This window comes from Bufo gargarizans, chromosome 7 (genome assembly GCF_014858855.1).
Source record: "Bufo gargarizans isolate SCDJY-AF-19 chromosome 7, ASM1485885v1, whole genome shotgun sequence".
NCBI lineage: Eukaryota > Metazoa > Chordata > Amphibia > Anura > Bufonidae > Bufo > Bufo gargarizans.
In genome coordinates, this window is record NC_058086.1 from 8,650,766 (window position 1) to 8,794,944 (window position 144,179).

The following is a 144,179-nucleotide window of genomic DNA, read 5'->3' on the forward strand; positions in this document are numbered from 1 at the left end:
GGAGTGTTCCACAGGATTGGTGCTTAGCAAATGTGGCGCCAATTTTCCAAAAGGGGTAAAATACAGAGCTTAGAAACTATAGGCTGGTAAGTTTGACATCTATTGTGGGTAAACTGAAGGTTTTCTAAGAGATCATCAAGTATCTCAATGAAAATAAGCATATAACACTGAATCAGCATGGCTTCATGAGGGATCGGTCATTTCAAGATAACCTAATCAGTTTCTATGAGGAAGTAAGTTCTAGACTGGATTGGGGTGAGTCAATTGATGTCATATATCTTGACTTCTTCAAAGCATTTGAACCTGTGCCACATAAAAGGTTAGTATTCAAAATGAGAATGCTTGGACTGGGAGAAAATGTCTGTATGTGGGTAAGTAACTGGCTCAATGATAGAAAACAGAGGGTGGTTATTAACAGTACATGGTAACATAAATCCCATTTCTTCCTGCATATTAATTAATAATAAATAAAAACATGGCCGCAATGTTTATTTAGGGTTATCATATCAATAATTAAAATGCCCAACACATTAAAAAATTTAATAAATATTTAAACCAAGTTAAAAGCACCATAGAAGTAATCTTCATGGACCAAGTCCACCCAAAACTCCAACAAATAAACATTGCGACAAGCTTAAACCCTTCTACCCTTGGCCAGTTTTTGCCCTTCTGCCCAGGCCATTTTTTGCAAATCTGATGCGTGTCACTTTATGTGGTAATAGCTTTGGAACACTTTTATTTATCCAAGCCGTTCTGAGATTGTTTTCTTGTAACACATTGTACTTCATGATAGTCATAAATTTGAGTCAATATATTTTCACCTTTATTTATGAAAAAAATTCCAAATTTACCAAAAATGTAGAAAAATTAGCAATTTTTAAAATCTCTATTTCTCTGCTTTTAAAACAGAAAGTGATACCTCATAACATATTTATTACTTAACATTCCCCATATGTCTACTTTATGTTGGCATCATTTTGTTAATGTCATTTTATTTTTTTAGGACGTTAGAAGGCTTAGAATTTTCGAAACAAGTTTTTAAGAAAATTTCCAAAACCCACTTTTTAAGGACCAGTTCAGTTCTGAAGTCACTTTGTGGGGCTTACATAGTGGAAACCCCCCATGAATGAGCCCATTGCAGAAACTACACCTCTCAAGTTACTCAAAACTGATTTTACAAACTTTGTTAACCCTTTAGGTGTTCTACAAGAATTATCCAAAAGCTAACAGACTAAGGCCGAATGCACATGGCCGTGTTCCGCAGCCGTGAGCGGTCCGTGGTATGCCGGCCTGGATTCCCGCTGACAGCAGGAGCGCACGGTGTCATTGGTTGCTATGCCGCCGTGCGCTTCATGCCACCGCTGCACTACAGTAATACACTGGTATGATCTATACGAGTGTATTACTGTAGTGCAGCAGCGGCATGAAGCACACAGCGGCATAGCAACCAATGACACCGTGCGCTCCTGCTGTCAGCGGGAATCCAGGCCGGCATACCACGGACCGCTCACGGCTGCAGAACACGGCCGTGTGCATTCGGCCTAACACTGAATCGGCTAATTAATTAACTAGCCTGAAGAACGTTAAAATTCAAAATAATAAATCCAATAAAGGTGAACAATGTAAAAAAAAATAGGGGGTAACCCCACTAATAAATAACCAGGCTAAAAGAGCCGTGTCCGTTGTATGGCTGAATACATATGGCTAAATACATATAACTAAATGCAGATAGCCTACCATACAGTAATATACTCTGCTTACGCTCACTAATTGCATGGATTAGTGAGTGTAAGCAGAGTATATTACTTCACATATTTGCTTATCACTACATCCATTGATATGTGTGTGTATAGTAGGCTATCTGCATTTAGTTATATGTACAGTGGGATGCGAAAGTTTGGGCAACCTTGTTAATAGTCATGATTTTCCTGTATAAATCGTTGGTTGTTACGATAAAAAATGTCAGTTAAATATATCATATAGGAAACACACACAGTGATATTTGAGAAGTGAAATGAAGTTTATTGGATTTACAGAAAGTGTGCTATAATTGTTTAAACAAAATTAGGCAGGTGCATAAATTTGGGCACCACAAAATAGAAATGAAATCAATATTTAGTAGATCCTCCTTTTGCAGAAATTACAGCCTCTAAACGCTTCCTGTAGGTTCCAATGAGAGTCTGGATTCTGGTTGAAGGTATTTTGGACCATTCCTCTTTACAAAACATCTTTAGTTCATTCAGGTTTGATGGCTTCCGAGCATGGACAGCTCTCTTTAAGTCACACCACAGATTTTGGCCTCATGCACATGACAGTATTTTTTCCGTTGGTCCGTGACCGTTTTTTCGTCCGTGGGTCCTCCTTGATTTTTGGAGGATCCACGGACATGGAAAAAAAAAGTCATTTTGGTGTCCGCCTGGCCGTGCGGACCCAAACGGATCCGTCCTGACTTACAATGCAAGTCAATGTGGACAGATCCGTTTGACGTTGACACAATATGGTGCAATTGCAAAGGGATTTGTCCCCCATTGACTTTCAATGTAAAGTCAGGAGTTAATATACCATAGGATCAGAGTTTTCTCCAATCCGATGGTATATTTTAACTTGAAGCGTCCCCATCACCATGGGAACGCCTCTATGCTAGAATATACCATCTGATTTGAGTTAGATCATGAAACTCATATCCGACAGTATATTCTAACACAGAGGCGTTCCCATAGTGATGGGGACGCTTCAAGTTAGAATATAATACGAACTGTGTACATGACTGCCCCCTGTTGCCTGGCAGCACCTGATCTTTTACAGGGGGCTGTGATCCGCACAATTAACCTCTCAGGTGCCGCACCTAAAGGGTTAATTGTGCGTATCATAGCCCCCTGTAAGAGATCAGGTGCTGCCAGGCAGGAGGGGACAGACCCCCTCCTTCCCCAATATTATATTCATTGGTAGCCAGTGCGGCCTCACCTCTCCCCCCCATCCTTGTTAAAATCACATTCCGAATCCCCCATCATTTGTTGGCCAGTGCGGCCTCACATCTCCCCCCCCCAGTTAAAATCACGTTTCGAATCTCCCATTATTGGTGGCCAGTGCGGCCTCACATCTACCCCCCCCCCAGTTAAAATCACGTTCCGAATCCCCCATCATTGGTGGCCAGTGCGGCCTCACATCTCCCCCCCCCCCCTAGTTAAAATCATGTTCCGAATCCCCCATCATTGGTGGCCAGTGCGGCCTCACATGGGCTTTTTTTTACAGTGTTCATCTGAGGGGTTAGGTCATGTGATATTTTTATAGAGCAGGTTGTTACGGACGCGGCAATACCTAATATGTCAAATTTTTTAAATTTATTTCACATTAACACAATAATAGCAGTTTTGAAGCAAAAAATTATGTTTTAGTGTCTCCATGTTCTGAGAGCTATAATTTTTTTTTTTGCCATTTTCTTATGTAGGGGCTAATTTTTTGCGGGATGAAGTGACTGTTTTATTGGTACCATTTTGTGGGACATATGCCTTTTTGATCACTTGGTGTTGCACTTTTTGTGATGTAAGGTGACAAAAATGGCTTTTTTTGACAAAGTTTTTTTTATGGTGTTTATCCAATGGGGTGGATCATGTTATATATTTATAGAGATATCACACACGGTGATACCTAATATTTGTGTTTTTTCAATTTTTTGCAATTTGTTATTATAAAATCAGGGGAAAGGGGCGTTTTTTTTCTTTTTTACTTTAAACTTTCTTTATGATTAAAAACACTTTTTTTTTGCTTTTTTTTCAACTTTAATTCTGTCCCTCTCTGGGACTTAAACTTTTGAGAGTCTTATCCCCTCTGCAATGCATTACAATACATCTGCATTGTAATGCATTGCCTGTTAGTGCATTGCCCCCATAGAAGGCAGGTCCTCATGGCGTGCAAGCCATTGGGAAGCCTGTGCATGGCATTAAGCTGCCTTGTCACCCATCGGGTCCCCGATGGGCTCCCTCATCCGCCGCATGCACTTTCTATGCTGCGGTCAGCGCTGACCGCGGCATAGAAGGGGTTAATCCGCTGTCATCGGCTTTTAGAGCGATGCCGGCGGATACAGCAGGGGCCCGGCTATCAGGGACAGCCGGGCCCCTGAAGAGATCGGGCGCACACTGCTTCGGTGCCCACCCGATCACCATGACGTAATGGTACGTCAAAATGCGGCAGGTCACTTGCCGCCATGATGTACTATTACGTCATATGTCGGAAAGGGGTTAACATAAAGGGGTTAACATAAAGGGGTTAACATAAAGGGGAGGGTGGGCGGGGTCCAAGTACTGTAGCTCCTCCAGCAAACTGGCAGCTAATACCCCTCTCTGCCACGCTTATAAGGAGACATTTTCCTGCCCCTGCCATCATTCTGCCATCATTCTGCCAATAATCTTCCCGCTACTAAAGTTAACACCAATCAGTTTCCCCCAGCAACTGCACGGCAATGGAGGAACATTTCAGGAACCTGCTCGTACCTCAGCACATCTAACCTTGAGATGACCCAAAGGTACCTCATATCTGAAACACATAAAGAGAGATAGCTGTTTCATACAGAATCTTGCAAGAAATTTTTCTGCATGAACAACCAGACAGTTTTTTTTGTAAAAACGCTTGCAACGCTTGCTAGCAAACAAATAACATGCATTCTGCTGCAAACACTAAGGGTGCTGGCACGCAGCGCTGTTTTGACAGGCATACAGAATGCAGTTTTTTATTGTAGCTAGCTGAAATTAATCAAATCATTCCCACAATGCAGAATACCAGGGTTTAATGAGGCTGTTAAACTGGCTACATTAAAAACTGCATACGGAATGCATGTCAGAGCTGCACTGTGTGCCAGCACCCTAAGCAATTGCCCTTTTTTCTTTAAAAAAGTTTCTAATTACCATTTGTAATTGGGCATTTCACTGCATTATATGTGTTATTGAACATGTTGTATATTACTGCAAGATACCAATCAGTGTTATAGCAATAGCATTTTACTGCAATAACACCATTATTATACCCATGTTATATATTACTGCAGAAACAGAGACATAGCAATAGCCTAGAGATATCATAATTCTGTTTATGGCCTCATTTGATATAAAATATAACTTTTATTGTTTCATCTTTTAAAATCAAAAAGAAGAAAAAAAACGCCCTTTGTGTGATTAAAAAGACAAACTGCAGTTAGTTAAGAAGAACTAAAACTTAACTAACTAAATGCAGTTTGTCTTTTTAATCACACAAAGGGCGTTTTTTTTTCTACTTTTTTATTTTAAAAGATGAAATAATAAATTTTTCTTTTTATATAAAATTAGGAAGTCTCGGATGGGAGATACAAATGTAGCACCTTCCAAAAACCCACAGCGACTAATAATTTAATTCCCTTCTCCAGCTGTCACCTCCCAAGGTGGTTGATCAATGTTCCCACCGGACAGTTCAGATGGATTAGACGCAATTGCACGGAGGATACAAAATTGGAAGAAGAGGCTACAAAAATGCAATCATATTTTTGCCATGGTCTTACCTTCTTGCTGTTCTCCTTCGTTTGACATGTGCTGGCGGCCATCTTGGTTTCTGGGTTTCTTGTAGCCTCCCACCCTGCGGCTTCTCCTTCCCACTGGGAGGAGCTGGATGCCTAGCTCATATATATAGGAGGTCTGTGGCTTCAGTTCCTTGCTTGGTCCGCCTGTGTTCACATGCTTCTAAGACTGCTGCTGCTTCTGGTTCCTGATCCTGGCTTCGTCTGACTACCCTGCTGGTTCCTGATCCAGGCTTCGTCTGACTACCCTGCTGGTTCCTGATCCAGGCTTCGTCTGACTACCCTTCTGGTTCCTGACCTCTGGCTTCGCAAGACCCTGCTTCGGTTTAGCCATCCGTTTGGACTTTGCCTTACAGCTTTATTTTCAATAAAGCCTTCTTATTTCCACTTATCTCTTGTTGTACGTCTGGTTCATGGTTCCATGACAATTTTGAGGAGAAACAATATCCTAAGGGATCAATCAATGAAGCCCTGACCACTGTGAGACAATTAGACAGACAGGAATTTTTTAAGGAGAAAAAACAATTGCAGATAAATGATTCTTCCTCTTTTTTGGATATTAGACTGGTGCTCCCTTTTAATGATAATTATAGAAGGATTCAAAAGATGATCAGGTCCCATTGGCCATATTTATTGAATGATAAAACCATAGGCCACCTCCTACCACATACACCCAAAATTACTTTTACTAAAGCTCCTAACTTGGGTTTAAAAGTAGCCCCATCAGTCCCGAATAAAATTCAAAAAGACAACACTTTAGGTTCTTTTATGAAAATGAAGGGCTTTTATAAATGCGGCAGGTGCATAGGATGTAAATCCAATAACTTACCACGAAAAACCCTAGAGATTGGTTCAACTCAAAATAAATACAAATGGAAAATAGAGGACTGTATTTCCTGTAATACATCAGGGGTTATTTATTTAATACAATGCCCCTGTAATCGACAATATATAGGACAGACCAAACGCCCTTTAAAAACAAGGATTAGGGAACACATCTCGAACATTAAGAAAGGGTATGAGAAGCATTCATTGTCAAAGCATTATAAAGATACACATAATAGCAACCCAGGCAACCTAAAGTTTGTTGGACTAGAGAAGATTGAGCATCATTGGAGAGGAGGGGATTTCATTCAGAAAATGTCCAGGGCAGAATCAAGGCAGATATATGAATTCGGTTCCTTATTACCATTAGGACTGAATTCTGACATGGAACTGTTTGGTTTCCTTTAAGGGTTGGGGCCCCATCCCCGATGGGGGGTCCCAAGCTTGGCCGTTTATCGGCGCTGGAACCCCCCCTCTGGTTTGGGACCCTGACCACAACCGACCATCTCCAAGTCAAGAATACAGAACTGCCAACATTTCATTTGAATCCTTATATTATTGTCATTTTTATATTTGTATTAATAATGCTGCTTTTATCATATTTCATTTATAACCTTATTTTATTGTCATTCTTATAATTTTATCATCATCAAATCTTAATGTCATAAATTTTAATGATATAATCATGGTTTAAATACATGAGTTATAGATATACATTTGTTATTGGGGTTTATTAACTGATTAGGATCATGAGAATATTATGCAAGTGAAAACGCACCTATAAGAGAAAAACCGCACCAAAAACGCACCAGAACCGCAACATGGCAGAAATGGTCAGAATTACTCCAATCCTGGAATATGGAAACCGGGTTTCATAGAGGACCTTATGAACGTATAGAAAGGAGGAGGTAAGGAGTGAAAGATATACCACTGAGGAAGGGATTGGTAATATCCCGAAACGCGTCTGGGCTATCAGACACTCCGTTCACACCTCCCTGTAAAGGACTTTGCATGGCCATGCAATAAAGTGAAACATTCATTTAAGAACCTGCTACCTGATAATCAGCGAAACAGCTCTAACCATCTGAGTAAGTACCGAGACCGGACGCAAGTCTCACTCGTACTATCGCGATATCGGGTTGGACTGTTAGTTCCTGCAAGCCGTGAAGATGCAGCGGTGAGTCTAGCAGTCTTTTCCAGCGTTCGAAACCAGCAACCTCTTTTTTCGGAGGTAAGATTGCTCGCATCTTAGGAAATATTATCCTCGAGACAGAGGTAAGACTCTAGCTGATAAGTCGAATCAGACTAACTTTGAACAGCTGAATATTTCCAACGGATTACACTGCCTGTTGCGGTCCACAGCTCATTGAGTGACCCGGACGTTTCTGGTTGCCATAGGAAGCAACACAAACTTAATAGCGTGCATCGACACGCAGCACTCCAATAGGTGCCCTCTTCATCAACGTACTTCACCAGCTATCACTATTTATTACCATTATGGACATTATTTAAATTCACTACCTTATTAATCCATCACTTTATTTTCTTTATTTTTATCACTTATTTGGACACCATTGGAGGATGTTTATGTATTAGCAAGTTTCATATGCTTAACGGAGCCCCCTATGCAACAAATGTGAATTTTCAGTGTCATATCAAGGTCGACCTTATTATAGTTTTATTTTATTCAGTGTTTTAACCATTGTGTTTTATTGTAATTTTAAGTGCAATTAATAGGCATTTTAAATCAATAAATCTGAGTATTGCCATAGAGCGAGTGCTCGCTTCACTATTTTCTACAAGATACCAATCAGTGTTATAGCAATAGCATTTTACTGCAATAACACCATTATTATACCCATGTTATATATTACTGCAGAAACAGAGACATAGCAATAGCCTAGAGATATCATAATTCTGTTTATGGCCTCATTTGATATAAAATATAACTTTTATTGTTTCATCATTTAAAATCAAAAAGAAGAAAAAAAACGCCCTTTGTGTGATTAAAAAGACAAACTGCAGTTAGTTAAGAAGAACTAAAACTTAACTAACTAAATGCAGTTTGTCTTTTTAATCACACAAAGGGCGTTTTTTTTTCTACTTTTTTATTTTAAAAGATGAAATAATAAATTTTTCATTTTATATAAAATTAGGCCATAAACAGAATCATGATAGCCCTAGGCTATTGCTATTTCTCTAATTATTAATATATTCTGGGCCACCATGGGTCTTCTTGCTTATATACTGTATTACTGCAGATACCGTTCAGTGTTACAGCAAACACATTTTACTGCCATAATGCAATTATTATATCCGTGTTATTGAACACATTGTATATTACTACAAGATACTGTTCCGACGCAAATAAATTTGACTGAAAACAGGATTATTACCATTGTAAATTGTCAATACTAGTGTTCAGTATGTTTGTAGAAGAAGAGGGACATTTAATTGCTCCTCTGTCTTTAAATTACAGAAAAACACTTGACTTTTCTAGTACTGTAATAGTAATAATCTGTGTATCATACTCATGAGTTTTTATTTTTAGGACTCATAATAAAATGTCTGGTAAGCTTTTGAGTGGGAAACAAACAATTCATGCCTCGTCATCCAAGATTCAGAATCTGAGTAGTGGTGCAAACAGCAGTAGCCACAGTTCTTCCTGACTTCCAATTGGCACATTATTATTGAGGACAAAGACGATGAGATTGTGGTCTGGATGGCTCACTCCTCTTCCGAGTCACAGGAGGATGATATGGATGTCACCTCTGAATCTGACACCGCGCATTGGAGCTAGGCATCACAGCATTCCTCCTGCTCCTCCTCCTTGCAACCTCAGGGAAGCTTTTCAGTTGCATCCTCTCTGTTTTCACTGCACCCTCTTGGTGGGTGCCTTTTATTCCCTAAGAGGCAACAAAACCCCATGCACTCTGGAAGATACTCAAGACAGTCTCCTTCTTGATAAGTTGTGTGAGAAGCATCGACATTTGGTATTTGTCATGAGGAGGAAGTTCAAGTGGACGCAGGGGACCCCATGCATAGCCATCCTCTTGGTAGTGGTAGTAGTGGCACTTGTAGGGAATTCGAAAAGGGGGCCATGGAGCCCACAATGACATATCACAATCTGATAAAAGTGGTGAAGGATGAGGACTATTATGACAAGGTGCTGAGGAGAAGAAGGAGGAGACACCAGAGGAGAAAGGCGTTTGGCTGTGGTGTCAATAGAGTAGTAGCAACATATATCCAAAACTTGAAAAATAACTGGCAGGGTCAGATCTGCTTCAATTGTGGTCAGTTTGGATACTGGTGATGACACTGATACTGTGGATGCAGGCTTAAAACATGGCAGAGTTAGGCCAAGCTTGGCTGACGCTAACTCTGTACAAGTATATCCCTTATGGTGTTTTTTTCTGCACAAGGCCCGCACACAAAGCCACAGCATGTATAAGATCTGCAACATTAAATAAGCCCTAGGCGTTCTAACATAAACATAGGTACCAGGGCTCTATTGCAGCGCATGCAGGCTCGGACTGGCCCACAGGGGTACAGAGGAATCGCCCGGTGGGCCCCTGAGCAAAGTGTGCCCCTTGTCTCCCGCCCCCTGCACAAGTGACACATGACACAGTAGACTTACTGCACTACATACATATATTCAATGTACAGCACCTCAACCAGCCTATGTTCATATACAAACATGTTAGATTATTAATTATATTTGAATGTATTTATATGGTGGGCCCCAAAAATAAATTTAAAGGGTGGGCCCTAGGTACCCCAGTCCGACACTGAGCGCATGAGGCGGCATCACTGGATCCTGTGGGAATATAGAACTGTCCTGCATTCCGAATGTACTTCTTCTCTATGCCATCAGCTGCAGTTGTGCCAAATCCCATCCGTTGGACTTTTAACCAGGTGTCTGTAGTGGCACAGTTCCATGTGTTCACCAAAACGTAATTCTTTTCAAAAATGTGATTCTTCTCTATGCCATCAGCTGCAGTTTTTGCCATATACCATCGGTCAGACTTTTGGCCATGTGTCTGTAGTAGGGGAGTTCTGGACCATCACCAAAATTGAATTCTATTCAAAAATGGAATTCTTCTGTATACATTCTGTGGCCTTTCTCTGGCAAACATGCTGTTTAATGACCCCATTGACTTCTGGGCAGGCAAATTGGAACAGTGGTTGGAACTGGCTCAGTTTGCTCTTGCTTTTTGTCAAAATGATATAGGCATGGATTCATGAGGATTTACACACACCTCATAAATAGACCTGCCATGGCTGATAGGGACTATTGATTGCTAGCCCCATCACGCCACTGATGCTGTCTGCCTACCATCATGTTCTGTACCATATGGCTGCTGTCACCAGAATCACAGCTACCACTCCCTGCTGCTAATCCCCCTACTGTCACTTCCATTACCTCTACAAAGGTGCCACTACGACTACCACCCTAACAGAGCTGCACTCACATCTACTGCATTGTCTGTTTCATGCTGTTGTCACGGTGGGGAGTGGGGGAAACCCCCACCGTGCGGTGTCAAAGGGTAAAAGGGGATCAGCCTGGCCAAAAGGAGTAATAAGGGAGCAGCTCACCTCCTACAGCGTCCCTAATCCTCCCCCTGACTCATCACCGTATGAGCGGACCCCGATGGTAGGACGACTCATACTCTGGATTCCTAGAGACCCTAAGTCGCCCTGGTAATCCCTCACCAAGGAGCAGGGAAGAGACGACCTGCTCATCCCAGTCATGGAGGAACAGGAGTCTCTATCTGAGGCCAGGCTGCAAGGAGAGGGGAACACATACAGCATACGGAGATGGCAGGTAAGCGACACCCATAACACACTTACCTGCCACAGACACACTGACTGGAACCCGTCCACTAGTGCTGCTGTCCACAATAATATTAAAGGACACAGCACACACCACAACCACACAGGAACCCAAGATACCCATAGCTGCAATAAACGTGAGACAGGGGAATATCTAGCAAACAAGCTGGACACCAAACACCACCAGCCATGTAACACAACACATACAACACCCTGAACATAACCCATGCAAACCAAAAGATAAGAAGGGAAAGAGACACCATAATAACATCAACATCTATGACCACAAGGGTGGCCCTCACTGGACAGATGGAACACCCTGGACTGGAGCAGAGCTCCAGCACAAACCACAGCTGAAGTACCATTGACTACAGTCAGGAAACCACAGACGATATAAGCCAAGTAACCACACCCAGTCAGGGAGTTAACCCTTACAGCACCAGACAGAGGGAGGCTACAACTTAAAGGGGAAGTGCACACACAAGGATACCAAACACGTTACCACTGGCAACAGCATGCGTGGCAACCATGTCACGGCAATCACCCAGAAGGCCGAGACACTGCCACTGCATGCTCTCACAACAACATGTTGCCACGGGCAACTGCAAGTCTGGCAACAGTGTCACAGCTTACACTATAGGCCGTGACAGGTGTGCTGCTACTGCTGCCCCTACATTCCACTATTACCCCTACACAGCTTACATCTTGCCGTTTCCACATCCACACTGTACTGCTGCTGCTTTAAACTAAAAAGGAAAATCAACACTTGTGTGTGTGCATCATATTTTTCTACAGGAGGGAATATTGTTCTTAATATTTTAATAAGAAGAGATAAAGATTTTGTGGATTTAACTCGCTGGATCTACCTTGGTCTTTTGCAGACATCTGCCCCTTTTAAGACATACTTTTTAGATGCATTCTTCCAACAAGCCACTGTTTTTTTCTGATAACACATTATGGGAGTCAGTTCTGATTATATATACACCACTTTTTGGCGTATATCTGTCGCAGACTCGGTCGCAAAGGGGATTTGCGGCCGAATCAGTGACTTCTTCTCCTTCCAGGAATGGCATAGGCATGGCGCCTCTACATAACTTAGGTGTATCAAGCATTAGCGTAGGGGGATTAAAACCAGTGTCTAAAACTCTGGTCTTAATAAATGACCCCATATGTGTATAAACACTATCTGCCCCCAGTAAGGGACAATTCTGATGCAATCCGGGTGCAATGAGTTTTTCACTGATGGTTGCTAGGAGATGTAGTTTGTTATACTTCATTTTTATTTCACATGTGTGAAAAACCCATCCAAAATGATTACACACGTGCAGAAAAAATGTAAACACTGAACGCAAACGCAGAGAAAACTGACTAAACTTCCATATAAAACCATCAGTTTTTTCCTGAACATACCCTGAGAGAATCTGTAACATTCGTGTGAAAGAGGCCTTACGTGTTTTAAAGCAGTGTTCTGGAAGTAAAAATCTGTGCAAATTTCACAATCTGAACATTCAATCAATACATTCAATCAATATAATAGCGGTAAGTAATATATCTAATAGAGCATAATACAAACTGTAGGATAAAGTGAAATGGTGAGGGTGAAGAAGGTAAGAAAATGACAAAGTAAACTATTCCACATGACCATTGATGAATATGCAGCAAGACATGCAATTGAGGTAAAGTACAAAAATACCTGATGAATAATTAAAACTAAAATCAGTATGTGATGAAAGGTCATGAGGAATTAATTTAGAGAAATAGAAAAGTGGTAAGTGATGAAAAATCACGTGGAGAATGAGATACCGGTAGGTGAGGAAATTCATTATAGCTCCATAAATATACTGTATAATCAAAATAATGATAATAATGGGCAGTAGTGAAAAGATCAAAAATATATTATTATACATCAAAATGTACACAGTATAAAAAAATAAAATCTAGGAATAAAAAAAAGCCCTCTACATAAGCATTTTATCAACCTAAGTGTAATTATGAAATGCAGCAATGACTAGAGGCTCTGAGATCGGGATAATATGATCAGGAAATTGTCTGCTGAGTTTCCCACTGAAGGATGGGTCATCAGTATGTGATTGGTGGGGGTCCGACAACAGGCACCCCTGCTGATCAGCTGTTTGAAGAGGTCACGGTGCTCCTGTTAGCGCTGCAGCCTCCACACAATTAATCAAGCGTAGCACCATACATTGGCTGTGCTTGGTATTACAGCTCAGGTGTATTCACTTGAATGGAACTGAGCTGTGCCTAGGCCATGTGACCGAATGTCACTGACCAAGGAAAAGGCGACTAAAGTGCTGCAGCATAGGGCTCAAAGGGGGCGTGAGCGCCTGCCCCCTTCTGCCCCTTTAATGCCCTCTTTTTATGTTGTCCCAAGCCCAGAGCCGTCTTTAACGCGGGGAAAAAGGGGCAGCTGCCCCGGGCCCAGTTGTTCCTGGGGGACCCAAGGCAGCTGCCTCTTGAGCCCCGCTGGCCACTGCCCACAATTTCAAGTGGCGTGCCACGAGGGAGGGGGCCGTCCGTCCCAGGTGTCAGGCTGTCAGCTATAGGTGGGTGCTGCCATGCCTGCCTGCGTGCCAGTGTTCTGTCAGAAAACCTTAACCTTACCCCACGTAACTTCCAGGGGTGTGCCGGGGTTGTGCGCCTCCGTGCAAGTGCAGTACCACGACATGGTGCCTCCGTGCATTCGCAGTATCAGGGCATGGGCAAGTTAAAATTAAAGTGAGCTTTGACTCATGGACGCACGCACGGACACTGCCCATGCGCTCTCAGGGGTAAGGAGATCTGACGGTCTTTTGTCTTGGAAAATGTCCTTACCCTCACACTGCACACGCGCGGATTGTAAAATCTCCTTACCCTCACTACACAGCGCGCTTCAGATTCATTGCTGGCTGGCTTCAATCCGCGCGTGCGCAGTGTGAGGGTAAGGAGAATTAACTAGACAAAAAAAGTCAGATCTCCTTACCCCTGAGAGTGCATGTGCGGTTGGGCGCATTGTGCGTCCCTGAGTCAACGCTCACTGTAATGTTACCTTACCCAGTCCCTGGTACTGCGCTTGCGTGGAGGCGCCTTGCCATGGTACTGCGCTTGCACTAAGGCGCACCCCCCCGGAAGTCACGTGAGGTAAGGGAGTCTGACGATTTAAGGTTTTCTGACAGAACACCGGTAAGGTATAGTATTCTGACAGAACACCGGCACTCCAGAGCGAACTGTGAGAGAGTGAGAGCTGTGGGAGAAAGGACCTTACATGACATCATCACCATGTGACCAGTAACATAGCGATATTACTGGTCACATGGCTATGAGGTAATCAAAAGTCCTTTTTTTCTTCCAGGAGGAGAAGGGTAGGTAACGTGGGTCGGCAGCGCTCTGCTATCACAGGCACTGGCCGACTGTCTGCAGAGTAGGAAGATCAGGGATGGCTGCTCAGCAGCGTCTGTAGAGGGGAGAGAGTCTGTCTGTAGAGGTGGATGTGACTACTGAGGAGGGTCTGAGGATTGTATGCTGGGGGAGGCTGTGTGGGATCATATACTGGGGGGGCTGCTGTGTGGGATTATATACTGGGGGGCTGCTGTGTGGGATTATATACTGGGGGGCTGCTGTGTGGGATTATATACTGGGGGCTGCTGTGTAGGATTATATACTGGGGGCTGCTGCATAAGATTATATACTGGGGGGCTGCTGTATGGGATTATATACTGGGGGCTGCTGCATAAGATTATATACTGGGGGGCTGCTGTGTGGCATTATATACTGGGGAGGCTGCTGTGTGGCATTATATACTGGGGAGGCTGCTGTGTGGGATTATATACTGGGGGGCTGCTGTGTGGGTTTATATACTGGGGGGGCTGCTGTGTGGGATTATATACTGGGGGGCTTCTGTGTGGGATTATATACTGGGGGCTGCTGTATGAGATTATATACTAGGGGGCTGCTGTGTGGGATTATATATTGGGGGGCTGTTATATGAGATTATATACTGGGGGGCTGTTGTGTGGGATTATTTACTGGGGGGCTGCTGTATTAGATTATATACTGGGGGGCTGCTGTATGAGATTATATACTGGGGGCTGCTATATGAGATTATATACTGGGGGGCTGCTGTATGAGATTATACAGTATACTGGGGCTGCTATATGAGATTATATACTGGGGGGCTGCTGTATGAGTTGATATACTGGGGGCTGCTGTGTGGGATTATATACTGGGGGGCTGCTGTGTGGGATTATATATCGGGGCTGCTGTATGAGATTATATACTGGGGGGCTGCTGTATGAGATTATATACTGGGGGCTGCTATATGAGATTATATACTGGGGGGGCTACTGTATGAGATTATATACTGGGGGGCCTGCTGTGTGAGATTATATACTGGGGGGTGCTGCTGTTTGGGATTATATACTGGGGGGTGCTGCTGTGTGGGATTATATACTGGGGGCTGCTGTTTGAGATTATATACTGGGGGGCTGCTGTGTAGGATTATATACTGGGGGGCTGCTGTGTTGGATTATACACTGGGGCAGCTGCTGTGTGGGATTATATACTGGGGGCTGCTGTATGAGATTATATACTGGGGGCTGCTATATGAGATTATATACTGGGGGTGCTGTATACTGTGGGGTGCTGTATACTGTGCGGTGCTGTATACTGTGCGGTTCTATACTGCTCTACTATATACTGTGGGGTGCTGTATACTAGGTGGTATACTGCTCTACTGTATACTGTGGGGTAATGTATATTGTGGGATGCTGTATATTGGGTGCTATACTGCTCTACTCTATACTGTGGGGTGCTATATATTGTTGAGTGCTATACTACTCTACTGTATATTGTGGGGTGCTGTATATTTTGGAGCGCTATACTGCTCTACTGTATATTGTGGGGTGCTATATACTATAGGGTGCTATACTGCATACTGTGGGGTGTTATACTATGTATTGCATACTGTGGGTGCTGTATACTTTAGGGTCCTATACTGTATACTATGGGGTGCTGGGGTGCACTGTAACGCTAGGGTGAGCCGAGCCCCGGTCTCCTTCCTGAACTGCAGAGTGGTGCCCACTTCCAGCCTGAGCCCAGCTGCCCAGAGCACTGATCCTGAGCCTGCTGGAGTCTTCAGAACTGGAAGTATTTACAGTCATTCACTGTAAGCAATATTATATATAGTGGTGGAGGGCGTGATTGCCTGCTAGGGTGTGGGAAGGCAGGATCCAGGGGGCCCAAATAAATTCTCAGGGTTTAATCAATATTAAAGATGGCCCTGCCCAAGCCGACCCACTACAAGCGCGCCGCAAGTCCAGGAACAAAACAAGTATGCAAAGGAACAATAGTTGTAGTGCTTTCCCCTTTTGCATACCTGTGGTTGTAGTGCATTGTCCCTTTGCATACTGGGGGTTGTAGTGCTTTGTCTCTTTGCATATTAGAGTCTGTAGAGTCTTGTAATGACATCACTCATTTTACCATAATATGTACGGTGAAACCAAAAAAGTTATATATGTGGATTCTGTCGTGTTTACAATTAGAGTATCAAAAAATTCATGGAGAACAAGGTAGGACTTCTAGAAAAGTAAGTTTCATGGTACAAACATTTTTTAAAATTATGACAAGTGCCCTTTTTTTTTTAACTTAAGCCCGTGCCCTTCAAAATGTCTGTGCCGGTCCCTGGTCATTAACATATGTTGTTAAGTGTATACAGTACATGCAATATGAGATAAACTAATGTTAGCTGAGCGGTACCTTATCTGTCTCCAGCTACTGGCACTGTATGGAAGCATTAATTATGGTATGGTGGTGAGTACTAGTAATAGAGTTAATTGTCACACTGCAGTAAGAAATGGCATAAATTTTCAGCATTTTTTTTTGTAGGAACAATTTGGGAGATGCATGCTTTTCTCACCCGAGTATCAAACCTATTATTGAAAAATGTGAATCCCAATCCTGGGCAGTAATTCCTTCTTATATTTGCAGTGCACATGATCACTAAACCTGTGATAAGTATTGCTCATCAAGTGCACGCTATCAGATTTTACATTGCTGAAACCTCTAGCAACCTCTGACCGCAGCTGACCTGAACGAGAAGAATGTGCAAGGCATATCACGATACAAGAGTGTAATAGCTAATCACGACAGAGTCTTATGGCTTTTGGTGGCACAACGGGATATACTGCAGAGCCCAGCAGGACCCCATTCATGCATACGGCTGTAGACCAAGGGCTGGGATGTCCTTCACTGTCAGATGACTGAAGTTCACACAATCATATGACTGTGTTTGCCGCTGCTGTCAGATGATTTGGGTATTTATATCAGATGACTGTGGCTGAATATGTCAGATGATTATGTGCCTGTACATTACACAGCAACAATAGGCGTGAGGGCGCACTTCCATCACAAGCCCATCAATCTCACTTACACATGCAAGGTCACCCCATTCATCTCTTCATCAGCTTCAAGCTTCGCAGCGGCAAAAGTGATTTGATTGTTACCAGTATACAATGGGAACAACTTCATGCAAACTACTTTCTTAAACGGGTTGGCCCATCTCCAGATTGGGACCCCCAAAGTGATGCAGAGAGCACGCCCACCACTCCATTTCACCACTATGTGGGTGCGGGAAATAGCTTCAGCTCGGCTATTTTTGCAGCTCTCATAGCGGTAAATGGAGGGTGACCGCGCTTGCACTGTGCGCTCTACTTCACATCGGGGCTCCCTTCTAGAGTTAGGTGTGGGTCCCAGAGGGATCTGCACCTAGCTGATGTTGATGGCATATCCTAGCAATATGTTATCATTGCCTGCGATGAGACAACAGCTTTAAAGGGAACTTACAGTATCACAATGAAAATGCAGTGCGGTCTGCAGGAGGAGCTGAGCAGATTGACATATAGTTTTATGGGAACAGATTCATTAAAAAATTTAAATTAGTCACACTACTGACAAAAAGTTAGGGATATTTAGTAGTGTTGATCGAGCACCATAGTGCTCGGGTGCTCGAGCCGAACACCTCGGGATGCTCTACTGAGCACCCGAGTATAATGGAAGTCAATGGAAGCACCCGAGCATTAAATCAGGCACCACCTGCTCTGAAGAGAAAAGGGTGCCTGGTTCATAGGAAAAGGTCAGAAATTGATGGAAACACCACTGAAATGGTTTGGGAACAGCATGGGGAGGGTGTCTGGATGCATCGTGGACGACTGCCAGGTCACTGCTGGGAACAATGTTGTACGAGTAGTACTCCACGTTTGCAGACTGACAATAATACGCACCAAACCGAAGATAAAATCGATTTTAGACGGAGGAAAAATTGTTAGGAAACATTCTTTCCTGTAAATTTACTTGTATATAAAGTGCAAATGCTGCCAAAAATTACAAGCAAGAGGCACTCCGATACAACCTGTATATCACATAAAGGAGGGCCTCATTAACATTGTGGTACAATTGTTCATGTAGTGGGACTCCTACACTCATAAAGCCTATGCACTAAGTGAAAGGGCTGCCAAAAATTACAAGGAACTGGCAATACAATACACCCTTTGTTACACATAAAGGAGGGCATCATACACTGCCTTAAAATATTGTGATTGATGGCCTGCTGGTGACCCTCAAAAACGTTTGGAGCAAGGGCCTGGTAATCTGACCATCTAAAACATTATGGGCGATGGCCTGCTGCTGCTTTGGTGACTCTAGATAACCTGGGCCCAATCGCACGTCCCCCTGACGGCGACGATCCATTCGGATGTCTGCCCTATTAACTTTTGATGTTATTTTCAGTGCAAACCACGGTGACCACGGGTAACGGGGAATCAGGGTTTGATTCTGGAGAGGGAGCTTGAGAAACAGCTACGGCTACCACTTACAAGCAAGGCTGCATGCATGCAAATTACCTATTAGTTATAATTAGGTGAGGGCCTGCAGGTGAGCTGACCCTGTAAAAGATTGTAGGTGAGGGCCTGCTGGTGAGCTGACCCTCTAAAAGATTGTAGGTGAGGGCCTGCTGGTGAGCTGACCCTCTAAAATATTGTAGGTGAGGGCCTGCAGGTGAGCTGACCCTCTAAAACAGTATATGCGAGGGCCTGCAGGTGATCTGACCCTCTAAAAAATGATATGCGAGGGCCTGCTGCTGAGCTGACCCTCTAGAACATTATGGTTTGAGGGCCTGCTGCTGAGCTGACCCTCTAGAACATTATGGTTTGAGGGCCTGCTGCTGAGCTGACCATTTAAAAAAATATGGGAGAGTGCCTGCTGCTTAGCTGACCATTGAAACAATTTACAGTGTTTAAAGCAGGCCGGGTCGTCTGAATACTTCAGCTAGGAATAATGGAATAGGACTCTGGTTCTATTTTGTTGGGTTTCGAAACTGGGAAAATGATTAAGAGGGACAGCCGGGGGCATCTGTATTGCTCCGCTAGAGGTGAAATTCTTGGACCAGCGCAAGACGAACCAAAGCAAAATCATTTGCCAAGAATGTTTTTATTAATCAAAAACGAAAGTTGGAGATTCGAAGACGATCAGATACCGTTGTAGTTCCGACCATAAACGATGACAGCCATGATCCGGCGGCATTATTCCCATGACCCGCTGAGCAGCTTCTGGGAAACCAAAGTCTTTGGGTTCCGGTCGAAGTATGGTTGCAAAGCTGACAAAGTACACTGTATGTCACAGATACATTTTTTAAGTGCACACGTTTCAGGAGATGCGGCACGGATAATTTAACTGTCCGCTGCAGACACCATCTATGGAAAAAGTACACTGGATGTCACTGATATTTTAGGGATGAGCACACTTTACACGGGAGATGTAGTGCGGATAATTTAACTGTCCGCTATTTATGCGCTAAAAATATATATTGCTGCTGTCACACACAATAGTCCTTAGAAGGACTTTTAGGTCTCTGAAAAGTTTTTCTAATAAACATCTACCAATAAAATATAACATGTCCTATTCTTGTCCACAATTGCGGACAAGAATAGGCATATTCTATTAGTGCCCGCAATATGCGGTCCGCAAAATGTGGAACGCACATTGCCGCTGTCCGTGTTTTGCAGATTCGCGGAGCTGCAAAACACGTTACGGATGTGTGAATGGACCCTAAGACTGAGCTATTTAGCGCAGGTTGCGCTACAAACATATATTGCTGCTGTCACACACAATAGTCCTTAAAAGGACTTTTGGGTCTCAGGACTTTTGGGTTAGTCCCTAACACTGAGCCGAACACGTGTCATTGGGTGCTTTGTAACACCCGATGACGTGTTCCGGCCAGCCAATCACTGTAATGCCAGTAGCCAACATGGCTACGGCATTACAGTGCGTGCCAGCACCTCCCTGTGTAGCAGCCAAGAAACGTGCAGGGAGGAGACTCGAGCATTGCGCTCAAGCACATGCGGTACTCGGCTGAGTACCGCCATGTGCCGAGCATCGAGATGCTCCAGCCGAACAGCATGCTCGATCATCACTAATATTTAGCTTGTGGGTGAAATTTCAGCATGAACCTAAAATGCACTCTAACCTTTACAGGTGATCTTAATGTGATCTTCTCGAAACTTTTGAATACACATGTCCAACTGTTCAGCGTTTCAGTACTTTTTACACAACTTGCTGTTCTCTAACAAGGAGCAACAGCAAAATTCACAACAGGTGTTTGTTCCATGAATTGCCCAATTAATTTTCTGGTTAAATTACAATTGGTATTTAATTAGTCCTCTACAACATGCTGTTCACATTTTGACATCATGAGACCAAGACAACACCTAATGCAACAAGCTAGTCCGCAGGGGTAGAACACGTGAGGTTCACGGTGGGCCGAAGTGTAAGAACAGTTCATAGGTAACTCACAGTTTAGCAGACGCCTCCCTGGGCCAGCAGTGCATTGAAGGGAAGAACAGCACTGGATTCTCTGGGGCACACTCTATAACAGGGGACACCGGCCAGGTGGTGATTGAGGTGCCTTTGATGGTGATTCTGTTTCTGAGTGCTTGTGCGGCTGGGCCCCTGACTTAGGTAGTGTCGTGACACCAGCACCTTGATGGTGCAAAATGTTGAGAGTGGTAGTAGTATGGAGTTAGAAGAATGAGGCAGGTTTGAATCCAACTGAGAACTTTACTATGACCAGGTACTTGATAACAATTTGCATCCAGTAATAAAACAGTCTCTGATACGCATGCAAGTTGTATGTGATGAATCCCAGTAACAGGCTGTAATTATGTTTCAGGCTAGGGTAGTTAGTTATGTACTCACTGATATTCAAGCTCCTTGCCTCGCTCCAGTCTCAGTTGAGGTAGTTCAAGTCCTCGTCTTCTACACACAAGTGATGCAACAGAAATCTTATCTGTCCTTAAAAATAACGGTGAGGCTGTCGGAAGCCTTTAAATCCTTCACCTAGCTACAAAGGCGCCTAGAGCCCAGAATAATGGCTTTGTCCTTCCTTTCTCTTTATCCACAATAAACTTGACAAAATCCACTTGCTACTCCAGAAGAGTGACTGGTAGAATACAGACTTCACCTCTGCCTATTTTCCTGGCTTGACACTGAGATAAGTTGGCTCCTCTGGGCCGTGGAGCTCAAGAGAGAGCTGAGAGGAGAGGGGACCTCCTCACTCCATCTCCTTCTGCTTCTCCAACTCTCAACTGCCTAACTAGGCCTGAACTGTGCTATATATACTGTGGTGCTACCCCCGGCTAGTGGTGGAATGTGTGAGTGCACCTGACAGCCTGGTAACAGGGATTTCACATAAGGATAAGGCTCCATTCACATGTCCGCAACGTGTTTTGCGGATCCACGGATCCGAAAAACACTGAAAGCGGCAATATGCGTTCTGCATTTTGCGGTCCGCACGTTGCCGGTACTAATAGAATATGCCTGTTCTTGTCCGCAATTGCGGACAAGAATAGGACATGTTCTATTTTTTTCGGGAACGGAATTGCGGACCCGGAAGTGCGGGTCCGCAATTGGGTGTCTGGGCAGCACATCGTGCTGCCCCATATAAATGAATGGGTCTGCAATTTTGCGGAACAAAATTGCGGACGTGTGAATGGAGCCTAAAATACAGCATGATATAACATGTGACACAATAAGCTTTTGCAGTGCCCACGTACACTAGTGGGACGCTCCACTAACAATTGATCAACAGTACCTCGCCATTGCGAGGCTTCAAGCAGGATGTTCTCAGACGGATGTGTCCACTGAGTTTTCAGTGTCACAGAGTGTCATCAGCAGGTTGCAAAAGAGAAACAGAGAGAATGGAAGATTCACAGAAAGGCATAGAAGTGGACGTCCTTTAGCCACATCCCATACTGATGACCGGCTCATTGTGAACATTGCCCTGCGGATTCGGATGATGAATGCCATACAACTCCAGGCACATTTAAGGGAGGTGAGAGGCACCCAAGTGTCACATCAGACCATTCAAAACCATTTACATCAGCGTGGTCTATGACCCGCAAGGGTGTTTGACAACTCTACCAGGCACATGCGTCATCGTCTTGCATGGGCCAAGGAGCATCTACGTTGGGCGAGAGACCAATGGGCCTCAGTGTGGATTCACTGATGAAAGTCAATTCACGCTGAGAAGAAATAATGGCCGCCAATGATGTTGGAGACGTCGAGGAGATCGCTATGCATCAGCCACTGTTGACACCAGGAGAGCCTTTGGTGGTGATGGTGTTACAGTGTGGGTAGGTGTGTCTAGTCAATACAGAACTGTCCTACACTTTGTGAATGGTATAGTAACAAGCACATACTACTTGATTAACATCATTAATCCAGTCATTGTGCCTCTGCATGAAAAACACAGGTTTAATTTAATCTTCATGGACGACAATTTGCCAGCTCATCGAGGTTGCATCATTAGGGAATGGCTGCTGGAGACTGGAGTACCTCAAATTCTCCAGACCTGAATCCCATTGAAAACTTATGGGATAAGCTGAGTCTCTGTGTAGAGGCTCGTAACTCTGTTCCCCAGAACCTCAATGACCTGAGGGCCGTCCTTCAAGAAGAGTGGGATTAGATGTCGTTGTCAAGCTGTAATTGATGCTCAAGACCAGATGACAAGTTTTTGAGACATGGACTTTTTTGGGGGGTATACCCACCACTATTGTTGGCATTTGTTTCAATAAATAGTTTGAGGTGAGGAAATCATCATTGCATGCTTTTACTTAAGTGCCTTACTTTCATGATATAATATCACTGTAGCATGAATTTTTTTTACGTTTTTCATATGTTTCACCCGAAAGCCAAATATCCCTAACTTTTTTGAGCAGTGTATTTAAATCTCTGCACTTTTCATGCTTAAGAGTCATGTTGGCATTGCCACAGCTAACCTTGCCATGACTAACCATGCAGCCAAGGCTGTCAATCACTGAGTAGGACCGCCTACATGACTCCTAAGAATAAAAAGAGCAGAGGTTAAAATGTATAATTTACAAGATATACTGATTTTTTCCCCATAAAACTATACACCAATCTGCTCAGCTCCTCCTGCTCTATAACATGCTGTCTGCAGATTACACTGCATTTCTATAGTGACAGGTGGTCTTTAATGCAGTTTAAAATACAGACATGTTAATGAGGACCTGTCACCACAAATGCAGGCAGCATGTTATACAGCAGGAGGAGCTGAGCAGATTAATATATAGCTTTGTTGGAAAAGATTCAGTAAAACCTATAATTTATACATTGTGAGGCAGTGACAGGCCTCATAGCTGTTAGGAGAGATGTATGGCAGGAGTTTCCATCTTCCCCATCAATCATCAGGCCTGAAGCAGGACCAGGTGCCACAATCAACTGGGGATAAAATAATCCTCAAAGTGAGAGGGGGTGGAGAGTTTTAAAAACAGAGGCCTGCTGAGGCTCTGTGTGTGTGGCCCCCAACACCATGATGCTGCCACCACCATGCTTCACTGTAGGAATGTTATCGAGCAGTGGCTATTTTCCTCTAGACATGATCACAGTCTGAGAGTCCTTTAGGTGCTTTTTTTGCAAAAGTTCATGTGTCTTTTACTGGGGAGAGGCTTCTTTATGGCCACTCGGCAGTAGTGAAGGTAGACCTTTTGCAAGTTTCTCCAATCTGTACATATGAACTTTGGAGGTTTTGGTCACCTCTTTCCAATGCCCTTTTCCCTAATTACTTTGTTTGGAGGAAGAGGGCAGTTCTAGGAAGAGCCCTGGTTGTTTCAAATGTCTTCCCTTTACAAATTATGGAGACCACTGTGCTCTTGGGAACTTTCAGTGACGCAGAATTTTTTTGTACCCTTCTCCAAATCTGTGCCTCCACACAATCCTGTCTCTGAGCTCTACAGGCAGTTCTTTCCTCCTCATGGCTTGGTTTTTGCTTTGATATGCATTGTCAGCTTTGAGACATTATATAGGCAGGACTATGTCTTCCCAAATCATGTGCAATCAACTGAATTTTCCACAGATGGACTCCAATCAAGGTGTAGAGGCATCTCAAAGATGAACAAAAGAAATGGGAGGCCCCCAGAACTTAAAGGGGTATTCCGGTAGGTAAAATGTATCCCCTACACATCAGATCGGTAGGGGTCCTACCGCTGGGACCCCACCGATCACACGAACAGGGGCCCCGTACCGTCTGCAGGCTCCCTGCTGCTCCCTTAAAATCTCTGAAACTCCCATAGAAATGAATAGCTTGGCCGCGCACGTGCAACCGGCCGCATCACTCATTTTAGGGGAGCAGCAGGGGGCCTGCAGGGGGTACTGAGCGCCCGTTCTCATTTTCAGTGGGGGTCCCAGAGGTAGGACTCCCAACGATCTATCGTTAAACCCTATTCTGTGGATAGGGGATAACTTTTATCTTCCTGAATACCCCTTTAATGTCAAGTGTCATAGCAAAGGGTCTAAACACTTATGTCCATGCAAAATGTTATTTTGTCTTTTTTACTAAATTTCCAAACATTTATAAAATTCTGTTTACACTTGCATGCAGATTTATGGGGAAAAACTTTTTTTTAAATGTTATAACAATTTGAAAAAGTGTAAGGGTCTGATGACTTTCAGAATACTATCTATCTATCTATCTATCTATCTATCTATCTATCTATCTATCTATCTATCTACCTCCATGTATATCTTTCATAGAATCCAAGTACAGACAGCCTAAAACCACAGAGAAGCTATGCTAATATCCATGGAGGACTGCCTGCTGTGGGTCATTGTTCACATCATATGACAGCATGGCTATAATAAGCAAATTGTATCCACGCTCCAGATAAGACAGTCAGATGACTATATATCCTTAACCCTTACTTGAAGAAGAAGTTGTTTATTAATATTAAGAATGAAACAGATTCTGCTTTCAAACCATGCCCCAACACACCAGGACCCCTATTTCTTCATAGGAATGAATGCAAAAAGGTATATTAATAAGGCTAAATTCACACGTGAGCATCAAAGCCGCACAAAAATCCGCAATGAAATATCATGCAGACTTTGATATGGATTTCATTGCAGAGGCACAACGAAATTTGCAAGTAAACCATTCTGTTTTGCAGATTTTAGATTTCAAAAGTCCATTGACTTCAATGGAAAAAAATCTCCACAAGAAGGAATCCACAAAAAAAATAAAAATAAATCCACAGCATGTACACAGTGTAGCCAAAACTCTATTCACTTGCACTGTGCTGTAATTTAGTGTGGATTTGGGTCATGAATTCTGAACCCCAAATCATCACAAGATTCACAGTGTGTAAACTTAGGGCTCCCAGCACACGACCGTATGTATTTTGCGGTCCGCAAAAAACAGATCCGCAAAAAATACGGATGACATCCCTGTGCATTCTGTATTTTGCGGAACGGAAAAGCTGGCCCCTAATAGAACAGTACTATCCTTGTCCGAAATGCGGACAATAATAGGACATGTTCTATTTTTTTGCAGAACGGAAATACGGACATACAGAAACTGAATGCACACAGAGTAACGCTACAGTACACAATGGCCGCAGGACAAGGGACTTCTTCCAGGAGAATAACATCACTCTTTTGGCCCATCCTGCGTGTTCCCCTGATCTAAATCCAATTGAGAACCTTTGGGGATGGACGGCAGGGGAAGTTTACAAACATGGACAACAGTTCCAGACAGTAGATGGCCTTCGTGTGGCCGTCTTCACCACTTGGAGAAATGTTCCCACTCACCTCATGGAAACGCTTGCATCAAGCATGCCGAAACGAATTATGGAAGTGATAAACAATAACGGCGGAGCTACTCATTACTGAGTTCATGTTTGGAAGTTGGATTTCTGTTTTGGGGGGGTTTAGTTTTTTTTTGGAGGTGTGGTCCTAAATTTTTGGTCATCTGAAAAACAGCCTGTTTCAGTTTATTCGTTGTTTTCATTAAACTGAATGCTCAAAAAATGTTTTGTCTCACTCCCATTTCTTCTTGTTGCATGTTGAAGCTCTACTTGGAACCTTGTTAAGATCCAGCCATGCTAAATAGGATTTTTTTTGCCATTTTTCAAGTGGTCTTAAACTTTTAATCAGGGACTGTATGTCTGAACATGAGCGCGCTGCTGTCGGCGCGCTCATTTTCTTCCAGCAGCACGGGGAGAAGGAAGCTGTCCTCCCTCCCCCCTGTGCTGCTGCTGCCACCAATGAGAAGAGAGGAGCGGAGGAGGGGCGGGCGCACTGCACCACCAATGATACGACTTTTCCTACACAGAGCGGCGCCCAGCGATGTCCCAGCACTTACTATTTTTCCTGGACCGCCGCTCTGTTCGCCCGCTGTGCCCCCTTACTGTCTCCTCTCCTGCTCCACATGCTAATTACTATCGGAGTGATGGGGAGGAGACATCAGCTTCTCTAGTGGGCTTTCCTTCTCTCTGCGCTGCGATTGGACAGCGCTACAGCCAGGAAGAAGGAACGCCCACTAGAAAAGCTGATGTCTCCTCCCCATTGCTCCGATAATAATTAGCATATGGAGCAGGAGAGGAGACAGTAATGGGGCACAGCGGGCGAACGGAGCGGCGCCAAGGACTAATAGTAAGTGCTGGGACATCGCTGGGTGCGGCACCTGAGGGGTTAACTGCCGCTGATCTGCCAGTACCCGCCTCCTGTATTAAAGGGTAATTATTATTGGTGGCACAGTGTGCCGGCCCCCCTCAACCCCCCCAGTATTAAAATCATTGGTGGCTGTATCCACAGGGTCCCCTCCCCGTCATTGGTGGTGCAGTGGCAGCTTCTGATCGGAGCCCCAGCAGTGTAATCCTGGGGCTCCGATCGGTTACTATGGCAGCCAGGACGCTACTGAAGCCCTGGCTGCCATGGTAATCTCCCTGCTGCTGTGTGCACAGAGCACAGGACAGCAGGGACAGTGTGAAGTCCTATTCACCCTGATAGAGCTCTATCAGGGTGAATAAGACAAGGGATGAAAAAAATCCCAGGTTCTAGCCCCTAAGGGGGAAATTGTTATTAAATAAAAAAGTGTAAAAAAAATAAAAAGGAAAAAAAAAATATATATATTAAGTATAAATCACCCCCTTTCCCAATTTCACATATAAAATGTATAAATAATAAACATATTACATATCGCCACGTCAGAAAAGTCCAAACTATTAAAATATTTTTTTTAAAAACTATCCGGTGAACGCCGGAGCAGAAAAAATTTATAAAAACTGCGCGATTCGCTATTTTTTAAAATGCGGAATGCACGTGGGTATCGAATGGTATAGAGTATTGCAATACTTTTTCATGGTATCGAAACCGAATCAAAAATTTGGTATCACAACAACTCTAATCCCTAGCAACCAATAGGAAAGTTGCCTACCCCTTACTATATAAGAACCTCCCCAGCAGCCATTTTCTGCTGTTTTTTGCATTTCTGAGATGGAGAGAGAGAGAGAGCAGGGTCATTGCTGTGCTCTGTGCTTTGCTGACTCATCTGGATCCTTATTTAATTACATTAGATAGTTAGTTAGCTCCTATATATAATACAGATAGTTAGTGGGAGATAGTCAGTGTAGGTTAGATAGTGATATAGTGTAGCAGGGTGTTAGGTAGTGTGATAGGAATTACTGTTTCTCTGCTGTCCATACATACATAGTGCTGTGATGTCACAACAATACATAGTGCACTAATCAGTAATATCTACTCAGACCCGATAAAATGTGAAGTTGAATATATTGCGCAAAAAATATGCGCATTATTAGTGCCTATTTGCGCAATCGTGAAAATAATGACGCGATCACAAATTCTAGAATTTGCGCATTTATTGCGATTATTATGCGAAAACGAATATTGCCTATACCACTCATCACTAAAAAGTTAGTGTAATGTTAGAGTTTTGTAAGAGAAATTAATACTTGTGTCTGACTATGGAGCTTTGAGGAATGGGGTTTGAATGTGCCAGAAAGAGAGCAGGATATATAGTTAGACCGCTCCGGTTCTTCATAGGATCATGAAGATCAGTGTCACCCTCTAGTGGTAGAATGTGTTTCTAGGCTGCAGCCTGAAGACAAGCAATCTGCTAGAGCAAGGGTCAGAAACCTCCAGCATTCCAGCTGTTGTGAAACTACAACTCCCATCCATTCACTTCTGTGGGACTTCTGTGAACAGCCAAACAAGTGTGCATGCTGGGAGTTATAGTTTCACCACAGCTGGAATGACAAAAGTTGCTGATCTCTGTGCTAGTGAAACAGAGGAACCAAGCAGTGCCTGCTGCCACCCAAACGTCAGGATCTGCAGCATGCTCGGCCACAGTTTACCCCAATGCCTTCAAGAAGATGGAAGGCATCTAAAAGCAGTGATCACATTCCATAGCGGAAACAGTTACAGGAACAACAAGATATGTATGTCTGCTGATTATATATGATATTGGACTACACCAGGGGTAGGCAACCTCCGGCTCCCAGCTGTTGTGAAACTACAACTCCCAGTATGCATACTTGCTCTGCTCTTCTAAGAACTCTCATAGAAATAAATGGAGCATGCTGGGAATTGTAGTTTCACAACAGGTCCGGAGGTTGCCTACCCCTGGACTACACCAACAACAAGATAATATATGATCTAACTGAATAGAGTGAGATTTATCTACACAACTCATACCAGCTATAAGGACTGATTCATATATCTATCTGATCCGGACAGACTTGATATCATGCGGTTCCCTAATATGAGTGTTAGTCCATCACTCCACCCCGTCGTTTAATTTATTCATCATTACTATATATCAGAGCGGGGGAGGAATTGGAACTTATTATTCGCTATACCACATTATTTGCTACCCCAAAACGCCATCAGAGAATTATACTTTATTTATTTGGGTATATTTGATCTTATTATATTTTTTAGGTCTTTTTAAGTCATTGTAATATATTGTTTTAGTATTTAATAAATACATTTGCATCCATACGTTCCCGAATGTGAGAGTGCCTGTCGCTTTCCATATAAGCTATTTATTACAGACAGAGTCAATCTGGACAGTGCACCCTATCCCTTACGGTTAACAGGGGAGCCACCTTATTTTATACTTTTTCTAAACTTTTTTTTTACCCTTTTAATGTTTTGCCCGTTTGGCACTATTTTCACCCCCCTTTTTTTTTAAATATAAATCTTGCAATATGAGCATGATATTATATATTATTACATAATCATGTTATTTAAATTGATCTTATTATTATATGGATAATTTTACTAATTATGGATTTTTCACTTGTTTATTATGATATTTATTGGTAGTTTTTACCTGACAGGTCTTATTTTTTATTCTATTTATCTTGGGTATTACGTGGTGGTGGACCATGTGATTGGAGCATGTGATCTGACGTCACCACAGGTCCTTTAGCCGGTAGTTCATCATTAAAGAAGTAAAGAAGAGACCGGGAACTACGCGATCAAGAGGAGAAGGTGAGTTTATTTATTTTTACCCTCAATTGACCACCTACTAAGCATTCTGTATTCAGGGGAAATAATAACATCTACACAACACCAAACCCAAACCTGAACTTCTGTGAAGAAGTTCGGTTCTGGGTACCACAGTCGGTTTTTTATCACGCGCGTGCAAAACACATTGCACCCGTGCGATAAAAACTGAACATCGGAACGCAATCGTAGTCAAAACTGACTGCAATTTCGTACCTAATCGCGCAGGTTTGCCGCAATACACCGGGACGCATCCGGACCTAATCCGGACACGCCCGTGTGAACCCAGCCTTATACTAAGTATGTCTCCTTTAAGAAAGATGATATGTGATTTCAGTGTGACCGATTTGACGCATGCGCTGTCCCGCTCCATCCGGACGTGCTCCTTGATGCCGTCATCACGTGCTCCGCGTGTGCGTGTGCAGTGGTGAGGCGAGGTCGCACTGACGGATGAAGTAAGCCATCATGGCGGATTCGCGTCCGTTACAGGTGTAATCTCAGGTGATTCCATTTTGTGATTTCTACCACTTCCTATATATACCCCACATTGTCTATTGTAATCACCTCCTGACAAAGCCTTTGAGGTGAAACGCGCGTCGAGGTGTCTGCGCTTGGGGCGGCAGTCCAGTTTTTCAGCGGACCATGTCTCAGGGTATACACTATTAGAATTATATATGCCATCTTTTTTATTTCTAGGACATGTCCTCTCATACCTGCAGGTGTCTGACTTGTTATTAATATATATGCTATTTTGTGTTTGCGATGTTGCTGTCTAACCATGGATGTTTAGTATTGTTTTATAAATCGGTTACTTTCCTTTTTTGCAGTATTATTTATTTAATTATACTTTGGGATCTATTTTTTAGCATTAGGCCTCTTTCACACTTGCGTTGTCCGGATCCGGCGTGTACTCCACTTGCCGGAATTACACGCCGGATCCGGAAAAACGCAAGTGTACTGAAAGCATTTGAAGACGGATCCGTCTTCAAAATGCTTTCAGTGTTTCTATGGCACCCAGGACGCTATTAAAGTCCTGGTTGCCAAAGTAGTAGTGGGGAGCGGGGGAGCAGCATACTTACCATCCGTGCGGCTCCCGGGGCGCTCCAGAATGACGTCAGAGCGCCCCATGCGCATGGATGACGTGTCCATGCGATCACGTCATCCATGCGCGCGGGGCGCCCTGACGTCACTCTGGAGCGCCCCGGGAGCCGCACGGATGGTAAGTATGCTGCTCCCCGCTACACTTTACCATGGCTGCCAGGACTTTAGCGTCCCGGCAGCCATGGTAACCATTGAGAAAAAGCTAAACGTCGCATCCGGCAATGCGCCGAAACGACGTTTAGCTTAAGGCCGGATCCGGATCAATGCCTTTCAATGGGCATTCATTCCTGATCCGGCCTTGCGGCAAGTGTTCCGGATTTTTGGCCGGAGCAAAAAGCGCAGCATGCTGCGCTATTTGCTGCGGCCAAAAAACGTTCCGTTCCGGAACGGAAGACATCCTGATGCATCCTGAAGGACGGACTGTCCATTCAGAATGCATTAGGATAATCCTGATCAGTATTCTTCCGGCATAGAGCCCCGACGACGGAACTCTATGCCGGAAGACTATAACGCAGGTGTGAAAGAGCCCTTACATGGTTTAGCGACACCTTTAACCGACATAGTCAGTATATCTGTTGTTTATATGATATATACTTTTGGTATATTTATCTATCTGCCTCCCTCCTGTGAGTCATTAGGGATTAGCAGATTCCAGTACAATTGCATTTATCAGTATTGGGATTTCTTCAGTAGCACCACTTACACAATAAATATTTTAAGACACGGATGGCTGTATCTGGTATTACGCCCCTCACTATGCTCTCCGTGTCCTTCTCTATCATGTCATTCTCTGTCCTCTGATTCATTATTTTAGTTTTGACTAATAAAGCTTGTAATATCTTTACATGTTTTAGTCCTATTGGTCCTATGTATGTAGAGGCTGTTTTTGCTCCATGGGCTATTCTTGATGCTGTTTGATGAGAATGGTGAGCTTGTTGTAGGTTATTTATTGTTTTTCAGAATGTGAACATTGTCTAAATGTGTCCCACTTACAATATATTGGTATACCAGCATGGACGCCTGGAGTTCAGATATCGGGAACTGAGGCTGCAGAGATGAAAAGTATTTTATGCATATCCACATACCACCTTATACATCGACATGGTGGGGGAGATTTATCAAAACTAGTGTAAAGAAAAAATGGCTTAGTTGCCCCTAGCAACCAATCAGATTCCAACTTTCATTTTCCAAAAGAGCTAAAAAAATGAAAGGTGAAATCTGATTGGTCGCTATGGGCAACTAAGCCAGTTTTCCTTTACACCAGTGTTGATAACCTCCTTTCCCATATGTTAATTGATCTTCATGGGGGAGAGTGGTTTAAAGGAAAACTGGCTTAGTCGCCCATAGCAACCAGCCAGATTCCACCTTCCACTTTTAAGAGCTCTGTCTGGTTGCTATGGGCAGCTAAGACAATTTTTCTTTATACCAGTTTTGATACATTTCCACCATCATGTCCATGATTATAAAGTCCCCAAAGGAGAAGCACAACCATAGCACAGGGGATACATCATGTCCATGATTCATACTTACCTTTTCATGACAGGGGCAAACTGTCATCCTTTTATAAAGGGGTTATCCAACCCCAAAAAGATTGTACTTACCTCGCTCTCCGGCAGTCGCGTCGCTTCTGGGGAGATGGGGGGCAGGCAGCCAATAGTAGGCCATGATGGGAACGAGCCTCCCTAGCGCAACCCGTGCCGCTAGGAAGGCTCGTTCCCCTTGCAGCACGCTATTATCTGCCTCCCCATCACCGGATGTTCTGATCCGCGTGATGACGGGGAGAGGCAGCGGAGGGCGTGCAGGTATAAGAAGCGACGCAGGTGCCGGAGAGCGAGGTAAGTACAATCTGTGTGAGGGGCTTGGGAATTTGGGGGGGACATTTTTGGGGTTGTATTAAAGGTGATTACTGTTTGTTTGTTTTTTACTTTATTTATTAAATCGAATAGCAAAAGCTTGTGCACTGTCTAACGTACATTACAACAAGGACATGGAAGATATTTTAGTTTTTCATGCTCTCTCACTAAGATTAGTGTTGAGCGAATTGAGCTTTGGATCAGACATCTGAAGTGGATTCGTTCAAACACTTCCGTTTGAATGCTATCTCTCCGTACAAAATTTGTCTCACCCGAAGTTGTGCAAAACATCAGGGAATTAATTCAGTAATTACGGTACATCTGCTTCTTTAAAAACATTTTAAAATAGCAATCTGAAGTCAGGTTTGGTACCAAGGTACCAGCTGGTAACCCGACTTCGGATTGCTGTCATTGCTGAATTAATTCACCGAAGTCACGAACGACTTCGGTTGAGACAAATACGGCATTTTAATGCCGTACGCGGAGATAGCATTAAAACCGGTGTTTGAACGAATCGACTTCGGATCTCTGATCCAAAGCTCAATTCGCTCAACACCAACTAAGTTTAAGGGCTGTTTCACACGAGCGAGTCCATTGCGGGAATCACGCTCCGTGTGTGAGTGTGATCCTCCGCTCTCGACTTGCAGGAGCACGGCATTATCATGATTTATAATGCTATGTGTCTCTGCTTGACCTTATTTCTACAGAATCATACCGACAGCTTTATGTCAGTATCATTCTGTGGAAAAAAGGCCATGCAGAGACACACAGCATTATAAATCATGATAATGCCGTGCGCTCCGGCAAGTCCAGAGCAGAGGATCACACTCACACACGGAGCGTGATTCCCGCAATGGACTCGCTCGTGTGAAACAGCCCTAAAGGGGGTTTCTATTATTTTTTAACTGATGACCTATCCCCAATGGTATTATGTGCAGAAAATGAGCGTTTACAGTAGTAGTGATTTTTTAAAAACGTCTCATCCTCACGTTGAAGGAAAACCTCTGCAGCCGTATCTGCACATAATTTGACCTGTGGTGCTGATTTGTAATCCTCAGTATGTCAATTTATGTTGCAGATATCTGCCTTGGATTTTACTCTATGCAGAGGGTGAAATCTACGACAAACCCTCAGTATTTGGCCTCTTGCACACAACCGTATGCGCTCCGAGACATACGGTCTGTGATCGTGCGCACGGGAGCACACAGCATCATAGATTACAATGATGCTGTGGACGTTGGGCCGCCCGCGGGACTATTGTCCTGCACTCATAAGATCATATGAGTGTGGGACAATAGTAATCTATGATGCTGTGTGCTCCCGTGAGCGCGATCAATGCCGCTCCGGGACATATGGCCCGCTCACGGACTGTATATCTCGTAGGGCATACGGTCGCGTGCAGAGGCCTTTCTATGATAAATTCTGTGACGAGGTCCACACTCTTTGGTCCGGGTTTTGCTAATAAAGTGCAGATGTTCTACTACAGAAAATCAGCAGCAGACCCGCTACATGTGGCTGTACCCTGAGGACAAGTATAAGGCTACATTCACACGACCATATAAATGAGTCCACATCCGTTCCGCAATTCATTTCAATGGGGCCGCAAAAGATGCGGACAGCACACTGTGTGTTGTCCGCATTCTTAGTTCCGTTTCACGGTCCGCAGATTTTTTTTTAGCATGTCTTATTCTTGCCCGTTATTCTATGATAGCGGCGGCATGTCCGGCCCGGAAATTGCGAAATACACACAGACCGGTATCCGTGTTTTGTGGATGCGCAATTTGCGAATCCGCAGAATACTACAGTCATCTGAATGTAGCCTAAAGGACAGATACGACTTCTTTTTTTAATTCCCTCCTGGTTTTGGCTTCCAAAACTGCATCAGAAACCTGACCGTGTCGCTGTACCCTAATGGCCATGCTGTTTTGAGGGTTAAAGGTCTATTAAGAGCGCCTTCACAGTGACACGCTGCAGATTTTATTGCAGAATTTTCCGGAACTGAAAACCAGTTCTGTTCACCTGAATTAGGATTACAGAAATCCACGGGCTTGCTGCCTCGTTCAAGTGAATAGAAATGATTTTCAGTCGTGGAAAATTCCGCAGCATGTGAAGGCGCTCTTAGGAAGAAAATAACCTGAAGGATGGTCCAAGATCATCAACACTCAACTTTATAACTTCCTAAATAAACTACGCATTCCTAGTGAGGAACCTGCTTGGTGAAGCCTGGCACTTCATTTAGTAGCTATGTCGACACGATGTGACTGCAGCAGAGGAATCAGAGCTAACCTGTCTCCCAGGTGTGACAGGAACGCGGGAGCAACAGACCACGGATCTGAGCGAAACAAAGAGTGGGTTTCATCCAGCTTTCTGATACTCCTGAGAAATGCGTCCCCACCTAGGCCATTTCCATAGTAACAGGTGCAGAGGTAGAGGCACACAATGAGGCCTCTGTTTGGTGGAGGACTAGGCAGGTTTTAGAGCTAATCATTTCTTTTTTTTTTTTTAAAACATGGTCTTTAGGGAGCCAAAATGATCCTTGATTGCCAAATATGTGGTTTCTGAATGTACAGATCACCTTAGGTGGTAACAACAAAATGTATCCATACAAAATGCAAAGGCACACAGCGTGCAGCCATTTATTCAGAATATTTATTTTATAGATGGAAAAGGGTTCATTTATTTAAAACCAGTGCAAATAAACAGCAACCGATCAGATCACGGCTTTCATTATCTAGTTGGAGTCTGACTGGTTGGTTTTGCACTTTAAGGGGCATCTGTCAGCAGATTTGTACCTATGAGACTGAGGCCTCATGCACACGACAGTTTTTTTTCACGGTCCGCAAAAACGGGGTCCGTGGGTCCGTGATCCGTGACCGTTTTTTCATCCGTGGGTCTTCCTTGATTTTTGGAGGATCCACGGACATGAAAAAAAAGTCGTTTTGGTGTCCGCCTGGCCGTGCGGAGCCAAACGGATCCGTCCTGAATTACAATGCAAGTCAATGGGGACGGATCCGTTTGATGTTGACACAATATGGTGCCATTTCAAACGGATCCGTCCCCATTGACTTTCAATGTAAAGTCTGGAGTTCTTTTATACCATCGGATTGGAGTTTTCTCCAATCCGATGGTATATTTTAACTTGAAGCGTCCCCATCACCATGGGAACGCCTCTATGTTAGAATATACTGTCGGATATAAGCTACTTCGTGAACCTCAGATCCGACAGTATATTCTAACACAGAGGCGTTCCCATGGTGATGGGGACGCTTCAGGTTAGAATACACTACAAACTTTGTACAAGACTGCCCCCTGCTGCCTGGCAGCACCCGATCTCTTACTGGGGGATATGATAGCACAATTAACCCCTTTAGGTGCGGCACCTAAAGGGGTTAATTGTACTATCATATTCCCCTGTAAGAGATCAGGGCTGCCAGGCAGCAGGGGGCAGCCCCCCCCCCCCTCCCCAGTTTGAATATCGTTGGTGGCACAGTGTGCCAACCACCATCGGCCCCCCTCCCTCCCTCTATTGTATTAAATCGTTGGTGGCACAGTGTGCCAACCACCATCGCCCCTCCCTCTATAGCAGTAACATTGGTGGCAGTGTGCGGTCTCAACAGTAGAAGATTCATACTTACCTGCTTGCTGCTGCGATGTCTGTGTCCGGCCGGGAGCTCCTCCTACTGGTAAGTGAAAGGTCTGTGCGGCGCATTGCTAAAGAACTGTCACTTACCAGTAGGAGGAGCTCCCGGCCGGACACAGACATCGCAGCTCCCAGGTAAGTATGAATCTTCTACTGTTGAGACCGCACACTGCCACCAATGTTACTGCTATAGGGGGGGGGGGGCGATGGTGGTTGGCACACTGTGCCACCAACGATTTAATACAATAGAGGGAGGGAGGGGGGCCAATGGTGGTTGGCACACTGTGCCACCAACGATTTAATACAATAGAGGGAGGGAGGGGGGCCGATGGTGGTTGGCACACTGTGCCACCAACGATTTAATACAATAGAGGGAGGGAGGGGGGCCGATGGTGGTTGGCACACTGTGCCACCAACGATTTAATACAATAGAGGGAGGGAGGGGGGGCGATGGTGGGGGCACACTGTGCCACCAACGATATTCAAACTGGGGAGGGGGGGGGGTCTGCCCCCTGCTGCCTGGCAGCCCTGATCTCTTACAGGGGAATATGATAGTACAATTAACCCCTTTAGGTGCCGCACCTGAAGGGGTTAATTGTGCTATCATATCCCCCTGTAAGAGATCGGGTGCTGCCAGGCAGCAGGGGGCAGTCTTGTACAAAGTTTGCAGTGTATTCTAACTAGAAGCGTCCCCATCACCATGGGAACGCTTCTGTGTTAGAATATACTGTCGGAAATGAGTTTTCACGAAGTGAAAACTTAGATCAGAAAAAGCTTTTATGCAGACGGATCTTCGGATCCGTCTGTATGAAAGCAACCTACGGCCACGGATCACGGACACGGATGCCAATCTTGTGTGCATCCGTGTTCTTTCACGGACCCATTGACTTGAATGGGTCCGTGAACCGTTGTCCGTCAAAAAAATAGGACAGGTCATATTTTTTGGACGGACAGGATACACGGATCACGGCCTCGGCTGCAAAACGGTGCATTTTCCGATTTTTCCACGGACCCATTGAAAGTCAATGGGTCCGCGAAAAAAAACGGAAAACGGCACAACGGCCACGGATGCACACAACGGTCGTGTGCATGAGGCCTGACTGACCTGCGGCATGTGCCCAAATTGCTCAGAAAAATGAAGATTTGATATATGCAAATGAGCCTCTAGGAGCAATGGGGGTGTTGCCGTTACACCCAGAGGCTCCGCTTTTTGTGCAACTGCCGCACCCTTTTCACTTTGATTGACAGGGCCAGGCAGTGAAACCGTCGCACACACATCTGACCCTGTCAATCAAAGTGAAGAGAGCACAGCTGTTATAGAGAAAGCAGAGCCTCTAGGTGTAACGGCAACGCCCCCGTTGCTCCTAGAGGATTATTTGCATATATACACATTTGAACATGGGACCAACACAGATGCCTTTAGCTGCCAAGCACATGTGCAACAGGTCAGCCAGCTTCATAGATACTAATATGCTGACAGATGCCCTTTAAAGGGGTTGTGCAATGGCACAATATAGATGACCTATCCTCACCCTTTTAGGGTCTGTGCTCTGTAATTATAATCTGATAGGCAGGGGTGCCAGAAGTCGGACCCCGAATGATCTGATATTGATGAGCGATCCTGAGGATAGGTCTGAATATTGTGCCACTGCACCACCCCTTTAACTTTTTGGTTTCAGAGAATAAAGACTATTCCTTGTGTTGCTTTTGACTTAAGGCTCTAATGGGTTTTGGGATACCTGCACAAGTAGCTAATATTTCCACTGCAATTTCTGCACCAGATTTTTTGGGCAGATTTGCCATGAATTTCACCCTTCACATTGAAAGTGGTGAAATTTGCTGTAAGAATACTCAAAATAAAGAGATATGTTGCAATTTTTTTAAATCGGCATGTCAATTTACCTGGAAACATTATGTACAGTGGTGGCCAAAAGTTTTGAGAATGACACAAATATTAGTTTTCACAAAGTTTGCTGCTAAACTGCTTTTAGATCTTTGTTTCAGTTGTTTCTGTGATGTAGTGAAATATAATTACACGCACTTCATACGTTTCAAAGGCTTTTATGGACAATTACATGACATTTATGTAAAGAGTCAGTATTTGCAGTGTTGGCCCTTCTTTTTCAGGACAAGTTCTCAATGGGATTCAGATCTGGGGAGTTTCCAGGCCATGGACCCAAAATGTCAACGTTTTGGTCCCCGAGGCACTTAGTTATCACTTTTGCCTTATGGCACGGTGCTCCATCATGCTGGAAAATGCATTGTTCTTCACCAAACTGTTGTTGGATTGTTGGAAGAAGTTGCTGTTGGAGGGTGTTTTGGTACCATTCTTTATTCATGGCTGTGTTTTGGGGCAAAATTGTGAGTGAGCCCACTCCCTTGGATGGGAAGCAACCCCACACATGAATGGTCTCAGGATGCTTTACTGTTGGCATGACACAGGACTGATGGTAGCGCTCACCTTTTCTTCTCCGGACAAGCCTTTTTCCTGATGCCCTAAACAATCGGAAAGAGGCTTCATCGGAGAATATGACTTTGCCCCAGTCCTCAGCAGTCCATTTACCATATTTTCTGCAGAAGATCAATCTGTCCCTGATGGGTTTTTTTTTTGGAGAGAAGTGGCTTCTTTGCTGCCCTTCTTGACACCAGACCATCTTCCAAAAGTCTTCACCTCACTGCGTGCAGATGCGCTCACACCTGCCTGCTGCTATTCCTGAGCAAGCTCTGCACTGGTGGCACTCCGATCCCGCAGCTGAATCCTCTTTAGAAGACGATCCTGGCGTTTGCTGGACTTCCTTGGACGCCCTGAAGCCTTCTTAACAAGAATTGAACCTCTTTCCTTTAAGTTCTTGATGATCCTATAAATTGTTGATTGAGGTGCAATCTTAGTAGCCACAATATCCTTGCCTGTGAAGCCATTTTTATGCAACGCAATGATGGCTGCACGCGTTTCTTTGCAGGTCACCATGGTTAACAATGGAAGAACAATGATTTCAAGCATCACCCTCCTTTTAACAGGTCAAGTCTGCCATTTTAACCCAATCAGCCTGACATAATGATCTCCAGCCTTGTGCTCGTCAACATTCTCACCTGAGTTAACAAGACGATTACTGAAATGATCTCAGCAGGTCCTTTAATGACAGCAATGAAATGCAGTGGAAAGTTTTTTTGGGGATTAAGTTAATTTTCATGGCAAATAGGGACTATGCAATTCATCTGATCACTCTTCATAACATTCTGGAGTATATGCAAATTGCTATTATAAAAACTTAAGCAGCAACTTTTCCAATTTCCAATATTTATGTAATTCTCAAAACTTTTGGCCACGACTGTAGATTGCTTGGTTGGAAGTTTCCTTTGACTCAAGCAGCTCATAAAATATAGCATTAGCATGGAGATTAAAGCATGTCTCCGCTTTCTCTGGCTCTCCCATCTCCCTCCACTTTGGTGCAGGCGCTGAAGGGTAACTGGATTCGCCTGGTGTATCTGTGCATGCGCTGACCGCATCCAGTTACTCGGCAGCACCTGCGCCAAAGAGGAAGGAGCTAGGCACAGCCAGAGGAAGCAGGCACATGGATAAATCACGAGACTCCCACGTTTGCATCCTATAGATGTGGAGGATGCCACTCTTCTCTATTTATATTGCCAACCTGGGGCTGTCACTTTGGAACTTGAGTAAAATATAGCAAAATTGTTTATAGTTGTATGAGTCAAACATTACTGTTTATGACCTTATTGGAAGTTCATGGAAAGTAGCCATCCCATGGTATGTAATATTCCCAGATTACTGAAAGAAGTTGGCAAGTCAACTACAAAAGAATACACATTTTTAAAACGACCCTCCAGTCAGGAGCTACTGGGGATGAGTAATTGCTATCTCATTCCCTCCGATCTTGCTGATTGACAGCTTTTTTGCTTGGTTCCATTAGCTCAGAGTTGGAATCTGCAACTACAGTTTAGCTACAGTGCCTACAGGGAGTCTGTCTCACCATTCATTCAGGCTGCTGCTCTCTTCTCACTGCAGCTTCTAAGCCACCAGTGAGAAGAAGGATCTGGTTTCCTGAAAGTCTTCATAACATTACACCTTAGAGTGCCTTCCCGTGATAGGAGATGAAAAAACCATGTTCCAGCTCTTCATCCAATATCCAGTGTATTGTAACAAAACTGCTAATTTCCCTGTTATTTACACACAACAAAAGTATCCAATGATAGCAAGAGTGGGAATGTCTGGGTGCGGTCAGGTAGACCTTAAAGAGGACCTTTTACTAGAATAAAACTTCTAAACTAACTATACAGACATGGAGAGCGGCGCCCAGGGATCTCCCTGCACTTACTGTTATACCTGGGCGCCGCTCCGTTCTCCCGGTACAGCCTCCGGTATCTTCATAGTTAGGCTCCACCCAGGGGAACCTGCCGGCGTCTGATTCTCCCATGCTGTAGCGCTGGCCAATCGCAGCGCTCAGTTCATAGCATGAGAAAAAAAAAAGCCTCTTAGGCTATGAGCTGAGCGCTGCGATTGGCCAGCGCTACAGCATGGGAGAAGGAGACGCCGGCAGGTTCCACTGGGTGGAGCCTAACTATGAAGATACCGGAGCCTATACCGGGAGAACGGAGCGGCGCCCGGGTATAACAGTAAGTGCAGGGAGATCCCTGGGCGCCGCTCTCCATGTCTGTATAGTTAGTTTAAATGTTTTATTCTAGTGAAAGGTCCTCTTTAAGGAATCCAGATTACCAGTGAGACTAAGGCCTCTTGCACACGAACGTGTCGCGTTTTGCGGTCCGCAAATTGCAGATCCACAAAACACAGGTGCCGCCCATGTGCCTTCCGCAATTTGCGGAACAGAACAGATGGCTGATTATAGAAATGCCTATTCTTGTCCACAAAACGGACAAAAATAGGACATGATCTATAATTTTTGCGGGGCCACAGAACGGAGCAACGGATGCAGACAGCACACGGAGTGCTGTCCACATCTTTTGCGGCCCCATTGAAGTGAATGGGTCCACACCCGAGCCGCAAAACATGCAGCTCGGATGCGGAACCAAACCATGGTCGTGTGCAAGAAGCCTAATACCCAATTTCCACAACCTCCTGAGAGCTATCAAATAAAATAAAAAAATATTTTATTTTTTGGGTGGGTGGGGTTGTCGGACAATGACACTAAGGACTTTGTGGTCAAAACTTATATCTTTATTGGCTTTATTTACATGCAGCGATCACCTCCACAGTATGAGAATGAGCTACCACTATCGCTTGTCCTCATACGGCTGTATTGTTTCTAGGCAGCAGAGTGACGTTTAGATAGCACAATCATTTATTTGCATGAACAACTGTTTCACCTGATGAATGAGCATTTTGCTCGTTTATAGGGTGATCAGATGTTCATGGTTTTCAGAGTCAGGAATTTGATGGAAATAGAATTTAGAGGGGGGAGCTGAAATCTGTGCCAAAATCCAGTTGAAGTTCCAAGGAAGAACCACGTTTATCTTTGTTCTAAAAAGGATTGGCCCATGTCATACATTGGAGGCATATCGCTAGGCTAAGCCCCCAGTGTCTGACAGGTGTGGGTCCATCTCTGGGATCCGTAACTAACTCTAGAAAGGAGACCGAAAAGTAAAGGAGAGCGGACCATGCATGCGCGGCCACCCTCTAATTAATTTCTATAGGAGCTCAGCTATTCTTGGAAGTCCCATTCTATGGAGCTGACGGAAATGGCACTCCCATAGAAATGCACATGCGCTGCCCGCTTTGTTTCACTTTACAGGCTCCTTTCTAGTTAAGTGCGGGTCCCAGAGGTAGACCCACACCTATAAGACATTGGGGGCATATCCTAGCAATAAACCCCCAATGTATGAGATGGGCCAACCATTTTAATCTTTTAGCAAATTTTAACAATGTACAGACCGGAGGGCAAAGAAGAAGGGGGTTAGTCAGCACATCCCAATGCGCAGGTGCGCGCTGCCATGGCTAGAAACACTACTCATTTTTGGTACTAAATTTAGGGGATGCAGGTACCAACATGCATTCTGGGCCCACTCTATACCTCTCCTGGTGCCAAAAGGCTTTCAGTAAGTGCAGGGAGAGCAGGCTACAGCTTTATACTTACAGTGAGGCCTCCTGCACATGAACATGTGCACCCTGTGGCCACAATGCTGCACAAACAGCGACCATGGGCCAGCCGCAGCGGTTCGTGGACCCATTTACTTTAATGGGTCTGTGATCTGCCTGTTCCGCAAAAAGATAGGACATGTTCTATCTTTTTGCGGAACAGAAGTACGGGACGAAACCCCACGGAAGCACTCTGTAGGGCTTCCGTAGGGTTCTGTTCCGCACCATTCCGCCTCTCCCGTATTGCGGACCCATTGAAGTTAATGGGCCAGATTTATGACGACTCTGACAGCTCACTCCACTTTAACATATGGCTAAAGTCAGTTTTAGCCAAGTCAGATTTATGATCGGCCCTTTAAGACTGTAATAAATGTAGTTTGACGGTAGCAGTTTATCCGTCAGTAAGCAGCTTTACGAAAAAGTCGCACATCTTTACGAAAAAGTCGCGCGTTTTTATGAAAAAGTTGCATGTTCTATTAAAAAGTCTCATAAGATAAGCATGGTCCTCACTGGAGTGAAATTGCGACTTTTTAAATAGTCCCAATAGTAAATCTGTCTAGAGATTCATTTACATAAGAAAACACGCCCACTTTCAGAAAACTGGCGAGCATAGTGCAGAGCAGAAAAAAGTCGCAAATTTTTGCGCAGTTTAAGCGATTGCGCAAAAAATTTGCGACTTTTTCACTCCATTATTCTGACTTGAGCTAATGATAAATCTGGCCCAATGGGTCCGCATCCGTGGTGCGGAATGCCCACGGAACAGCGCCTGTGTATTGCGGATTCGCATATGTGGTTCGCAGTACGGGCATGGGACACCTACGGTCGTGTGCAATAAGCCTAATTAAAATCAGCCTAGGGGGCAGACAGGCTGGTCAGGGGTGCAAGACTGACTGGAGTCAGCCACAACTCCAGTACAAACTGCAAAGAAAAAGGCACATAACAGGTAGCATTTAGTGTTATGTGCCCGTCTTACAGAGATCGCCTTGACATGTGGCAGACGGGCCCAAATAATTTTGTACAAAATGTAATTGCCAAGAATCTCAAATTTACAAAATAAGAGTAGCATTAGCACCAGAATAATTTCTTCTAGGCCTTATGCACACGGCCGTTGGGCGGCACGTAAACGGCGGGGCGGCACGTAAACGGCGGGTCGGCAATCCACGGCATCCGGCTGTGTGCACCCCACATCACGGATGCGGACCCATTCACTTGATGGGGTCCGCAATTAAGGAGATGCGAAACGGAGTCACGGAACGGAACACCAGAAGCACTATGGAGTGCTTCTGTGGTGTTTCTTTCCGTTGTTCCGCACCGCAAATAAATATGGCCGCACAACAGCCATGTGCATGAGGCCTTACTATGGCATTATTGTACTTTATTTGGTTTGCAGAGTGCTGTTGCATTGTGTGTGTTTCTAGCCATGGCAGCGCGCACCTGTGCGTTGGGATGTGCTGACTAACCCCCTTTTTCTTTGCAGTTTGTACTGGATTTGTGACTGACTCCATTTAGGATGGGTTCACATCTGCGTTCTGGATTCCGTTATGGTTTTCCGTTATAAAATGGTTATAACAGAAAATAATGGAATCAATAAGATGGAAGGACAGATCCGTTATGCTGCCCATAGACTTGTATTATGACGGAATCCGTTTTGCTTTCCGTCTTAATAGAAGTCTATGGGGAAGCATAACAGATCCATCTTGTTTCCGTTATGCAAAACGGAGAAAAATCCTGTCGACAGGACTTTGTTTTCTGTCTTGCATACCCAGACGGATCCGTTATACTTCCCCATAGACTTCTATCAAGTCGGATCAAAACGGAATGCCTATAAAGGCTTCCGTTTTTACTTCCGTCTTATGGATTCCATTATTTTCCATTATAACCATGTTATAACGGAAAGCCATAACTGAATCCAGAACGCAGATGTGAACCCACCCTTAGTCTTGCACCCCTGACCAGCCTGTCTGCCTCATAGGCTGATTTAAATTAGTGTAAGTATAAAGCTGTAGCCTGCTCTCTCTGGAAACCTTTTGGTACCAGGAGAGGTATAGAGTGGACTCTCATTGCATTCATTGGAAGCCGACTGGCACCAGGAGAGGTATAGAGTGGGCTCAGCATGCATGTTGGTACCTGCATCCCCTAAATTTAATGGATGCCATTTTGGCACCAAAAATGATAAAAAGCAGAGTGGTCCACTCTGCTTTTTATCATTTTTGGTGCCAAAATGGCATCCATTAAATGGAACCTGCCCTCCCTGAATTTTATGGTTGCCGTTATGGCACATAACAGGTAGCATTTAGTGTTAGGTTCCCATCTTACAGAGATCGCCTTGATGTGTGGTAGATGGGCCCAAATAATTTTGTACAAAATGTCTTTACAGACTGAAGGGACCTTGCAGTCTTTAGTATGATACAGGGAACCTAGATAGGCAACCAGTACAAAGTGTGTACTAAAAGAAAGGCCTAGGTCCAGATCTTCTTGCAGGATGTCAAGCAGGAGAGAAATGTCAGGGAGCTCTAAACTGAACTAGTATTTTCCACATCAGGATGCAAATTTTTTCCACTGCCTCATAAAGATGGAAGCATATGACTTTCTACTTAGGCCTCTTGCACACGAACGTGTGCGCCCCGTGGCCGTGCTGCGGGGCAGCCGCAGCGGATCGCGGACCCATTCACTTTAATGGGTCCGCAATCCGCCCATTCCGCAAAAAGATAGGACATGTTCTATCTTTTTGCAGAACGGACGCGGAGGACGAAACCCCACGGAAGCACTCAGCAGTGCTTCCGTAGGGTTCCGTTCCGTGCTTCCGTTCCGCATCTTCAGATTTGCGGACCCATTCAAGCGAATGGGACCGCATCCGTGATGTGGAATGCCCACAGAACGGTGCCCGTGTATTGCGGATCCCAATACAACCACGGAGCGCACACGTTCGCGTGAAAGAGGCCGTAGTAGAAGGGTTTAGATAACCTGCAATAATCCCTTTTTAGGAGTACAAATTTCTCAGTATGGGGCTCTGAGTTAGAAGATCTGGATACTGCCCAAAGATTACTAGTTTTTGTAGACTGATTTTTTTTAGAAGACCAAACCAACTATTAGAATTTGAGTGCAATGCTTCCTCAAGAATGTTTGTAGAATTTGGGGAATTACCTGAGTTGGGAGAAGGGATAGGCTAGTCTCAGCTTTTATTATGAGAGAGTCCATCCACTCCCAAGAGTAGATCACTGGGGTTGAGAGAACATCACGTTTTTTTTTTGTTTGTTTTTTAAATAGACAGGTCTCTTGACACAGGGAATATTCCCCTGGCCTAGAGAGCCTTTCAGATGGACTGCTTTCAAGGATGACAATGACCTCTCTCCAAAAGAGAAGATTTTATTTTGTGCTATAGCCTTGAGATGACTGTGCCTTGCTCTCTTTCACCCCCCAGCCTTTGTTGTTGAATAAAGGCTACTACTGTGGTGTTATCCAAGTAGACGTAACCATTTTTGGAAAATGTTCTTTGTTGCCTGAAGAGCCTTTATCAATAGTAATAAGTCAGAGCAACTGGGTTTGTATTTTCTTTTAAAGATGTTTCTCTAGTCATTCAACTGGCTTTATCCATTAGAATTTTATTTCTAACTGAGAAAACTAGTTGGATCACTAGAGAAACATCTTCAAGAGAAAATAAAAGTCCAGCTGCCCTTACTTGTTAATACTGATATACCATGACTTGGTTGAAAAAGAACCTTCACAGACATACCGGTACTTGAAGAACCTTCCATACCATAGTTCTTTGGTACTGTTGGAAATTGTTGGAAATTAAGAAGATTAATGAACCTGTTAAATATCTGGGAATTCAGATTATCCTAATGATTATGTCCGACTGAATGTGGTTCTGAAAATTCAGGAATTTAGGAAGAAAATAGAGGTATGGAAAAGATTGTACATGTCGATGGCGGGTCGCATTTCATTGGTGAAGATGTGTTTACTACCTGCCCTGAATTATATTCTGTGGAACACACCAGTGATTTTCATGTTGACACCATATTATGGGACAATATTAACCTCACAGAATTAAAGTTAATTGAATAGAAGATCTGGTGGAAATACGGTATATATAAATTAGGCCAGGTATGGGAAGAGGGGGATATAATCTCCTACGAAGAGTTAAAAAGGAAATACCAATTGAAAAATATAGAGCTGAGGTTTTATTACTTACAACTAAAACACGCACTGTATAAGATGATAGGGAAAGGCACACAAATAACTGTTCTACCGCAGCCTTTGGTTAATATCACTAAATTAACACCTGCCAAGAAATTGGTCTCAAGAATATACCAATGTCTGTGGCATCAAAAGAACAGCAGAAGAGTGGTTGACCATTTAATGTATAAATGGCAGGGAGCCTTGAACCCCTTACGGGAAGATTTTTGGGATTCGGCTATACAGGCAAAGAACAGGGTCTCAAGGAATTTCTCCTATAGAATAACCTAATTTAATATATGTTATCGTCTTTACTACTCTCCCAAGAAGTTAATGAAGTGTTATAAAGCTAAAGTTTTACCTACACTGACTATCTCCCACTAACTATCTAATGTCCCCTTTCCCCCCTCTGCTATTTGCTATAGCTATTGAGCCACTTGTGGACATGATTAGGCAGGATCCGGGAATTGTGGGGTTTAGATATGGTACTCATGAGGAAAAAATCGCTTTATATGCAGACAGGATTTTTAATAACCTCCATTTATATAGTTGATCTAATAGCTTTAATATGCTTGTCAATATCTCCAGGATAATGGGGGGTGGGGGTAAAGGGAATCTGTCATCACATCAATCCAACATACTTTTTAGAAGAGCACTTGCCATCTGATTTCATTATTTTTTTTCCTCCATCTCGATCCGTGTCCCCATTGAAGAGGTATTATTTGATTTTATGCAAGTTAGATTCTTGATGCAATGAGAGCATCTTCATTGCACCTAAAGCACCACTTATTTTGCCTGATGGCAGCGCCTCCTTCCTTTTGAGTGACCGGGCCAAGCAGTGTTGATGTAACCATGCCTTTTCGTTCGCCTTTGTGATAGGCACATGAGCAGTACAGGCCAGACACTTCCTGGGCTAAAGGAAACTCTACTTTGCCAAAGTTCTTCTTCCTGGTGAAGCAAACATTGGCGTAGTACAGTTTTCTTAAGTCCAGGAGGTGTGTGGCCTGTACTGTGCGTGCGCCTATTAGATACGAGACTTCAAGGCCAGGGGGAGATGCAGCCATCAGGAAAATTGAGTATGCCTTTCCATGAATTTGTTGCATGGGCTGTTCATGAGCCACATACTAAAACCTACAACACTCTGGGTTTTCCACATAATACCTTAACAGCTTGAGTCTTCCTTTTTATGACTGGCTCTAACTAACATCCATAAGACATACAGACAGGGGTTGTCTACCTGAGGCACCACATTCATTGCAGGTCATTGGGATAGGTCTTCTTCTGTCAAGTTTTCAAAACATCATTAGTCATATCTCCTTTATCCTACACAGAAGGTTTCAGGGTTCCCGGTGTGACTTCTTATGCTCTGTCTATACATTTCTTCTTTACAGACAACATGTCATTTAAAGGGAAGAAAAAGGAGGCAAATCAAAGCATCATGGCCACCGACAATGAGACAGAACTGGAGACGGGCAGCTTTGTGGATCAGGAAATGCTAGCACAATACCAATGGACTTAATCCACAGCATAGAAGACTAGTATATCCAGTACTATGGTCTACAGAATGGAGAATATTACAATAGAGAAAAGGAACTGGAGAGTAAAGTAGGAGATGATGGAGAAGAAAAGATCCATAAGGATGGAGCGAAGGGACTGGAGAACCCAGAGAAAGCCAAAAGAGCCTGTTCTTAGACCGCCTAGAGAAAACATGGGTGAGGATTGCTGGGTTAAAATGGAGGAGGACAAGTCATATCACAGAAAAAAGAAGGCCTTGTGAAATCCCAGGACCTAGTGACAATAGTAGTAGAGGTACCAAAACATCGCAGAGCAGCAGTCGTCATGACCGTAAATCCACAAGTGACATCTCTTTGGAGAAACTTGATCAGGCTGGCAAAGAAACCTCTGTCACAGTACCCCTATCACTAGAGTCTTTTACTTTCCAACGGACCGAGCAGGAAGCTTTGATCAAGTCTTCATGACAAGTAATATCATCCACAAATAATGTGTTGCCATTAAAGTGTCAGATAAACAGGATTTCACAGAACAAGGGTACAGCTTCAAAGAGCGCCATGTCCTACAACTATCCCCAGAGAGTCATTACCTGATTCACGGCCTGGCCGTTTTCCACACAGCAGGTCCCTTCTGATGGCCTATGTAATAGAATTGGCCACCAGAGGGGACCTGCAGAATTTCATTAAAAAAAATGGACAAGGGGTAGGTTACTTTGCAATTGGTGTGATTCTACTTGAACTGTACACATCAGAGATTAACTTTCCCGGAAAACATCCCAGAAATTCAGCAATCTGTCCTTCACCATGCTCCAGTCTACCCAGAGTCTTTGGTAGCAAGATAATCCCAGCAACGTTTTCTTCTGAACAGATATGCTTTTATTTCATACACAGATAATGTTACCCAGAGTCTTTGACTCCTGACACAGTGAACATCTTAGGCTGGATTCACACGTCCGTGTGATACCGGCCTGGATTTCTTCTGAGTGCTGGAGCGCACGGCTTCATTGGTTGCTAAGACGCCGTGCACTTCCTGCTGCTGCCGCAGTACAGTAGTACACTGGTATAGATCATACCAGTGTATCACTGTACTGCGGCGGCGGCAGGAAGCGCATGGCGTCATAGCAACCAATGATGCTGTGCGCTCCTGCATATCCAGGCCGGTATCACACGGACAGTGTTTCATGGACGTGTGAACCCAGCCTTACAGGGGCTGCTGTGTAAAGATCGCCTCCAGCATCTAGGAGCAAATGGAGACATCAAGAACCATCCATTTTACTCAGATATTAACTGGAAAGATGTGGAGGCCAGGAGAATGGGACCACCAGCGATCCTGATGGCAGTTTATGTTGACCTAGATATTAACCTAACCCTGGACTATGCAGAAATGCCAAAACAGAATAAGATCTAAAGACCTGAAGATCTTTAATAACTTCAGCTTTGTATGTCCGGAGTGGTCAGCACAATATTGTGATGTTTTTCCAGCCTTGAAGAAAGGGGGAAGGTTAGCAGTGCCACTCAAAACTGTCTTCTTAAAAAATTGTCAGCACAATATTGTCCTGTCATTTTCCAGACCAAAACTTGGATGGCCAAACTATTCACCAGGAGGCCATTCAGCTAGAAAGAAAAGTAACCAGTCTGTAGATAAAGCTGGTGGATGACCAAGTAAAACCAGCAGAACCAGTGAAACCTCAGGACAGAGTTGAATGCAGTGATGAAGTCAGCAGTATTTTGTGCTGTACTGTGGTATCTGGTTCTGGTGAAGCAATATATTTTGTGCTGAACTGTGACATTTGGTTCTGCTGGGGCGGTATTTTGTGCTGCACTACGGTATTGCAGGCCTGTCTACTTCTTTTGTCCCCATCTTGTCAATTTGGACCCACTTTTAGGTTTTTCCAAGGCCACTTTAAGTTCCCAGTTCACCCATGCACAAAGCATATCTGTTAGAGGGCCCAGCTTTACTGACTCCTTTAACACCCTATCAAACAAAAAAGTTAGGGTAAGTGAACCATATCAAGAATGGGTACAAATAGGGCTGGGTGATTAATCAAATTAATTTGCCTTTGAGGGCTCTGACTATTCCGTTATTTATTTTACCGTGTGCATGGAGACTGCCAGTGACAGCTGTGTTGTCCCACACAGTCAATAGCGACTGAGGCACTGCCACCAACTGAGGTGTAGGGCTGTCATTCTGGGATTGCTCGACTTAGCCTAGCAGACAGACAAGCACTGCCATGCATGGAACTGGGAGCACAGTAATGGGAACATGTGTGCACATTGCTCTACCTGACACTGCAGGAGGTGGCTTGGGGTGACCTGCTCTCAGCACTCTATTGAGGCACCTCCGGCAGGTGGACATCCCCTTTGAAGCTCCTCCTCCTGTGGCCGCTGCAGTACTTCACCATACAATGACAAGTGCAGAGCTGTCACTCTATTGTGTATGTGGTAAGGGCAACAGAGGAGCTGCCCTCTGAATGTGCCACCTCACCATTCTATACCTGGTATGTGGCTGACGACCAGGAGACCGACAATTATGACTTCATATTGGTGTAAACGGATCATTTGGTTCTGATGCCCAGGCTTGCCTACCATTCAAAGTCAATAAACAGATTACATCCCAGCTCACCATACAATCCCACTGCACGGAACAGACCGGAAAACACAGAAAAGAAGTTCCCGCATCCAGGGTTGTATATGTTGCCGTTATCTTTGTCTTCGGTTAAAAATACAGCTTTACAGACATCAACTCCCTCCACCACCCGCTTAACATGTTTTGGAACTTAGCAGTTCTTACCCATAACCTCATACCAGACAAAACTTTCTTTTGTTAAAGGGCCATATTGTTGATTTTAGGACCACATTACAACGTAAAGACATTCCCATCATTTTGCTATAAACATCTGATAGGTTGGGGTTCCACTTATTAACCATCCGTCACTGAAGTTCCTGGCCTTGGTGGAGCAAGAGCCAGTTTTCTGTGTCAGCAGCAGTTGCTGTTTGACACCTTGCTATCTAGTATGGCTGTAAATACCTGATCCGGGAAGTCTCTTACTGGGAGTAGTTAAAGTGCTGGGTGGGTGACTACTCCCCACAGTCCAGGCCGGGTTTTGATAGGCCTATAAAAATAAAACAGCCAGCAGTGTCAGGTGGGTGGATTACTCCTCCCTGACACTGGAGCTGTGTGAAACTCTGCTGAGATCTGAGTATGGGCTGAAAGCTGAAGACAGTGTGTCAGGCGAGCAGGCTGCCTAAAGCCTGCAGGTTGACTTTGAGGCTGAGCATTCAGCCGGGTGTGGATTAAACACCCAGGGATCAAAAGTGAATGTTTTTTCTGTATGAAATTTTTTGGGTGTGAACTAACACCAATACTGAAAATGGGCTATCATACTGTGAACCTGCAACTCGTTTTTGAGTTACAAAACGTGTCTTTGCCTCTATACTGCACCCGCTTGTCTTGTCTACCAGAGCAAATCCCCACTGTATTTAAAGACAATTTAAAATAGGAATCCAGTACCAAAGCACAGTTCGGATTGCTATTTTAAATAGTTTTTTTTCAACACAGATATGAATTCAACATTCTCACGCAACTTCAGGCGAAACGCACTTTGGCTCCACAGAAGCAGTACATTTTAATGCTGTACAGAAACAGAATTAAAATGAAAATATATGAACACATCAACTTCGAATCTAAGATCCGAAGGTCGACTCGCTCAAGCCTACTGGTTACCCTTACAAGCACATGTTGGGGACCTGCACCACCCACCGCTAGGTACAAGTGTTATGATTAGAATCTAAGACTGTCACAGTATAACTTAAAGAGGACCTTTCACTCTTATACAAACTAAAAACTAACTATCTGTGGGCAGAGCGGCGCCCAGGGGTCCCCCTGCACTTACTAGTATGCCTGGGCGCCGCTCCGTTCGCCCGGTATAGGCTCCGGTGTCTCAGCTCCGTCTGTTGTATTGGACTGATTTTTTGTAGGAGGCGTGTCCCTTGCTGCAGCACTGGCCAATCGCAGCACACAGCTCATAGACTGGCTATGAGCTGTGCGCTGTGATTGGCCAGTGCTGCAGCAAGGGACACGCCTCCTACAAAAAAAAAAAAAATCAGTCCAGTACAACAGACGGAGCTGAGACACCGGAGCCTATACCGGGCGAACGGAGCGGCGCCCAGGCATACTAGTAAGTGCAGCGGGACCCCTGGGCGCCGCTCTGCCCACAGATAGTTAGTTTTTAGTTTGTATACGAGTGAAAGGTCCTCTTTAATTGTGAGACCTGCAATGATGGCTACTAGTGTCTGCATTGGACTCTGATCCATGGTTGCCACTACCAGACCAAACTGTCTGTGCTGCAGAATCCTGCCCACTCAAACTCCTGTGGGCTTGCTCACTTTCTTTCCTGAACTCCATATTCGAATCCATGCCACGCTACAGGAAATGACGTGGTGCTCCTGCTTGATCATGAGACCCAGAAGTATCTGGTTCTAGCCGGAGAGGTCTCACACTACCTTTCAATATCCTGCTTTAATACTAGTGATCCTGCTAGGTAAGCAGCTGAGAATATCAGGGTACTTTTAAATAAGTATCAGGTTCCCCAGGCAGCAAGTATGAGGGTGCAGGGAGCATTGGCAATGCCACCTTCCTCTGCCATGCTTAACCTTCATTGAGCAATAAATAAGCCTGACCTCAGTGCATCTGTCCTGCACAAGGACAGAGAAAAAATAAATAAAATAAAAATAAAAAAATAAAAAGGTGTGAGCGAGGGAAAGCCCTCTACCCATTCTCGTGAGCGGTGGTGGTCCCAGTGGTAGGACCCCCCACAGATCTGATAGTCACCCCTTATCCTGTGGAACGACACATTTTTTCTCTGGATACCATCATACCGAGCAACAACAATTCAGCACGTTGCACATTGGTTAGATGAGAACTAGGTTATAATGAAAAGTAAGGCGGCAAGCTCTTAATGTTTTTTTATTTTTTATTATTAAATACAGCAAATTTACAAGTTTAATAAAAATAAATTATGTACAAAGGTTGGTGGGCAAGGATAAAAGAAGTTCCATGAGGCTTTGAGCACTTCCTGTGGTCTCAGTCGGTGATGATGAGCTCATCCACCCCCCAGTCTTCATAACTGCCATCAGGGAGATAGCGTCTGATGATTATAGGGATCTTCCTGGCTCTGTAGCAAAATAAATAGTTCATAAGTAAAAAGGATAATCAAGCATTTTTATCTGCAGTTCAAACCAATTCTCTTGAACCGGACTGAACTGCAAGGACAGACGTCAAAGGCCTAGGAAGAGGACATGGTGCTCACCAAAGTGTTGTGTCCTCTTCAAAAATCGGGAGGGATGCCAAGAGTCAAACCCCACTGATCTGATATTGATTACCTTTACTGCTAAGGTCATCAATATTTAATTTCCAGACAACTCTTACTATACAAAACATAAAACCTTGACACTTACTTAAGCTCCTTCATAGCAATAAGAAGAGGATCTGTTTCTCCTTCCAGTTCTACCATAACAGGTGCGCACATTCTAAAAAGGAAAATGGCAAATGTCAAGGAATATCTGACTTTTTTATGCCGATAGCATGTGGGGCTCATTCCACAAACAACTCAGTACTCAGACACACTTACTATATGCATCCCTCACCGAAATCAGCGGATCTGTCACTACACTATGCTACCCTCAGCAGGGGCAGCATTGTGCAGGTCAAAGGTTCCCTTTAAAGGTTTAATTCCCAGGGTTTGTATATTGATCACCTATGCCCAGGTTAGGCCATCAATAACTGATCGGTAGGGGCCCAACAACTCAAACTAGAGCTCTCCACCCACTGTGTAGAAAGGGCTCCAACTCCGTTCACCACAAAACAGATGGAGCCGTTTAGTTCCGGTGTTCTGCCAGATCCCTATACTGGAAGCGACGCAGTCGCACAGGAATCAGCTGGAGGAGGGCGTGTACAGCGCTGCGCAAGCGCACATCCACTAGATTAGCAAAAAATCATTGCGACGCCGCGGGAGGAGGACTTCATGCGCAAAACCGTACACCGTGCGTGCGCATTTAGGGGTAGGTAGATTTTCCAGTGCAAAATGTTCATCAGATCTCCCTACCCTGAGTGCGCACAAATCATCAGGAGCAGTACATTCTTACCGCAGAGCTGAGTGCAGAATATCGAGGTCACCACACAGTGGAGCCGAGTGCTGGACTCAGCTCTGCTGTAAGCATGAACTGCTCCCGATTTGTGTGCGCACTCATTGGTAGGGAGATCTGATGGAACATTTTGCGCTGGAAAATGTACCTACCCCTAAGTGCACATGCGCGGTGTACGGTTTTGAACACGCAGTCCTTCTCCCGCGGCGCTGCAATTATTTTTTTGCTAATTAAGTGGATTTGCACTTGCGCAGCACACACCCTCCTCCAGCTGATTCATGTGCGGCCGTGTCACTTCCGGTATAGCGTCCTGCCAAGGTATAGGAATCTGGCAGAACACCGGCACTACTCCCAACAACTGATCATCAGGGGTGTGGAGCCAAATAAGCTCATCAATAAACAAATCCTAGTAATGATAATGATGACCTATAACAGGAAGCACAGCTCCATTCACAAAGTAGTGAATGTGTTGGCTACTGCAGCTTCTCTCCCATTCACTTCAATGAGCTAAGGCGCAGTAACCCAACACGGCCACTACTCTGTGAATGGAGCTGTGCTTACTGTTCCATTTAAAGTGCTAATTCCAGCGCCAATGGCACCATGGTGGAAGCCTTGATGTTGCAGATTTTCTGGCAGAATTTTCGGCAGCGTGTGAAGGCACCCTAAGGAACATTCCTTTTCAGATAAGCCACACCTCTTCCTACTAAGTCATGGTCTCAGTGCGATATTTTGGTGCCAGCATTTGGGTGCAGCTGAAATGGTAGGACACAGGGATTAGTCTTCACCCACCATATGCGACACACATTCTGCCAACAGCTTCGCCTGGAGTTGGTGAGCTGAGCGTTAGGTGTAGTGCATGAAGACAGGACTTCCAGTGAAACTCCTCTCCTACAGATACAGACTACCCATGTTCGCCTTCCAGCATACCCCGACTGGCTGCTGCCCTAGGTTCTGAATAAGAGCCCAGAGTTTCCATGTAGCATACTTACGCTATCTGCAGTGCTCTGGTTCCGAGAACCCGGGCCCGCTCATATTTTGTCATGTAATTTGTTGTAATCCGCTTCTGATTTGCTTGCTGCCCCTCACCAGCAGGTAAAATGGCAACATGCTCCTGATCTTCCTCTTCGGCATTGTCCAAGTCATCGAGCCCCTCATCCTCTTCAACGTCATCAAAATCATCTCCATCAAAACTTGAGAAAAGAGAAAAACAATTGTGCATTTTAAGTTACCATGACATAATTAAAATAGGCTTTCCGAGATTTTTATACTGATGACCTATCCTCAGGATAGGTCATCAGTATCTAATCAGTGGGGGTCTGACACCCGGGACCCCTGCCGATCAGCTCCTTCTCTATGCTTTTCCTAGGCCAGAGGACAAGTCATCCTGGAAACCCTTTTTAATAGGATTATTCACTCAAATATCAGACTCATCATACTCTGTCAGTGATGCAACTATCACACGTAACTTCAGAGCCTGGACGAATGCAGCTGACAAGGGTAAAATAATCGCCCGGCACCATCATACCTCCATTTTCACAGCTGCTTTCATCTTTAGTCACGAGATGAAAGCAATGCAAGAAGTCCCTCCTACATCCCATGTGACCCCCACATCCTCAGGCCTGGTAACTGAAACGCATCAGCTATCTCCTCTACATCATGGCATAGAACAGCAAGGATCTGATAACCTTTGTCATACTGCCCCCTAGTGGCAGAGTAGGAGTTTACACGATAAACAAAATAGATCTGCCATTTCTTTCCCACAATATTTTGCGCATGCAGCGGGTCCTGGTAGAATGATTAGGCACCCAGAATACACTACATTTAACAGGGTTGGGTGCGGGTCCCACATCTATCTAAAAAAAAAAAAAAAAAAAAAAAAAAAAAAAAAAAAAACAGAGCGGCCCATGTATGTATTCTACAGGACTGCTGAAGATAGGGCACTGGCGCGACTATTTCCACCAGCCTCACTGAAGTGAACAGAGTGGTGGCTGCGCTCGCCATCCATTTCTAGGGGGCTTTCAAAAATAGTCAAGCGTGGTACGCCCTCCTGCACTTTGCGGGCTCCGCTTTAGATCAGACATTGTGGGAATGTGCTAGCAATATGCCCTCACTGTATGAAACAACCCCTAAGAAAATGCACATTTCTATAGAATTAGGGAAACTTTATTCTACTTTCTTCTCCTGGGACTGAGGTTTTCAGAAAAAAAAATAATAAGTGCCTCAGGGCTGCAAACAGGTGAGGCACAAGGTCTCAATGTTATTCATACGGATAGCCTCCACTGCTAAACTGCAGCAATCTGCTGTCGGCTTTTGGTGCAGAGTCGTCTCCTCCAGATGCAGCAATTTTTGCATTTAGGAGCAACTGCAGCACCCCTCAGTGTGTACAACATGAGCGAAAATGTAACCGCTTCACTCCCAGATGGGCCTGATCCTTCTTTCTTCTAACATAGACCATCAGGGGAGAGTTAGATGGTTGGTTCTGCCTAAATCAACAGGTTTGACTGAATGTTGCTAATGTGCATGGACAGCTAAACTGCCACCATACTGAGAGGTTCTCAGAGAGCAGGAGAAATTGGGACAAGTGGGAAGAAATGCAATAAAATAAACCCTCATAGTGCCTGTGCTGATCTGATGACCCATCCCAAGGATAGATCTTCAAGAAGTTAGTCAGGGAAAACCCCTCCATAGACAAAGCCAATTTTGTCTTTAAAGGGCACGCCTCATGACGACGACCCCTGACCATAGGTCCTTTAGGTATATGGATGTCAGACAGGTTCTCTCGCTCAGCACCCTCTGCCAGACTATCAGTACCAGTGTCTCCTATCGGGCAGACTCATGTCGTCCTTGAATTACTGAACAGCCGCCATGAAAGACTACATTCTGCAGGATGAAATGTATTTTTAAAGAGGACCTTTCAGTTTTGTTTTTTTTAAACTTTACCTGTATATGGAGAGTACCCTCCGCTGATGATGTAGAATTTTTCAGAGGTGACGTGATCCCCAAAGTTTTGGCGCCATATATGTTAGCCCGTTCAAGACCATCTTACATATATACATGTTCGCAGTCAGGACTTTAAATACGCACGCCCGCTCATGTGCGCAACAGCAGGCACCCGGGGCTCATGTCTACGACTGACATTAATACCGATCGCAGACTTCTAAACCGCTTGGGTTCCCCTAGAGATCAGGGTAGCTGGAGTGCATGTGTGGCAGCCCCTGTCCTCCTGTGTGACAGGAGGCTGCTGCACATTAGTTCCTATAGAGCTCTGAACATAGTATAATCTCCATAGATTCCAATGCTAATGCTTGGCATCGGTGAAATAATCAATCTGATGACTGCTTGACTCCCCATAGGAAGTTACTTAATCCAGGACAACCCCTTTAATGCCGTCTACAGGCATGTCCAGCAGTGAATGTCCTCCTCTGTTCCTCATTGCTAAGCATGTGCAGCGCAGTATCAGGTGTTGTAACTAAGGGCCTTGGAGCAGCATGCAGTTACCTGGTATAAGGGTCTGATTATCTTCAGTATCACTTTATAGTATAAGGACAGGAAAGGTGAGAAGTGATTATCACCACTAGAACACCCTGCTTATGGTGGATGTACAGTACTGCACAATTGTGGGGACAATAGGGAACGAACGAACGTCACCACAAACGCTCATTCCAGTTAAGGCTACTTTCACATTAGCGTTTGGGGCTCCGCTAGTGAGTTCCGTTCAAAGGCTCTCACAAGCGGCCCCAAGCGCTTCCGTCCAGCCCTAATGCATTCTGAGTGGATGCGGATCCGCTCAGAATGCATCAGTCTGGCAGCCGTCGGCCTCTGCTCCGCTCAGCAGGCGGACACCTGAACGCAAGTGCGAAAGTAGCCTAAGTCATCAGTATCTGTTCAGTGGGGGTCCAACACCCGAGACCCCGCAGTAGTGCAGCAGCCTTCCTTGGGCCATGTGACGACACATATATCAGTCATGTGGCCATAGTAGCGAATGGGGCTGAGTGCGATACCAAGCACAGCCGCTATACAATGTACGGTGCTATACTTGGTGAGCTGAGAGCGCCGGTGCCTTCTCAAACAGCTGATCTGTGGGGGGCCCTAGGTGTCAGACCCCCATCAGATACTGACAAATTGCAGATCTGCAAAAAAATGTATAGCGGCCATGTGCATCCCGCAATCTGTGGTCCCGCACATTTAGCCCTATTTTAGAAACACCTAATCTTGTCCACAAAACGGACAGGCCCTTTGTGGGATCGGACACATGGATGCATGCCGCACACAGTGTGCTTTTCGCATCTTTTGAGGTCCCACGGAAATGAATGGGCCCGCATCGGATTGGACGCAATGATGAAAATACAGTTGTGTGAATGGGCCCTTAAACTGATGGCCTGACATGGGCCCTGAAACAGATCAGAGAGGAACTGGGGCAGCAACAGGTGTTTTTTTTTTAACCCTTGCACCCAGACAGAACATATGAAAAGGGGTTAAAGGTCCTGAGAACCCCCTTGAAGGGGTGGTAGAACAGGCCATGTACATTACATGGGCCGTGCTGAACACATCATAAGGTGCGCCGATCAAGTTCTTCCTCACTGAGGAGCAGGCTGATGACGACCCCCATCCTAGTGATGAGTGGGGGTCCCAGCAGTGGGTCCCTGTAGGCACAAGCCCTTACCATCCACAGGTCATGTACAGACTGCCCTCTGCTTGGGGGCGACCAATCCAGCCTCACGGTTGTGGGGCCCCCACTGATACGTAGTAGAAGCATGCGGTGAAGCCCCCGCTCCCATGTAACACTCACTTGTCCTCGTTGTCGGACATGGCGCAGCTCCTCGTCTACACTGCGCGGATGCGGTTCCTCAGTCGCACACAGCTCTCTCCAACAAGCCACACACGCGTGACTAAGGAACCGGAAATACACAGCAAGTAAAGCCCGCCCACCGGAAGTGCGTACATAACACAGTGTCCGGATGTACGTAACGTGTCTACGCCCCTGACTCCAAACAAAGCCACACCCCTCTGGAGGCCTCTCTTATGTAACTCCTCCCTTTGGAAACCACGCCCCTGTGTTTCTACGGAAACAGTAAACATCCCTGGTGCGCGCGGTACTGTACGGTAAGAATGGGAAGTCAGATGGATGTACGTGCACGGACGTGTAATAAGGGATCTGTGCCGGGGCTCCCAGGGATCAGCTGTCATCCACGGTGGGCATGAAGCATTACATGGTGCCCATTAAAGGGGTATTCCAGTTATATCACGTTATTCTCCAGCCACAGGATAGGGGATAACTGTTAGTTCGGTTGGAGTGTTCTGTCAGAAAACCTTAAATCGTCAGATTCCCTTACCCCAGGTGACTTCCAAGGGTATGCGTCTCCGCGCAAGCGCAGTACCACGGCACGGCGCCTCCGCGCAAGCACAGTACCAGGGCATGGGTAAGTTAAATTTACAGTAAGCGTTGACTCCTTACCCTCAACACTGCGCACCCGCGGATTATAAAATCCCCTTACCCTCACTAGACAGTGCGCTTCAGATTCATTGCTGGCTGGCTTCAATCCGCACGTGCGCGGTGTGAGGGTAAGGAGATTTAAAGGGGTTGTCCAAGTTATTTTTTTGCTCTTTCTATGTTCCTAACAAGGCAAATATAACACCTTTCCAATTACCTCACTTTATCTGCAGTGGCTGGTTTCTCAGATTTCACTGAGGGTCACATGACCTGTGATGTCAGCTTCTCTCCCTGCTCTGATAAAGTTCGTTGCCTGTAAATGAGACTGTGCTGGCCCCGCCCCCCTTCACTGCTGCTCTGTCCTAGGATTCTTAACCCCTTCAGCTGCATAGACTGGGTATCTGCAGCAGTGACAATTCTGGGCACAGGAGCATTGCACAAGGAGGTAGGGGGAAGATCATGTGTGTATTAGCAGTGTCATTATACAGGTGGGACATGTAGTCCTACACATACAACATGCTGCAGAGTCTCCCAGCAGGCAGACATGTCACTCCCTTAGCAGAGCGGGGGGGAGGGGCAGAGATTGTTTTTATTGCATGTAAACAAAGGGCCAGAAAAGTACCAGGGAAATGAGGAAATAGATATGTTTTTTTGCATAAAACTTGCTTAGCTGAGTTATATATTGCTGCCCATCAGATTTTCAGTGCTATATATTTTTTTCATAACTCGGACAACCCCTTTAACAAGACAAAAGACCGTCAGATCTCCTTACCCCTAAGAGCGCACGTGTGGTTGGGTGCGTTGCGCGTCCATGAGTCAACGCTCACTGTAATTTTACCTAAGCCATGCCCTGGTACTGCGCTTGCGCGGAGGCGCACACCCCCAGCAGTCACGTGGGGTAAGGGAATCTGACGATTTAAGGTTTTCTGACAGAACAGGGGTCCTACTGCAGGAACCCCTAACGATTACAAGAACAGTGGCCCCGTACACGATAGAGCCCCCCAAAATGAATGTAGCATTTTCTCAGCCGCTCCATTCTTGTCTATGGCATTTCCGGGGATAGCTGAGCGCTATACTTGGCTATCTCCAGAACTCGTATAGAAATGAATGGAGCTTTCCCTCCGTTTCACTATCCTGTGGGCAGGTGATAATTTATTCGGAATGCCCCTTTAAAGGGGTTTTCCCAGAATCAGAGACTCTTGGCACCCCCTTCAGTCAGCGCTCTGATGGAAAAGCCGCAGCCTCTGTGTTTTTTTCCCAGTCCGTCTACCTCACGCTCGTTTGTGGGGCGAACTGATCGTTTATGTGGCACAAAAAAATCGTCATTTGTGGGCAGCACATCGCTGTGTGTAAACAGGGATGTGCTGCCCACAAACAATGAATGTGTAGGGGGATAAATGATCGAAGTAGTGATCATTCATCCCATACAGACGCGGGGGCAATTGCTGCAGGTGACTGAACGACAGTGATCAGAAATGTGTGGACATTACCTCAAAGCAGTTATTCAGGGATGGATGGCCTAGACCAGGGATGGCCAACCTGAGGCTCTCCAGCTGTTGCTAAACTACAACTCCCATCATGCCCGGACAGTCTACAGCTATCAGCCTACAGCAGGGCATGGTGGGAGCTGTAGTTTTACAACAGCTGGAGAGCCGCAGGTTGGCCATGCCTGGTCTAGACTTTTCCAGTGAATTTCTAGGCACATGTGGACATGCCCTTCAGGGGTCATCCAGAAATTAGATTTGGATTATCATCAGTGAGCACTAAGGGTATGTTCACACAAATGTATTTTGAAATCTGCCCACAAATTTCAGCACAAAATCTTTTTTTTTTTTTTTTACGTTTTTTTGCTTTTGTTTCTTATTTTTAGACACGTTTTTGATGTATTTTTGGGACATTTTTGGCATTTTCAGCTCTAGGTTTTTTACACAGATCCATGCCAAATATAACGCATAAATTTACACTGAGCTGTTTTTTTATGCTTTTCATTCATTTCAAAGGGAGATTCAGCATGGATTCTGCCTCCCCACCAAAAACAAGTGCTGCTTCCCATTGAAATGAATGGGAGCCTCTTCTGAGTTTTTTCTTGGAGCTGATTTTGAGGTGGAAATGCTCCTAAATCAGTGCTACAAAAACACTGTGTGAACTGGCCCTTAGGTCTCTTCCTAGGCAGGAGCCGCACCTTTGAAGTGTATGGGGCTGAGCTGCAGTACCAAGCACAGCCACTATACAATGTATGGCGCTGTGAGGAGGCTGCGGCGCTCACCTCTTCATCCTGCAAGAGACTGCAGTATCTCCTTATCATACTGTCATGGCCGCAGCTGTGCGGCCCAAGTAATTACTGGAAGGCCTCTTTCACACGAGTGAGTTTTCTGTCTGGGTGCGATGCGTGATGCAAAAGCATAGCATCCGAACTGAATCCTGACCCAATCATTTTAAGGCCTCTTTCACACGACAGTATGTCCATTTCAGTGTTTTGCGGTCCGTTTTTCACGGATCCGTTGTTCCGTTTTTTGCTTCCGTTGTGGTTCCGTTTCCGTTCCGTTGTTCCGTTCCGTTTTTCCGTATGGCAAATACAGTATACAGTAATTTCATATAAAAAATTGGGCTGGGCATAACATTTTCAATAGATGGTTCCGCAAAAAACGAAACGGATACGGAAGACATACGGATGCATTTCCGTATGCATTCCGTTTTTTTGCGGACCCATAGACTTTAATGGAGCCACGGAACGTGATTTGCGGCCAAATATAGGACATGTTCTATCTTTAAACGGAACGGAAAAACGGAAATACGGAAACGGAATGCACACGGAGTACATTCCGTTTTTTTTGCGGAACCATTGAAATGAATGGTTCCGTATACGGACCGTATACGGACCGCAAAAAACGGCCCGCAAAACGGAAAAAAAAAACGGTCGTGTGAAAGAGGCCTAAGGCTGAGTTCACACGAGCGTGACAGATTAGGTCCGGATGCGTTCAGGGTGCGTTCAGTTAAACTCGCACCATTTTGCAAGCAAGTTCAGTCAGTTTTGGCTGCAATTGCGTTTAGTTGTTCAGTTTTTTCCGCGCGGGTGCAATGCGTTTTGATGCGTTTTTCACGCGCGTGATAAAAAACTGAAGGTTTACAAACAACATCTCCTAGCAACCATCAGTGAAAAACGCATCGCACCCGCACTTGCTTGCAGATGCAATGCGTTATTAACGCAGCCCCATTCACTTCTATGGAGCCAGGGCTGCGTGAAAAACGCAGAATATAGAACATGCTGCGATTTTAAAGCATTGCAGAAGTGATGCATGAAAACAACGCTCATGTGCACAGCCCCATAGAAATGAATGGGTCAGGATTCAGTGCAGGTGCAATGCGTTCACCTACTGCATTGCACCCGCGCGGAAATCTTGCCCGTGTGAACGCAGCCTAATGGGTCTGTGCACATCCACGTTGTTTTTCACGCATCACTTCTGCGTTCAGAAATAATCGCAGCATGTTCTATATTCTGTGTTTTTCACTCATCTCTGGTTCTATATAAGAGAATGGGGCTTCAGTGAAAAACGGATTACCTCCGAAGGCATCTGGATGCGATGCGTTTCACTGATGGTTGCTAGTAGATGTTGATTGTTATTCTTAGGCCTCATGTACACGGCCGTGTTCCGCGGCCGAGAGCGGACCGTGGAAACCCGTCCGGGATTCCTCCTGACAGTATGAGCGCACGGCGTCATTGGTAGCTAAGACGCCGTGTGCTCCCTGCTGCCGCCAGAGTACAGTAATACACTGGTATAGATCATACCAGTGCATTACTGTATTGCGGCGGCAGCAGGGAGCGCACGGCGTCATAGCAACCAATGACGCCGTGCGCTCATACTGTCAGGAGGAATCCCGGACGGGTTTCCACGGTCCGCTCTCGGCCGCGGAACACGGCCGTGTACATGAGGCCTTAATCCAAAACTGATTGCACCCGCATGGAAAAAACTGAAACTCTGAAGGCAATCGCAGACAAAACTGGCTGAACTCATGTGCAAAACCATCCGTTTTTTCCTGAACAGATCCTGACACAATCCGTATGGTTCATGTGAAAGAGGCCTATACTGGCCATGTGGTTGGTACAGTTGACACATGTTTAAAACGTGGCCCAGGTTTACTAATGTGTATATGCCAAAAATCATCTACGGGGAAATTTATCAAAACTGGTGAAAAGGAAAACTGGCTTAGTTGCCCATAGCAACCAATCAGATTCCACCCAGGGCCGTAGGTATAGGGGAAGCGGCTGCTTTGGGGCCCAAACTCAGAAGGGGTCCGCCCAGGAGGAGGACTGATCCCACCTTTCATTTTCCAAAAGAGCTCTGAGAAATGAATGGTGGAATCTGATTGGTTGCTATGGGCAACTAAGCCAGTTCTACTTTACACCAGTTTCTTGACAAGGGGGTGGGGCTTATGGCTCTTGCACACGACTGCATGTATTTTGAGGTCCGCAAAAAATACGGATGACGTCCGTGTGCATTCCGTATTTTGCGGAATGGAACAGCTGGCCCTTCATAGAACAGTACTATCCTCGTCTGTAATGCGGAAAATAATAGGACATGTTCTATTTCTTTGCGGAACAGAAATACGGACATACAGAAACAGAATGCACACGGAGTAACTTCAGTTTTTTTTGCGGAGCCATTGAAGTGAATGGTTCTGCATACAGACCGCAAAAAAAAACGTAACGGAAAGAAAATATGTTTGTGTGCATGAGCCCTAACTGTGAAAGGGATGGGACCTAGAGGAGAAGTAACAGCAGGAAAATAAGACCACGACCAAGAGCTTCTGCAGTTCCAAAATAAACCTGAAAAAAATAGCTCAAAACTGCCAGAAAATTGCAGAGAATTTTTTTTTTACGTCAAGAGGAGGTTATAGGAATTTTGTAGACGACCGCGGATTAGTATATCTGTACATACTGTGTACATACCATATACAGTATATGAAATTGTGCTTTGTCTATAAAAAGAATGTCCGACCCGACCAATCTGATAATTATGACCTATGGTAGCACTGTAGAAGCCCTTTAAAGGGAACCTGTCACCGGGATTTTGTGTATAGAGCTGAGGACATGGGCTGCTAGATGGCCACTAGCACATCCGCAATACCCAGTCCCCATAGCTCTGTGTGCTTTTATTGTGTAAAAAAAACAACTATTTGATACGTATGCAAATTAACCTGAGATGAGTCCTGTCCCTGACTCATCTCACGTACAGGACTCATTTCAGGTTAATTTACATATGCATCAAATCGTTTTTTTTTTACACAATAAAAGCACACAGAGCTATGGGGACTGGGTATAGCGGATGTGCTGGCGGCCACCTAGCAACCCATGTCCTCAGTTCTATACACAAAATCCCGGTGACAGGTTCCCTTTAAGGCCCCTTTCACACGGGCGAGATTTCCGTGCGGGTGCGATGCGTGAGTTGAACGCATTGCACCCGCACTGAATCCTGACCCATTCATTTCTATGGGGCTGTTCACATGAGCGGTGATTTTCACGCATCACTTATGCGTTGCGTGAAAATCGCAGCATGTTCTATATTCTGCGTTTTTCACGTAACGCAGGCCCCATAGAAATGAATGGGGTTGCGTGAAAATCGCAAGCATCCGCAAGCAAGTGCGGATGCGGTGCGATTTTCACGCATGGGTTCTAGGTGACAGTCTATTCACTGTATTATTTTCCCTTATAACATGGTTATAAGGGAAAATAATAGCATTCTGACTACAGAATGCTTAGTATAATGGTGCTGGGAGGGTTAAAAAAAATAAAAAAGTTAACTCACCTTATCCCCATGATCGCCTAGTTCCCGGTCGGTCTCTTCTTTAGCTGTGGCTAAAGGACCTTTGGTGATGTCAGATCACATGCTCCATCACCATGGTGATGGACCATGTGATTGGAGCATGTGATCTGACATCACCAAAGGTCATTCAGCCCAAGCCCACAGCTAAAGAAGAGACCGACCGGGAACTACACGATCATGGGGATAAGGTGAGTTAACGTTTTTTTTTTTTTTTAACCCTTCCAGCACTATTATACTAAGCATTCTGTATTCAGAATGCTATTATTTTCCCTTATAACCATGTTATAAGGGAAAATAATAGAATCTTCAGAACATCAATCCCAAGCCCGAACTTCTGTGAAGAAGTTCGGGTTTGGGTACCAAACATGCGCGATTTTTCTCACGCGAGTGCAAAACGCATTACAATGTTTTGCACTCGCGCGGAAAAATCGCGGGTGTTTCCGCAACGCACCCGCACATTTTTCCGCAACGCCCGTGTGAAAGGGGCCTAAGTCCCTGCTGCTCCAGCACCACTGCTGGTCTTTCATTACTCTCCAGCGCCACTGCTCCGGGGGTCCCCAGCTGGTCTTTCATTACACTCCAGCACCACTGCTCCGGGGGTCCCCGACTGGTCTTTCATTACACTCCAGCGCCACTGCTCCGGGGGTACCTGGCTGGGCTGTCATTACTCTCCAGCGCCACTGCTCCGGGGGTCCCCAGCTGGTCTTTCATTACACTCCGGCACCACTGCTCCGGGCAAATCGTTGGTCATCCATTGTCAGTGATCCTGGAATATAAACGAAGACCAGCAGAGGACCACTGGAGCATTAGCACTGGAATGGCAGGTGATTTAAGAGCACCTGTCAGAAGAATCAACCCTATAAAACCAGGCATACTGTTTGTTGGGCTGATCCAGCTGATTAAAATGATACCTGTCTTGTGGACATTGGTTGTGGCATTGACAAGAAAGAGATCTTTTATTCTTAATGAGGGCTTCAGTGCCCTGAGGGCCTCTCTCCATGGCGCACCACAGCACCTCAGCTTTCCAGCGCTGGCCAGGTCCCTTGGTGCATAGAAACCTTAATGTGCGTAAAGAATAAAAGCCCACAACCAATTTTCACAAGACAGTTTATAACATTAATCAGCAGGATCAACCCCACTAAGCAGTATGCTTGAGTTGATCCTGCTGACAGGTGCTCTATAACATGTCAGTACTTTTTTTTTAAATCTTACAATTATGACAGCATTTCTTTTTTTTTTTTTACTCTTGGACGATCCCTTTAATGTTTCTACTAGTCTCCTGTATGTTGATGTCTCGGTCTACTGTACCTTTAATAAAACCACCGCTTCCCTGGCACGCGTATATGCTGCAGATGGCTTTTAATTAGCACACGGCCAATGCTACCAACTTGGAGGGTGTCATGCATTCACTGACTAATGAACGTTCACATTAACTACTTGTGGGCTGGAGAGGCAATGGACAGAAAATGGCGGTGAATGGGGAGATTTATCAAAATTGGTGTAAAGGAAAACTGGCTTAGCAACCAATCAGATTCTACCTTTCATTTTCCAAAAGGAGCTGTGATAAACGAAAGGTGGAATCTGATTGGTTGCTATGGGCAACTAAGCCAGTTCTCCTTCACACCAGTTTTGATTAATGTGTTTTGATCGGCGCACCGTGCGGATAGTCTCTCCCCGAGGTTAATGAACATGAGACGTCCGGGCGATGAATCTGTCATAGAGCAGATTGAACTTGGCCTGGCTGAAAGTCTTCTAGCTAGAAAAGTGTCAGAACCCATCAGTGAGTTGTGCTTGGCACAGATGCGAAGCCCTGGCCACTTTTCAGCGTATGTTCCTATTTTTCAGAAAACAAGGAGTAAGGGCCTCATAAATAGAGCTTGTGGCCCAAACGCCATATTTTTTATTATATTGATGCCGGAAAACTGGCACGGATCACATATTATGCTTCTTTCCCATAACTCAGGACTTGTGTCTAGAAGACCACCTACTATCTGAAGTAATCTGGCTGGATGCTTGGCTGAGCAGTGCGACTCTGGTTCCTGAAACTTCCAGGATTCAGCTCATCTTCTGACCAGTGTAAGAAGGTACAAGGAATCATTGTGGATGATAGGTTCCTGGCCTCTGTGGAGTAAGAGCCGGTTTTTATGTGTCAGCAGCAGTTGCTGTTTGACACCTTGGTACTTAGCATGCTGTAGTAGCTGATCTGGGACGGCTCTTACTGGGAGTAGTCAAAGTGCTGGGTGGGTGACTACTCCCCAAGTTCCAGGCCGGGTTTTGCCAGACATAAAAAACAGCCAGCACTGCCAGGTGGAGAGGATTACCTCTGTCTGACAGTGGAGCTCAGGAGGTCTGTGTGCTGGGATCTGAGGCCTGTGCTGGGCTGGAGAGCGGAGACCCATGTGTCAGGGGAACAGGCCGCCTAAAGCCTGTATTTGGACTTTCTGAGGCAGAACTGCCACCAAGGTGACTTTTGATTTATTAACTTGCCATCGGGTGTGAAGTAACACCAACACTGCAAAAGTAACATTTTGTTTTTGGCACCATGTGTGAATAAACACTGAAGTTTGAATTCCGAACTTGTATTTTGCCTCTGTACTGCGCCCGCTCATCCTAACTATCAGAGCAAATCCCCACACCAGCCACAGCAGAGGAGATGTCGCCATATACCTTCACTAGAATTCAATGGCGTTCACCTCTTGCTTCTACAAAGGGAATGCTATTTGTCAGGATAGTCTTGTGATTTATGTGTGTGACCCTCTGAGGGCATCTACCTGTGAACTGCATTTGAAAAATATTTCCAGCGCATTGAAAAAAACCTCGGGGTTTAAAATAAAAATCTGCCCTCCTGGTCTTCTATTGCCAACGGTCTAGTGGTCTCCTGCAGGTCCCTTGCCCAGTCAGAGATGCACGTGAACGCTGCAGCCAGCGTATAGAAGACGTTTTTGGTGATATGGTACACAAGGCACCAGTGCTGGACCAGGGACAGTGAAGCTACAGAATTTAAAGGGCATCTGTCAGCAGATTTGTACCTATGAAACAGGCTGACCTGTTACACGTGTGATTACATCTGTGTTGGTCCCATGTTCATATGTGCCCGCATTGCTGAGAAAAATAAAACTTTAATACATGCAGATGAGCCTCTAGGAGCAATGGAGGTGTTGCCATTACACTTAGAGGCTCCACTCTCTCTGCAGCTCCTGTGCCCTCTGCACTTTGACAGGGCCAGGCGTTATGATATTTTCACTACCTGGTCCTGTCAATCAAAGTGCAGAGGGCATGGCAGTTGCAGAGAGAGCGGAGCCTCTCGGAGTAACAGCAACGCCCCCATTGCTCCTAGAGGCTCATTTGCATATGTTATAACATCATTTCCTTCAGCAATGCGGACACATATGAACATGGGACCAACACAGACGCCTTCAGCTGCCAAGGTCACATGTAACAGGTAAGCCGGTGTCATAGGTACAGATCTGCTGACAGATGCCCTTTAAGAGGTGAAAATGTACTTTTTTACTTGTCTCATTTGCAGCTCTCCAAAGAACATTAAATAAATTCATTTAGTTTTAATGTGATCCCATATGGTCTTTTTAACCAATCGTTGTAGCCTTCAGCCTTCCCAGTATGTCTCGGAAGTACGAAAATTTGCAAGTACCGATGGGCACTGGATTTTGGACCAGCACTAAGCCACCTCAGTACAGCAAAGAGACTCAAGATCTGCTTAAAGGTAATGTTAGAATGTTTTTTTTTGCCTCTTTTGTTAAAATTAGTGCGTAATTAGAGATGTGTTAAAATGTCCACTATAATTCGGAACCTTCTCCTATACTATGAAGTGATGAATAACCCTCCTTTCATCTCAGAACAGCCTGAATTCTGCCATTAGAGGACAATGAAATCATGTTTCTGTTCTTGAAACCAGAGCAGATATGAACTTGAAGGCCATGTACAAATGTAATTTTTTTATTATTGACTTTTACTCATTTTGGGCTAAAAGGAGGCATATTGGTCTGTATTTTACAAGTATGTTGGGCTCTTTCTTTGTATGTAATATGTGATTTCACTATTGGTTGTTGTGTATTGTCACCCTCTTCTTCTACTGCCCTGGGACATATGTATTTTGTACTGGCCAGCACCATGCACTTTATATTGTGTACCCATGAGAGGTGATGATGAGCACTCTATTAAGTCGAATTAGGCCCGTTTGATACATAAGATTACACAATAGAACCGTTGTATCCTCCTTTTTCTATATGTGCATGCCGTTGTTGTGATTGATTTTATATTTTCACTATTTTGATGGAAATTAATAAAGTTATTAATTATTCAATATCTGTCCGTGATTTATTACTGTGGGGTATTTTGATCTGTTAATGGGAGTGATGTCAGTTAACAGAAAACCAAAATGTCTTTCTTTTCTTCAGTGATGATGCAAGAATCCAAGCTGACAAACTTCCAGCAGCGTCAGATCAGGGAACAAGTGCAAAGTAAGTGTTGTAATATTCTGCAATCTCAGCGGTTTTCTTCCATCCGATTCTCAGCATGTAGGCCAGAAAGTGGCCGGATCTCTGCCGGTCCCCATTATAGTGAAAGGAGCCTGACAGAGCCAGCAATGCCGGAGTGTGCAGACGCCAGTCTGCAACTACCGATGATCAGGTAGATGATAAGGCAGTGGTGGAGGATCCAGAGTGTCACTGATTTGGCTTATGGCTACTCCTAAAGGTCCTTTTACAGGGGCCGATGATCAGGTAGATGATAAGGCAGTGGTGGAGGATCCACAGTGTCACTGATTTGGCTTATGGCTACTCCTAAAGGTCCTTTTACAGGGGCCAATGATCAGGCAGATGATCAGGGATGAGAGTTTGTAGAAACGGCTGTGTAAAAGGTGCCATCGATCACCTGATGAAAGAGCAAATGGTTGTTCTTTGATCTTATCATTCTGCTGGTACCAAAAATCATTGTTCCTGGGCAGCAGATAGTGCTGTCTAAACAATGATCTACTGCCCAGGAACAATGATCCCCTATGGGTACAAGCAATCACTATATAGATCGCTTGTCCCCATACAGTGGAGGTGATTGCTGCATTTAAGGCTAGGGCTACACGACGACATGTGTCACGTGACACATAGGGCACAACTACACTGCGACATTGATGTCGCCCCATTGTCACTGGACAATTTTAATAATGATAGTCTATGGTGTCGCAGAAAAATTCATTTCGGATGTCGTGTTGCAGTCGTCGCATGTCGCAGTGCGACACCATAGACTATCATAAAAATAGTTGTGTGACATTGGTGCGAAAATATGTTGTTGTGTAGCCCTAGCCTAAATGTATCCCTCATCTCCGCTGATGATCAGGCAATTATCAGAAACGTCTAGTTTGTTCCCAATAATCTGCCATTATCAGTCCATGTAAAAGGACCTTAACTGTGTTATCCAAGTGGCCCCCTTGGTAATCACCATTTCACCCCTCTACCACCAGGCTGCTACCTCTTGGAGTAGTCTCTGTTCGGTGACAGCTGACCTAGGCAGGTCAAAAGACACCGATCCATAGCACCAAAGGGAACAGGCAGAGTCATAGTCAGTGGGTAAGCCTAAGGCAGGCAGAGTTTTTTCAATCTGGTAAACAGGCCAAAGGTTGGGGCAGGCAGAGGGCATGGAAGATCAGCACTTAACACAACTTTGCAGGAATTAGATAAGCTAGGAACCTTTTTGTTGAGGTACTCTCCAATAAAGGAAGGCACCATAAATACCCAGGGAAGGCTGTCCATAGGCTAGGGACTGATAAGAATGTGTGCACTGGTGCTTTAAGAGCCAGGTAGTATATGCACTCCTTATGGGCAGAAGCAGAGGCCACAGTTACCTAATGTGGAGCAGGCAGAGCTATCAGTACTTCGGGAGCCCTGCCCACCAGGAAGCCGCAGGGTGATGCTGGCAGGCACAGGCCACCAGAGCTACAGGGCAGCAGGACAGGGAAGCATTCCAGCAGCCGTGCCACTGGCAGGCATGGACTGCCAGTATTACAGCACCACTACGTGTTTAATTTAAGGTAGGATTAAAATATGAATTTTAACTTGATTTCCGTTATCTCCTTCCAATTACTCTAATATGTTTGCTGGTGCTGGTATCAAAATAAATGCACTGTTTGGACATTAAACACGGTTGTCAGCGAGAATATTGTGACTGAGACCCCGGAGATAGAGCTAATCCCTCACAGGTGGTATTATGTGGACTAAAAATGGCAAGTAGGGGGCACCATTGGTTATAAAATTGGTCCGGGCCTATGAACATAGCTTGACAAATAAATTGTATAGTAACTGACAAGTTCTACAGTATAGAAAAGAAACTTGCTTGTGTTGGATGCAACAATACCTTTTATTTTCAAAGGTGGTGGTGTACTCCCAATCCAGTGTCACCCCAGTGCCAGCAATACCCAAGCTAATCCTCCAGTGCCTGCATCTCGTCCAGCAAAAGCCTCCATTATACATACAAGACCGAGCTTACGTCCTGCAGAGAGGTGCCGAGCTGGTGACGCTTACATGAGAGAAAAGTTTCAACCTCGAGCAACTAGTAAGTGGTGTATGAAAATAGTGGGCCCGATTTATACTAGACCGGTGGTGTACGCCGGTCTATGATAACCCCGTGCACTGCCAGAGGCTGCTCCTAATTTATAACAAGGTGTACTCCTCGTCACGAATGAGGTGCAGCCTTCACCAGTCCGGCGCCTGAACTATGCTAGCTACTGGCTGTTTAGATCTCAGTCTCATTGTATGCCAGAAAACTGGCATAAAAGAATATAGATGTGGCAGGGCTGTTGGCAAGGTGATGGAGAAATAACACTAACGCAGAAAACTGGTGAAACAATATGACCAATTGTGTTTCAGAAGGTAATGTATGGCCCCACCATACCGGGCGAGTCCCTCCAGTCTTCTTCCTTACATCTTCTGCATGTGTCTGTACTTTGAGGACTCAAGCCATGGAGAAGAGCGTGCTAAACCAAACTATCACCAGCCTCCTATTATTCTCTCCAGGATTTATGTATGCAACTTTTAGTAAAGACACATTTTTCTTACCTTTTAATAGTATTTTGTCTCTTAACTCCATAGGAGACCTCAACAAAGAGAAAAGCCGACTACAAAACCTTATGGCTACAGGGAAAGAGTTACCAGACGTTCCTCGAGTACCACCACTGCAGACAGGGGACGATGACAAGGAAGAGAGGGACAGATTTGATGATTGTAAGTTTTTACATAGGTTACATCTGGTGCTTGCACTGTATAGTATATTCGGATTCTCCATCCACTTGGTGACTACAGCTGCAGAGGGGGATAATTAAGTGTATATGCTGAAATGTGGTCTGTATGGATAGGCTGCGGATACCTCCAGTGATGGGTATGAAAAATCTAAACATATGTTTTGTCAGGAGTAGTACATATGAATAAATAAATTAAAAAAAACCTCCCATTTGAGGTTCCTTCAGCTCCTCTGGACTGTTGGAGAGTTTTTTTCTATACTGACTTCCGCTGTCCTGTGCACCAGACTGAGCCTGCCCCTATTTTCCACATCTTTTCTTAAAGGGGTTGTCCCATGAAGACAATGTATCCCTATTCAGAAGATAGGGAATAAGTGTCTGACTTCCCGGGGGACTGATTGCTAGGACCCCTACCAATCATAAGAATGGGGTCCCGTGCGCCCCATTTGAATGATGCGACAGACAAGCATGCATGTCCACCATTCCATTCAACTCCTTATCTCTATCTTCAGCAGCCCTATAGAGCCGAATGGAGCAGCAGTGTGCATGCATGTCTGCAGGAGAGAACAGGCCCCCGTTCATGTAACCGACAGGGCCCCAGAAATGGGACCCTGCTGATCAGACACTTATGCCCTACCCTGGTGACAGGGGACATGTTGTCTTCTCTTTTTTTTCCCCTATAGTGAAAAATGTAAAAACACCAGAGCTCCAGCATGTTGCGTTTTTTTTAAAAGAAAGCAAAACAATAAAAATAAAAAAACGCCACCTAATGAACAAAAACACCAGTAGCAAAAATGTGTGTGTGTCCTGCATTTCATATTTCCCGTGGACCTTCAGCTAAAATCTGGAGCTGACGTTTTTAGCACAGAAAACTGCATTAAATCATAAAAACATCACGAAAATCGGATGTGTGACAGCAGCCTAACGCATATGACTGAGTTATTCCATTGTAACCTACAGTGGTTGCAGAAATCCAAGAGAGATGGGATTTCCTACAAGAGATGGAAGCTCTGGGCCGAGGAAAGCAGTACCACACCATTATCAGTACAGAGATTTCCCAGGTAACCTGCCTTCCACAGGATGAAACATTTGTGTATTGTTGTTGTCTCCATTTTAACTTGTCTTTACTTTCATTTGCAGAAAGTGAGAGAGATGGAAATAATTGACAAGCAGAGAAGCTCAGAACTAAGGGAAGCGCTTCAGAAGTCAGAAAATAAGACGCTTACAGTCTAAGGCTACATGCACACGAACGTTGTTTGTTTCTGTGTCCGTTCTGTTTTTTTTTTTTGCGTGTCCGCATCAGTATGTCCGTTCTGTAGCCCTGCAAAAAAAAAATAGAACATTGCCTAAAACGGACAAGAATAGGTCATGTTACAATGGATCCGCATGTTACAATGGATCCGCGAAAAAAACAAAAAAAAAAAACGGATGACATATGGACACATACGGTTGTGTGCATGTAGCCTAACACCCAGTCTTGATATGTGTCCATGAAAACCCTACTACTAGACAAAGACTTGGGCTACGGTCCTGCCTGTTTATTTAAAAGAACAGTTTACTGTATAGAAAAACCGACCAAGTGTGAATTCAAGTCAAACTCCACTCCAAATCTACTTATGACCCCAGTGCTCTTCCCCACGTCACACTCCTTGAGATGAAGGAAGCAGAGATAATTAGTTCTGACTGTGCAATATAGAAAGAAATATCCAGCATCGGGAAGTAGTACACAGCGAAAATTTATTTACCTGAAATTTTTATTTCCTGTCGTCCATAGGCAGCACAGTCACTTTAAACCCATGCATGGCTGTGCTGCCATAGGACATCCAGGAAACATAACATTTCTTTATTCGTCCATGGAAAAAATAGTTAAAAACAAATATGGGAATGTTATATATGTACTACTTCCCTGTGCTGCTTCTATATTGGACTATTCACAGGATGCTGACCCGGCTGTGTCTCCGTGCACGGTTGCGATTTGGGAGGAGGACTCTGCATCTAACATTGGAGTGGTGAGCTGCCTTTGTTCTCTAGGCTTGTTTTGCTGACACTGTACAGTATGGTTGCCCAACCTTTCCTGGTACCAGTATGATATTGTCAGACTGAACCACTTCCAAGGTCCACAATAAAATGTAGAGGTATTGCCATCTGACATATATCTACAATGTATGCCCTAAATGTTTGGCGTGGGAGTTCCAGAAGTGCTTGGTAGCTGCTTACAGTAGCACTTTGCCACCACAAGAGGGCGAGGTGGCTGCAAATACAGTGGATATAAAAAGTCTACACACCCCTGTTAAAATGTCAGGTTTCTGTGATGTAAAAAAAAAAAAAAGAGACAAAGATAAATCATTTCAGAACTTTTTCCACCTTTAATGTGACCTATAAACTGTACCACTCAATTGAAAAACAAACTGAAATCTTTTAGGTAGAGGGAAGAAAAAGTATAAAAATAATATGGTTGCATAAGTGTGCACACCCTTAAACTAATACTTTGTTGAAGTGCCTTTTGATTATATTACAGAACTCAGTCTTTTTGGGTATGTGTCTATCAGCATGGCACATTTTGACTTGGCAAGATTTGTCCACTCTTCTTTGCAAAAACACTCTAAATCTGTCAGATTGTGAGGGCATCTCCTGTGCACAGCCCTCTTCAGATCACCCCACAGATTCAGGTCTGGGCTCTGCATGGGCCATTCCAAAACGTTAATCTTCTTCTGGTGAAGCCATTCCTTTGTTGATTTGGATGTATGCTTTGGGTCGTTGTCATGCTGAAAGATGAAGTTCCTCTTCATGTTCAGCTTTCTAGCAGAAGCCTGAAGGTTTTGTGCTAATATTGACTGTTATTTGGAACTGTTCATAATTCCCTCTAGCTTAACTAAGGCCCCAGTTCCAGCTGAAGAAAAACAGCCCCAAAGCAGGATGCTGCCACCACCATGCTTCGCTGTGGGCATGGTGTTCTTTTGGTGATGTGCAGTGTTGTTTTTCTGCCAAACATATCTTTTGGAATTATGGCCAAAAAGTTCAACCTTGGTTTCATCAGACCATAACACCTTTTCCCACATGCTTTTGGGAGACTTCAGATGTGTTTTTGCAAAATGTAGCCTGGCTTGGATGTATTTCTTCGTAAGAAAAGGCTTTTGCCTTGCCACTCTACCCCATAGCCCAGACATATGAAGAATATGGGAGATTGTTGTCACATTTACCACACAGCCAGTACTTGCCAGATATTCCTGCAGCTCCTTTAATGTTGCTGTAGGCCTCTTGGTAGCCTCCCAGACCAGTTTTCTTCTTGTATTTTCATCAATTTTGGAGGGACGTCCAGTTCTTGGTAATGTCACTGTTGTGCCATATTGTCTCCACTTGATGATGACTGTCTTCACTGTGTTCCATGGTATATCTAATGCCTTGGAAATTCTTTTGTACCCTTCTCCTGACTGATACCTTTTAACAATGAGATCCCTCTGATGCTTTGGAAGCTCTCTGTGGACCATGGCTTTTGCTGTCGGATGTGACTAAGAAAATTTCAGCAAAGACCAACTAGAGCAGCTGAACTTTTATTTGGGGGTTAATCAGAGGCACTTTAAATGATGGCAGGTGTATGCTGACTCCTATCTAACATGATTTTGAATGTGATTGCTTAATTCTGAACACAGCTACATCCCCAGTTATAAGAGGGTGTGCACACTTATGCAACCACATTATTATTATTTTTTTGTTTGTTTTCTTCCCTCTACCTAAAATATTTCAGTTTGTTTTTCAATTGAGTTGTACAGTTTATAGGTCGCATTAAAAGGTGGAAAAAGTTCTGAAATGATTTATCTTTGTCTCTTTTTTTACAGCATAGAAACCTGACATTTTAACAGGGGCGTGTAGACTTTCTATATCCACTGTATGCTCGTTATCGTTTATGGGTATTAAAAACAGCTGGGCGTTTAACAACTCCCATAATCTACAATGGAGAAAGCCACACGTGTGCCCAGCCACCTCATTTCTTCTCTGGAATGTCCAATAGTCAGACATTTATGGTATATTTTGTGGGTATGCAAAAAATTGTTTTAAATAGGAGTACCCCTTGTGCCTTGGGCAGAGCATGACAAAGGGACCCAAAGCAGAGAATGGCAGTCATGGTCAAAACATAATAGCACTGGAGGTTCTGCTGTCTTCATGTAGAGGTTCTCCAATGGTCCTTTTGCGTCCCTGAGACATCGAGGCAACACTAATTGCTACTGATTGTCTTTCTTGAACTAATAAAATGTCTGCCTTGAGGGGTTAAAATGATTGAACTCAGCTATTTTATTTGCCTTAGGCCTCATTCACGTTTCTGTTTGACGTCTGTTGAAAATCAGTTTCGTCCTTGAAGAAGCAGTGTGTCTCCATATTCCACGGCCACTGCTCAGCTGAAAATGTATTTCCGTAGCATCTCCTACCAATGGTCTGTGAAACACCACTGACAGAACATGGATGCCATCCGTGTTGTGTCTGTGGTTCCTTACAGAACAAAAGATCTGCAGATGTGTTTGGTTCGCATCGTAGTGCACGCTTAACTGAAGCAAAGTGTGAAGAAACATTAAAATCAATGGGTACGTGTGCTGTCTGTAGAGAACATTTGTCAACGAGGCGTCACCACAAACTGCAGTGCAATCTGCAGGCAGCATGAGCTGTAGTATTATGGCACAACCTTCAGAAAGCTTGTAATTTATACATTTAAATCTCTGCTCTTTACCGCTTCAGTTGTACACAGGGGAGATATTCTCAGTGATTGTGTATACATAGAGAGCTGTCAGTCACTGATATCACCTCCCCGTGAGCAATGAAATCAGAAATAGTAGAGGTATAAATTACAAGTTTTACTGAATATCTGCTCAGCTCCTCCTGATCTATAACACGCTGCCCACAGACTGCATTACAGGTTCCCTTTATTACATTTTTTTTTGTAAAGCAAACTTCTTCTAGGATTTGCAGCTGTTGCTTTATGACTCAGTAAGGTGGTATGCCAATCTGCTGCGGTCTGGATAGGCATGAAGACACAGTGACACAGGTACACTCACTATATAGCAGGTTTCTTTATTCTGATACAGAAGGCTCTTTTTCCAAACAGTTACAAACAGTGCAATAATTTAATAGTTATAAAAATAACCACAAACAGGCAGCAACAAAGCAAGGTCAGTGTAACAGAGCTAAGTGCCAGGCCATACAGTGTTACCACAAGCTGGTGAAGGGGGCATCACTGCATGCTGGGCAGTGATGACAGAGGAACTTCTTTCACATTGAGCACCCTTGGCACTTACAGGCTGACTCACAGAGAGAAGGAGATGGGCAATGTACACATACTAATGGCACTGGTGGAGACGAGCCCTGCGGGCCTGGGCAGATATGACAAGACAACATTCATTTGTCACATACCAAATATATATTGGCACTGAACAATGAAGTCTGAGTTAAGGTACCAATCCCGCGAATAAAAGCTACATTCCTCAGCTATTAAAACCTGTGCACTCTCTTAATATTTGTATCTTAAAATTAAAAAAAAATGCGGTAAATTATTCTATGTTGTAATGTTTCATTAGTCTGGGATTGGAAAAGAAACAAATGTCTGCAATTTTTCCAGAAACAGCGCCACCCCTGCCCACAGGCTGTGCCTGGTATTGTAGTGCAATCCAAGTAAATAGGAATGAGCCGCAATACCAGATGCATCTCAAGGGCGGGTGTGCTGTTTTTGGCAAAATGCAGACCCTTTTTTTATTTTATTTTTTAAGAAAATAAAACTGAATGCTGACTCTGGAATGAAATATGCATAGTTTTGTGGCTAAAGAAGCAGTGCTCACAGAGCAAATGTTAAGGTTTAGCCATGGCTGTGCCTTCACAGTGAGGAACCGTAGTGCAGCCACATTGCGGTACACACAGCGTTTCATTATTCATTTGGCTCCATAACATATCATTAAATTGGCCTCAACTTTTTCCATAGGCAGCTCCTGCTAAGCAGCGATCGGCAGAACTTGTTCTGGTACAGCTCTCATAAGGAGGACGATTGAAGTAAAATGACATGGCACAGAGTGAAGGGGTCTGCGCCCCAATGAAGACCGGACAATGCAGATATTTTCGGAGGCTTGCTCTCCCAGTGTTGGGGAAGCCTGTTGTATGTAACTTATTTGTTTCCTTTACTACAGCAGTCTAGAGAAAGGCGGCAGAAACCTACGGTATTTCAGCTGGTTACATTTGCTTACGGCCAACCACTTGTGAAAAAGCTTGCTTCTCCTAAGCTCTTATAAGGCAAACGGTTTAATATCCGAGCAGCGTGTACTAGATGGCGGCAGCAATTTACCCGAGACAGTATGCATTAATCTATTTATTATTACCTGTCATTTTTCTAGTGTAAGTTCCTAAGTGCAGAACGCCCATCAGTCCCTCTCTGCAAGGGGATCGCCATGGGTGGACTGGGAACTTAAAGTGGCCCTGGAAATAAACCTAAAAGTGGCCCCGTGTGGTAGGCAGGTCCAAATTCACAGAAGGCAGGACAACACAAGTAAGCGGGGCCTGCAATGTAGTGCAGCACAAAATACCGCCCTAGCAGAACCAAATACAGCAGTGCAGCACATAATACTACCTCGGCGGAACCAATTACCACAGTACTGCACAAAATACCGTCACCCTCACCACAGTATACTACTCTATCACCGTCCTAAGGAGGTCGATACAGTTGAGTTAGGAAAGCAGCATTAATTAATGCTGAAAGTATCTGATCATTATGTACCCCGCTGGCAGCTGTGAGCAGGACTCGGGAGGCCTCCTGGGCATCGGCCCACCAGGAAATTTCCCTCTAGGGTCTATGGCCAGTCACTTTTTGTACGTCAAGCACTCACAGGAAGCCAAGTGACCTAGGCATTTAGGGACTGTGGGAGAACACTGGAGTACAAGGCAGAAACCCATGTGGAAACCCTACACGTAAGCTGGTCAAATCACGTCGGCTATAGGACACACTGATGGCAGCCTATGTGGAATGACTCAATTCATTTAGGAAAACATGAAAGGAATGTATATAATAGGGATCTCACACTATAAAAAGTCAGAAGTGCGATTATCATTTTAATTCCCATGGCAACAGAGAAAGCCATGACTTTACACCATCAGTTTTCCCCTATTGATCATCGTTCTGCTGGCACTTACTACTAGAGGTCACCAGTCTAGTGAATGGAGCTATTGGCCAGTCTTGTGATGCCATTTTATGAATCTGCATGCAATCTTCTATCTACACAAACCGAGGCCACCATAGACAGACCAATAGCTTGAGCAGTACAACCAATTAGGACCATACAAATAATGGAGATTTACCAGAACGGGTGCAAAGGAAATCCATTTTTCACAGCTCCTTTGGAAAATGAAGGGTGGAATCTGATTGGTCACTGTGGGTAACTAAGCCAGTTTTCCCTTACACCAGTTTTGATAAATCTCTCCCAATTTGTGCGCCAGTTTTGATATCCCCTGCACGAGAATGCACATTTATGACGAGGCGCATCCTCCAGCAGTCCGTACGCGCTCAGAGCTGCCGTAGATTTCTGGCTTCATTTGCACCAGAAAACCGGCATAAATTAAGAGAGAAAAAAAAAATTCTCAGCCCTTTTACGTCCCTTTTGGAAAAGAAGTGTTGAGGGCGGCGTAAATAGAGGCACTTGTGACTTTTTAATTTAAAAAAAATAAGCCGCATTCACAAAACTTCGCAAACGTCGTCTCTCTCCTTTTTGACCCATTAGCGCGCCAATGTATTTCTCGGGCAACCCGTTGATATCAATGAGCGCAACGTAATGAAGACTAGCAGGACGCTACTTGGGAGTAAAACTTTTTTGGTCTATGTAAAGAATTGCGGTTGGAACTGGGACACATTTATGTGGCAATCATCAACTTTTACGGATTAAATTAATTGGAGATTAAAATTATTCACTTCTGTAGTTATTCCGTTTTTATAAGCAAGAACAGAAATGTAGAGATGTGCTGGGGGAAATCTCAGATATAGAAGTTCTCTAAGCAGTGCCAACTCACTTTACTTCAAGCTCTAGAAAGAACCGAGGTCTAAGGGTGGAGAAGCAGTTTTTGGTGGGCAGTCGCTGCACATGACTGTATGTGACTTATTACCACCTCCGTGCTGCGTCATCTGCCATATAATGACTCACTGGGGTTCTAGGTCGCGTGGTACAAGGAGACTCCTTTACTGTGCATGGTGAGACAGTCAGCACAATGGAAGGGCAGGCACAACAAAGATGGAGTCAGCATCCAGCATCTACCTCTTGGCCCCCTCCTCCTGCTCCCGAGTTTTGTCCTTTGGGCTCTTTGTTTTGTCCTTTGGGCTCTTTGTTTTTCCCTCTTGCTTTGGAGACAAAAGCTTGAGGACTTTCATAGGTTTGAATTTACCTTTCTTCTTCTTATAACAATCTCTGTGAAAATCTGAAAAATGAAGTAAAAAAAGTAAGAAGACTACAAGTGTGAGCGGTCTGCTGTGCCACGTATAGGGTGCAGAGAGGTGGGCTGCGATTCAGGGTGTTCTATTTGTTCTCATGTTAAGGATATAAGGGCAATCCTATGTTATTCATCTTAGAAATGTTTCAATTAAGCCTCAAGCATGAGACAGTATTTTCAGTCCATTTTTTTGTGGCTCAGATGCGGACCCATTTATTTCAAAGTTGTGGATAGCACACTGTGTGCTGTCCGCATCCGTAGGTCTGTTCTGCCGGCCCGCAAATAGAACGTGTCCTATTCTTGTCTGTTTTGAGGACAAGGATAGGACATTTCTGCAGGAGTTTAAAAAAATGGCAGCATGCACATAGCTGGGATCTGTGTTTTGCAGAGCAACGATTTGAGGACTGTAAAACACATACGGTTGTGTGCATAAGGCCTTAACCGACAACTGGGTGTTACCAGCTGGAGATGTATGCCAACACACTAACACCACTCTACCAAATCACATGGACCACACATGTAATGTAACAAAACATCACTTTATTGACACACAATGTAAATATATAAAACCATGCGGATAAGTACTGTGATAGAGACCATCCAGATTAGATAAAGTGACCAGTGCAAAATGGCAAGAACCAGGAATTACTGTAGGGAAAACAACTCAGACTACCAACTGAGTAAAAGGTTGAACCCACATTAGTCGGCCCATACGGGTATCAGAATCCAAATAGTGATCAATACAGTCTACTGGTGCAGCCATAATCAATGCATAAATACAAAAATAGACATAAGTTGAGGCGCCATACTAACCCGGAGGGGAAGCAGTTTCGCTGACACGCGTTTCGCCTCACCAAGCTTTTTCAAAGGGATACATGTCTCTAAAAGTTAACGTCCTATATACCCCCCACCCAGCTGAAGATAATCTCCCCACCTGTGTAATCAAGTGACCACCGATCGGTGTCCAGGTGGCGGGGTATCCTATATTAGATCCAATTGGATCGCACTGCAAGTAAAGTATCTGCCCAGGCACACAAACAGTCTGCGGGACCTTCAGTATCATCATAATCACGTGGATGCTCACATGACCGAGATTCCGGTCATGTGACCAAACCACATGATCGAAAGAAGGACACATACACATCATTCTCAGGGGTGCAAATGAACAATTGTTCAAAAGATGGGACCAGTTGGTATCCAGGGGGGCGAGAACTCCTATATTAGGTCCAATTGGGTCACGCTGCAAATAAAAAGTCTGCACCGACATATATAAATAAACAGCAGGACCTTCAGTGTGATCATGGTCACGTGGATGCTCACATGACTGTAATCCTGGTCATGTGACCAACCCACATGATCAGGAGAACCCACCCACATCATTCTCAGGAATGCAGATGAGCACATGTTCAGGTACTGGGGCAACGCATGTTATCGCCCATTAACCCTTGTGTCCCCTCATCCCAGGGGAATGGATACCACTCTATAATTCCCTGGGTATAGAGGCAGTCTAATACCAATAAGGAATCCTTGAAATAAAAAAATATACACACAAGGCCAGCCTAATGTGGGTTCAACCTTTTACTCAGTTGGTAGTCTGAGTTCTTTTCCCTACAGTTTTTACTGGTTCTTGCCATTTTGCACTGGTCACTTTATCTAATATTGGATGCACTTTACTGGCAAAGTGGGGTCTCTATCACAGTACTCATCCGCATGGTTTTATATATGTGTTTATTGTCATTGTTGCATTGTGTTTCAATAAAGTGATGTTTTGTTATATTACATGTGTGGTCTATGTGAATTGGTAGAGAGGGTTTTAGGTGTCCACTCATGAGTGATAGGGTTATGCTCCTGTTGGCGATATTCTCTGCTGACTGCGTAGGAACACAGTTGTCAATTTATCCACAAATTTCCATAAGGAATAATGGAGGAGCATCACAATACAGCGCTACAAGAAAAGATGCTCCAGAACAGTTATATGATGGGGAATACAACTGTTTACTAAAACAGACATGTCAGGAGAAGTGATGGGATAGGGAAAACTGGGTTAGGGATGGACATAAACGTTAGCGAAAGCCATGTCCCCATAATCATGCATGACAGAAATGCAAGCTCTCTATGGGACAGTAATGCAATACTGTAAAACATTGCATCTGCTGGATGGGTTGATGTCAGCACAGAACAGTGGATTGTGTGGATTTTCCAGTGTTCTGTTCAATTAGAGCCCATTCCAGATTATCTTCATCCTTTACTTCGCACCGAAGGGCGAGTTCACACGTTGCACTTTTTGCAGCATTAAAAAACCAAACTGTAAATTGTACGTGTTTTTTCCACGACTGCAACAGGTTACAGATGAACCTTGTTAAAGGGTTTTTGGAGACTTATATACTGACTATCCTCTGCATAGGTCATCAGTATCTGATCGGTGGGGGTCTACTGGAGGTGAAAACTTTGTCAGGACTTTAGCTTCTAAAGAAACAACTATTAGCAAATGAGGCAGTGGAAAAAATGGCCCAAGGGCGATTGAAAAGGGTTTAGGCAGAAACCCTTCTGTCCTGTGTGGGGGGCCGGGTTTGATCCTTGCTATGGGGCCCCTTACTTCTCTATGTACTCCACTGCCCCGTCGCTTTCCCATTAAGCTCTGTCCCCTTGTCAAGCATGTTGGGAAAAAGTGTAGAAACCCTAGATGTGGCAAATTGCACCACTAGACAGATTTTTGGCACAGATACATTAGTAAATCTGGGCCACGACTGTAAAAAAACGCATAGTCAATTACAAAAATTGTAAACCCGTGTAGAGTACAGTAAACGTGCATGCAATTTTTATTTTTGCATGTAAATGGTCTAAAGCTCATGTAATATCATGTCTTTTATATACACAGCTGCTTTCTCACCTTTCCTTTGGATCATTGCTTCTATTAACTTGTCCTCCTCTTTCTCCCTGCAGAGGAATCACACCAGCATGTAACTTAGGTAAATCATACGATGTTCGCACGTTTCATCATGTACGTTATTTCTACTGCTGCCTCCAAATAATAGTAAAGATTAGCACATTTGTAGCAATGTCCTCTCCCAGGGATTCACCGGAAGACAAATTTCACAGAGCTGGATTTCAAGTATATTAGACCGCGGAGACTGAAATGCCAAAATATGGATTCGAAAATAACCCTCCATAGGAAATATGTCCCCATAATAGAAAACTCATTGCTCAAGGCAAATTTTCATACATTTTGAACTAGGAGGTGTGTGAAACGTCCAGATACTGTCTTAGGGCCCATGCACACGAACGTGTTCCAGTTTTTTTGCGGACCGTATGCGGAACTATTCATTTCAATGGGTCAGCAATACAAAAGGAAGTCACTCCATGTGCATTCTGTTTCCTTATGTCCGCATGTCCGTTCTGCAAAAAAAAACTGAGCATGTCCTATTGTTGTCCACATTACGGACAAGGATAGGACTGTTCTATTAGGGGCCAGTTGTTCCTTTGCAAAATACTGAATGAACACAGACATCATCCGTATTTTTTGTGGATCGCAAAATACATACGGTCGTGTGCATGAGCCCTTAGTGAACAGTTTGAGTCAGTTTCTTGCCATGATCTATACACTTAAAAGTTGAATAATTACATACATTAAAAATGTTCCAATGAGTCAACATTTATATCTTAGGCTACTTTCACACTCGCGTTTTTTGCGGATCAGTCATGGATCTGCAAAAACGCTTCCGTTACAATAATACAACCGTCATGAACGGATCAGGTAGTATTATGTCTTATATAGCGAAGATGGATCAATCATGAACTCCATTGAAAGTCAATAAGGGACAGATCCGTTTTCTATTGTGTCAGAGAAAATGGATCCGTCCTCATGGACTAACATTGTGTGTCAGAACGTGTGTCTCGCTCCGCATCCCAGGATGGACAAAAAATCGCTGCAGGAAGCGTTTTGGTGTCCGCCTCTAAAGCGGAACGGTGACTGCATTCTGAGCGGATCCTTTTCCATTCAGAATGCATTAGGGCAAAACTGATCTGTTTTGGACCACTTGTGAGAGCCCATGATTGATCTCACAAACGGAAAGCCAAAACACGAGTGTGAAAGTAGCCTTACATTACAAAGGAAATCCAGATTACTCATTACATTTACCAGCAAGTAATGACTTGTAAAGACCTAACCAGTTGCAATCTGTTCAAAGCATTTACAATCCTCCAATGCCCTATTATTACCAGAGAATCAAGGTAAAGGCTCAAGTATATATGAACAGCTTTACACATATCAATATTCCTGCATTCATTTTATTGAATTGACTATGTGGGAGAATGAATGGTAGAACATGTGGCTAGTTGTTAAAGGAGCTTTCGGGGACTTAAATATTGATGGCCTATCCTCAGGGTAGGACATCAATATCAGATTAGTGGGCGTCTTGCCCCGGGCACCCTCACCGATAGGCCTCATGCACACGACCGTAGTTCTGGTCCGCATGCGAGCCGCAGTTTCTGCGGCTCGGATGCAGGCCCATTCACTTAAATAGGGCCGCAAAAGATGCGGACAGCACTCCGTGTGCCGCCCGCTTCCGTTGCTCCGTTCCGTAGCCCCGCAAAAAAAAAAAAAACAACAAAAAAAACCATATCCTATGTCCATTTTGCAGACAAGAAAAGGCATTTCTACAATGGGCCGCACGTTGCGTAAATTGCGGAAGGCACGCGGGCGGCCTCCGTATTTTGCGGATCCACGGTCGTGTGCACGAGGCCATAAGCTGATTCTGACAGTCACTGGCTCCGGAAACTATACAGTGAACAGAACTGGAAGCACAGGGTTCTGTCCGCTGTACAGTGGCCATGACGAGGCATTGTAGCTCAGCTCCCATTCAAGTGAATGGAATCTGAGCTGCAGTGCAACGCCAGCGGAAACTACGCGGTGGATCCCCACCAATCTGATAACGATGACCTATCAATATCTAAGTTCTGAAAAACCCTTTTAACTGAGGTTATTCCTTACTGGGCTGAGGCAAAATTTGCATTATTTTTTGTAGGATACTAGGATTCATACCTTTGCCGGTCTTCATCTAGGCATTTGACAATGGCATTTCTCTGCTCAATGAGCGTCACCAGCTCCTGCATTAGTACCCGCTCTCTTTCCTTATCTTCATCCAACCAGTCTTTCTCTGTAGAGAGTAACTGGGCTTTAGTAGCAACTTGGCCAAAGGAGCATATCATTTCATTGTAATACAGTTCAATAAAAGCCTAAAATTCTATACAACATATTAAAAAGGTACTACTTTACATACAACAGCCAAGGAACAGTTTCAAACTGCTTTACTGGTGCAGGATACCTATAAAGAGCAGATCCTCTGGGTGTGTATCAGGCATGTACACTACCACAACATGAGGAAAGACAAATAGATGCGCCAAATAATAAACTGCTAGTGGTGCTTGGTCAATGATGTAGTATAATGCTGTAATGCTTCAGTTTTACGTTCTATTCTTTGAACCTGTAGGCTAGTCTTACCTGACCAATTAAAGGGGGTTGTTGCGTCCAGAATGGGACTCTGGAAGTGAGCGGAGAGCAGCCTCGCATGCACGGCCCTCCATTCATTTCTATGGGACGACCGAAAATAGCCAAGCGCTGGCTCAGCTGTCTCCGGCAGTCCCATTGAAGTTAAATGGAGCGATTGCACGGTGCACTCTCTATTCATTTCTATAGAACTTCCGAAAATAGCAAAAGCATGCTGGAACTTGAACAGAAATGAACGGAGAGCACGCAGTGGATGCGCAGTGTTCTCTACTTCACTTTCGGGGGCCCGTTTTGGAGATAGCCATCTAGTGATATGCCATCAATATCTGAGACAACCCATTTAAATACTTACTTAAAAGATTATACGAGGGCTAGTTCTCACTAATACACAAACTCTGTGTCATATTTATTGTAAAGGAAGTTTGTCAGCAGTTTTGACCATGCTAAACTGCTGACAGCACTAATTAGGGGGCTGGTAAGAGCAGGACAACATACCTTTTGTGGCCTTTTTTATTATTAGGGTAGTGTAAATATGAAGTTTTATTCTGCTAGATTCTACTTTCTCAAATGCCCAGGACGAGGCTTCATTGTGACGTGCTCTTTGAATTGAGCTCATTCACAGCACAGTGGAGGGGTAGAGAGCACGTCACAATGAAGCCCAACGCTATGCAATCTAGCATAATAAAACTTCATATTCTCACTACATCTGATGAGAAAAGCTACTCAAAATGTATGTTTGTACTGATTTCCCTGGCCCCTTTGGATAACAGATGCCACCATTAGGAAAATGTCACAGCCTCCGGCATACATGTACTGCAGCATCAAAGAACATCATGTGAACGGCCCCTTTATAGTATGAACAGAATCTAAGAGAAGATGAAAATTCACCTATGCATATTTAAGTTTCTTGGGGGGGGGGGGGGGGGGTTGTTTTTATATCAGTACAGATGCACTTAGGGAAGACTGTGAGAAATAAACAATTGGAGTTTTAGTGATGGAGACTTACCTGGTTTATTGAGAAGGCAACGAAGTTCATATTCAACATCAGCTTGACGCTGCTCAAGACTCTGCTGCTTCATGCTAAGAAGGATAAAACAGAAATGGCCTTAAAGGGGCTTTCCAGACCATAAATATTGATGACCTATCCTCAGGACAGATAATCAGTATCAGATCGGTGAGGTCTCAACACCCAGCACCCCATTGATCAGCTTTTACCTGCAGACACCAGCACGTGAACTACTACTGAGAATGGAGCTGGAAGCACCCCCCCCCCCATTCAAAGTGTACTGTCCGTGCCATGTTATTGCAGTGAATTCAAGTTGAGGTGCAGTAACCAGCCATGGTCGATACACTTTCTGATACTGAAAATCTATCCTGAGGACAGGTCATCAATATGGAAAACCCCATTAAAAATGCTAATCTCTTTCTGTCCACCTTTACTACTGCCCACAACCTACTCTTACTGACCACAAGGATTCTGCACAAAAGGGTGTCTTAAAAACAGTCTAAGGCTAGTTTCACGTCGTTGTTTTATTCCGGCCTCCTCTCGGTATGTTTGCCGTGCTGCCGCCGGAACTCTGTCACGCCCCCATTATAGTCAATGGGACTGGAGCGGACCTTCGACGGCACACGTGCACTAGCGGCAGCATGGATCCAGCAGGCTGTTCACCCGCCGGAACAGCCTGCCGGAGAAGGCTGCTGCTAGTGTGAAAGTAGTCTAAGAAAAACCCTCGCTAACATTCTATGATGGTACAATTTAAAATCTAATTTGTTATGGGGTACTAGAGCACAGACTATCTATGCAAGTATATTAGAAGTATGGTTGCTTTCTGATGCCCCCCCAAGAGGAGGTTTTTCCAACAACCACCTGGGTCTTAGAAAACCTCACTAACTACATAGAAATGAGGGCTTTGATGTTCTCATAGAAAATGACTCAACAAAGAATCACAACCTATATACTCACGTGTACACGAGCTCAGATTCTCGGCGTACCAGTGTTTGCTTCTCTTGGATAAGTTTGAACCAATCCACCAACAAACTGTCCTCTTCCGACTCTGTAGAAAGAAGAGTAAATTACAAAGCATACCCAATTTCACATCTTTTTAATATTTTGTTACCACACTTTGCCCCTGCTCACCTGCCTCCAGCTTGCGAAGCTTTTGCTCAAGCTCCACTCCTCTAAGTTCAAGCGCATCTAGTCTTATCTCAATGGCCTCCATCTCCATTTGAATTTCATCTTCTGGAATGTAGTCATCAGCCTGAACCTGAAGGTCGGGAAGGATTAAGTTAGACACACGTTGTAGACACACGTTGTTCTGTGTAAAGAACATACTATTTTATGCTTCACCTTGCGTTTGATAAGAGGGAAGCCGTGTCCTGGAGCTGGTGGACGAGCAGGTTTTGGACCTTTCTTGCTTTTTCTGATAGCAGGAGAGGTGACTGGAGAGGACTTTCTATTGAAGGGGTTCTCTTTACATGAAGCCTGGAAAAAAATGAGTCAGTACTGAGAAAACTGATTTCCGTCAAAGAACTGCTGCTTGATGTGCATAAATTATGTGTATTACTTTTAGGATAGAGGCGTTTAACTTAAAAATACCTTCTACACCCACTGGTTGCCTGTCACAGTAATGTGGACATACCACTTATAGCAAGGTTTTCCATCTGCTACCACTACAGTAGAAACAGATGAAATCAGGAATCTGTAGTATTATATGTCCAAACACAGTTTTATCTCCAATGCATCCAAAATAAAAAATTAAGCAACTTTTAAGGTTTAGTGTTTAAAGCTCCTATGGAGGTGTACATGTCTCTGTGTTCATCGAGCAATTCTGATTTTTAAGCATGCTTAAAAATTTGCGCTTGCCGGAGGTAGATCATGCTGTCTACTAGTGATCTGTCGCTGGCAAACCACTAGACAGTATGGGCACGAGCGATGGCACAGCTAGCGCTCCTCCCCATGCTGCAAAGGAGATTGCTACATGTAATAGCAGTGGTCTCCTCCACTAGCTAGCAAGCGATTGCTGGGAGGGAGCGCTTCCCTCCCGACAATCACTTGCTCAATCGGCCTGTGTAATACCGGCTATACTTTCAGAAGGTTAACTAAAAGTAGAGGGCAGATAAAAGGGAGTAGGACTACAGGTTCTGACTGTCAGAAAACCATCACATTTTTATTTCAGTACTGCAGTGAATATATGATCAATAACTATACCTTTGGTTGCGGTTTGGCTTCTGAAGCTGCACTTTTATCTGGATCAGGGGGTTGTGGGGCTGGTCTGCTTGGACTGGTTCGGAGGCTATCACAGGAGGAGTCTCTCTTTTCGGGGGAAAGGCTTTCATGTACCTCACTAGTACTGGCTAGGTCACCTGACGAGGAAAGGCTGGTGTTGGTTGATAAATGACTAGGATCATCATGGCTATTGTTTGTAGAATGATTGAGAAAATCTGAGCTCCCTTCATTTGGTGGTCCAGATGGAGTGGGCGAGTGAATAGTTGGTTCTGAAGAACTCTTAGGGACACTTTCTGACTCATGATCTTTTGTGGACGGATCCGTAGGAAGGCTCTCTGTGCTTAAAGCTGGTGAAGGGCTGCTTGAAGGAGGCTCTGAATGAGACAGCCGAGAATTAAGATGACCAAAATGGTGAGCTGCAGACAGAAAAAAAGAATAGGATATGGTGATTCGACCATCATGTACCACATAAAAAGATGTAAAACAAGGAAAATTAAGACGTTGTTACCCAAAGGAGAAGCATTTGGTGCTTTAGGTGCCGGCCTTTTTCGACTCTTTGGGCTGCTGGTTGGGGTAATTCCATACCAGGGATGGCCTGGTTTTAAAGTATTTTCACTTTCCTCTTCTACTTCATCTTCTTCCTCAAATGGATTGTAGTGTTTGGATGTCAAAGAGCAATCGTTGGCTTCATCTTGCGGTGACTTGGCATTCTGTTCCAAATCATCCTGCTTTCGTACTGCAGGCGGGGGAGGTGGGGCAGCTCGTTTTTTAGGCTCAGATGCTGCTACCAAGGAAATCCAAGGTGGATCCTTATGTCGTGTTCCCTTCTCGTCCCTAAAAGACACATCACAGATATGCAATGAGCTATGCAATAATTACACTTAACACATCGGGTCAAATTTTAAAACATGTATATATCATTTTGAGAGGGTATGGGATGTATATGTTCTCTAGTCTGCTTTCCCTTCATTTGATCATCAGCGTTTACCTGGTTATACATCCCATTTCTGTCCCTTCAGACATACAAAATAGACCGACCGCCTGACTGTCAGCGCTTTCCTCACTACCATACCATTTAGTCTGGAATCACACACGCACTTTCTGATACAGTTTTTGAGCCAAACATATGGATACAAAAGAGAGAGGAGATGGATCGTTTGTGATTTTCAATCCTATTGGCAGTACCCACCCCCCACAAACTCCCACATCCACTATGTCCCCCATCATGGTCATCTTGTAGGTAAGCCTGAACGCCTCCCTCCTGACGTGCAACCTGCAAAGCATTAAAGGGGTAATCTGGTTTTAATGATTACATTTATTTATTTAGAGAATAGGATGTTGAACAATTATCTAATATACATGTATCTAAAATGTTGCTTGTAGACCTTTATTATATGCATACAGTAGCCTCTCCCTAGAGTAAAAGAATGTTACGGCCCATTTTAGTTCTTTAAAATGGATAGAACTAAATATGTGATCCTACCAAGTATCATGTGACCTGGTGTTCAGTTAACGTATCTAACAGGTGAATAGTAGAATATTGAGAGGCAGAACATATACAGTAATAGTACCTGCAGTAGTATCTCATCATGTGTCAGTGTCTGTGTAGAAACATATCTTATTAACATCCCCTACAGACAGGCAGCCATTTTATAACATCACCTACAGACAGGCCGCCATTTTACAAATTGCATAATTTGTAGGGTGTCACATGATTGTTGCCATGTTTCAGTTAGAACATGGATACATTACATAGGACTGATACATGGGCTTTAACATTCTTCTGAATATAGGGTTAAACTGCCTGATATAAGTAAGGTATGTATGCAGAATTTTAAATACATGTATATTTGAAAATTTTATGATTTCCTATTGTATAAACAAATACATAAAAAAAAAAATGAAATACCCCTTTAAATTTCAACATTTAACGTTGGTTGACATTAACCTTTCCTTCCAAATCTATAGCTATTTACCCATCTGAAGACCTTCTTCTGCCTCTTGGTTTAGGGACTGGTGGAGTCATCACTTGCTGGTCACCTTCATGGAATAAGAAAAAGGAAATAAATTGTACTTAAACATACATTGAAGGTCTCAGGTGAGCAATGATTCAGATACACCACGGTAATCATATTTTATTATCCTACCATTTATAACACTTGTTGGCCTCACTGGGCTTTGCCCAGCGACAGATCGAGCTCGTGGCAGAGGTTGCGGGTTTACATCACTTCTTCTTGGTGCTGCCACTGGTGGTGTGTCTGATATGGAGTCAACATCAGGTTCTTTCTGTGGTTTGTTGGGAAGAGGTGGCTTTGGTGGTAAGCGTGGCTTTGGTGGAGACAAGACCTTGGTTTCCACAGAGCCTTTTTCCACAGACTCAGGACTGCTGGTGCCTGCCCGTGGTCGGTAGTGATGGGTGCACACAAATGTGCCAGTCTCAGGACCAGGCTGGTATGAACCAGGAAGTAGAGTACCAGAGCATTCCTTACACCTAGAAATATGTGAAATCCAAATAAATGCATGTTATTTCTGCTGAAACAAATACCAAGTTTCCATAACAACTCAGACATTTTTCTTCAGTATTAAGGAGGCACGTTGATGTGGAGGTCTCTGATAGGAGGGCAGGCTGATATGGAGGTCACAGTTAAGGGGGCTGGGTGCTGTGGAGGTCACAGTTAAGGGGGCTGGGTGCTGTGGAGGTCACAGTTAAGGGGGCTGGGTGCTGTGGAGGTCACAGTTAAGGGGGCTGGGTGCTGTGGAGGTCACAGTTAAGCGGGCTGGGTGCTGTGGAGGTCACAGTTAAGCGGGCTGGGTGCTGTGGAGGTCACAGTTAAGCGGGCTGGGTGCTGTGGAGGTCACAGTTAAGCGGGCTGGGTGCTGTGGAGGTCACAGTTAAGCGGGCTGGGTGCTGTGGAGGTCACAGTTAAGCGGGCTGGGTGCTGTGGAGGTCACAGTTAAGCGGGCTGGGTGCTGTGGAGGTCACAGTTAAGCGGGCTGGGTGCTGTGGAGGTCACAGTTAAGCGGGCTGGGTGCTGTGGAGGTCACAGTTAAGCGGGCTGGGTGCTGTGGAGGTCACAGTTAAGGGGGCTGGGTGCTGTGGAGGTCACAGTTAAGTGGGTGGAGTGCTGTGGAAGTTACTGTTATGGGGGACAAAGTTAAAAATAAAATAAACAGTGTATAACTGCCGGGGTATATAGTGCTACTAGCGATTTTCTGGTAAAAAAACAAACAAAAATAATAATAATAAAAAAAAAAACGCATAGATTGGCCTCCTGGGCACCCTTGGAACAGATCCAATAAGCACACAAACAGACTAATACTCCATGCTCGGGCAGTGCCAGGTACTTTTCTAGTTATAGATATATATTGGAGAACCCCATTGAATGTTTGTTAACATCCGCCATACCGACATCTATAGGAGTAGGACAAAGCGAGCTCCTGCAGATAAGCCTTTTCAAGTGAATAGGGCACAGCTGTATAACCAGGCACAGCCATACTTATATGTTAGCTGATTGCGCCGGGTACTGTAGAGAAGAGGCCGTGGTGCCCCAGTGAGAGTTACATTCTGTTGATCATTGGAGGTCAATAAAATGGACAAGTTCACAATCATAGAAAAGTTCCTCAACCTCCTACAAACACTGCTGGTAATAATGCAAACCTACAGAAAATAGAAATCTAATGTCTACAAACAGGAACAAAGAATGGCACATACCGGAAGCACTGCCGGTGGTAAAGCTTTCCCTCTGCTAGGTAACGCTGCACAAGGTGCACATGTTGCTGGCATAAGGCACAGGTGCTGCTAGGAGCCACACGGGTGGCGGCACTGGTAGGTTCCAGTTTATCCTAGTTACAAAGTCAAAACCATATATATTAGTTCACAGTCATAGTTTCCCAGAACTGCTGACATTAGAGCAAAACCGCCTGTAGTGCCATTTTTTAGAAGCATCATCAGTACTTCCCTCTGCAAACCCTTTGCTTTACCTGGGGAGCCATGTCTTGGCCATGAACAGGTTCTGCTGGGGAAGTTTGTTTTAGCTGAGGGAGTCCTGGTGTAGAGGGAAAAAGTCTTTAATGATCATGGACAATAATCTGCCCTCACACCCATTGTCACCTACAATGCCATCACCTGGGTTAGAGTTACGGAAATTGTTGTAGTACTGGGATACGTAGGTCATAATACTAAGCCGGTCTGGCACTTTCATGGACACCATGTCTTCTGGATCGAGTAACGCTGGGATTCCCAACTCGCGTTCTGCCACTTCGAAAGCCTGAAAAATAAAAGAAAGACAATATGAAAATGACAACCTAGGAAGACTATGTAATTGTTTAAAGGGCGCTCCGCTCTACAATGGCGTGGTGCTGGTGCCTAGGGAATGCGTCCCACACTCACTATATTTTGCAAATCTTCTTAGTTTATGGTCACATGTGACGTGTTTCAGCTCTAACACAAGCCTTTTTCGAACATGCATCCCGTTAGAGCCAAAACACATCACACATATTATGTCTACTTGACAATAAACTATAACCCAGGAAGACTGTGATAAACGGAATTCAGTAATAAGATAACGGACAACACAGAGCAAGAAATTGTAAGGACAGCAGAATATCAGTAGTAACAGCAGAGTCGGCAAATCCGGCCTGAAGCTTGTTTTTGTATAAACCGTGTCTCCCAAGACAGTGATATATATTTCTGCGCAGTGGGGAGAACGCCCTTACTTAAGGTATACAGGAAACATTAGGAAGGAAGCCGGACGACGATGGAATCTAGAGGCATGATCCTACCCCATTATGTTAATATTGGTGTGCCTTTATTTACACGCAACACTTGGGGAGGGGGATTTATTATGGCATTTACACCAGAAAACTGGCCTAAAACCTGTGTGTGCATCCATCAATTTCTGCTAAAATATTGAAACCATTTCAGCGTTTTACTGGAGCGAATCACTGCCTGGGAAAAGCCTGTCTAATTCCGTGGTCACAACTGACCATGGCATCTGAGAGGTTAAATGTCTGTGATCGGCATTGCCAATCACAGACATTAGCTTCGGGTGTCTGTCCGCCCTGCTTCTGAGCAGGCTCCATGTTCAAATGCTGGACTTCTGCCATACATGTAAAGCGGAGGTCTGGAAGGGGTTAATGTGATATCACATACAAACAGAAGATTTAGGCCTCATGCACACGACCGTTCTGTTTTTTTGCGGTCCGCAAACCGCGGATCCGCAGAAAACAGAAGCCGCCCGTGTGCCTTCCCCAATTTGCGGAACGGGGGGGCGGTCAATATAAATGCCTATTCTTGTCCGCAAAGTGCCGACAAGAATAGGACATGTTATAATTTTTTTTGCGGGGCCGTGGAACGGAGCAACAGATGCGGACAGCACATGGAGTGCTGTCCGCATCTTTTGCGGCCCCATTGAACTGAATGGGTCCGCATCCGAGCCGCTAAAACGGCGGCTCGGATGCAGACCCAAACAACGGCTGTGTGCATGAGCCCTTAGTAATATGAAGTTAAAGCCCTCTAAAAAACAAAGACTCTAAAATTAAGAAAATCTTACCTATAATATCCAAACTTGATATCCAAAAATGCTATAAAGATGAATCAACTATGCAGATAGCCTTGATTAAAATTATTCTGCAGTTTTGTGGATACAGCTTCGATGCAAACCTATGCGTCTCCATGGTTACAGACTACAACCTGTGTGTAGTCTGATCCTGCACTCATCGGTCCCTTTTCTACTGCTGCAGTTTGTTTCCTTGTAGACCCGTATGTCAGGAAGGATTTTTACAGCAGATGAACTGCTACTGTGTGTCACATTTTCATAAAATAAGTGCAAGGATTGTGAGTTTTACACAATGGCCCAATTCATACTGACACGTCGTCCAATTTCCCTTAAAGCACAGGGCTAATATTTCCCTTCCGACGCTCAGGATCCTGCACGCGCTGTAGCCTCACACAAGCATCTTTTGTTGAGCCGACTTGGAAAAACAGGAAAATGCAGTTCAGTTTGTTTTTAGGGCACATTGCTAGCAGTGACCTATCAATCCCATCACCCCTTCATACAACACCCACACCGTCTTTAATAAGGAACGTGCGCCCATTCAATAGACGCACTGGTCATGTTATGTACAGATGTAGCAATCCTCATCTTGATTCTGAACAATTTACCTGAACAATGGTAAGATACTTTTCATTGACTTTTCCACTCACTTTTGTGATGTGATATCACACTGAAGCTTGCAATGCATATGCATGAGATGAAGGAGTTCAGTAAATGTACAGCCCCTTGACAAGAAGTTTTAGGCATGGCCACGACAATTCTCCTAAAGACAATCCCTTAAACACGTATGTTTCACAATGTTATCACTGACTTGGGGAATTGCAATTTAAAGGGGTATTCCCATCTTAGACAATGGGGACATATCGCTAGGATATGCCCCCATTGTCTGATAGGTGCGGGTCCCAGTGGTGGTATATCGAGAACTGAGCAGGGAGCGCTGTGGCTGGAGGACCCCAGATTTCCCGGGGTCTGTCCACCACCAAGTGCTAATCCCAGCCTCTCCCATATAAGGTAATGGGAGCGTGCCACGCATGCGCAGACCATGCTCCCATTAATTTCTATGGGGCAGACGGCAAAAGCCCAGCGCTCGGCTATTTTCGGGGGCCCCATAGAAATGAATGGAGGGCGGCTGCGCATGCGCGGTGTGCCCTCCTTCAATTTCGGGGCTCAGTTCTCGATATAGACAATGGGGGTATATCCTAGCGATATGCCCCCATTGTCTGAGATGAGAAAACCCCTTTAGGACAGTGGTCTGGATCTGAACCTTTCTATGCATAGCTATAGCAAGGCTTTCTAAGTTTCAATGGTTTGACTACCCCCCACGAAAAAAAGGCATGGTGGCGCTTCTCAGAAGCTACATTTATCTGTAGTATTGTAAATTACACTTTTACTCACTTAGACGGTCATTTATTAAGACTGGTAATTTAGACGCCGGTCTTAAATCCCCTTCAATGGCGGCGGATGTGCCAAAGTTATGTACAGGTGCAGGTCTCTTCATAACTTTGGCACTTGTTTCCACCAGCCCTGCAACATACGCCAGCTCTTTTGTTCCCTCCCCATAAACTGGCGTAGAAAATGTTAAAGGGGAAGGGCCGGCCCGCCCATGCCACACCCCCTTTTTCGCTACCTCGGAAAAGTGGCGTTAGCATGTTTTTCTTCATAAATTATACCTTTAGTACCTGTCTGTTCATTTGGTTTGCTACATCTGCTTGTAAGGCTACATTCACATGTCCGGCATGCCTGATCCAGCACAAATGCCAGCTAGACAAAAAACGTTGCATGCCAGGAAAGTCGGATATGCTGCCACCGATGTGAACATCCCCTTAGATACAGAAGGATGGGCAAAATAGAGAAGGTGCTACTGATAAAATGTAGAATAATCCCAGGCAGAACTAATACCAGGATGACATTTATGAAACCTGAAGCAATCGGATAGACCGCTACACCTTTGAGCTAGTTTTAATATGCTAGGGCCTAAGCGGCGCTGCATGAAACAGGCATTCTCCCTGGTCTACTATGCAAAAGTGCAATATAGCAATGCAGATTATAGAAACTTTTATTATTACCCTTATAAAAGGGGATTTGTCAGCAGTTTTGACCATGCAAAACTGCTGACTGCATTCAGTAGGGACTGGAAAAAGCAGAACAAACAACCCTTCTGCAGAGCTTTTATCATCAGGAGTAGTGGGTATATCAACTTTTGTTCTGCCAGATTCTGATCCTTCTAGTGCCCTGGACAGATCTTCACTGTGACCGATCCTGGTTGGATGCTATAGCTGTCACTCAGAGCAGAGGGGAGGGGCTGTAAAGCAGCTCAATGCAGAGAGCACTTCACCTCCAGGGCACTTGCAGTAGAATTATTTTCTGTGCATGCTTCACTTCACTGTGAAACTACAAGACATAATGTAATCCCTGTTTGTCAGGTTTATATATTAATGGAAAATACCAAGTGCTGAACTTGTCTCTAGCCCAGAATAAGGTAATAAACAGGCACCTCCAATGGCACTTGATAATGTTCTTTTACAAATATTCTGTGCTGTGTGTGTGTGTGTGTGTGTGTGTGTGTGTGTTTTGGCTTTTTGTGGTTCTGTCACCTGCCAGTCTGCAGTAGTGCTAGTAAGACATGCTGATAACATGACACCAGAGAACATGACATCACTGGCCCACGAAGAGGCCACAGCACTTGCAGGAGCCCCGTGGCCTCTTCAAACAGCTGATTGGTAGGAGTTCCAGGAGTTGGACCCCGTCAATCTGATATTGATGACCTATCCGGAAAATAGGCCATCAAAATCAAAATTGTGGAATCCCTTTTAACAAATCTCACCCACAAGATGCAGAAAAACATCTGTCCGTAAAATTCATGAGTTCCTACATTAAAAATACGCCTGAAGTTAAGGGCTCATGCACACAACAGTTGTTTTGGTCCGCATCCGAGCCGCAGTATTTGCGGCTCGGATGCGGACCAATTCACTTCAATGGGGCCGCAAAAGATGCGGACAGCACTCCGTGTGCTGTCCGCATCAGTATGTCCGTTCCGTAGCCCTGCAAAAAAATAAATAAAAATAGAACATGTCCTATTCTTGTCCGTTTTAGGCATTGTTACAATGGATCCGCAAAAAACAAAAACGGATGGCATACGGATGTCATCATGTTTTTTTGCAGACCACAAAACACAGTCGTGTCCATGTAGCCTTACTTTTGGATTTGGCTCTTTACTGCCTGATCTCTGTACTGACCCCGAGATGCCCACCCTGACCTTGGACTGTTTATCAGATTGCACAAACTCTGCCTGCCCTGACTACAGTTGTGCCTGATCCCTCGGTGCTCCACACTGGTGTCTCTCGACCTTCATGTGTCAGCAGTTTCTTGAAAAGAGACTATTTCAAGGAGTAGCAGCCTAGTGGGTCCCCTGCAGTGCCAATGTTCAGGGGTTAAAGCAGGAAGATACTTACATGATGCCTTTAGGAGTAGCCGTAAAGGATAACTGTCATATTTAGACCCTAATTTAAATTTTCATATATGTAGTTACTAATAACATGATATTCCAGAATCAGTTACTATTAGACTGACTTACCCCATATTTAATAAGATTCAGCCCTTAGCAACCAGTCTGCATAAAACTGCAATTTCACTATTCAGTTAAGATGGCCGCCACTGCCCTCATCCTGAGGCTAATCCCGCCTGCCCTCACTAGCCAGTAACAATAGCCCCCCAAAAGTATCAGTAACCAGAGCCCTCCCCCTAAAGGGTTAATCTCCTGCAGCATAAAGGGGTCCTCTTACCACATGTTGCTTTCATTTATACACTGAGCAGACGGCAGATCTCCCTTCCCTGATCTGCGCTGCTCCAACTCTGCATTGTCCCAGTCTGCTGAGTGAGGGAGCGTCTGCCAAGCGCTGGGACAGGGAGAGGTGCACTCAGCCCAGACACTTATCAGCTGCTGGGGAGGACCTGGCTCTAATAATTTACTTACAGTCCCTGGCTGTCAGTAATCTGACCTTGCAGGCTGCGTGCTTCTGCGTCCTCCGTCCGTCAACACATAGACGGACCCTGCATAGCAACCTGATTTTAAGCACAGGTAAAAGTAGGCAGTACAGGGAACAAAACTGTGGAATTAAGGGGTAATTGAGTACACAGTGAAAAGTTGAAATAGGGCCACCAAGGAGATATTAATCACCACAATCCAATACTCCCAAAAAAAAAATATATATATTTATACAACAGTTATCCTTTAAGCCAGATCTGTTTGAATAACACAGCAGATCCACTTTATTTCATTAGGTTCCATTTTTCCACCCCGTTTAAAAAATGAAAGCTGCGTTCTGATTACCACCCTGATATCTCCAATTTGGGGATCAGACAGGTTGAACTTCCTATGGTTTGTCTTTAGATAAGTGGTGCTAGTGGCTTCTTGACAGCACCCCACCGATCAGCTGCCTGAAGGGGCTCTCATTGTTACATCTACTAAGGGCTGAGTCACATCTGTGTTTAACTGATCTGGCAGAGCAACGGCCTTCACTGGGTCCGGCACAGCCGTGCACCACCGGCCCTAATTTACTATAATGGGATCCGGTCACTTTCCTGCATAAGTGCCAGCTTCAGACGGACAAAAAGTCCTGCATGCCCAGCAGTTATGCCGGAAAGAAGTCGACGCACCGCCGGATCCCATTATAGTCAGTGAGGCACATTCTTCACAGGGATTTCTGCAAATAAACAGGCCCATATATCTGAATTGGATGATTTCTGCAGTCATTTCTCTAGGCCTCTTTCAGAATCTGGGCGAATGAACTTGCCATACTAAGGCCCTTTCACACGGGCGAGATTTCCGCGCAGGTGCAATGCGTGAGGTGAACGCATTGCACCCGCACTGAATCCGGACCCATTCATTTCTATGGGGCTGTGCACATGAGCGGTGATTTTCACGCATCACTTGTGCGTTGCGTGAAAATCGCAGCATGCTCCTCTTTGTGCGTTTTCCACGCAACGCAGGCCCCATAGAAGTGAATGGGGCTGCGTGAAAATCACAAGCATCCACAAGTGCGGATGCGCTGCGATCTTCACGCACGGTTGCTAGGAGACAATCGGGATGGGGACCCAATTATTATTATTTTCCCTTATAACATGGTTATAAGGGAAAATAATAGCATTCTTATACAGAATGCATAATACAATAGGGAGGGGTTAAAAAATAATAATATAACTCACCTTAATCCACTTGATTGCGCAGCCTGGCTTTTCTTCTGTCTTCATCTTTGCTGTGCACAGGAAAAGGACCTGTGGTGATGTCATCAAAGGTCCTATTCCTCAAAGAAGAAGACAGAAGGGATGCCGGCTGCGCGAACAAGTGGATTAAGGCGAGTTAAATTATTATTATTATTTTTTAACCCCTCCTTTTTAACCATGTTATCAGGGAACATAATAAAATCTACACAACACCTAACCCAAACCCGAACTTCTGTGAAGAAGTCCGGGTTCGGATACCAAACATGCCGATTTTTCTCACGCACGTGCAAAACGCATTACAATGTTTTGCACTCGTGCGGAAAAATCACGCATTTTCCCGCAACGCACCTGCATCTTATCCGAGCAAAAACCATGACACCCATGTGAAAAATAATTCTTCTGCAATCAGACTGACTTGAAGATCATTCTAATGGTCCTTTATACACGGACCAATGTTACAGGAAATTATCCATTTGTCAGATGAGGTAAGAGCTACATTTACATGCAGCAGGTGTCAGCCAAAAGTCACGATCACCAGATGAGCGGACGCTTAGGCTACTTTCACACTAGCGCTTGATCGGATCCGTTCTGAACGGATCCGATCATATTAATGCAGACGGAGGCTCCGTTCAGTACGGATCCGTCTGCATTAATAACTTAGAAAAATTTCTAAGTGCGCAAGTAGCCTGAGCGGATCCGTTCAGACTTTCAACGTAAAGTCAATGGGGGACGGATCCGCTTGAAGATTGAGCCATATGGTGTCATCTTCAAGCGGATCCGTTCCCATTGACTTACATTGTAAGTCTGAATGGATCCGCTCGCCTCCGCACGGCCAGGCGGACAGCTGAACGCTGCAAGCAGCGTTCAGCTGTCCGCCTGGCCGTGCGGAGGCGAGCGGAGCGGAGGCTGAACGCCGCCAGACTGATGCAGTCTGAGCGGATCAGCTCCATTCAGACTGCATCAGGGCTGGACGGAGGCGTTCGGGTCTGCTCGTGAGCCCCTTCAAACGGAGCTCACGAGCGGACAGCAGAACGCTAGTGTGAAAGTAGCCTAACTTGGCCAATCAGAAATGAGCTTTTCTACAAACCCTCATCCCCAAAAACTGGCCTAGTTATCAGTCCATGTAAATGGACCTTTAGGCTTTGTTCACCCTGCACTAATACATCAGACGAGGTGAATTCCTACATTCATTTGGTCTATCATCAGCACAGCCATCATTCTGGACTGATGCTGTTGCCTCCTTGCTGATAGCTTCCACCTCAACTCGTTGTTTGCTATGAAATGTCAATTCATGCTTTTGTCGTCTTAGGTTTGTACCGATTTCAGGATTTTTTCTATTTGCCTATTCACACCTGCCCATCAGCAGGCCCTGGTCACTAGACTGGAGTTGCGCATGCAGAGCCGTATGCAGGAAGGGGCTGCAGCAGTGAAACAGTGCTGGGTCCCTCTCTTCTCAGGATCGGTGAGGGCACCATCGGATCATCACTGATCATAAAGTTCTGGCACATCCTAGACCTCTTATCTTACTCCCCGCTCCTTTGTACATGTCTGGTTATTACTTTTTGCTCTGGTTTTTCCTATGTAAAACATTCAATAAAGCAGATTAAACAATGACAGGCTTTGAGGGAAAAGAAAGTCTGGGACTCGTTTCGTCCCACTCCTCTGAATTTTGGAATGTCTGCCGGGATGAGTGTCATATTTCATCTGTGATATCATGCCCTTGGCAAATCCTGCCTTTTCCAGCTTCGATACATGTTTCATGCAGACACACCCAGGCGGCTGCCAAAAAACCTGTCTTTCCAAGTGTGCATGAAAGCGGAAGCAATCACAGTCTAAACTTTCCTGAATATTCTTCTATCTGCTTCCATATTCAAAAACTGCTAAATGAAATATAAAGGACAATGGAATTATAGTTTTGAGACCTCCTCGGTGTGTGAAGACCGCGACTGCTTTATTTAACCAATTTCCATCCACAATACAAATAGAACTTTGCTTTAATAGCACATTGTACTTAAAAGGGCTTGTGCAGCCTGAATTTTTTATTTTTATACAATGGTATATATATATATATATATATATCTCAAAAAAACACACCACCACCACATTACACACCTCACTGATCCGTTCACTGGTGCTGTCCCAATGGTTATCCGGTCCCCGCTGGACCCCAGCTAGACACACCAGAAATGGTGGGAGATGCCTACTCATTCGCGGTGACCTGTCACTGATTGGCTGACCAGCCATCTCTTCGCACTTTCTGAGTATCAAGCCGGGAAGCAGAGTCCAGAGAGGACCTGGTAAGTGTCAGAATTGGGGAAGTGACTAATGATCAATTATTTTTTAACCCATTTTGCCCCTTAGATATTACATAAAAATTGTGTCCTGCTGGGCAACCCCTTTACCAGGGTGACAATCTAATTTTACAATTGTAACAGGGAACTGAAATACCTAGTGTTAAGGCTCATTCAGACGACCGTATGAACGGGTCCGCATCTGTTATGCAATTTTGCGGAACGGGTGCGGACCTATTCATTTCAATAGTGTCACAAAAGATGCAGATGGCACAACGTAGGCTTTCCGCATTCTGTTCCGGCGGCCCCGCAAGAAATATAGAGCAAGTCCTATTCTTGTCCACAATTGCGGAACGCACATGCCTGGTATCCGTGTTTTGCGGATCCACAATTTGCTGAGCACAAATCACCATGGCATTCTGAATGAGCCCTTATGCCACTAAAATCTCTAACGGTTGTGAAAACCTGTGACATTATAATAATGTCATGTGTGAGGCCCAGTGGCTCTGGGTTCAAATCTCAACAGGGTTCTCCATGTCCCTCCCACTGCGATGGGTTAAATGGATTCCTACAAAGCTGGGCCTGGTATGTTGTTGTAAACCCTATTGGGTACAGGGTCCGATTTGACTGATTATAATCTACTACCGTGCTACGAAACAAGTCAATGCTATATAAGTAACAGGAAATAACAGGGAGGAAGTCGGGGAGACAATATCATTCCCTGCTTCCTCTCTGTACCGGTCACTGATATTACTCATCTAAGGGCTCTTAGCAAAACTAAAGGCCCCTTTAGGCTGCCCAATGTTCGGGCAGATTATCACTAACGAGCTTTCGTTGTAAAGGTGCCGCCAATTATCTGATGAACGAGTAAAAATATGTTTGTTCATCGGGTAATAGGAATGTTGGTGTGGTCACCTACCTAAATCATCGTTTGGCGGCAGCAGATCGTGCCATCTAAACAGCCTCTGCTGCCAGCAAACACTGATTCTGTATGGAGACGAGAGATGGCAAGTGATCATTCCTCCCCAGACTGTGGAGGAGAGCGCTGCATGTAAATACAGAGATCTCCTTCACTGACGAGCAGACGATTGCCGACATCGGGCCATGTAAAGGGGCCTTAAAGGGAACCTGTCACCCAAAAATCGCCTATTAAGCTGTTTACAGTACCTTATAGTGCTGTATAGTCGTTTCCTGATGCACTTTTTGTTAGTTTTGCAGCATGTATGCTCAGTCAGAAATCGATGTTATATTCAGCTGCTGCCCCGTGCTTCAAGTCAGGCTTGAAGTCACGGGGGCAGCGGCCTCGGCGTCTTACATGGCCCTCTCCCCGCCCCCTGCCTCTGTGACTGACAGCCGAAATCCGATTCCGGGACCGCGCTCAACGGCCGCATGCGCAGTAAAGGGCGGCAGGAGCGCGGTCCCGGCTGCCGCGCGTACTACGCGCCATCTTACTTTCGCCGCACTGCGCATGCGCCCGACATCCTGTATCAAACGCGCCCGCGCCCAGATGCCGGGCGCGGGCGCGTTTGATACAGGATGTCGGGCGCATGCGCAGTGCGGCGAAAGTAAGACGGCGCGTAGTACGCGCGGCAGCCGGGACCGCGCTCCTGCCGCCCTTTACTGCGCATGCGGCCGTTGAGCGCGGTCCCGGAATCGGATTTCGGCTGTCAGTCACAGAGGCAGGGGGCGGGGAGAGGGCCATGTAAGACGCCGAGGCCGCTGCCCCCGTGACTTCAAGCCTGACTTGAAGCACGGGGCAGCAGCTGAATATAACATCGATTTCTGACTGAGCATACATGCTGCAAAACTAACAAAAAGTGCATCAGGAAACGACTATACAGCACTATAAGGTACTGTAAACAGCTTAATAGGCGATTTTTGGGTGACAGGTTCCCTTTAAGGCTGACCATACACATAAGAATGGTTGTACAGCCGACAACTATCTCTCCGGATCCCTGATCTACATGCCCGATCGGCTCAGTCAAGCAAGCATGTGTTTTCAGTAGAAGTAGGGGAAGGAAGCAGATGCCACACTCCTCTGGCAGCGGCTTATCTCCCCGAGAACAAAAAGGATCAAGTAGTTGAAAGCCAACTTGCCCAATCAATATCTACCTTTACAACTGCCATTGAGGGGAGCAGGTAGGCCCCCATACCCATTAGCTGGTTGGCAGGTTCGGCCAACATCCTGTACCTGTAATGTGTATAGCCAGCTTGCTTTGCTTCTCAGGTTAACTGGAAAATTGTACATTCGGCTTGGCGCTGGTGTGCTTTACCGCGCCAGTGTGTGACACAAAGTATAGCAGGTTGGCACATTTGTAGCTAGGGATAGTCATTACGTGTATATACATGTATATGGCCTGAGTAAATGTCATGTAAAAGGAGTATTCAGTTGTGAACACGCTTCACCATTCCATGGGAATGCTAGATCAGTAGGAGTGCGACTACCGGGACCCCCGCAAAATCCATACAGTAGGAGGCCCCTCTGTCCTGCCCCACCTCACCGGCGCTTTCACGATGGCCAGGAGCTGTGCGCTGCCATTCCACACATTTCTGTGGTGGTTACAGGAACAGCTGGGTGAGCGCCCTGGAAAACGCAAGTAAATGCTTGTGCTGTCATTTCACGTGGACAGTCATTTAGGGTTGTCCTAATAGGAATATGGAAAGCTCTCACAAGAAATGTGCACAAAGCAGAAATGCCTCCTAAACGCTACCCACAAGGGCACACAAAATACTTGCTTCCATTTTGCGCATGGAAAATGCCCACTGAAGTCTATGGAGAGAGAGTGATTAAAATTCGGATGCATCTGTATGTGATAGTACATAAGACGGCTGGATGCAATAACTGTAATTCTTCCCCAGAAGACAGCCCATCAATATTACTGACCTGTGGGGTCTCATGCACACCACCATATGTACAGGTCCTTCTAAAAAAATTAGCATATTGTGATAAAGTTCATTATTTTCTGTAATGTACTGATAAACATTAGACTTTCATATATTTTACATTCATTACACACCAACTGAAGTAGTTCAAGCCTTTTATTGTTTTAATATTGATGATTTTGGCATACAGCTCATGAAAACCCAAAATTCCTATCTAAAAACATTAGCATATTTCATCCGACCAATAAAAGAAAAGTGTTTTTAATACAAAAAAAGTCAACCTTCAAATAATCATGTTCAGTTATGCACTCAATACTTGGTCGGGAATCCTTTTGCAGAAATGACTGCTTCAATGCGGCGTGGCATGGAGGCAATCAGCCTGTGGCACTGCTGAGGTGTTATGGAGGCCCAGGATGCTTCGATAGCGGCCTTAAGCTCATCCAGAGTGTTGGGTCTTGCGTCTCTCAACTTTCTCTTCCCAATATCCCACAGATTCTCTATGGGGTTCAGGTCAGGAGAGTTGGCAGGCCAATTGAGCACAGTAATACCATGGTCAGTAAACCATTTACCAGTGGTTTTGGCACTGTGAGCAGGTGCCAGGTCGTGCTGAAAAATGAAATCTTCATCTCCATAAAGCTTTTCAGCAGATGGAAGCATAAAGTGCTCCAAAATCTCCTGATAGCTAGCTGCATTGACCCTGCCCTTGATAAAACACAGCGGACCAACACCAGCAGCTGACATGGCACCCCAGACCATCACTGACTGTGGGTACTTGACACTGGACTTCAGGCATTTCCCTCTCCCCAGTCTTCCTCCAGACTCTGGCACCTTGATTTCCGAATGACATGCAACAGTCTAGTGCTGCTTCTCTGTAGCCCAGGTCAGGCGCTTCTGCCGCTGTTTCTGGTTCAAAGGTGGCTTGACCTGGGGAATGCGGCACCTGTAGCCCATTTCCTGCACACGCCTGTACACGGTGTCTCTGGATGTTTCTACTCCAGACTCAGTCCACTGCTTCCGCAGGTCCCCCAAGGTCTGGAATCGGTCCTTCTCCACAATCTTCCTCAGGGTCCGGTCACCTCTTCTCGTTGTGCAGCGTTTTCTGCCACACTTTTTCCTTCCCACAGACTTCCCACTGAGGTGCCTTGATACAGCACTCTGGGAACAGCCTATTCGTTCAGAAATTTCTTTCTGTGTCTTACCCTCTTGCTTGAGGGTGTCAATGATGGCCTTCTGGACAGCAGTCAGGTCGGCAGTCTTACCCATGATTGCGGTTTTGAGTAATGAACCAGGCTGGGAGTTTTTAAAAGCCTCAGGAATCTTTTGCAGGTGTTTAGAGTTAATTAGTTGATTCAGATGATTAGGTTAATAGCTCGTTTAGAGAATCTTTACATGATATGCTAATTTTTTTAGATAGGAATTTGGGGTTTTCATGAGCTGTATGCCAACATCATCAATATTAAAACAATAAAAGGCTTGAACTACTTCAGTTGGTGTGTAATGAATCTAAAACATATGAAAGTCTAATGTTTATCAGTACATTACAGAAAATAATGAACTTTATCACAATATGCTAATTTTTTTAGAAGGACCTGTATTTAGCAGTACGCAAAACAAGGATCTGCAAAATATGGATGACGTCCGGGTTGCATCTTTTTTTTTTTTTTACAGACCAGTTGACTTCAATGGATGATCTCTGTGCTTTCTGCATCCGTATGTCCGTTCTGCAAAGAGATAGAACATGTCCTATGCTTGCCTGTAAAATGCAGACCACTGACCTATAGAATCAATTGGGCTGCAAAAAAACGTATTATTATCTTGCAGATCCGTGTTTTTCAGACGGTCGTGTGCACGAGGCCTAATTCGGATGATATATTGATGACACACTGACTCAGCTTTGTGTCCATATCCAGTGGATATGCTGCTAATTTGTGAAGTTTCCACATTGGAAATGTAATTTACAGCACAAGTGGATGGGGTTATCAAAACTGTATCCACACGTCCCTGGTAATCAGAGCGCAATATCTGTAGCACGGTCATTCTGATTTCACACTTTGCGGTGTACATCCTGAAATACAGGGCCAATATGCAGCAAAATCCACATGTAACACATTACGGATTTTGCCACCGGTTTTCCGGGAATTAGCAATGGATTCACGGCAGAAATGATCCACAGCAGCTGGACCCGGCCGCACCAATATGCTGACAGACCACACGTTGCACATACATTTTGCTACGTTTATTTCTATGATTGGAAAGAAAATGTAAAATCAGGACACTACTGAGGTCTATATAATAAAAACGTGTTATACATCTGATAGAAATGTCAGATTATTGTACGTCTCCGCAGGTAGATGTGTCTGATTAGATATAATGGGGTCTTGCCACCAGAAGGTATAAAATGCTTCCCCCGGCTGCCATCTAGGCTGTTGTGAGGGTCTGGGAGCAGTGGTAGTGATCAGGGCACGCACACATGGCGAAAAGACTCCGGGCGGCCCAGACAGACCACCAGTAGAGAGGATCATTTGATCCCAGTTTCCTTGTCAACCATCCAGGCACAGGTGGCACCTTCACCACACACCACCATCTCCAGGAGCGCAGCAGAAGGAAATATGGTGCCACGCCACCCATTCACTATGGACTGGAACCGGTTCTGTTTGGGATCCGATGCTGGTTGGATTCGAGCATGGAGCCTCGCGTGGAACGTCTTTGCTGTTGTGTGACACACCGCCCTAACTGCTGCTGTGATGATCTGGGGAGCCATTGCTTATCTGCAGGACATGCTGCCGCCATGTGTTGTCTCCTATGGCGGGATAATGCTCGTCCACACACAGCACGGGTTTCCCAGGAAGGTCTCCATCACATTACAGCACTTCCTTAGCGCCCAGTTGGCAGATTTATGCCTCATTCACAATCAGTGTTCGGTCAGTGATTTCCATCAGTGATTTAGCGCCAAAACCAGGTGCGGCTCTAAACACAGAACAGGAGCAGATCTTCCCTTAAACCTCATGTCTGTGGAGGATCCAATCCTGGTTTTAGCTCAGAATCACTGATGGAAAACACTGACCAAAACACTGACGTGTGAATGAGGCTTAAAGGGGTCATCCAAGATCTGTAATACCCCATATTCCCGGGCCCCTAACAGATGTTGCCTCGCTTCCCGCTTCTTATACCGGTACGGCTGCCGCTGCATCTCCCTGTCACGTGGATAAAAACATCAGGCGTTCGGGGGCAGCCAATAGCAGGCCGCGACGGGGACTAGCCTCCCTAGCATCGCGGATGAGGTTAGGGAGGCTCAACCCTGTCGCGGCCTGCTATTGGCTGTGCCTCCCCCTCCCATGCCGGATGTTTTCATCCGCGCGACAGGGAGATACAGCGGCGTCAGGAAGCGAGGTAAGTACAACCTCTGTGAGGGGCCCGGACATATGGGGGGCATTGTAGATCTTGGATGACCCCTTTAATGCATAGTACATGAGTACAGGTGATCTATATTGTACTCCCAGAAAACAGCTTTAAATTGGTTAGAAGCATGCTCTGATGGAAGTGAAGGTTCTCAGCACCTTTATACACTGCCTGTGCAAAAAAAAAAAAAGTCGCCAGCAAAAATATTTTGTTCAACCGCCTTTAGCTTTGATTACGGCACGCATTCGCTGTGGCATTGTTTCGATAAGCTTCTGCAATGTCACAAGATTTATTTCCATCCAGTGCTGCATTAATTTTTCACCAAGATCTTGCACTGATGGTAGAGTCTGACCGCTGCGCAAAGCCTTCTCCAGAACATCCCAAAGATTCTCAATGGGGTTAAGGTCTGGTGACTGTGGTGGCCAATCCATGTGTGAAAATGATGTCTCATGCTCCCTGGACCACTCTTTCACAATTTCAGCCTGATGAATCCTGGCATTGTCATCTTAGAATATGCCCGTGCCATCAGGGAAGAAAATAATCCATTGATGGAATAACCTGGTCATTCAGTATGTTCAGGTAGTCGCTGTCCTCATTCTTGGAGCACATACTGTTGCTGAACCTAGACCTGACCAACTGCAGCAACCCCAGATCATAGCACGTCCCCCACAGGCTTGTACAGTAGGCACTAGGCATGATGGGGGCATCACTTCATCTGCCTCTCTTCTTACCCAGATGCCCCCATCACTCTGGAACAGGGTAAATCTGGACTCATCAGACCACATAACGTTCTTCCATTGCTCCAGAGTCCAATCTTTATGCCCCCTAGCAAATTGAAGCCTTTTTTTCTGGTGTGTCCCACTGATTAGTGGTTTTCTTACGGCTACACAGCTGTTCAGTCCCAATCCCTTGAGTTCCCTTCGCATTGTGCGTGTGGAAATGCTCTTACTTTCACTATTAAACATAGCCCTGAGCTCTACTGTTGTTGTTTTTTTATTTGATTTCACCAAATGTTTAAGTGATCGCCGATCATTCAGGATTTTTTCCCGCCACATTTCTTCCTCGCATACAATGGGTCCCCAATATCCTTCCAGTTTTTAATAATGTGTTGGACAGTTCTTAAGCCAATTTTAGTAGTTTCTGCAATCTCCTTAGATGTTTTCTCTGCTTGATACATGCCAATGATTTGACCCTTCTCAAACAGACTAACATCTTTTCCACGACCACGAGATGTGTCTTTAGACATGGTTGTATAAGAAATGAGAAGCAACTCCTTGCACCAGTTGGGGTTAAATAACTTTTTGCCAGCTCATGCAGTAATTATCCAATAGGAGGCTCAGAACTATTTGCTTAGTTAAATCCAGGTGGCGACTGTTTTTTTGGACAGACAGTGTACATGCACCAAAGGGACACTGACCTCCATATAAACCACTGGGAAAATACAGAACCCCTTAACCACCTTAATAAAAACATCAGAGGATGTGGACAGCCAGTGACCGTGTGTCTCCTGGGTAATACCAGCTCAGAAGACTGGAATAAAAGGATTACTGCGAGTATCAGTGGGTGAGTACTATGGACTTTCCATCTACTGATCTTACATATCAGGATGCACTAGTCATATAGGGGTTCGTTTAAGAATGAGGAAGAGACTGACTCTAGATGGTAATCACATCTAATCACAGATGTTGGTCACGTGTAGAGAACCGTGTGACAGGACCCATGGTCACGGTGCTCACAATTCATTCCCGACCTCCACGTCCAGCCCACAACTCACCAAGCGATTGTTCTCCAAGACGTTCTCTTTTGACAGTGAATCAAAGTCTCTGAGGAAGAGAGGAGAGAATAAATGTCAGCCAGAAGGATGTCACACTACTTATACTACGACCGCTTCAATCTGGAGACTTCACCCCCCACTCCCCCAAAATAAAATCCATGATCCATGAGCCAAAATGCATGAATTACATGCGGATTTATCATGGATTTTGCTGTGGATCTGCCACGGATTTCACCATGAACACTGCAAAGGGCGAAACCCGCGGCAGAAATCTGCATGTAAGGGATTTAATATCTGCGCTGATATTTTCCTCAGCATGTGGATGAGATTTCCTTAAAAACATTCAGTTTTTTATCGCACGCGTGCAAAATGCATTAAATCGTATTGCACACGTTCGATAAAAACTAAACAACTGAACGCAATCGCAGACAAAACTGAATGAACTTGCTTGCGAAATCGCACATTTTTCACTGAACGCATCCGGACCTAATCCGCTCACACTTGTCTGCAAGGGGCCTTAGGCCTGTGCTTCTTCATAACGTCCGTGGACCCTCAGCTAGCTATGGGGCTTTATTAAAACCAGTGCCTACAACGCCGGCCTTAATAAATGTACCCCAACGTGTGTTGTAGTGGACAGATTCCCTTTAACCGGACCCCCACTTCTCAGGAGAGCAGCACCAGTCCTGGATTTTATCCATTTCTAGATAATTTGTCTGGATTGATGTTCACCCAGGTCTTCAGCATTAACATGTCTTGTAAGGCTTTCCATCTAGACATGGGTCACACTCCTCAGTGAGAGAAACACATGCCAGTAAAAAGAAACAGCAGAGAAGACGTGTAACCGCGGCACTCCGCAGTCCGTAAAACGGATATCCTTTACTACATTCTTAGAAAAACCTCGCATAGAGACATGGATCCGGACAATAAAGGTAAAGATATACAGGTCCTTCTCAAAAAATTAGCATATTGTGATAAAGTTCATTATTTTCTGTAATGTACTGATAAACATTAGACCTTCATATATTTTAGATTCATTACACACCAACTGAAGTAGTTTCAAGCCTTTTATTGTTTTAATATTGATGATTTTGGCATACAGCTCATGAAAACCCAAAATTCCTATCTAAAAAAATTAGCATATCATGAAAAGGTTCTCTAAAAGAGCTATTAACCTAATCATCTGAATCAACTAATTAACTCTAAACACCTGCAAAAGATTCCTGAGGCTTTTAAAAACTCCCAGTCTGGTTCATTACTCAAAACCGCAATCATGGGTAAGACTGCCGACCTGACTGCTGTCCAGAAGGCCATCATTGTCACACTCAAGCAAGAGGGTAAGACACAGAAAGAAATTTCTGAACGAATAGGCTGTTCCCAGAGTGCTGTATCAAGGCACCTCAGTGGGAAGTCTGTGGGAAGGAAAAAGTGTGGCAGAAAACGCTGCACAACGAGAAGAGGTGACCGGACCCTGAGGAAGATTGTGGAGAAGGACCGATTCCAGACCTTGGGGGACCTGCGGAAGCAGTGGACTGAGTCTGGAGTAGAAACATCCAGAGACACCGTGTACAGGCGTGTGCAGGAAATGGGCTACAGGTGCCACATTCCCCAGGTCAAGCCACTTTTGAACCAGAAACAGCGGCAGAAGCGCCTGACCTGGGCTACAGAGAAGCAGCACTGGACTGTTGCTCAGTGGTCCAAAGTACTTTTTCGGATGAAAGCAAATTTTGCATGTCATTCGGAAATCAAGGTGCCAGAGTCTGGAGGAAGACTGGGGAGAGGGAAATGCCAAAATGCCTGAAGTCCAGTGCCAAGTACCCACAGTCAGTGATGGTCTGGGGTGCCATGTCAGCTGCTGGTGTTGGTCCACTGTGTTTTATCAAGGGCAGGGTCAATGCAGCTAGCGATCAGGAGATTTTGGAGCACTTCATGCTTCCATCTGCTGAAAAGCTTTATGGAGATGAAGATTTCATTTTTCAGCACGACCCGGCACCTGCTCACAGTGCCAAAACCACTGGTAAATGGTTTACTGACCATGGTATTACTGTGCTCTATTGGCCTGCCAACTCTCCTGACCTGAACCCCATAGAGAATCTGTGGGATATTGGGAAGAGAAAGTTGAGAGACGCAAGACCCAACACTCTGGATGAGCTTAAGGCCGCTATCGAAGCATCCTGGGCCTCCATAACACCTCAGCAGTGCCACAGGCTGATTGCCTCCATGCCACGCCGCATTGAAGCAGTCATTTCTGCAAAAGGATTCCCGACCAAGTATTGAGTGCATAACTGAACATGATTATTTGAAGGTTGACTTTTTTTGTATTAAAAACACTTTTCTTTTATTGGTCGGATGAAATATGCTAATTTTTTTAGATAGGAAATTTGGGTTTTCATGAGCTGTATGCCAAAATCATCAATATTAAAACAATAAAAGGCTTGAACTACTTCCGTTGGTGTGTAATGAATCTAAAATATATGAAAGTCTAATGTTTATCAGTACATTACAGAAAATAATGAACTTTATCACAATATGCTAATTTTTTGAGAAGGACCTGTATGTGGACTGCTGAGGGCCGCTGTGCCTCTTCTCCTCTGCTGCTACATGTGAATTTCTTGCTATTTTACTTCTGACCACCCTGGAATTTAAACCGGGAAGTCTGACCTGACTGGTGACATAAGCGGTGAGGGTCGGTGTGAACTTGGACAAGAACAGCCCTTTCTATCGATGGGAGTGAGGAAAGATAAGAAATGCACATGGAAGCCATCCGTATACTTTGTGGACCACAATATGGTCGTTGTGCACAAGCCAGGACCGCGCGGCGCCAACTTTGCGGGAAAAAAATAAAATAAAAATCACAACTGGCAGACGTCCATTTGTGTCAAAAAATGCCACAAGATGTATCGCCACTTTTTTTGCCCACAGGACACCTGCCCCATGAAGCTATTAGATATCTAGATGTCTGAAATAGTCTACAATGTAGTAAAGTGAGATGAGCCCCACCCGATACCGGTATTACAGCAATGGATAACATATGACACATAGATAATGCGTGTGGCGACTATAAATACATGTATGACTGCGCACAGCAAGCGTGAATCACACTCATACCCTGCCGTGGATACATCCCATAGAAATGAGACCTCATTATCGGCAGCGGAATGACGTCATCACAACATCGCCTGCCTGTGCTGCCAACCTGAAGAGCCAGGAAGCGCCCCCCAGCGGCACTAAAGAGATAGGACAACCCCTTTAAAAGGGTCACCAGCGACCTTCCTATCCAACTGTTTGTGTAGACACCTAGCTGATTAATAATGTTCCTAAGTTATAATACTTTTTCTTAATATGCAAATTAGGCTTTTAGTGCAATGAGGGAGTCACCATTTCCCTGGTTGCACCCAAGCGCCACTCATTTTTATAACCAGCCCCTTCCTGGCTGCTTTGCCACTGCCTGGTCTGTCAATCAAAGCAGCCACGGAGGGTCTGGCCACGGAAATGAGTGGAGCTTGGATGCAACCATAGAAATGGTGACGCCCTCATTGCACCGAAGACCTAATTTGCATATTAAGAAAAAGTGTCATAACTTGGGAACGGGGCCTAACATCAACAAAAGAAAAACAATGTTTTGATCAGGAGAACCAGAGCTATGGGGGCCATTTACGAACAGATACTTGCCTGGTCTACACATAAGGCTGGTTTCACACGGGCGTTGCGGATTGGGGCCGGATGCGTTTAGAGTGCGTTCAGTGAAACTCGCACTATTTTGCAAGCAAGTTCAGTCAGTTTTGTCTGCGATTGCGTTTAGTTGTTCAGTTTTTTCCACGTGGGTGCAATGCGTTTTGATGCGTTTTTCACATGCGTGATAAAAAACTGGATGTTTACAAACAACATCTCTTAGCAACCATCAGTGAAAAACGCATCTCACCCGCACTTGCTTGCGGATGCAATGCGTTATTCACGCAGCCCCATTCACTTCTATGGGGCCAGGGCTGTGTGAAAAACGCAGAATATAGAACATGCTGCGATTTTCACGCAACGCAGAACTGATGCGTGAAAAAAACCGCTCATGTACACAGCCCCATTGAAATGAATGCGTCAGGATTCAGTGCGGGTGCTATGCGTTCACGTCACGCATTGCACCCGCGCGGGAAAACTCGCTCGTGTGAAAGGGACCTAAGACACCAAGGAAGCCGCCTTACATGTCCATGCAGACAGTTCAACAGGGAGGGTTCCCCTACCAAGGGCAGATATGTCGGTGGAATCTGTTGCTCTGCGGTATTGAATTGGTCGGACGTTAGCGCCACATAGTGAGTGGGCACAGCACCGCCTGCGTGGTCCGGCTTATCCTAAAACCCAGTGACAGCTCATCCTTTCTATATGGCCGTCAGGCCATCAAGAGGCGCTCAGACCAGACCACATATCACAAATCAGTGATTATTCTTTTTGAGGGGTTTTCATGGGTTTCCAAAGCGAGAAGACACTGAGCGTCGGCCTTAGTGGCCAGGATTACGGAAGCAGCTGATCAGGCGTTACAGAAGCAGCGCCGTCTGCGTAGCTTCGATTCTCCACAATGGGAGTTACAGGAGCAGCAGAGCGCAGGTGCCATCGGCTGTTTTCATAAGCATGGTCCCCAGGGTCAGTCCCAAGTCCCATCTCGCATTGGAAACGGCAAAAAGAATAATGACCGACTTGTGACCTGTGGTCTGGTGTGACCTTCTGGTCCTTAGGTTGAAGTAATCCATCACAGTGACAAATAGAAACAAAATGGTCACTTTATTAATGTACAACATTTCACAATCATGATATGAAAAATACATGAAAGCAAGTGAGTAAATAATGCGGCCTCCAGAGCAGCGCTCGTAATGAAGTCATACTGAATGTTCCTCAGGAGAAAAAAAAAAGGAAAACTGCACGTTACAAAAGATCCTGTGAGTGACTGAAAACAGCATACCAGTCTCAAAAATGTGCTCCTACACAGTCTGGCACGGGGCAATGTCAGGAGAGTCCTCACCACTGCTATGGGGGCTGTGGGGAGAGGGAGCTTGGTGCTGAACTCCTGCTCCCAACATGAAGCCATAGCATTGTACTGCAGTTGTCAGATTTTTACAGCTTGCACTGAGTTCGGTGGTAACTGTATACATTACTATGTACTGAGCTTCCCACACCTCCAATGCGGTTCTCCCGGTCAGGCTCTATTTACCCGGCTGCAGTGATGACGTCCTGTCGTCAGCATCTGATGGCTGCACAGCTGAGGCCAGTGACTGCCTGCAGTGGTCTTCTGATGTCACCATTGCAGCCAGGTAAACCGAGCCCGGCCAGAAGAACCAGGAATCACTAGGTAGGTTCCTTACCAGTTCTTTATTGCAGAGGGCTCCCAAGGGTCCCCCTGAAACTGGAGAACCCCTTTAACAGGAATACACGATGCCCTTCATACCGCTACAGATTTGTTTCTGTACAGTAACTGCGGTGGGTGTCTGCATGTTAGGGGCTCAATCGCAGTCAGATCTGCAGCATTTAAGGTTTTCCGGTGTGTGAACACAACCTTACTGGTGATCTCCTGGTATAGTCACCAACCCCTTGTATAAGGCTGTCCGGCATACCGGCAGACGCCGCGCTCCGATACCCGTCTGTCACAGACGCCGCGCTCCGATACTGACTGGTCTATCACACGCCGGTCCGTCACAGACCCCGCGCTCCGACGCCGGTCCGTCACAGACCCCGCGCTCCGACGCCGGTCCGTCACAGACCCCGCGCTCCGACGCCGGTCCGTCACAGACCCCGCGCTCCGACGCCGGTCCGTCACAGACCCCGCGCTCCGACGCCGGTCCGTCACAGACCCCGCGCTCCGACGCCGGTCCGTCACAGACCCCGCGCTCCGACGCCGGTCCGTCACAGACCACGCGCTCCGACGCCGGTCCGTCACAGACCACGCGCTCCGATGCCGGTCTGTCAAAACAATGAACGCAGACATTAGAGGGATAGTTACTGCTGCCCTAGAACCAGTGCCTCCTCTGACAACCTGCCCTGAGCAGCTCCTCTGCTGACTGTACAGGGACGGTTGTCACCAGCAGTTACCTAGTTTATAGCGCGGCAGTGCAGTCTCCAGCTATGGGAGCATGACTTGGGATAGAGTGTGAGCTCTTGGACCCAGGAAGGGGCGGTACTTACATGAGGTCAGGCCTGTGACGATGAATAAGGGCGCAGAAAGCCAGTCCATCGCGGAACGAGGAGCTGAGGTCGGAGATGCGGACCCCGGGGTAGCCGGCACACTGCTGGGAGCACCACTGCTGGAGGCTCTTGGAGGCAGACATGGTGGGGCGGGGGTGACAAGGTCAGCGGGGCGCGTTATACCGCGGCCAGGGTCATGCAGGGCGGGGGCGCCGGAGTGCGGCCGGACAACGAGGGCTCTGCCGGGCGGGATCCGTTAGTTCCTGCGCCAGCGCCGGGCAATCTCAGGATTTCACCCTGGGTCTTCCTTGGTGGTTTCCGGGCGGTGTCTGCTGCTGTACCGTCCCCGCCTATCCTCACTGCTCCTCCCCGAAGCCGGAGGCAGAGGATATGGGGGGGGAAGCTGCGGCCGCGCACACACAGCGGAGCGTTCACACCGCAGACATTACCGCATAGGTCCCAACCGTCCCGGGCGGCTGCCTTATGATTAGCCCGGCCATGCAGCGTCCTGCCTCTCACTGTGCCAGTCTGCGGTGCTGCGGTCCTGGCCCCGCCTCCTCCTCACACAGTGCTCCGTGCTCCTGACCAGCCCCTCAGTGAGAGAGAGTGAGGCTACTGCTGCCTTCCTCCATCACTGCTGGCTGCTGGCCTGTCTTCACTCTAGTAAGGTCCTTACCTAATGACCCATTCATTCCCTGTACAGAGAGAGAAGGGGCCATATAGAAAGGATGAGCTGTCACTGGGTTTTAGGATAAGCCGGACCACGCAGGCGGCGTTGTGCCCACTCACTATGTGGCGCTGAGACAATGCGGACTGTGGCGGTGAGCCTGCCCCATACACAGCAGGTGCTAGCTGCACCAAACAGCACACACTCGACTGCAATGACTGGGAACGGCGATGACAGCAAACTCCATCATTAAAGGGGTTGTCCAGGTTCAGAGCTGAACCCGGACATCCCTCCATTTTCACCCAGGCAGCCCCCCTGACATGAGCATCGGAGCAGTTCATGCTCCGATGCTCTCCTTTGCCCTGCGCTAAATCGCGCAGGGCAAAGGCATTTTTCTGAGTTCCAGTGACGTACCGGGCTCTCCATGGGGCTGACAGGAACCCCGGTGACGTCACCGGCACTGATGGGCGGGATTTGGCTCTGCCCTAGCCAGTAAAACGGCTAGGGCAGAGCTAAAGCCCGCCCCTCAGAGCCGGTGACGTCACCGAACACACTGCTGGGCGGAAGTTACCGCCCGGCAGTGTGTTATTAAAAACAAAAGAGCCTGTGCCCTGCGCGATCTAGCGCAGGGCACTGGAGCGCATCGGAGCATGAGATGCTCCGATGCTAGGCTCAGGGGGGCTGCCGGGGTGAAAATAAGGGTATGTCCGGGTTCAGCTCTGAACCCGGACAACCCCTTTAAGGCTACTTTCACACTAGCGGCAAGGACCTCCGGCAGGTGAACAGCCTGGCTGATCCGTGCTGCCGCTAGTGCACGTGTGCCCCCGGACTACCGCTCCGGCCCCATCGACTATATACATTGACATGTCGTAGTTTTATTCCGTCCGCCTTTCATGTTTGCCGTGCTGCCGCCAGAACTCCGTCAATGGGGCCGGAGCGGTAGTCAGGGGGCACACGTGCACTAGCGGCAGCACGGATCAGTCAGGCTGTTCACCCGCCGGAGGTCCTTGCCGCTAGTGTGAAAGTAACCTAAGGCCCCATTCACATGATTGTAATTCATCTATGCCCGTATTGCGGACCACAAATTGCAGTTCCGCAATATACAGGCACCGGCCGCGTGTGCACCATATCGTGGTATGCGGACCTATTCACTTTAATGAACGGTGTGAAGGCAGGGAACCGAAACCAGGGTGTGAATTGGTGTCAATAGGTGCGGAAATGGGTGTGTACAAGTGGCTTGGCCTACCTAAAAATATTTTGCCACACGCTTCCCGCTGTTACTTTTGTCCCGCTTTCCGTTTTTGGAAAGTTGGGAGGTATGTTACCGGGCCTTATCCTCAAGGATCTACCGCCGTGATAGTCTATAGTACCGCCGTGTAAAAGCTTGTGCACCAATCAGATTCCAAGTTTCATTTTTCACATTGCAGGTTAAGAAATGAGAAGCGTGATCTGATTGGTTGCCGTGCGCTGGGAGGTGTTATGAGAATGTGCCTGAAGTGGAGAGTTGCCTATAGCCAATCACATCTGTTCTCATAGGGATAGGTGGAAGCTGGTTGCTATGGGCAACTCCTCAACACCTTTCCTTGCATTTGTTTTCCTTAGTCTTTATGGCGGCGCCTGTCATTTATTATGATGATGATATTTTGTCTGTTGTGATATTAATAAACCCAACTTATCAGCAGAGAACCAGTTTCCGCTGCTTGTGAGACCAGTGACGATGCTTGGCATTGTGCATGCAGGTGGTAGGCTTGTATGCCGCCGCTCGACCGTAGAAACCCCATTCGTGAAGCACAGCTCTTGAGCAGTGAGGTGGTTTTCACACGCCCCACGCTTCGGCCCTGGGCGGCTCCGCTCTGCCAGGTTTTGTGGTGTACCGCTCAGTGGCTGAGATGTTGTTACTTTGACACTTTCGCTTCATAATGAAGGCACTTACTGTTCATGGGGCAGCTCCAGGAGAATTTCACAAACTGACTTTTGGCAGAGGTAGCATCCTCTGACACTGGGTTCACACCTGAGCTTTCCGAAAGGAGCGCTCTGTATGCGCGATTGTACCGGCGTTTACAATCGCGCATACAGAGACAAGCGAACGCCCATTGTCGCGCGTTCCCGAATGTCTATGTACGGGAACGCGCGACAAAACGCCCCAAAGAAGCTCATGTACTTTTTTGAGCGTAGGGCGTTTTACAGCGCGATCGTACGCGCTGGAAAACGCCCAGGTGTGAGCCATTCCCATAGGGAATCATTGGTTTCTCCTTGTTGAGCGTTTTACAGCGCGTAGGAACCTGCGCGTAAAACGCTCAGGTGTGAACCCAGCCTGACAGTGCCTTGCTTAACCACCTTAGGACCGCCGTACGCAGGATTGCGTCCTGCCGGCGGTCCTGCTCTTCTGGGTGGACGCATATACGCGTCCTCCCGCGAGAGCCGAGATTTCCTGTGAACGCGCACAGGCGCGCGCGCTCACAGGAACGGAAGGTAAGCGAGTGGATCTCCAGCATGCCAGCGGCGATCGCTCGCTGGCAGGCTGGAGATCCGAATTTTTTAATCCCTAACAGGTATATTAGACGCTGTTTTCATAACAGCGTCTAATATACCTCCTACCTGGTCCTCTGGTGGTCCCTTTTGTTAGGATCGACCACCAGAGGACTCGGGTAGGTAAGTACAGTAGCACCACACCACACTACACTACACCCCCCCCCCCCCGTCACTTATTAACCCCTTATAAACCCCTGATCACCCATGATCACCCCATATAAACTCCCTGATCACCCCCCTGTCATTGATCACCGCCCTGTCATTGATCACCCCCCTGTCAGGCTCCGTTCAGACGTCCGTATGATTTTTACGGATCCACGGATACATGGATCGGATCCCCAAAACACATGCGGACGTCTGAATGGAGCCTTACAGGGGGTGATCAATGACAGGCGGGTGATCACCCATATACACTCCCTGATCACCCCCCTGTCATTGATAACCCCCCTGTAAGGCTCCATTCAGACGTCCGCATGCGTTTTGTGGATCCGATCCATGGATCTGTAAAAAATCATGCGGATGTCTGAATGGAGCCTTACAGGGGGGGTGATCAGTGACAGGGGGGTGATCACCCTGATTACCCTGATCACCCCCTGTCATTGATAACCCCCCTGTAAGGCTCCATTCAGACATCCGCATGCGTTCTGTGGATCCGATCCATGTATCCATGGATCCGTAAAAAATCATGCGGATGTCTGAATGGAGCCTTACAGGGGGGGTGATCAGTGACAGGGGGGTGATTACCCTGATCACCCCCTGTCATTGATAACCCCCCTGTAAGGCTCCATTCAGACGTCCGCATGCGTTCTGTGGATCCGATCCATGTATCCATGGATCCGTAAAAAATCATGCGGATGTCTGAATGGAGCCTTACAGGGGGGGTGATCAGTGACAGGGGGGTGATCCGGGAGTCTATATGGGTGATCACCCCCCTGTCATTGATCACCCCCCCCCCCCCCCCCCCTGGTAAGGCTCCATTTAGACATTTTTTTTGGCACAAGTTAGCGGAAATTTTTTGTTTGTTTTTGTTTTTTCTTACTAAGTCTCATATTCTACTAACTTGTGTCAAAAAATAAAATCTCACATGAACTCACCATACCCCTCACGGAATCCAAATGCGTAAACATTTTTAGACATTTATATTCCAGACTTCTTCTCACGCTTTAGGGCCCCTAAAAAGCCAGGGCAGTATAAATACCCCACATGTGACCCCATTTCGGAAAGAAGACACCCCAAGGTATTCCGTGAGGGGCATATTGAGTCCATGAAAGATTGAAATTTTTGTCCTAAGTTAGCGGAAAGTGAGACTTTGTGAGAAAAAAAAAAAAAAAAATCAATATCCGCTAACTTATGCAAAAAAAAAAAAATTCTAGGAACTTGCCAGGCCCCTCATTGAATACCTTGGGGTGTCTTCTTTCCAAAGTGGGGTCACATGTGGGGTATTTATACTGCCCTGGCTTTTTAGGGGCCCGAAAGTGTGAGAAGAAGTCTGGGATCCAAATGTCTAAAAATGCCCTCCTAAAAGGAATTTGGGCCCCTTTGCGCATCTAGGCTGCAAAAAAGTGTCACACATGTGGTATCGCCGTACTCAGGAGAAGTTGGGCAATGTGTTTTGGGGTGTCATTTTACATATACCCATGCTGGGTGAGAAAAATATCTTGGTCAAATGCCAACTTTGTATAAAAAAATGGGAAAAGTTGTCTTTTGCCAAGATATTTCTCTCACCCAGCATGGGTATATGTAAAATGACCCCCCAAAACACATTACCCAACTTCTTCTGAGTACGGCGATACCACATGTGTGACACTTTTTTGCAGCCAAGGTGGGCAAAGGGGCACCTTTCGGATTTCGCAGGCCATTTTTTACACATTTTGATTGCAAAGTACTTCTTACACATTTGGGCCCCTAAATTGCCAGGGCAGTATAACTACGCCACAAGTGACCCCATTTTGGAAAGAAGACACCCCAAGGTATTCCGTGAGGGGCACGGCGAGTTCCTAGAATTTTTTATTTTTTGTCACAAGTTAGCGGAAAATGATGATTTTTCTTTTTTTTTCTTTTTTCCTTACAAAGTCTCATATTCCACTAACTTGCGACAAAAAATAAAAAATTCTAGGAACTCGCCATGCCCCTCACGGAATACCTTGGGGTGTCTTCTTTCCAAAATGGGGTCACTTGTGGGGTAGTTATACTGCCCTGGCAATTTAGGGGCCCAAATGTGTGAGAAGAACTTTGCAATCAAAATGTGTAAAAAATGCCCTGCAAAATCCGAAAGGTGCACTTTGGAATATGTGCCCCTTTGCCCACCTTGGCAGCAAAAAAGTGTGACACATCTGGTATCGCCGTACTCAGGAGAAGTTGGGCAATGTGTTTTGGGGTGTCATTTTACATATACCCATGCTGGGTGAGAAAAATATTTTGGTCAAATGCCAACTTTGTATAAAAAAATGGGAAAAGTTGTCTTTTGCCAAGATATTTCTCTCACCCAGCATGGGTATATGTAAAATGACACCCGAAAACACATTCCCCAACTTCTCCTGAGTACGGCGATACCAGATGTGTGACACTTTTTTTATGCCAAGGTGGGCAAAGGGGCACATATTCCAAAGTGCACCTTTCGGATTTCACCGGTCATTTTTTACAGATTTTGATTGCAAAGTACTTCTCACACATTTGGGCCCCTAAATTGCCAGGGCAGAATAACTACGCCACAAGTGACCCCATTTTGGAAAGAAGAAACCCCAAGGTATTCCGTGAGGGGCATGGCGAGTTCCTAGAATTTTTTATTTTTTGTCGCAAGTTAGTGGAATATGAGACTTTGTAAGGAAAAAAGAGAAAAAAAAAAAATCATCATTTTCCGCTAACTTGTGACAAAAAAAAAAAAATTCTAGGAACTCGCCATGCCCCTCACGGAATACCTTGGGGTTTCTTCTTTCCAAAATGGGGTCACTTGTGGCGTAGTTATACTGCCCTGGCAATTTAGGGGCCCAAATGTGTGAGAAGTACCTTGCAATCAAAATGTGTAAAAAAATGGCCTGCAAAATCTGAAAGGTGCACTTTGGAATATGTGCCCCTTTGCCCACCTTGGCAGCAAAAAAGTGTGACACATCTGGTATCGCCGTACTCAGGAGAAGTTGGGGAATGTGTTTTGGGGGGTCATTTTACATATACCCATGCTGGGTGAGAGAAATATCTTGGCAAAAGACAACTTTTCCCATTTTATTTATACAAAGTTGGCATTTGACCAAGATATTTTTCTCACCCAGCATGGGTATATGTAAAATGACACCCCAAAACACATTCCCCAACTTCTCCTGAGTACGGCGATACCAGATGTGTCACACTTTTTTGCTGCCAAGGTGGGCAAAGGGGCACATATTCCAAAGTGCACCTTTTGGATTTCACCGGTCATTTTTTACACATTTTGATTGCAAAGTTCTTCTCACACATTTGGGCCCCTAAATTGCCAGGGCAGTATAACTACGCCACAAGTGACCCCATTTTGGAAAGAAGACACCCCAAGGTATTCCGTGAGGGGCATGGCGAGTTCCTAGAATTTTTTATTTTTTGTCGCAAGTTAGTGGAATATGAGACTTTGTAAGAAAAAAATAAATAAATAAAATCATCATCATTTTCCGCTAACTTGTGACAAAAAATAAAAAGTTCTATGAACTCACTATACCCATCAGCGAATACCTTAGGGTGTCTACTTTCCGAAATGGGGTCATTTGTGGGGGTTTTCTACTGTCTGGGCATTGTAGAACCTCAGGAATCATGACAGGTGCTCAGAAAGTCAGAGCTGTTTCAAAAAGCGGAAATTCACATTTTTGTACCATAGTTTGTAAATGCTATAACTTTTACCCAAACCATTTTTTTTTTTTTGCCCAAACATTTTTTTTTTTATCAAAGACATGTAGAACAATAAATTTGGCGAAAAATTTATATATGGATGTCGTTTTTTTTGCAAAATTTTACAGCTGAAAGTGAAAAATGTCATTTTTTTGCAAAAAAATCTTTACATTTTGATTAATAACAAAAAAAGTAAAAATGTCAGCAGCAATAAAATACCACCAAATGAAAGCTCCATTAGTGAGAAGAAAAGGAGGTAAAATTCATTTGGGTGGTAAGTTGCATGACCGAGCGATAAACGGTGAAAGGAGTGTAGTGCCGAAGTGTAAAAAGTGCTCTGGTCATGAAGGGGGTTTCACCTAGCGGGGCTGAAGTGGTTAAAGGGGTTATCCCATAATTAATGTAAAAAATATAAATCAGACATTATATAGGACATGACGATCTCTTTCTAACACAGCTAGACCCAGCCCTGTACCTCACATGGATCCAGAGATCTCCCCATTCATTGCTCTGCTAGACTTATATCAAGCTGATGGCTCAAGGGGAGTGTCCTTTCTGCTGCAGCTCAGGGAGCAGGTGAAGGATGAAACTGAGCATGTGTGGCCTTCTCTGAACAGGACAAAGAAATAGGAAAAAGAGCAAACAGCAGGTGGCGCTATACAGATATTTTATTCAAACAGCAGGTGGCGCTATACAGATATTTTATTCAAACAGCAGGTGGCGCTATACAGATATTTTATTCAAACAGCAGGTGGCGCTATACAGATATTTTATTCAAACAGCAGGTGGCGCTATACAGGTATTTTATTCAAACAGCAGGTGGAGCTATACAGGTATTTTATTCAAACAGCAGGTGGCGCTATACAGGTATTTTATTCAAACAGCAGGTGGCGCTATACAGGTATTTTATTCAGACAGCAGGTGGCGCTATATGGATATTGTATTGAATAAGGCCCCATGCACACGGCCGTTGTTCACGGCCGTGTGCGGGCCGTGAAACCGCGGCCTGGATCCCTCCTGTGAGCTGGAGCGCACGGCGTCACTGGTTGCTATGACGCCGTGCGCTCCCTGCTGCCGCCACAATACAGTACTACACTGGTATGATCTATACCAGTGTATTACTGTACTGTGCCGGCAGCAGGGAGCGCATGGCGTCATAGCAACCAGTGACGCCGTGCGCTCCAGCTCACAGGAGGGATCCAGGCCGCGGTTCCACGGCCCGCACACGGCCGTGAACAACGGCCGTGTGCATGGGGCCTAACTCAGTGGCTATGCTAAATTTTTAATTGCATGCAGTTATACATTTATTTAGATCAAGGTGCTGGTTTAAAAATTGTAGAATATTTTTCGTGGGACAACCCCTTTTAAAGTCCCTGAGCTCTTTAGAGGGAACCCGTCACCTCGTTTGTCATACAACATGCCTGCAGTATCTCGTCGCGCTCCAGAATTGACTTTGTTCCCTTTTTCTAATTTAGTAAATCTGCAGAAAATCAACTTTAATCCTTGTCTTCATCGTATGCAAATTAGTAATTTCAAGTCAAGGAGGCTGGCACTTTCCTCCATGAACCCAAGCTTTACCCGCCTGACCTCTAGCTCAGGGAGCGTCACCCCCTGGCCTCCTCACATCCTGCGCAGGCTCTGCTCAGTCCTATTTCTGGTGCATGTCCTGTGACTTTGGTTGTACAGCCCCTGGCTTCAAGGCTTCACTGCACATGCGCTACACGTTCCCGAGAAGAGCTCTCCCGCTGTGAAGCTAGTACACCCAAATGATACTGAGGATGGGTCATCAATATTTAAAAGAGTTTTTCTGAGATTTTTTATACTGATGACCTTTCCTCTGGATAGGTCATCAGTATCTGATCAGTGGGGGTCCAACACCCAAGACCCCCGCCGATCAGCTGTTTGAGAAGGCATCGGCGCTCCTGTAAGCACTGTGGCCTTCTCAGTGCTTACCAAGCACAGCGCCGTACATTGTATAGTGGCTGTGCTTGGTATCGCACTCTGCCTCATTCACTTCTGTGGGGCTGAGCTGCTCCTAGGCCATGTGACTGATGAACATGTCCTCACTGGCCTAGGGAAAGCAGAGAGAAGGCCGCAGCGCTACTGTGAGCGCCTTCTCAAACAGCTGATCTGCGGGGGTCCCGGGCTTTGGACCCCCACCAATCAGATACTGGTGAGCTATCCAGAGGAACGGTCATCAGTATTAAAATCTCAGAAAACCCCTTTAAAGGGAGCCTGTCACCAATCTGACACACTTCATGCTGCTCTGTGGGGCACACCTGGCACTGGTGTTTGGCCTCTGCAAGTCTGAAAAGCATCAAAAATTTAGTTTGAAGTATACAGATGAGAAATCCCAAATGCTCAGGGGCTGTGGTGTCTTTGCCCCAAGCGCCCCGCCGCTACTTGTGGCTGACTCCTCACCTGTTTATCCTGCGGCCAGCCCTGTATCCGCAATCCTGCGCCTGTGCACATCACCGCCGGGCCTGGGCATAGTGTGCCACAGGGGGTAGTGTACTGCTTCTACCGGGCGTTCCCTATGTGGTAAAACTGACGTATTCCCTTCATACTCCGGTTCAGTATGATTATAGCGATGCCACGTTGTATATAGTTTTAGTTTTTCTTGGGTTTTAATACAAAAAAAATCCTTTTTTTTTTTTTTTTTTTTTTTTTTTTTTTTTTATCGCCATATTCTGACCCCTATAACTTTTTAGTAGTTATGTCTACAGAGCTGTGTGAGGGCTAATTTTTTGGGGCAATCTGTGCTTTTCATCATTTATACCATTTTGGGGTGTTATGACTTCTTGATCACTTTTTTTTTCAGTATAGGATAAATAGTTTTATATTTTATTAGTACGGGCGTTTTTCGCATGTGGTGATGAATATGACGTTTACTTGAACATGTGACCATTACACTCCAATAATTTATGACGAGGCGCACCTACGGCAGTCCGTGCTCATGGATTGAAAACGACGCCAGCCCCTGACCGGAGTAGTTTTCACTCCTCTTTTACACCCGGTCTCCACAACTCCCACAGGGTAAGGATGGTGTAAAAACGCTTGTATAATAAAATATTATTGCATGGGTGTTTAAAAAGTCACAAACAGGAGTCTTGTGGCTTTTTTTTTGTTTGTTTTTTACACCAAAAGCTGATGTAATTGCTATTAGTAAATGACCCCCAATTCTCCTTTAACCAAGATGAATACCAGATATGATAGATTTAAAAAAAAACACAACTTAAACCTAAATGCTCATTTTACTGAAATCCTTTTAATATTTCACTTGAATAATAGAGGGTGAGCAAGATAATGAAGTGTCACAGAGGCAGGCGCTGCAGACACTGTCTGTACAGCAGCTTGCATGCCGCAGGCGGTGTGTGAACTCTGGCTTACTTGCAGGAAGAAGCAGACTAGATATACAGGACTGCGCTGTTATTGTGTGCATTGGCCTAGCCTACTATTTAAAGGGGTTATTCAATACCTATAATGCACCCAAAATGCCCGGCACCTCATACAGGTCATACTTACCCCGCTTTCCAACACCCGCATCGCTCCCGATACCCGCTCGGCCGCTGCTGCATTTCCCCATTTTAAGGCAGGTGGCCATAAAATGCTAAACCCATAGTATGCTGTGATTTGCAAAACAAAAAAAGACACAATTGACATTTACATTTTTATTTTTTAAAAGCACCTTAAGGGCTCATGCACACAACCGTAGCCTGTTTTGCAGTCCGCAAATTGCAACTTTGCCTTCCGCATTTTACAGAACGTCCTGCCCTCTAGACCAGTCCTACCCTTGTCTGTAAAAATGACAAGAACAGGACATGTTCTATCTTTTTTGTGGGGCCTCAGAACGGACATATTGATGCTGACATCACACGGTGTGCTGTCCGCATCTTTTGAAGCGAATGGGCCTGCACAAAATGCGGACAAAAAAACACTGTTTTGTGCATGAGCCTGAAGGGTGTCTTGTCCTGCTTCTAATATATTCCATAGAAATGTGGAGCTGGTGTTTTTGGATAACAAATGTGGACAGAAAAAAAGCACCAAAAATTGAAAAACCAATACAAAAAATGCAAAAAAAAGATTGTGTGAATCCACCCTTAGGCCGGTTTGGATCTGACCACCCTAATTAAATGGCTTTTTATATTGATGACCTATAGAGTCCGAGTCCCAGCACACCTGCCGATTGGCTACTTGCCTTTTCTTCTCTGTTTACCTTCTTGCTGTCGCAACTGCAGGGTGAGCAGTGTAATTACACCTATGCTGTCCCATTCGCTTCTAATAGACGGAGTGAATAGGAAGGAGTTGTCCCATTGAAGTGAATGGGATGGCGTAGTTATAAAACCTGCTCACTGCTGCGGTTGTGACAGCAAGCCGGTAAACAAGGAACAGAAGCGCTGCTTTCTCTTCATACAGCTTATCGGTGGGGGAGATCTCTGATGAGATCTGATATTGATGAACTATCCTGAGGATAAGTCATCAATATAAAAAACAAACAAAAAAACAACCCCTTTAACAGAATCATGGCTCCCTGTGATGGTACCAGTTCAGGTTTCATGTGCTACCTGTATACAGGTGAGGTTTTACAAACAGATTTTCCTCATGGATTTTTGTGCAGATTTCTCCACGTTTCAGCACCAAAATCCACGTGTTACCTGCGAATTTCAATGCAGATTTGCCCCGCTCTCTCTCTCTCTCTTTGCATTGCAAAAATCTGGACAGTTGATATGCTCAATAAAATACGCAACATGTACTGTATTATGCTGCGGTTTTTCCATATCAAAAACTGTGCATAATCTGCAACGTGCAGGAAGCCTAAGGTGGTAAAACTCGTGACTAAAGCAGCATGTTCCCTACAAAAGGGGTATCTGCATAGCAACACAGCACATGGAAATCCATACTCCCACCTGATTCTATACAGAGAGATTTATGCTTTGTCTTAATACTAACACCTACAAGCAGATCAAAGCCCGAATAAACAGTCAGAAATAATGTTCAAAATACCTACAACACCCTGATGTATGAATAAAGAAAAAAATAATAGTAACTTTGATCATACACACGGTCTGAAAATTGATATAAACAATTAAACGCAATTTAGGGCTCGTGCACACAAGCGGTCCGCATCCGCCAGATATGACCGAAGATAGGACTTCGCCTATCTTTTTGCGGTGCAGAAGCACAGATCGGAAGCATTACAAAGCGATTCTGTGGGATTTCGGTTTGCGCCTCCACACTGCCAAAAAATAAAACATGGATCATTTCTTGCGGATCGCAGGGCTCATGCACATGGCTGTTGCATGCATTGGATGCACGGACAGCATCCATGCGGCTGCCACAGACTGATTCAGACCCATTCATCTTGATAGAGCATGTTCTATTTTTTTCCCCACACCCATGACTGCACCCATAGACTAGGACCTCCCATCCAGGACAGGAAACCTGAAGAAATAAAATGGTTCACACCCCCACCACACCTCAGTTCAGGTTTCCTGTCCTCCGGATGGGACGTACCTGGGGAGCTCTGGCTCCTGCTGTGATTTTGGTTATCGCCTCGGGAGGCTGAGGAGGTCTGGGTCTACTATACCGTAAAGGGACATATCCCTGGTGGCGTCAGTCTCCTTGGGAGCCACTGCTTGAGCCTGCTCTTCTTCCTGCCTCCTTCCTAGCCTCTGTGGGGAGCCGCTGTGGCCGTGTTCAGGAGGCTCCCGGTCCATTGCAGCAGGATCCCCGGCGTCCCGCTTCCAAGACGGTGGCGTGCGCTTCTCCCGAATTCTGCACATACTTGCCGGGACGGCCCCTTCCGGCTCATTGATGTCATCGCCGGGCCAGAAGGGGTGTGGGTATCCTCCCTTATTGGATTAGGCATTTTTGGGCCTTGGGGTTAAAAGGAGCCGAGGCGCGCTTTACAAATCGGCAGCAGGAGAAGGCAGCCAGCCTTGTGGCACACAGTGCTGTGCAGGATCTGGGTTTCTACCAGCATGTCCGAACCAAGTGATGCAGGACGGGCCGACCCCCTGGAGCCCTCGCGGCCCACAAGCCTGGTCCTGAGGAGCGGGGAAGAATATTATGGCCTTGGTACGGTCAGAAGTTAAATCTTCTATTAAAGCACTCGGTCAAAGTCGCCCAAGGTCTCCTGAAAGATCCACCTATAAGGACACTAATTCAGATTTTTCTGGGGAGGACGAGAATAGACAATTTGGCCAGGCTTTAACAGATGATTTCTTCTCCTCGGATGAGGATTCAGCTGGGAGGGCTCTTTTTCCACCGGAAGATACAGAGCCTTTACTTAAAGCCGTTAAAGCCACCATGCAATTACACGATGTAAAAAGGTTTTTGAGGGGCTCGGCCCTAAAAGCCGTAGAGTTTTCCCCGTTCATAAAAATATGGAAGCCCTTATCAGAAAAGAATGGAACAATCCTGATAGAAAATGTTTCATTACTAATTCTGTAAAAAGAAAATGTCCTTTTGAGGATTCGGTATCGGGCGTCTAGGATAGAGCCCCCACGGTAGATGCCTCAGTAGCTAAAATACCAAAAAAATCGGCTCTACCTTTCGATGATTTAGGCTGCTTAGGAGATCCTCTAGATAAAAAGGCAGACGTTTATCTTAGACGGGCTTGGGAGTCTGCTTCAACAAGTCTTAAGCTGGCCATTGACGCCTCTTGGGTTTCCAGGTCCTTTAAAGCTTTGGTTAGATCAACTGGAGGTTCATATTAAGGAGAAAGTACATACAGAAGAATTACTATCTTCCCTCCCTACTTTTGCTAAAGCCGCAGACGCTTCTACTGATGCGATCCGTTTTTTTCTGCCAGCGCAGCTGCCATGTCTAATGCTGCTAGACGGGCTATCTGGCTTAAATCGTGGAAGGGGGGCGAGGGTTCCAAGTCTAGATTCTGCTCTCTTCCATGTGAGGGTTCTAGGCTGTTTGGTTCCTCGCTTGATGACTTCCTAGAGAGGGCCTCAGATAAAAAGAGGGGTTTCTCGGTTCCTCAGAAAACTTATTTTTCGTAAATCCCAGGCCAGTTTTAAAACAAGGGGTAGGCAGAGTGACAGGAGAAACAGGGAAATATTTCCTAAAAGATCTGGGGGGTTTTGTTCAAGCCCCAGGACAATAGACCAAAGGACAAACAATGATGCCAGATCTCGGGTGGGGGGAAGACTATCTCAGTTTCTCCCAGCCTGGAGGTCCATTTCTCTGAACAAATGGATCCTAAGTGTAATAGAAAACGGATTCCGACTGGAATTCCTTTCTCATCCACCAAATTTTTTTGCCCAGGTAAAACACAGGAAGATTTGTCGAAATAAAAGACATTCTACAGCAGTGGCCTACATAAACCGTCAAGGGGGAACGAGAGTCCCTTCCCTTTTACTTCTATGGCAGAAAATCTTTTATATAGCAGAGGAGAGAAGGCTTATTCTGTCAGCAGTGCATCTCAAGGGGAAGGAGAACGTCATAGCAGACTTCCCAAGTTGAGTCCCCTTAAAACAAGGGGAATGGTGTCTAAACAAAGATTATTTTTTTTTGCCAATAGTCCAGAGGTACAGTCTTCCCACAGTGGACCTTTTTGCCTCAAGAGCCAACAGAAAATTAGAGGGGTTCTTCTCCCTCAACCATTTGGACAGCCCGTTAGCAATAGATGGGTTAGCACAGGACTGGAGCCAGGAATTAGGGTATGCCCTCCCTCCATTTTGCCTTATTCCCCAGGTATTCAAGAAAATAGAAAGAGAGGGGGCCTCGGTTTTCCTGATAGCTCCAATGTGGCGAAAGCGGTCCTGGTACTCCAGTCTGCTAAGGATGGCAGTAGAGCCTCCGTGGACCCTTCCGTTGAAGGAGGATCTACTTTACAAGGGTCTGCTAGTCCATCCCAACCCAGAAATTCTCCATCTTTCGGTGTGGATTTTGAAAGGGAAGTTTGGTCTAGAAGGGGATTATCCACCAATGTAGTTTCCACTATGCTGAAGAGTAGGAAGGTCGTTACCTCAGTAAAATATGACAAAGTTTGGAATGTTTTTTTCAGTCCTAAGGTGGTCTCAGATTTTCATGAAGTCAGGATGTGATTCTACCCTCCTTCTGTCCAAATCCAACTAATCTGTTGGAAGAAAAGATTCCATTGCCTTGAAGTCAGAAGGTGTATAATTTTTTTACCTAGACTCCACATCATCTTGGAGAATAGACAAGAATCTCATTCAGTTTTTGGGTAGAGCTAGAGGTTGCAAAGCCTCTACTAGTGTTATAGCTAGATGGGTTAAGAATTCTATTTCTCCGGCTTATTCTTCCGTTAGCCTAACTCCCCCTTCAGGGTTTGGGGCTCATTCCACCAGGGCTGTGGCGGCCTCTTGGGCGGAGAAAGCGGATGCGTCTCTGACCCAGACATGCACAGCTGCTACTTGGAGCTCTCCCCATACCTTTTTTCAGACATTATAGACTGCATCTTGACTTGGATGCATCCTTTGGGAGAAAAGTGCTACAAGCTGTAGTCCCTCCCTAACTTCTTTATCTTATAGTTTATTCTCGTCACGGGTGAGGGGAAAAAAAAATTCTTGAAACACAAAAAAGTGTGTGTGTGTGTGTATGTATGTGTGTATATATATATATAGTACAGACCAAAAGTTTGGACACACCTTCTCATTCAAAGAGTTTTCTTTATTTTCGTTACTATGAAAATTGTAGATTCACACTGAAGGCATCAAAACTATGAATAACACACGTGGAATTATATACATAACAAAAAAGTGTGAAACAACTGAAAACATGTCATATTCTAGGTTCTTCAAAGTAGCCACCTTTTGCTTTGATTACTGCTTTGCACAGTCTTGGCATTCTCTTGATGAGCTTCAAGAGGTAGTCACCTGAAATGTAAAGTTTTCACTTTACAGATGTGCCCTGTCAGGTTTAATAAGAGGGATTTCTCGCCTTATAAATAGGGTTGGGACCATCAGTTGCCTTGTGGAGAAGTCAGGTGGATACACAGCTGATAGTCCTACTGAATAGACTGTTAAAATTTGTATTATGGCAAGAAAAAAGCAGCTAAGTAAAGAAAAACGAGTGGCCATCATTACTTTAAGAAATGAAGGTCAGTCAGTCCGAAAAATTGGGAAAACTTTGAAAGTGTCCCCAAATGCAGTCACAAAAACCATCAAGCGCTACAAAGAAACTGGCTCACATGCGGACCGCCCCAGGAAAGGAAGACCAAGAGTCACCTCTGCTGCGGATGATAAGTTAATCCGAGTCACCAGCCTCAGAAATCGCAGGTTAACAGCAGCTCAGATTAGAGACCAGGTCAATGCCACACAGAGTTCTAGCAGCAGACACATCTCTAGAACAACTGTTAAGAGGAGACTGTGTAAATCAGGCCTTCATGGTAGAATATCTGCTAGGAAACCACTGCTAAGGACAGGCAACAAGCAGAAGAGACTTGTTTGGGCTAAAGAACACAAGGAATGGACATTAGACCAGTGGAAATCTGTGCTTTGGTCTGATGAGTCCAAATTTGAGATCTTTGGTTCCAACCACCGTGTCTTTGTGCGACGCAGAAAAGGTGAACGGATGGACTCTACATGCCTGGTTCCCACCGTGAAGCATGGAGGAGGAGGTGTGATGGTGTGGGGGGTGCTTTGCTGGTGACACTGTTGGGGATTTATTCAAAATTGAAGGCATCTTGCAGCGGCATGCTATTCCATCCGGTTTGCGTTTAGTTGGACCATCATTAATTTTTCAACAGGACAATGACCCCAAACACACCTCCAGGCTGTGTAAGGGCTATTTGACCATGAAGGAGAGTGATGGGGTGTTGCACTAGATGACCTGGCCTCCCCAGTCACCGGACCTGAACTCAATCGAGATGGTTTGGGGTGAGCTGGATTGCAGAGTGAAGGCAAAAGGGCCAACAAGTGCTAAGCATCTCTGGAAACTCCTTCAAGACTGTTGGAAGACCATTTCAGGTGACTACCTCTTGAAGCTCATCAAGAGAATGCCAAGAGTTTGCAAAGCAGTAATCAAAGCAAAAGGTGGCTACTTTGAAGAACCTAGAATATGACATGTTTTCAGTTGTTTCACACTTTTTTGTTATGTATATAATTCCACATGTGTTAATTCATAGTTTTGATGCCTTCAGTGTGAATCTACAATTTTCATAGTCATGAAAATAAAGAAAACTCTTTGAATGAGAAGGTGTGTCCAAACTTTTGGTCTGTACTGTGTGTATATATATATATATATATATATATACACACAGAAGGGATATAACTTACCAGATTGGTTCTCTTCTTTGCCACTTTGTGAGTTGGTTTCTGTTTTCAACCTTCTTTTCCTTGGTGGTTGTAACACAGTACATAAGGCCGAAAAAAGACATTTGTCCATCCAGTTCGGCCTGTCATCCTGCAAGTTGATCCAGAGGAAGGCAAAAAAAAACTGTGAGGTAGAAGCCAATTTTCCTCACTTTACAGATTGTCTGTTTAATATAATCACTGCGGTGTGGTGGGGGGTGTGAACCATTTTATCTCTTCAGGTTTCCTGTCCTGGATGGGAGGTCCTAGTCGCATGGGTGCCATCATGGGTTTCAAGAAAAACAATTACCGGTACCAGTAAGAGTAATTATTATTTTTTGCGGTGCGGATGCACTGAGACACCCCATGGAAGCACTCCATAGTGCTTTAATGGGGTTCCGTGCCTCCGTTCCGCACCTTCCGGATTGGTGCAAAAATAGCCGGGGCCCCATATATTGTGGGCCGCAATATGGGCATGGCCAAGCAACGGTCTTGTGCATGAGCCCTAAGACTGGGGAGGGTTCAGAATCAAAATGCATCAATCTCATGCGTGTCCCCTGATGTGTATACACATTGATCATTATAATCAATCATATATCCCCTGCAGCTCCAACAAGCCATGTAGTTGGAGATTGATGTTCACTGATTCTGGCCTTGACTGTCCTCCTCAATCTTTTTAAGGGGTTCTCCAGAATGTTGATATTGATGGCTAATCCTCAGGAAATGTCATCAGTATCAGATTGGTTGGGGTCCAGCTTCCGGTCCCCTTGCAGATCGGCTGTATGAAGAGGCCGTGGGGCTCTCTCCTTCCTAGGCCCTTTGATGTCACGTTCATCAGTCACATGGGCTATGTGCAGCTCAGTCCCTGTCAAGTGAATGGGGCTGCGCTGCAATACCAAGGACAGCTGACATCCGATCGACTGTGCTTTGCTTGGTAAACGGAGAAGGCTTAGTGCTCACCAGAGGTCCGGTGAGAGCCGCAGCTTGCTCGAACAACTGATCGGCAAAGATGGGCAATCACTGTGAAAATCCTGGAGAGACCCTTAAACTTCTTTAGTTTTTATCAATTTATGCTGTGCATAATCAATAAAGTTCCTGTTAAAGTGCGTCTTTATATTAGGAAAAGGGTATGCAAACAAGCTCTTGGCAAGTTCTGCCTCTAATGCCATCACATGTAAGGTATCTATCCTATGTCAATATTAGATTCTTTAAACCGGCCTTGAGACATGACTTGGATAATAAATAAGCAAGCACTAGTGTTGGTCAAGCACCAAAGTGCTCTGGTGCTCGAGTAGCATTCCCAGGAGAGGGGAGGGTGTCGGGACTATAGTTTGGCTTAGGAGTCCCTGCTCTGACACCATATATAGCAATGTCCATATATATAGTCAGTGCTTGGGGACACCCAGTGTATTTAAATCTAATTTAGCCTCTATTTCTGAAAGGTTTCTGGTGGGATTCGAACTCACAACCTTCTATATTACAGCCAAGAATTATAGAGCTGCGTGGCCAGTTACTAAAAAATAAAATATAAGACTTCTGCTGTATAGGAATACTTACTAGTAGTAAGTATTCCTATACAGCAGAAGTCTCATATAAAAAAAAAAAATTGTAACTGGCCATGCAGCTCTATAGTGTAGTGGTTAAGATTCTTGGCTGTAATGTAGAAGGCTGCAAGTTCAAATCCTGTCAGAAACTTTTCAAAAATAGAGGCTAAATTAAATTTAAATATATGTTTTTAGCCATAATATGTTTACGTATATAATATATTATAAAATATGTAAATATATTATGGCTAAAACATCAGTAGTAGTTTCCCACATATGCATTCATATATATCAGAAGTATGATTTTATATATATATATATATATATATACACACACACACACACACACAGTGTCGGACTGGAGTACCTAGGTCCCACCAGTAAAATTTATTTTGGGGGCCCACTGTACGGATACATTTAAATATTACCTGCTCACACAGCAGCAAGATGCTACCAGATGATTGAATATGGGGGTCCCTGCAGCAACTTTCAGAAGGTAGGCCCTAGGGAAGGAGGATACTGACTAGCTTTCCTCTATACCTAGAAGTCATCTCAGCTCTGATCGTGGCTATAATAATAAACTGGGGAGTTTCTTAGGTTTTTTATATGAACATAGGCTGGTTGAGGTGCTGTACAATGAATATATGTATGTAGTGCAGTAAGTCTACTGTGTTATGTGCCACTTGTGCAGGGGGTGGGAGACCATTGCTCAGGGGCCCACCGGGGCATTCCCCTGTACCCCTGTGGGCCAGTCCGAGCCTGTGTGTGTGTGTATGTGTGTGTGTGTGTGTATATATATATATATATATATATATATATATGAAGAAAAAAGGCGGCACTGGCTCAACAAGGAAAAAGCGGGTGCCAGTATGGGACGACAGAATCCCTGACGTTATTCCTGCAAATGCCGCGGTTTTCCGTGGCTACTGTGGTTTTTTCCGTCTGGGGGCACATTGGTACCCTGTCCATGGGACTCCTTGTGCCCTTCTCTGTCCCCCTATGCTCGTTTTTGACTGTGGTTGGATGCGACTGCACAGTAGGTATGTATGGGCAGCTCTCCAGTCATAAAGATGGCGCCTGCAGCTCGTTTTCTCACTGAGCATGCGCCCAGGACAGCACACTGTGTCCTACATTGTGACGGAGGAGGATCGGCCTATCGAGATGACGCGCAGCGCCAGTGTGATGATGCGCAGCGTGTCCGGCATGCCGAGAATCTATTATTGGTGTGCTGCCACGCCTGCGCAGACGGACATCCGGAACGCCGAGTCTACGGCAAAGAATGAGCCTCCTTGCCTGCCAAGTATGTTACGTGATAACACTTCATTGCTCCTCCCCCCCTTTTTTATATTTATGTACACTGACCGTCGGTACACTATACGATTAGGTTTATGAAATTGACTTGCAGATATGCCCTATATTTGTGATTCACTACTGATGATGACCATTATATGTGTATATGTGCTGTACACTGCAGATATTATGTTGATTCAATGTACACTATTGTCATATATTTATGATCTGTTAATCACACCCATTGGGGTGTTGTCACATGATTTGTATTTTCTATATAATCACAGTCATTTGAGTTGTGTCTTTGCTTGAGGAAGGCTCGCGATCAGAGCCGAAACGTTGCACCACTGGTGTGAATAAAGGATTCATCACTTTACTCCTTGGAGTGCCGCTCATTTTTCTTGTGTTATATATATATATATATATATATATATAAATCTCAAACAAAATAAAGTAGCAGCACACTACTAAATGCACTAAGACTGAGTGAACAGGTGAATGTGTGAAATACATGACTCCAGTACTTACTAATAAGCAGGGAAAAAGCTCTTAGCACATATTATTGATCAAAAATATGTCGGGGCCCATCTACCAGACGACAAGGTAGCTTCTTATCAGATGGGACCTACTCTAACACGGAGTGTCCAGCTCCATTGTTGCTCTGATTAAAAATCCATTTTTTTTTTCTTCTAAAGGATCAGAAGATGGGTGAGAGGTCTAGGTTAGGATTGTGGGGTATGACATATCCTTATGGAGAGCACCTAAACAGCGTGAGGAGTCTCATAGGCCAGGCAATGCTCCTCTGGAATTCTTGCATGGCCAAAGATTGGGGATGTGCATTTGTCTCCAGGCATAAATGTAGGCGAAAAACTACTCGTGTTCTTTCTCGCCAGATGTACAGCTGCTGTAGATGCATACATTTATGGTGAGGCGCAAGCGCAGGGGGGAAATCTAAAGACCATATTACACAGGCAGATAAAGCAGACAATTTCGGGAGGGGAGCGTTCCCTCCCATCAATCGCCTGCTTGCTAGAGGTGGAGACCGCTGCTATTACATACAGTGATCTCCTTCTCAGTATAAGGACCAGCAATGCATTAGCGATATTAGAGTGTCATTGTTTGCCGGCAGCAGAGCGCCTATTACACGTGCGATCCGCCACCGGCACACCAGGATTTTTTTTTACATGATAAAAGTTCCCGATTAACAGATGAATTAGCGATTGCTTGTCCGTTGGGTAAACGGCAGCAGTATTACACTTCCAGATGATCTCTAATGAGCGTTCATACGAACGGTGCTTAGCGATCATCTTAACAATAATCTGTCCGTGTAATAGGGCCTTAAGACTGATGCAGAAAGCCGGTCTTAATGACCCCATTGTTCCTGTGCAATAGATCATCCTGTGGAAACTGGGATCTGCTGCACAGGAACATTGACACTGTGTGTGAACAGTAATGACTGCAGTAATGATTGCTAGTCCCCATTTAGAGGAGTTGATTGCTGCGTGTAAATGCAGCTCTCATCTCCCTGATGATCAGGCGATTCTTGGGTACAGTTTCTTCTCTCCTGACAATTGCCTATTAAATCCGTCTGTTTAAAAAGACCTAAACTTCACACTAATGTGAAGCCTTTTTCAACCAAAGCCAACGCCGTAATGGCTGGTACAGCGCCAGCAGTGGCATGGCTCAGGCCCTGCCCGCAAGTACACATACAGTAGTAATGATTACTGTTGGTGTCCAATGGCAGGCAAGATCTGGACCGTAATGTACTCTCCTCTGTTTGTGAGATGCAGTGACATCATCAAGCCTGCTGGGCTTATAAGAGATCATGGGTCGAGGAATTACACCTTCTTGCCACTGCAGTTGCGACAGCGAGCAGGTATACAGAGAAGAGAAGGTGGTGCTCGTACGAATGCTGCTTTCTCTTCAAACATCTGATCGGTGGGGGGAGCTGGGTGCTGGACCCCTGACGATCTGATATTGATGACCTATCCTATCAATATAAATAAAGCAGACAACCTTTTTAACTTAGTTGTTTTCTCTGTATAAGGCTACATGCACACGAACGTTGTTTGTCTCCATGTCCGTTCCGTTTTTGTTTTTTTTTGCGGATAGGATGCGGACCCATTCTTTTCAATGGGTCCGCAAAAAATATGGACAGCACACTGTGTTCTGTCCGCATCAGTATGTCCGTTCCGTAGCCCCGCAAAAAAAATAGAACATGTCCTATTCTTGTCCGTTTTAGGCATTGTTACAATGGATCCGCAAAAAAAAAAGATGGCACATGGATGTCATCCATTTTATTTTTGCGGATCTGCAATTTGCAGACCGCAAAACACATACGGTTCTAGAATAGGACATGTTCTACTATTTTTTTGCGGGACTACGGACTGGACATACTGATGCGGACAGCACATGGCATGCTGTCTGCATTTTTTTGCGGACCCATTGAAATTAATGGGTCCGCATCCGATCCACAAAAATAAACGAAACTAACACGAAAACAAACAACGTTCGTGTGCATGAGGCCTAACAAAAATGTATACAGTAAAAAAAAAGGTATACCTGCCTAACAGAGGCTATAAGGACACTAATTCAGCTTCTGGCAGGATACTAAACTTTCCCGACACATATGCCAAACAGATACAGCATACACAGAATGAATTCAGACATGCTCTGGTCACATATACAGTCCTGATCAAAAGTTTAAGACCACTTAAATCATATTTTACATTGTTGGATCTTAACAAGGTTCCAAGTAGAGCTTTAACATGCAACAAGAAGAAATGAGAGTGAGACAAAACATTTTTTGAGCATTCAATTAATTTAAAATAACAATTAAACTGAAACAGGCTGTTTTTCAGCTGATCAAAAGTTTAGGACCACATGCCTTTAAAAAGCCAAATCTGTGCAAAGATGTGGATTCGTTGTCATTTTCTGTCAGGTAGTCACACGTTGTGAAGGCAAAGGCAAAAAAACTCTCCCTTTTTGAACGTAGTCGGGTTGTTGAACTGCATAAGCAGGATCTCTCACAGCGCGCCATTGCTGCTGAGGTGGGACGCAGTAAGACAGTCATTTGGAATTTCTTAAATGATCCTGAGGGTTATGGAACAAAAAAGTCAAGTGGAAGACCCAAAAAAATTTAATCAGCACAGAGCCGGAGGATCTAATTGGCTGTCCGTCAAGACACTGGACGATCCTCGACCCAAGACACTGGACGATCCTCGACCCAAATTAAGGCCCTTACTGGTGCTGACTGCAGCCCCATAACCATCAGACGGCATCTGAGACTGAAGGGCTTCAAAAACAAAAAACGTCTTCAAAGACCTCGTCTCCATGAACGCCACAGAACTGGACTTTGCAAGAGAGCACCAAACATGGGACATTCAAAGGTGGAAGAAAGTTTTATTCTCTGATGAGAAAAAATTTAACCTTGATGGTCCTGATGGTTTCCAACGTTACTGGCATGACAAGCAGATCCCACCTGAGATGTTTTCTATGCACCACAGTGGAGGGGGCGCCATAATGGTCTGGGGTGCTTTTTGCTTCAGTGGAACAATAGAGCTTCAGGAAGTGCAGGGGTGTCAAACGGCCGCTGACTATGTCCAGATGTTGCAGAGAGCATTCCTCAGGACTGAGGGCCCTCGTCTGTGTGGTAACAACTGGGTATTTCAACAGGACAACGCTACAGTACACAATGCCCGCAGGACAAGGGACTTCTTCCAAGAGAATAACATCACTCTTTTGGCCCATCCTGCTTGTTCCCCTGATCTAAATCCAATTGAGAACCTTTGGGGATGGATGGCAAGGGAAGTTTGCAAAAATGGACAACAGTTCCAGACAGTAGATGGCCTTCGTGCGGCCGTCTTCACCACTTGGAGAAATGTTCCCATTCACCTCATGGAAACGCTTGCATCAAGCATGCCAAAACGAATTTTTGAAGTGATAAACAATATGGGCGGAGCTACTCATTACTGAGTTCATGTTTGGAAAATTGATTTCTGTTTTGGGGGGGTTTAGTTTTTTTTGGGAGGTGTGGTCCTAAATTTTTGATCAGCTGAAAAACAGCCTGTTTCAGTTTATTCGTTGTTTTCATTAAATTGAATGCTCAAAAAATGTTTTGTCTCACTACCATTTCTTCTTGTTGCATGTTGAAGCTCTACTTGGAACCTTGTTAAGATCCAGCCATGCTAAATATGATTTTTTTTGCCATTTTTCAAGTGGTCTTAAACTTTTGATCAGGACTGTATGTCCGAGACATACAGTAAGTTGTGTGCATCACAATTCTTTTTGCTGTGAAATTGACACTGAATCCCATGAATCATTTGGGTCAGTTGTACACGGGGTCCGGCTAAGGGATCATGCACACTAACGTATTTTCTTTCTGTGTCTGTTCCATTAATTTAGTTTTTTGCGGACTGCAAAAAAATGCAGAAGTTACTCCATGTGCATTCTGTTTCCGTATGTCCGTATTTCTGTTCCGCAAAAAAATAAAACCTGTCATTTTTTGCAGACCCGTTTTTTGCGGACTGCAAAATACATACGGTTTTGTGCATGAGCTCTAAGGCCTCTTGCACACGACCGTATGGCTTTTTCAGTATTTTGCGGTCCGCAAAAAATAAATCCACACAAAATACGGATGACGTCCGTTTGCATTCCGTTTTTGCGGAGCGGAACAGCTGGCCTTTGATAGAACAGTACTATCCTTGTCAGTTATGCGGACAATAATAGGACATGTTCTATCTTTGAACTGAAAAACGGAAACGGAAGGCATATGGAACACCTTCTGTTTTTTTTTTGCGGATCAATTGAAATGAATGGTTCCGTATACGGAATGCAAAAAACGTTTGTGTGCAAGAGGCCTAAGACTAAGGCCTTGTGTACACTGCCGTTGTGTGGCCGTTCCGTGCATTGGGAACTGCAATTGCGGGCAACATCCGTGCAGCGGGCCGCACCCATTCAACTTGAAGTCATATTTATTTGCGGTGCGGAACAATGGAAAGAAACACCATGGAAGCACTCCATAGTGCTTCCGGTGTTCTGTTCCGTGACTCCGTTTCGCATCTCCGGAATTGTGGACCCATTCAAGTGAATGGGTCCGCATCCATGATGCACACGGCTGACCACAATACGCATGAGGCCTTATTTCACACAAATGATCTTTCCACCCAGAAGTGGTCCTTTTTTTTATAATGGATAGCAAAACTACACTGAACCCTGACCCATTGATTTCACTGGGTACGTGCGTTGGTTTTCACGGACCATCTGTCCCTTCCTTTGAAGGTAATCAACGGGTCAGTGAAAAATACCTGACATTGCACCGATGGCATCTGTGTGAGATTGCTAGGAGATAGTATGTGTTAGGCCTCATGCATAAGACTGCTGCATGGCTGTGCCCGTATTGCAGCCCGCATAACTTGAATGGGTCTGCAATCCAGAAGGTCTGGTACGGAACGGAGGCACGGACCCATTGAAGTTGAATGGGTCTGGATCCGTCTGCAGCAGCCGCACGGATGTTGTCCGTGCATTGGGGACTGCAAATTGCGGTCCCCAATGCTCAGAATGGCCGGGCAATGGCTGTGTGCATGAGCCCTTAAGGCTCATGCACACGACCGTATGTATTTCGCGATCGATAAAAAATACGGTCCATATTTTGCGGAACGGAACAGCTGGCCCCTAATAGAACAGTCCTATCCTTGTCCGTAATGTGGAACGGAAATACAGACATACGGAAACGGAATGCACGCGGAGTAATTTCAGTTTTTTTTGTGGATCCATTCAAATGGAAGGTTCTGTATACAGTCCGCAAAAAAAAACGGACCAGACACGGAAAGAGAATACGTTTGTGTGCATGAGCCCTTATTCTGATTATCTGCACCTAAAACACTGACGTAAACTGATCACTTGTGTGAAAGAGGCCTTACATTATGAATGGCGGCCAGCAAAAGTGTGAACGTTGTCTTATTGACGGAAGTAAACTAGTTTCATTTTCTTCAGAAAACAATTGAATGTGATTTATTTATTTTTTTGGCAGCATAAGCAGCTCATGAAAATCTTAGCGTGAAACAGCTTTGCCAGCACGAGAGGTAAACACCATGTCATGCAAAATCAGCTTATCTCCAGAACAGGTGCAGTGTGGGCAGTGGCAGGTGTTTTCTCTCGCCCGCAGACCTTACTTCAAAACCGAACAGCTGCAAGTTCCCACAGTGATCACATCTATTCACAGGTTCTTCACTCCTCATACAAAGTGTTGAGAAAGTAACTAACCCCCACCCTTCATATTTGTCCAACCAGTATGTATGAAATGCAAGCAGGGCATCTGTCAGCAGGTTTGTACCTATGACACCGGCTGACCTGTTACGTCTGTTCCTGGCAGCTGATGGCATCTGTGTTGGTCCCATGTTCATATGTGTTTGAAATCTCTTTTTATTAGACAAACAAAGATCATCAATTAGCATAGAATACAATATA

The 144,179-nt window shown here is 45.1% G+C and overlaps 3 protein-coding genes across 8 annotated transcripts; 1 reads left to right on the top strand and 2 right to left on the bottom strand.

The window, feature by feature from the left end:
• Positions 1-53,407: 53,407 nt before the first annotated feature.
• Positions 53,408-59,548, bottom strand: POLR2F (RNA polymerase II, I and III subunit F). Its single transcript, XM_044301768.1, has 4 exons — positions 59,391-59,548; positions 55,591-55,791; positions 53,915-53,986; positions 53,408-53,631 (listed from the first exon to the last, which is right to left on the bottom strand). Exons 1-4 carry the CDS (start codon positions 59,408-59,410, stop codon positions 53,541-53,543), a joined length of 384 nt encoding a protein of 127 aa, XP_044157703.1. The 5' UTR covers positions 59,411-59,548; the 3' UTR covers positions 53,408-53,540.
• Positions 59,549-59,626: 78 nt separating this feature from the next.
• On the top strand, positions 59,627-74,449 carry C7H22orf23 (chromosome 7 C22orf23 homolog). 6 transcript variants are annotated; one of them, XM_044301763.1, is made up of 8 exons: positions 59,627-59,704; positions 67,818-67,938; positions 69,456-69,575; positions 70,270-70,332; positions 72,233-72,415; positions 72,952-73,083; positions 74,058-74,158; positions 74,238-74,449. In XM_044301763.1, the coding sequence occupies exons 3-8, from the start codon at positions 69,473-69,475 to the stop codon at positions 74,328-74,330; spliced, it is 675 nt and encodes a 224-aa protein (XP_044157698.1). In that variant the 5' UTR covers positions 59,627-59,704; positions 67,818-67,938; positions 69,456-69,472; the 3' UTR covers positions 74,331-74,449. The 6 variants fall into 6 exon arrangements, with proteins under 6 accessions (XP_044157698.1, XP_044157701.1, XP_044157699.1 ...); XM_044301766.1 differs by having other exon boundaries at positions 67,818-67,930; XM_044301764.1 differs by lacking the exon at positions 59,627-59,704 and adding an exon at positions 59,745-59,793.
• A 3,688-nt stretch (positions 74,450-78,137) lies between these two features.
• Positions 78,138-118,508, bottom strand: MICALL1 (MICAL like 1). Its single transcript, XM_044300595.1, has 16 exons — positions 117,562-118,508; positions 111,400-111,448; positions 94,401-94,542; positions 94,256-94,320; positions 93,987-94,117; positions 92,422-92,765; positions 92,251-92,314; positions 90,783-91,108; positions 90,257-90,690; positions 89,396-89,530; positions 89,186-89,312; positions 89,012-89,102; positions 88,055-88,128; positions 86,584-86,698; positions 84,433-84,479; positions 78,138-81,530 (listed from the first exon to the last, which is right to left on the bottom strand). Exons 1-16 carry the CDS (start codon positions 117,702-117,704, stop codon positions 81,367-81,369), a joined length of 2,451 nt encoding a protein of 816 aa, XP_044156530.1. The 5' UTR covers positions 117,705-118,508; the 3' UTR covers positions 78,138-81,366.
• Between the last annotated feature and the right edge of the window lie 25,671 nt (positions 118,509-144,179).

Excerpts from the sequence above, each read along its gene's own strand:
- C7H22orf23 (XM_044301763.1), top strand. The coding sequence starts at position 69,473 with ATGTCTCGGAAGTACGAAAATTTGCAAGTACCGATGGGCACTGGATTT. Across the intron at positions 69,576-70,269 it reads GACTCAAGATCTGCTTAAAG|TGATGATGCAAGAATCCAAG; the intron begins GTAATGTTAGAA and ends TCTTTTCTTCAG. Across the intron at positions 70,333-72,232 it reads GATCAGGGAACAAGTGCAAA|GTGGTGGTGTACTCCCAATC; the intron begins GTAAGTGTTGTA and ends TTATTTTCAAAG.
- POLR2F (XM_044301768.1), bottom strand. The coding sequence starts at position 59,410 with ATGTCCGACAACGAGGACAA. Across the intron at positions 55,792-59,390 it reads ATGTCCGACAACGAGGACAA|TTTTGATGGAGATGATTTTG; the intron begins GTGAGTGTTACA and ends TCTTTTCTCAAG. Across the intron at positions 53,987-55,590 it reads ACCAGAGCACTGCAGATAGC|AATGTGCGCACCTGTTATGG; the intron begins GTAAGTATGCTA and ends TTTCCTTTTTAG.
- MICALL1 (XM_044300595.1), bottom strand. The coding sequence starts at position 117,704 with ATGTCTGCCTCCAAGAGCCTCCAGCAGTGGTGCTCCCAGCAGTGTGCC. Across the intron at positions 89,313-89,395 it reads TCCCTCTTATCAAACGCAAG|GTTCAGGCTGATGACTACAT; the intron begins GTGAAGCATAAA and ends CCCGACCTTCAG. Across the intron at positions 89,103-89,185 it reads GCTTCGCAAGCTGGAGGCAG|AGTCGGAAGAGGACAGTTTG; the intron begins GTGAGCAGGGGC and ends TTCTTTCTACAG.